At 38.5% G+C, this 113,081-nt stretch overlaps 12 protein-coding genes and 2 pseudogenes across 12 annotated transcripts; all 14 read left to right on the top strand.

The window, feature by feature from the left end:
* Positions 1-2,534: 2,534 nt before the first annotated feature.
* LOC148103650 (uncharacterized) lies at positions 2,535-3,626 on the top strand (annotated as a pseudogene).
* Positions 3,627-11,276: 7,650 nt separating this feature from the next.
* On the top strand, positions 11,277-12,128 carry LOC148103649 (uncharacterized). The gene has a single exon (XM_087839177.1). The coding sequence runs from the start codon at positions 11,277-11,279 to the stop codon at positions 12,126-12,128; it is 852 nt and encodes a 283-aa protein (XP_087695303.1).
* A 4,364-nt stretch (positions 12,129-16,492) lies between these two features.
* LOC148103648 (uncharacterized) lies at positions 16,493-17,356 on the top strand. Its single transcript, XM_087839176.1, has one exon. It carries the CDS (start codon positions 16,493-16,495, stop codon positions 17,354-17,356), a length of 864 nt encoding a protein of 287 aa, XP_087695302.1.
* A 9,288-nt stretch (positions 17,357-26,644) lies between these two features.
* LOC148103647 (uncharacterized) lies at positions 26,645-27,511 on the top strand. Its single transcript, XM_087839175.1, has one exon. It carries the CDS (start codon positions 26,645-26,647, stop codon positions 27,509-27,511), a length of 867 nt encoding a protein of 288 aa, XP_087695301.1.
* Positions 27,512-34,123: 6,612 nt separating this feature from the next.
* Positions 34,124-34,987, top strand: LOC148103646 (uncharacterized). The gene has a single exon (XM_087839174.1). The coding sequence runs from the start codon at positions 34,124-34,126 to the stop codon at positions 34,985-34,987; it is 864 nt and encodes a 287-aa protein (XP_087695300.1).
* Positions 34,988-45,281: 10,294 nt separating this feature from the next.
* LOC148103645 (uncharacterized) lies at positions 45,282-46,151 on the top strand. The gene has a single exon (XM_087839173.1). The coding sequence runs from the start codon at positions 45,282-45,284 to the stop codon at positions 46,149-46,151; it is 870 nt and encodes a 289-aa protein (XP_087695299.1).
* Positions 46,152-47,863: 1,712 nt separating this feature from the next.
* LOC148103644 (uncharacterized) lies at positions 47,864-48,700 on the top strand. The gene has a single exon (XM_087839172.1). It carries the CDS (start codon positions 47,864-47,866, stop codon positions 48,698-48,700), a length of 837 nt encoding a protein of 278 aa, XP_087695298.1.
* A 5,746-nt stretch (positions 48,701-54,446) lies between these two features.
* LOC148103643 (uncharacterized) lies at positions 54,447-55,367 on the top strand (annotated as a pseudogene).
* Positions 55,368-62,543: 7,176 nt separating this feature from the next.
* LOC148103642 (uncharacterized) lies at positions 62,544-63,404 on the top strand. Its single transcript, XM_087838170.1, has one exon. The coding sequence runs from the start codon at positions 62,544-62,546 to the stop codon at positions 63,402-63,404; it is 861 nt and encodes a 286-aa protein (XP_087694296.1).
* A 7,526-nt stretch (positions 63,405-70,930) lies between these two features.
* LOC148103641 (uncharacterized) lies at positions 70,931-71,791 on the top strand. The gene has a single exon (XM_087838169.1). The coding sequence runs from the start codon at positions 70,931-70,933 to the stop codon at positions 71,789-71,791; it is 861 nt and encodes a 286-aa protein (XP_087694295.1).
* Positions 71,792-77,240: 5,449 nt separating this feature from the next.
* Positions 77,241-78,101, top strand: LOC148103640 (uncharacterized). The gene has a single exon (XM_087839171.1). It carries the CDS (start codon positions 77,241-77,243, stop codon positions 78,099-78,101), a length of 861 nt encoding a protein of 286 aa, XP_087695297.1.
* Positions 78,102-85,725: 7,624 nt separating this feature from the next.
* LOC148103639 (uncharacterized) lies at positions 85,726-86,586 on the top strand. The gene has a single exon (XM_087839170.1). It carries the CDS (start codon positions 85,726-85,728, stop codon positions 86,584-86,586), a length of 861 nt encoding a protein of 286 aa, XP_087695296.1.
* A 13,102-nt stretch (positions 86,587-99,688) lies between these two features.
* On the top strand, positions 99,689-100,549 carry LOC148103638 (uncharacterized). Its single transcript, XM_087839169.1, has one exon. It carries the CDS (start codon positions 99,689-99,691, stop codon positions 100,547-100,549), a length of 861 nt encoding a protein of 286 aa, XP_087695295.1.
* Positions 100,550-111,924: 11,375 nt separating this feature from the next.
* Positions 111,925-112,782, top strand: LOC148103637 (uncharacterized). Its single transcript, XM_087839168.1, has one exon. It carries the CDS (start codon positions 111,925-111,927, stop codon positions 112,780-112,782), a length of 858 nt encoding a protein of 285 aa, XP_087695294.1.
* Positions 112,783-113,081: the final 299 nt, after the last annotated feature.

The raw sequence follows: 113,081 nt of genomic DNA, 5'->3' as shown, positions 1-113,081 counted from the left end.
GGGCCGCGAGAGTTGAGGCTCAGGTGTGAAATGTATGGTTTTCAGGGTTTTTATCGGTTTTCAGCATTATTTTGTTATCGTTTTTATCGTTAACTCGGCTTTCCTTGGTCTTTTCATGTGTGTTATGAATAAATCTTCTTTTTTTTGGTACCGGTACTAGTTTTATTTTGTTGTATTTATCCGCGACACCTTAAAGGCCGGTCCGTGAAAATATTGTCGGGCATAAACAGGTCCGTGGCACAAAAAAGGTTGGGGACCGCTGTCATAGTGTATTGGTGAAGTTTACCCAACAAGTTGAAGGTTCCCAGCCAGATCCTGGGAAGCGAGACAAAAGCCCTTTGGGATTGCATCACAAAGGAGATGTGGCATAAAACCGAGCATGCTGCTCTCTGCCACCTGATACCTGCTGTGGTGACCCCGAGAGAAGATGAAAGAAGCTTCATCATTTTGAAATAGATTTAAATCAACAATATTAGAAGCCTATGACTTGGGCTTACTTTTAAAAATGCAAACTGCTACTTGAATGTCTAAAGTGCATATTTAAATATACAGGTAATTATTATTAGCAACATAATGTTATTGAAAAATAATGACCAATCAATACGTTGATAATAAAAGTGGGTATACATCATGCTACATCACTTTAAATACTATTTTGAAAGAGCTGTAAACAGAAACAAAGAAAATATCTAGTGAGTTCAAGTGAGGCAGAACTATTCAGTAATAGCACTGCATAGTAATCATTTAATTGACTTTGTTACTGTTCTTATTGTGTTTATGTGTAATTTGAAACTGGAATTTTCCAATTTTGGAATTTTTCAATTTTGTGCTTCATTTGGGTGAATATATTATTTGCATAAATGACGTATGTGGGGATTTCATTAAAAATAACAATGATAACCAGTTAAATCATTGACAATTTATATAAACTAAAAATAAAGATTCGATATGAGTCATGCCGGTAACACTGCTTTTGCCAGCTAAATATCGAAACTTTTCTGCTCCCCTTCAGAATCTTTTCTTTAGTAAAAGTAGCAACAAAATAGATGAAAAAACCCTTCATTAGGGATGGGTATCGTTTAGGTTTTATCCGATACCGGTGCCAAACCGGTACTTTTGAAATGGTGCCGGTGCTTAAAGAATTTGGTCCAAAAACCTCTCATGTTCAGCTGTTTTTTTGTAAAAAGATAACAATGTTAGCCTTTTCTGCAGCTATGGGGCATATATGGTATCACTCTTGGCTGGAAGCAGTGCTTAAACAATGGAAAAAACACAAACTTTGTCCAAAAACCTCTCATGTTTAACTGTTTTCCACTTTTTCTTTGGTCATTTTAGCCTTTTTGGCCAGGGTGAAGGGAGTATCTGCCATCAAACAAGAAGACAGCCGCATGTAACTACGATGGTGTTTGCTAGTTCACCTTACATGCATTAATGTAATAACGTGGTTAGCCTACTCAACGTAAATTACACAAGAACAACATTAAGCTACCGACATTGCTAACTCCGGGTCCGATAACAGGCACCACACCAGCAGTAGATGTGCTCAATGTGAGGTCTCACAGCAAGCTATCAAATACGGTGCATTTCTCGCAGGCTGCTGAGTTTGCATCTTTGCTGTGAAGTACAGCCAGACTTTTGACAGCTTCGCCTTGGGCATTTTTAATCTGTAGCTCTGCTCTAAAAGAAGTACGTACCTGGACCCGCCTACTATCCTCGGAAACTAAAATGATTGGCTGGAATCCAAAGTGTATCATTTCATACCAGTTGGTGGCGGTAATGCACCTTTCAGTTGTTTGCCAACCGCCAATACAAATGTAAGGAAGAAGAAAGTGTATCACAGCTCAGGAAAAAAAAGCACCGAAATGTGCGCTGCTTTTTGGTCTGGTTACTACCGTTTATGTCAGAACCGATACCGGTACCCATCCCTACCCTTCACTATACAAAATTTATATTACTGGCAAGTTGTACAAAAAATATTTAGAAGAAAAGTGAATATATTATGGAAAAACATTCATCAGTGTTATACTGATTCACATTTTATTAATCTATAGTAGTTCATCATATTTTATAAAGTCATATGTGTGTTGTGGCTGAGGACCACGTAATACCTTCCCCATACATATTCCACTGTAATCACAAATAAACAGAGTTCAGCCTGCTTTCAGAAATAATTGCTAACTGTGAACACAAACACCAGACGCTTTATGACAGGATGCTGTTTGGGATCACTTTACGCTGGCATAAAAGGCATTTAGCTGTTGATGAATCATATGAGCTTCATGCCAAATCAGTCAAGGCCCAGGTTAGCAACGATTGTCACTACCACAGCTGGCATACTGCTGATGCCACTTTTCACAGTGGGGAGTAATGCGTGTTACTAGTTGCACCCACTTGACACAGGTATGAAAATTGTTTTACATCACAGTTGCTTAACTGTCTGTCCTTCTTTTGAACTTTTTCCTTTCTCCCTCCTCATATTCTACTCATTCTTTAAATTCAATTTTCTCCTCAGACCTACGCGATTTACAACAAAAATGTCAGTTAATGCCACATCAAACTATCTGCAGGACGGCATCTACTACACAGCTGCCAACATAATGTTTACTACCATCACTGCATTGAGAATCATCCTCCTTCTACCTCTCTGTACCTTCGTCCTTTATCTGGGTCACCAGCAATGGAAACAGCAGCGTTCAGCAGCTAGCCACGCTGACATTTTCACCTATCACGTGGCTGCCATGGAGCTCATCTTTGTCATGGGAGCCTTCCTTAGCATTGGAGGCACATGCACTAATCAATCCGTGATTGCAGCTGTCGGATCAATAGCTAGTTTGATTGCTTATTTTGGAGAGATTCTTTTTCATGTCCTGCCCTGTGTAGAGCACTACTTGGCTGTTGTTCACCCCATTATCTACATGGGTTTAAGAAGTCCCCGTGGTGCCAGGATCAGAAACATCACCATTGGTTGCGTTTGGCTTCTGTGCTTTGGACTGATAGGTGCTGATGCTCTATTAGCCCCTAACATCTACATCCAACAGCTCTGCCTTTTGGTTCTCTCGATAGTAACTCTATCTTTCTGCAGTGTCTCTGTTCTCTGTGCTTTGATTCGCCCAGGGCCAGGGGGAGGAGGCAAACAAAAAGACCAAGCTCACCAAATAAAACAGAAAGCTTTCTATACAATTGCAACTATATCCTGTGCTGTGTGGTTGTGGTTTGCTGGGCATCTTATTTCCATTGCTGTTAGCATGTCACCTTTATTGAGCAATAATGCCAAGTATGTACTGTTAGCGAGTACAGGTTGGTTTAACCTCCCCAGCTGTTTGGTGTTACCTCTGCTGTATCTATACAAGGAAAGAAAACTTTCATGGGTCTGTTTTAACAATAAGTGAAAAGAAGGATTGGGTTTGAATATATCAGCTGCCAAACACTGTGATACCGTCACAAAAACCCTGTGTGATGAACCGAAGATTTCAATTTTTGATTCATCAATCTGTAATACCTTCTTCCAGTCTGGTGGTGTTTCATGCCTCAGGCAAGCCTCTTTGTCTTATTCTAACATCTTAGCAATGGCTTTCTTGCTGCATCTCATCCTGTCAAACAGCTCGAAGTCTTCTCTTCAAAGTTGAAACTGAGACCTGCTTACTATGTCCACTATTACTTTGAGCTTGAAGCTGTTTTCCCGTTATTAGGACAAAACAAGCTGTTAACTTGCAGAAACTTGTCCTCTGATTCAGCTGTGGCTTTAGGTCTGCCAGACCTCTTCATATTCTGAAGGTATGATACCACAGTGTGTTTCAGCACTTCTTTTATACAGACAGAAGCGGTTGTAAGTAATCTTGAAAAATTGGAACACCAGGAATTAGTAGCACCAGCTTTCAAGGCTTGAACAACTTGCTGCAGAAAAGCTTTAAACTATTAACCAATTTTGTGTTCCCTTAAAGTTGTTTTTAAAATAAATAAATAAACTAAATTTTTGTATAATTCTGAAATGTACATTATTTTTACGGGTGTAGGTAACCTTTTTTAATCTCTAGCAGTTCAACACTTACCTTTCTATCATTTCAAGCTAATTATTTGAGCAACATAAATTGCAAAAAATAACTGGGAAAATTGGGATGGCAGCTTAGGTTAATATAGACATTAGCATAAAACAAAGAAAAAATATAGAAGACACAAATGGTGTCCATTAAAACTATTTTGAAAAGGAGGCACTCGCTTAACTTCAACAGCATTAACCCTCTGGGGTCCAGGGTGTAATTGGCCGTTTTTGACTACTTTTGATTTTACCTCCATATTTCACCTTTAAAAAAATATGTTTTTCTTGCCTTGTTTGGTATCATTATTTTCAGCACAACCTCAAATATCTGAAATTTTTCATTTTAGTGTACTATATTAGCACAGTTGATCTAAATTAAGACAAAAATTTCAAAATCCGAGTAGAAAAAAGTTATATTTCTTACTGTAAAACCCACAAACATGTTTAACGAATCGTTTTTATAACTTGAAATGCAAATATAAATTGTACATTTCTAAAAATTATGCACAAGTTTTGCAAACAACAAAGTTATCAGGTACTATTTACTTAAAAATGCAGCCAAGGCCTCAGGCGTTTTTTATATAACCATTTAAATCTATTTACAGAACAATCAGGTGTGCTGCATCAAATAAGAAGGCACACAAATTATTTGTGCCAGTCCAAAAAATGTAGTTTGTGTTCAGTATAAGACAGAGGAGAACAGCACAGGCCTAAACCCTGCAGGTCTGACAGCAGGAGGTGCATCAGTCCAGTTTTCCATGTGGGAACAGCGTTTACACTGAATCTGCCTTTGATGGCTTTTTTGGAGCAAATATGAAATTCAGCGGTATAACTGACAAACAATACAAGACAATAACTACACAACACACTAACTTTAGCCTCCAAACACGCTAAACGTCACTAATGTCTCACATATGAAAACTCGCTCTCTCTCTGTCTTTCGCTCGCCAGCTTTCCGTTGCGGGTGTCACTCCTAAAAACTTCCCCTTCTCCCTAAACAACCAAATGTCACATGTTGCCTTATCATTTTTTTTGATTGGCTGACATGGTAAACTCTAACACCAATAGGGAAGGGGTGCTTTTCCCTTTTCTTTTTTCACTCGCAAGCGGAGAGTGTTTGCTAGCGCTGTCTGCTTTTACCGTTCTTCCCGCTGTAAACGCCACTGTTTTGTTCAGAAAAAAACATCGCATGTATTTTTTATCGTAACTCTGGTTTTACGTGGCCCATCGACACAATTCAAAAACTGGTGTATAGTTTGAAGTCCGCACTTTCGACCCAAGTTGAAATGGAGACGATAGCTGTGTTCCAATTCAGGGTGTGCACGCTTGAAGTACGCGCACTACGCGTACTACCTACGGCGCGTACTATAAGTACGAGAAGTGCGGAAGTGAGAGGCTTGTGAAATGGGACGGTCTAGCCCTTCGTTGCGCTGTTCAGGTTGCCTAGCAACCATGATACTAACCGCGAGAAACGTTACATACAGCTTTTTTTGACAGAAATGAAGGAGAAAAATGTTTTGTCATGACATCACTTTGATTAGTTGAGTATCTGAGGCTGAGGCCACGGGACTGTAAAACATGATTGTTGGGCTTCATTTCTGTACTGAACAGTCATTTAAGATTAGTTAGTAAATAACAATTAGCTAATGTTGTTCATGAGACTAAAATCATCTCACTGTGGTAATGTAAATATAATATGGCCAATATTATATTATTGTCAGATTATTATGATATATATGTATATATATATATATACATATATAGGCTTTAAAACCAAGTTAATGCTGAAAGTACAAACATCACTAATGTCACACAACTTTGCCAACATGTGGCCAACAGCAATGTTTTAATGTTCTTCGTTATAAAACATTCGCGCATAATTAAGTGACGTCATATTCAGTACTTACTTTTGACAGTTCACTCTTGGCCGCTCCCTTCTGCCGTATTTTGCGGCAAAATTATCCACATCCACCGCTGCGCTATAAATTGTGGGATATATGGGACCATGAAGCGTGCACCGGACCACGCTTGATATTTGGGGAAATTGACGGCGCATTTGGAGTATGCATTTGAAGTACACTTCGAATTGGGACAGCCGTCGTCGCGTGGCGGTGACGTAACCGCACTTAAAATGCGTACTTCAAGCGTGCAGACCCTGAATTGGGACACAGCAACTGAATCGCTGCATCTCGTAGCTGTGTCGTCTTAAATTGGCCTTGTGAGTTTGACACGCCAGCGCGTCCAGCGACCCCAGAGGGTTAAGAAACTGTTGACAAAAAAAGTGTAAACAGTCATGAATGGAATCACATAAAACTTAACATTTGGTCAGCTAAAATAATAATAAGAATGAAAAAAAATTATCTGGAAAAAAACCAAACATGTAACAATGAAAGTTTTAAACTGCAGAGACCTTTTCTAAGGTGTTTGTGTAGTAACTGATCTTATATTATATACAGCACTTTCGTTTAATAAATATCCATGTGTTGTTTAGTCAGAGTGAGGTTTCTGTAGAACATCTAGGATAGTAGAGCCATTTGCGGTTGCATATTGTGCATTTGACAGCATAGTTTTAGATGTTTATCAGTTCGCTTAGTTCTCACCTTAACATTGTAACAATCAAGCATTTACAGTAGTTAGGCTCAATCAAACTGTCCTCGCAGTTCAGATATGTCTTCACAATGTTGTTTCAACTGGTCCTGTTCCTTAAACTGGTAATGATTGTTAAACTGGCACTCCCAACAGCCATATCCACACTTTGTTGTATACTAAATATGTCATTCTTCCATTCAAAGATACCAAATTAACAAACATTGTGATTCAAGTCTTAATTTGTATACTTATTATTCACTACTAAAAGTGATTGAACGTATTTCTCACCTTGCTAATAATAATGACAGCTCAGGTTGTGAATCAGGTATTGGAGACAATGCTCTGTGAACTATGTGTATTGCTGTATTAAAATGAACACCTGTTGTTATTTATGGGTTACCTGAATCCTGTTAAATGTAATGAATTGGTGGGTTCATGTAGAGCTACTGATATAGAAATGAAATAAATCAATAAGTAATAATAATAATAACAATAATAATGATAAGGATTGCAAAATCATTACGTATTCTCATATCCTCGTGAATTGAATTAAACACAGATGTGAAAAGTTCTGCTTTTCTTACATTTTTGGGTGATCTTTTCGAGTTTATCATTGTTTTTCATAAAGTTATCATAGTAGGAAAGACAAAATCTGTGACATTCATAAAGTTTTTGGTCATTATTGTGTGTAAAATTGTGTAAAATTAGTCATCTGTTGTATAGATATTTTAGTACAGAGTACCATTTTGATTCAAGAATGAAAGGCCAACTTAAAGAAGTCCAGATGCTTTTCTTTCCTGAGACTGAGGCCTGGATAACTGAGAACCTTCACAGACAATGAAAGGCCATGACTGTTGCAGCTTTTCTGTGTAACTATGTATTATATCCTCAAGTCTAGGTAAAAGGATGGCATTTACAGTATATATGAGTACTTACAGTAGTAGCAACTAACATGGTGCATGGTGGTAGACCTGATGGCTAATTTATCTTAAATGCAACAAACACGTCATTCCCATCTAACTGGTACTTTCTCAGTTGTTTAGAGCGTTGGAAAGTTGAAAAACCCAAAAGACATCTGAGTGAAAAAGAAATAAAATGCTCTTGATGGATGGTGGTCTTTATTATATTACTATTACTATTATTATTAATATTATTATTATTATTGATATACCTACAAAGAGAAGCTATTTGATTTACTTCTATATCAAGGTCCCGTATTTTAAACTTTTTTATTTATTTATCTTATTTATCTATATCATTTTTATTTGATTTATTTGTTTTTACATCTACAGTGAGCAACTTTAGCTAACAGTAGTTTACAAATGGAGTAAAAAAAAAAAACAACCCATCAGCTATCAGCATAAAATCAACATTAGGACAAAATTGTATTGAGACTGTGACTTCAGATACGTTTTTGGTAGTGATATTAGCCAGCAAGATTGGCATTTTTGTTAGCATTTTTACATGCAAAGATATGTAAATATATACCACCATTGTTGCTCAAGTCTACACTTGTGAGTCACTTGTAAAATTAACTTAGCATGCCGCTAATCTGCTTATTATGAGATGTTAGTGCTCTATGAGCTACAACAATATTTCATTGCAATGATGCTTTAATTAAAGAAGATGTAAAGATTCTGCTGTGTTCTGTGTTCTTTCGAAATGTTACAGATACTGTATAAATACCTAATTTTACTTATAAGTTATTTCAGTCTTGTTACCTGTATGGAAACATGTTCATGATGCTCAGGATATTCATAATACTATATGCTGAGGCATAAAAAATAGAAAACGTAACTGTACTTTTTATGATTGTTGACACTTGGGGCATATTTTATTTCTGTTGTCATAAAGTGAACAGTAGCTATAAACTAATTACACAAACACTCTCATGCCTGTTTAGGTAAAGCACTGATTAGAAAAATAATTGTTCATTGGTTAGAAATGACTGATGTGCCCTGCAGCTTTTTGAATTATACAATGAAGAATTTTTAAAATAGTTTTTATTAGATGTAGAATAATGAGGTCATAAATCACTCTGTTGCTTCATGCAAAAATATTATGCAGTCCTGTGACTGTGAGCACAATCAACACACGCTCAAGCATCAGTGCGCATTTGGAGTGACTGACTAAAGGGCAAGAGGGCACTCCCGAGGGGCACTACAGACAAGGTCGGTCTTTTTCATTCATTATATGATATGATATAATATGATATATATATATATATATATATATATATATATATATATATCATATTATATGATATGATACATATATTATATTATATGCTGCCATTTAACTATTTAAATGACTGATTTCATTACACCATCATTCCAGTACAGTGGTAATGTTACATATGTTTATTAAAATACATGTAAGCACCTGCCTCTATCATGCATATACTACATACATCTTACCTTTTTGCACATATACTGTAGTTTTGTTTTTGGGGTGTGAAAAGAAGAGGGGTCAATGTCAATGTAGACATTGAGGGTTATGGCTCTCTACATCCTCTTGCAGACCATTACATGGGGAAACCATTTGAATACAAGCGCGCCGACACACACAGGTGTGCACACAGGTGTTCGCTGTTCGTAGACTTAAATCACACCTTTCTTGGCTGCTACTTCAAAGCACATTGTGCGCTGTCTGTCCTGCGTGCTGCACAACAACATTCAATATTTAGTATTTACTGCTGTTTACACTTAGGTAGATTAATGCGATGGTGTTGTGTATAGTATGTTGCTTTGTTTTGTTTTGGTTTTTTTGCTTGTTTTCTATTCTTTTTCTCTCAACAGGTGATCCCGGAGATATTTTTTTTTTTCCCCCCTTTCTCACTGTCCCTCTCCCCTTCTGTTTTTCTTTTCCTTCCTCTTTCTTTCTCCCTTTCCTATCCCTCACTCATGTCTGTCCCGTCTGTAACAACTGAAAATAAAATAAAATAAATAATAAAAACAAAGGTCGATCAAATGGACCAATACGGCAATGCCATGATGATCCATTTGGCAAAATAAATCCATTGGGTATCCTTGTTGGTCTTCAGACAACAATTCTGACGGCTAAAGAACCAAATGGGACAGGCAAAAAAAAAAAAAGAAAAAAAAAAAAAAAAAAGAAGAGGGGTCCTTCTAATAAATGTATAGTTTAAGTAATCAAAGTCATAGTAGGTCAATCTGAGTAATAATTAACCCTGAAATATTGCTTTCTATTATCTACAAATGAAATGTTAATGCTGTGACTAACAGGGGTGCAAAAGAATTACTCTTTAGACTTAACAAAAAAACATTATAAATTATGAATGAAATCATAAATAATCATTAATCAAACTTGAGGGCTTTATGGATGCTACAATTCACAGCATTGTGACTTCAGACTATTATGTTATGATTCTACAAGAGCTGGGGAAACACACGTGCCATGGTACCAGGGTTGATGTTATTCTCAAGCATGGGTCTGTTGGTGATACATGTGATACAAGGACACATCTGGTGTCCCCTTGTCTGTTTCTGGGCTGCCAAACACCTCATTGTTAGCTCCTCTGCCAAAACTTCCAGACGTCTCCCTTCCTGTTTGCCTAGACTGGCCCCGCCTTTAATGCCAGCCCATTGTGGGGTTAATTTTCCTGTCCTGCCTGCGCCTGCGGTTCCTTCTGTCCTCCCTGCTGTACTCCACCTTTGAGTCACTTACATTAACACTAGGGTTCCTTCTATCTTAGGCCTCTATCCTTTTTCTGCTGGGCTGGGCAAGTAATTGTGATCAGGATGTATGGCCTAAGGGCTTCTGCGCTCTTGGGGTCTCTTGGGTCTTTCTCTTTCTTTGTCTGGTGTTGTTGTAGCTTCTCGCCCTCATTATAAGTACATTTCATGACATTTCATGTGAATCTTAATAAGAATAAATAAGGACTCTAATAAGAGGAGTTAGGGTCATCGTATATTAAGGTGATTACAAATCAAATTTAATTTAAGACACAATACCATAATACTTAATATGGGTACATGTTTACAATAAAAAATAAAACAAAATATTTGCAATGTAACATGAAATGTAACATGACAATTATTTATAAATTATTAAGCATGTCTTAAATCCATACAGGGTTCAAAAAGACTAGAAAGTAGAAACTGAGACAACAAAGTTATTTCTGAAGCCACAGAGCAAGACAGTCAGAAATGTTTCCCATAGAGCATTAGAAAGTTTGCATGTTGAGGCGATGTTCATGTCCGCATTGCTTTTCAGAAGCACAAAGGTCAATCTTTTTACTTCCTAAATAGGTTTCTTCATTGTTTTTCCTCATCCTACCTTAAACGTAGGCATATTAAATTAAACCATCCATCCATTCTCTTCCTTATCAGGGTCACAGGGGGCTGGAGCCTGTCCCAGCTATCAGAGGGCGAGAGGCAGGGTACACCATGCATGTCTTTGGACTGTGGGAGAAAGTCAGAGTACCCGGAGAGACCATGAGGAGAACATGCAAACTCCACACAGAAAAGCCCAACCAGATTGCTGTGCAGTGATACCACCGTGCTGCCCTTAAATAAAACCAACAACAACTAGTTTTGACTGATAAGACGTAACAATAATCCTCCCTGCCTATTGTATTTATCTCTTAAATTTTGCGTTTTGGTCCTAAGACCTACAGAACACAGACAACATGTCAGTGAACTCCACCTTCAACTTTTTTCTGGAGTACGACTGCTTCAACCATACAGCTAGCTCAAACATGTTCACTGCCATCAGTGCAATGAGAGCCATCTTTCTCCTCCCTGTCTCCACACTTGTCCTCTACCTGGGTTACCGGCAATGGCGGCAACAGCATTCCTTTCAAACAGCAAGCCACTCTGACATCTTCGCCTACAACATGGCTGCATCAGAGCTGATCTGGGTAGCTGGATGCTTCTGTACCTTTGATGGAACATACAATAATCACTCAGCTGTGTTTACAGTAGGATTCATTGTTTCCCACACTGGTTTGTATGCAGAGATGGGTTTTCATATCCTGAGCTGTTTAGAGTGCTACCTGGCTGTTGTTCACCCCATCTCCTACTTACATTTTAAAAATGTCCATGGGGTCAGGATCAGAAACATCAGTGTTGGTTGTGTTTGGCTGTTTTGCTTTGGACTGATAGGAGTGCATCAAACTTTAACCTCTAACAGGCTTGTCCCGTTATTCTTTGTTTTGGCTCTAGTGATCATGATCACATTTTTCTGTAGCCTCTCTGTTCTGTGCGTTCTGATTCACCCAGGACCTGGAAAAGAAGGTGGGGGAAACCAACGTGTTGACCGATTAAAGCTGAGAGCTTTCTTCACCATCATAGCTATAACCTGCACTATGTGGTTGTGGTTTGTTGGACTCCTTGTTACCAAAGCACTGAGCAGGTCACCTCTCCTGAGTAACTCTGTCAAGTGTATGGTGGAAAAGAGTGCAGTCTTTTTTAACCTGCCCAGCTCTTTGTTGTTATTTATGCTTTACCTTAAAAGGGAAAGAAAACTCTTGTGTTGCTGAAATAAGTAAAGGCAGCAAACGCATGTAACTACGCATTATTGACTGCCAAGTTAAATGACTTAAGAAAAAACTGGTTATTTGGTGTATTTGGAAGATATGGTGGCAGATACGCCATTGTGGCACCTCCTAAATTGAAAGGTTGACAGATAAGGAGGAATAACTTAGTTCTTGTTATGGTTACTCATAACAATAGTACCTGGACAATGGAGCTCTTACTTTGTGCTGCATGGCTGAAAGTACTTTACTTAGAAAACCAATAAACCAGCAACATTAGTCAGTACAGTTTAACTGGTGGTAAAATTAATAGTTGTTCACTGAGCTGTTTCAAGTTAAGAAGGACAACCTGGTTATTTTGGGGAAAAAAGGTCTTAAAAAAAGGTATTTTGAAGGATTAATATCATTTGATTATTAAAGAGGACCTACATGCATTGTGCTAATTTCAGACTGAAATCTAATGAGTTTCAGTCAGAGAAAAACATTACGCCCTCCTTTGTAGAAGCCTACCTTTAGCATTTTAACCCTCTCGAGGCAGGCGTTGCCGATTTGCAACAGTTAAAAACTAACAACCTGATTACCCCACATACATATTTTATGAGTTTTTTTTACTCAGAAGTACCACTGCAGGACGTGGTTGTGCATTAGCAACTAAAACTTAATTTGAGCTTGAGAGGGTTAATGCCTGTTAAGCGGCGGTGATTAGCATCATCATTTAAAACCAAGGACGTTGTGCTTGGCTCAAAAACATAACTTTACAGTTTAGGGCTAAGTTTAGGATCATCACTGATGGTGACTTAATAAATGAATGGCTTGATTTGAATATCTTTATAAATCAATAGAAAAATATTTAATACTTACCTTTCTAATGTGACGTTGTTGTCCCTGGCTCTCTTTCTCTCTCTCTCCCTCCTGCTCTGTTCCTGTGCTACTGCGAGTGTAACTACCCCCCCTGCCTACCGCAAAGCACAAGGCTCGCGTGCGGAGTGAAGCGGAAAAAACGTGCGAGAGAGAGGGTGAGAGAAATTAAAAAAACACGGAGCCGGCTCGCGTCATTCACTTCAAAGAGTCGGCTCCAAGAGCCGTTTCGTTCGCAACCGACACATCATTACTATGTACTAGTTATTCTTATATTAGTTATATACAGTTTTAGTTTATATATAAATCAGTGTGTTGTTAAGTTAGGGTGATATTATTGTACAGTTTGTCTTAGGTTGTTTAGAGCTTTTTTTTATGGCTGTATTTGTTAAGATAGGTTTAGAGTCCTGATAAACGCAAACGTTTAACCCTGAAGCCCTTTAAAGTATCCAGTTAACCCTCTGGGGTCGCTGGAAGCGCCGGCGCGTCAAAATCACATGACGACACAGCTACAAGATGCAGCGATTCAGAGTCTGAATTGGTAGGTGGCACAGTGCACTTGTGGCAAGTAAGCAAGCTAGAAGACTGGCAATCTTGCTGCGTATTCAGTTACGGAAGCAACACATTAACAAGAGAATTCTGAGTAAGACCAAGTCAGAGTCTCCATTTCAAAAAAGTTGAGTGCGGACTTCAAACTATACACCAGTTTTTGAATTGTGTCGATGGGCCATGTAAAACCAGAGTTATGAAAAAAAATACACGCAATGTTTTTTTCTGAACAAAACAGTGGCGTTTACAGCGGGAAGAACGGCGTTTTCTATAGACAGCGCTAGCAAACACTCTCCGCTTGCGAGTGAAATAAGAAAAAGAAAAAACACCCCTTCCCTATTGGTGTTAGAGTTTACCATGTCAGCCAATCAAAAAAAAAATGATAAGGCAACATGTGACATTTGGTTGTTTAGGGAGAAGGGGAAGTTTTTAGGAGTGACACCCGCGACGGAAAGCGGGCGAGCGAAAGAAAGAGATAGAATTTTCATATGTGAGACATTAGTGACGTTTAGCGTGTTTGGAGGCTAAAGTTAGTGTGTTGTGTAGTTATTGTTTTGTATTATGTGTCAGTTAGACTGCTGAATTTCATATTTGCTCTAAAAAAGCCGTCAAAGGCAGATTCAGTGTAAACGCTGTTCCCACATGGAAAACTGGACTGATGCACCTCCTGCTGTCAGACCTGCAGGGTTTAGGCCTGTGCTGTTCTCCTCTGTCTTATACTGAACACAAACTACATTTCTGGACTGGCACAAATAATTTGTGTGCCTTCTTATTTGATGCAGCACACCTGATTGTTCTGTAAATAGATTTAAATGATTATATAAAAAACGCCTGAGGCCTTGGCTGCATTTTTAGGTAAATAGTACCATATAACATTGTTGTTTGCAAAACTTGTGCATAATTTTTAGAAATGTACAATTTATATTTGCATTTCAAGTTATGAAAATGATTCGTTAAACATGTTTGTGGGTTTTACAGTAAAAAATATAACTTTCTTCTACTCGGGTTTTGAATTTTTTGTCTGAATTTAGATCAACTGTGCTAATATAGTACACTAAAATGAAAAATAACTCAAATTTCAGATATTTGAGGTTGTGCTGAAAATAATGATACCAAACAAGGCAAGAAAAACATATTTTAAAGGTGAAATATAGAGGTAAAATCAAAAGTAGTCAAAAACGGCCAATTATACCCTGGACCCCATAAAATAGCTTAATATAGCAAATGTGTCAGATATGTAATCGCCATGATGGTTTAAAATGGTCCTCAGCACAGAAAGGTTGTATTATACAAGCACAGAGCAAACAGTTGGTGCCCAGGCTGAATGTCCATTAGATTTGAATACTGTAGTCAAATGTTGTCCATGTAATGTGGATACCTCATGATTCAATGATTTATTATAATGTAATGATGTTTTATATTTGTAAGTTTGTGTTTTGTTTGTGCACGCCCTGCCCATCATTCATCCAAGCAGAAAAAACTGACTTGTCAGGTAAACACCTGTAAAAAGCACTATTTAAATAAAGCCAACATCACCCGCTTTTGATGTAATGTTTGTGAGATTACATTAAAAGATCCATTCAGTACTAGTTCTTGAACTAGCTCCACCAACAACTTGAGTAATGCATTTTTTGTCTTTTATTGTCAATGTTTTAGTGTCATGTGCAATATAAAGAAACATGTTTTCCTGTAAAATGACTAATTTCCTTTGCTCTCAGCAAAAATGCCAAACCCAAAAACATACCACACATAAAGTAGGTAAATATAATAAACAATATTTTAAAAACAATAGAAACACTTATATAGAGCTGCACAAAGTTCAAGAAAAGAAATACAATAAAAATATAAGATGTATATAAATGAAACGTATATAATGAATGTATATAAATGAAATAAAAACCATCTTAACTGACAAAAGGCTGTTTAAATTTGGATCGCTACATCAGCATGTGCAGGAGAGACAGCAGTGAGCGCATGAGTTATGCATGAGCAAATTGTGAAAAAATCAACAGTTATAAGACAATCTTTAGGTGTTGCCCAGCTAAAGATTGCTGTTGTTGTGCATCCTAAAATTATGAAACACATAAATGACTGGCTACCAACCAGCTCCATGCACTATGTGCCTGCATGACATTGCTTAACCAGAACACACATCTCCCTTTGATTGCAGGTTATTTGAATCCTGTCAGATATAATGGATTGCTAGAAAGAAGCGTAGCGACTGGTATGGAAATATGTCAATTATGCTGAGTCAAAAAGGCACTTACAATACAAGGGCTTTTATTCAGCATTCATAAACAGTATGTTTAGGTATTGTAAAACTAGCTCAAAACCAAATATACCTACTCAGTTTGCTCAAAAATGACATTAATCCTCTACAAAGTCAACATAGTTAGTTGCTGCTAGCATGACCGTCAGCAATTCAGTACGCATTGCATTCTGACGCATAGGATCCCAAATGATTTGAAACGGAAATTTACAAAAGCCCACCGCTATCCAGCTGCTGTGACACATGAAAGCAGGCAGAAACAGCATCAGTCCACATTTGGACTGAACAACAGACTGTTGAGTTGGTGAATTACACATAAGAGGAAACAACATAACTGAGGTGAGAATTTCATAATATAGTAAATATTTTTAAAATGCAATTTGTTCATTTTTGTACAATAAAAAAAGAAAAACTAAGCTTCACTTTTCTAAGGAGCTTGAAAAGAATAACGACAGGAAATGAAAATAAAATTGGATGCAGTCAGTACCAAAATTGTAAAAGCGCTGCGACCCTTTTCTCTTTTTGTCTGTTTTGTATTGCTTTGTTTTACATGGTTAAAAATATTTTGTTTTACATGTAAAATTTCTTCATGAATTTCTCGACTGTCTCTTTCAACCTTCTTCACTCCATCTCACTGCTGTTTTATCCTTCTAATTACTTTTGCTTCCTCAGACCTACAAAGTATACAGAACAAATGTCACGTAACCATACCTCCAGCTATCAACTTGATGACGACTGCTTCAGCTACACAGCTAGCTATAACATGTTCATTGCCATCAGTGCATCAAGAGTCATCCTCCTCCTCCCTCTCTCCACCTTCATCCTCTACCTGGGTCACCAGCAGTGGAAGAAGCACAGCTTTGAAACAGCAAGCCACTCTGACAACTTCACCTACCACATGGCTGCCATGGAGCTGATTTGGGTCCTGGGGTTATTTTGTAACTTCATTGCCTTACACACTAATAACCCAGTGATGAAAACAGCAGGCTCTGTTGGTTCTTTAATTACTTGCTATGGAGAGACTCTTTTTCATGTCTTGACCTGTGCAGAATGCCACCTGGCTGTTGTCCACCCAATAATCTACCTGAGTCTTAAAAATGCCCGTGGCGTCAGGATTAGAAACATCAGCATTGGCTGTGCTTGGCTGTTGTGCTTTGGACTGATAGGGATCCACAGGGCTTTAACAAGTAACAGCAATCTCATTCTTTTGTTTTTCTTTTTGTCTCTCTCAATAATCCTCACATCCTTTTGCAGCCTCTCTGTTCTCTTTGTGCTGATTCGCCCGGGGCCAGGGAAAACAAGCAGGAAAAGGGACCAATCTGACCAATCAAAGCGCAAAGCTTTGTACACGATTACAGCTATAACCTGTGTACTGTGGCTGTGGTTTTTTGGGCTTCTTATTTCCAAAGCTCTGAGAAAGTCACAATTTCTTAGCAGTAGTGCCAAATGTGTGGCGATGACAAGCGGGGGCTGGTTGAACCTGCCCAGCTCTTTAGTGTTATTTATGCTCTACCTACATAGGGCAGGGAAACTGTCCTCCTGTTTAAAACACCACTGAAGACTAGGATTTAGTATACTGTATCAGACCAACATACAGTGTTGTGTAGTAAGGGCATACGCATATTCAAAACACAAAATATGTATGACTGCATTCCATTACAGTTACTGTTTAAAAAGGTGGTATTCAGGATAATTCAGTTCAATTCATTTTTATTTATATAGCGCCAAATCACAACAGCAGTCGCCTATTTACAGCAGAAAGAAACTGTAAAAACGTGCTACGTGACCACTAGCGACACAGCTATGTTAGCATAATATAAACAAGCTAACTTTTGGAAAGAACAAATGCATACAGCATACATAAATTTATTTTTTTTTAAAGAATATTTATTCAAAACCGACTTCCGGATTTGGGTTGTGACAACGTCTGTGTTGAATGTAGAAGTCCTGTCCGAAGTTTACTCTGATGCCTCTTTCTAAATGTAGAGACAGTACCTGCATGTGTATATGCAAGCGTGCAAAAATTCCAGATAGTCAGATTATCAGCAACAGTATTTTTGTTTCTATCCACTATTATAGAAATTTATCTCATGTAAACAATAACGTGGCGCACAGTGTCACGTCACGTAAAAAAATCTCCACCCTGGCAGGAGTTTTTAAAAGTTTCAGTTTTCAGGACCCAAAACACTAGTGATGTGCGATACCACTGATTTCCTTTCCGATCCGATGCCAAGTAATATTCAGGGTGGTATCGACGATACTGATCCGATACCGATACTTTGTAGAAAAACTTATTTTATTTATTGTATCTCAAATTATAGCTTCATAATGATTACAGGACATCAGATTACTTCTTCTTATCACTTAATAATGCAGAGTTGGTCATATAGAAATAAAAAAACTGAAGTTGTGCCTATTTGAACTCCTTGCCTGCCTGCAGCACTAAAGGACTCCGAGAGACGTCTGTCTCGCCCTAGCAGCACCTGTCCCTCTTCTCCTCTTCAGTTCGCCTCAACATACGCTCGTCATATTCTGTGATATGATTTACTGTGAGGTGTTTGACAAGGTTAGTGATGTTGCCACAACCATACATGCCAACCCTCCCGATTTTTCCGGGAGAATCCCGAATTTCAGTGCCCTCCCGAAAATCTCCCGGAGCCACCATTCTCCCAAATTTCTCCACCCGGACAACAAAATTGAAAAACCATATCGCGGAATTCACAGCGCGGCCAATTCCAGTTTCCACCAATGGCAGCGACTTAGTTTTAATATTACTCTTATTTCTCTTTCTGGGTTGCAAAAAAACGTTTAAAATATTTTCAGGTGAGAATGTAGCTGTGTAAACTTCAAATATCTGAGCCGACCGACACATTGTCTTCAAACCCTCGCGGTCTTTCGCTACTCGGGTTAAACATGATATATAAGTCACTTTGATAACTTAAAAATGTTATTGTTTGGCTCTTTCAGTGTTTTATTTGTTCGTGAGTAAATCGGTTTGGCTGAGATTAAAGTTATTAGATTAGATTAAATTAAATGTAACTTTATTAATCCCTCGGGAGGGTTCCCCCGGGGTTTTCACACAGCTGAATAAACGTCAAACAGAAAACGAATTAAACAAAGTGTGAGACGGTCCAGAGTTTAAGTCAGCGCCCAGATATATTTTAGATAACAAGGAGCAGACGGCAGTTTCACTCCACTGAGGGAGCTCGTGACGTACTACCCGGCTTTCTTTAGACCGCGAAGGCCGGGTCCTCAGGTGGAAGCAGCCTCTGAATTCGGACACCCCCGCTGGGATCGGCCCCAGCCAATAATAACGGTGACATTTAACGTATTTTATTCGATAAATAAACCCTGTAAAATGTATTTATCACCCCCCCCCCTCCCCAACAGCCCTTTTGAATGTCTCCCTAATTCTGAGGTCTCAAGGTTGGCAAGTATGGCCACAACACCTTACTTTTTGCCACATGTATCGCAAACTACGTCTCAGCTGTTTGTGGAGGTAAAATACGTTCACACATGACTCCAGTTACGCTCAGCCATTGTTGTGAGTGCGCACGGCACGCCAGGGGGCTGCAAGACATTTGTACAGCCGTATTTCGCACATGACTATGAAAGGCGGAAGAGGAAGTAGTTCCTTTGAATGTAGACAATCCGAATGTTATAGTTTCTTTCCACTGTGTTTCTGTTAATGATAAACTACAATTTACCCTAAATTACTAAAATATCGATATTTTAATGTGAGAATCGATTCTAGAACATAAATGATTGGTATCGGAGGAATCGATATTTCAGGATCGATCCGCACATCACTTCAAAACACAGTTTACTTGTGGACCAAAGGCCCAAATGCATAGAAAAATCCACATTTTCAAAAAATACACCTGTATGTGTGGACGTAGTCTAAATGTTACAAGTTTTTAATGGATCAGATTCAGTGTTTGATGCATGCTCAGTCATCCAGGTAAGTAAATCTCCAAAAGTTGATTCAGTTCATCTGTACGTAGCGTTTCACTACGCTACGCTATGTCCAGATGAACAGACTCAACTTTTGGAGATCAGGTTCAGCTTTCCTTCCCAGACGGCCTCTGTGGGCAGCGTTTTGGAAGTTTTCCATTAAATGAAGCCTACAGACAAGCTGTGAGCAGTAGCTAACATTGTTTAATCAAAACAAAGAACAGAAAACCAAGCTTGGTGGAGAGCCTGCATGATCGCGGGGCAGACGGTCAGCAGAGGTCCACCCTGAGCCTAGCATTGCTCTCAGTTAAATACCTTCTTCAGGAACAAAAGACACTACACAGCTGTTTCACACCTTAAGGTTCACACTCACCTTACCTCCATGACCTCCCACTCCACTGCTGTAAGTCCCCCTCAGTGGTGTTACAGGGGCAGGTGGATGAAGATCTTCCGCTTTTGTAATGAGATCTTCTGTGACTGCCCCCTCATCATGTATGAGACACCCTCATGGACTTTAGAGGAGAACTCCAGTTGTAATTTTCACCACCATCTCCCCATCAGTGATGGCTGCCACCTTGGTTTTTTTTGTTATGAGTGATTTAGCCACTCCATCTTGTAGGTCCCAGCTGATCACCCTTACCTGGTCGTGCATTTTCAGCACCCGGATGTGCATGGTTGGGGACCGGAAGTAAGGCGTCTCTGGCCTGTTGGCAATTAACTTCATTAAGGCCATTCTGAAAAAAAGCAACACAAATACATTAACAGGTTAATATATTTCTGCTGGATCCAGTTCTGGGATAATATAGTAACGCCTGTTACTTTCATGTTGTCATTTGATGTGAAACAAACACATCATTAACTTCTGTGTGTTTCTGAGGTTCCTGCTTGAAATTTACACACCCGAAATCTTTACAAATTTTCTCTAAAAATACAAATTACCTTTACAAAATGTTGGTCTCAAAATGAACTTATAACTTATGAGCCTTCATCAAATATATACAAATATCACAGCACATGTAAGTCTGTCCAACTCACTCTGGATTGGTGATGGGATTTCCGACTCTTTTTAGAGAACCAGCTGTTTCGGCTCGGCTCTCTAAAAAGAGCCGCCTCAAATTCCAAATCACGTTTCTAGCATTAATATTCCAGAGTCCATTGTGATAAATGTTGATATTTTTGCAAAGGTTGCATTTAACGTTTTTACTTGAGTTATCATACAGTTGCAGTCGCTTTAAATGAATGATAAAATAACTGCCTCTAATAACTCTGTTAAATGAAGCCATATATAGTTTTGGCAGCATGCGGCTGGTGTTAATTACTAACCACAAGCTTAAACTTTCTTTTTAAAGACTTGCATGATTAAAACATGAAACGGTGGCAAACCACATTTACACTTTCACTTACCGGGTACAGATTCTGTGTTTTTGTTCGTGTTGCTGGAAGCTGTCACACTCAAAGTGGTCTGAGTGAGCTTTCTTCTTTTCTTTGGTGGGGGTCAGTCATAGCCCAGATAAAGCTCCGGGTCTAGGTGTAGCTCTGTTGGCTTTTTACCGATAAAATGAAAGGAGCAAACATAAACTCTCTTTGGAGGGTGTTTGAGTCTTAAAGCTGCCAGCCACGCTAGTTTCCGATCCTCCTTCAGAGTGCAGTGCGTAGGGCGGTGGGCACGGACAGGCCTTTCGAAGTTGTTGATGCTCATGGCAAAATGTTTCTAACGTGTTTTCCTCTCCTGCATTTCCATTAGTAGTAGTAGAAGTACATGTAGTAGAATAAATAGTAGTAGTAGTAGCTGTTAGTAGTAGTTAGAGTTGGGAACAGTTGAGAACTGGTTCCCAGTAGTCCAGTTCCTTGGAATTGTCCAGGAGAAGGAGGTGGTGCAAAGTTTTCTACACCGTCACAACTATGTGTGGTTGTGCTTTGTGGAGCTTCTGGTTTCCAAAGCGATGTCAAGCTGAGCGACAAAGGTGGGCAGTGGAAGTGAGTGGAGGGTTGTTCAATCTGCCCAGCTGTTTGGTGTTCCCTCCCCTGCACTTGCACAAGGCAGTAGAACTGGATATCTATTACTGATACTGACAGGGTGATGTATGAAGAAGAAATGAGTAAAAATGATAAACATTAGTGATGTGCGGATCAATACTGAAGTATCGATTCCTGCGATACCAATCATTTATGTTCTAGAATCGATTCTCATATTAAAATATTGATATTTTAGTAATTTAGGGTAAATTTGTAGTTTATCATGAACAGGAACAGAGTGGAAAGAAACTATAACATTTGGAGGGTTGGAAATGATACAGTTGGAAGGAACTACTTCCTCTTCCGCCTTTAATAGTCATGTGCGAAATACAGCTGTATAATGTGTAGCAGCCTCTGGCGTGTGCACTCACAACAATGGCTGAGCGTGATTGGAGTCATGTGCGGACGTGTTTTACCTCCACAAACAGCCGAGACGTGGTTTGCGATACATGTGGCAAGAAAGTGAGGTGTTGTGGCAACGCCATTTACCTCGTCAAACACCTCAGAGTCAATCATATCACAGAATATGAGGAGCTTATGTGGAGGCGAACTGAAGACGAGGAGAGGGACAGGTGCTGCTAGGGCAAGACAGACGTCTCTCACAGAGTCCTTTAGTGCTGCAGACAGGCAACATGCTCAAATGGCACACAACTTCAGTTTTCTGTATGATAATTCTGCATTATTAAGTGATAAGAACAGGTAATGTGACGTCCTGTAATCATTATGAAGCTATAATTTGAGACCCAATAAAAGATACAGTTAAAAAAAAAGTTTTTGTACAAAGTATCGATATCGGATCGGAAAGCAAATCAGTGGTATCGCACATCACTAATAAACATACTGTGATGGACCGAGCAGTGAAGGAAACTTAGGCACAGGTTAAAGTCCAAAAAAAAGATTTTTTATTTAACCCAAAAAAACATAATTGGTTAAATCATGCAAAAAGAATCAAAATCTTGGGCCCATAAAAGAGGTCAAAATAACAAAACTCTACTCAAAGTTGACAACACTACTGATAACTCAAACAAACTGACCTAACTTAACGAGACAAAGGGGAAACTTAAATAGTGGCTGATCAGCCCACAAAAACAGGAGAAGGGGTAAAATACACAAAACCCAACTAAACCAAACATAATGAACTCCAATTCCCCCCCATGGTCCCGAGTTATGGCATGAACCAATTTGCAGTCTTCCTTTAAAGCTCACTCCGCCCCTTTTCCACCTCTTGGCTCCTTAATCAAGGGACTGGAACAGCTGCAACAAAGGTAACTCAGAAAACAAAAGATTAATCAATACATAACAGTGTAATCTAAAATGTGCGCACTTATTTTAGAATGCAGTGTTATGTGGATATGTGAATGAATTCTAAACCAAAACCAGTTATTTATTGTCCTGTAAACTAATTTCTATATTTAAAGAAAGACAAATGTGAATGTGATGTTACTTATAAGCCTCTACACTAACATGGTGGGTATTACCACTGTGTGGCTGTAAGTGCAGCCATCACACATACAGAGAGCTAATTCAAAAAATGGTGCGGCAAGGTAATCCCTTGCCCCACCTGGTGGCATCAGATGGTCCAAAACATAATGTTAACTAATCTTAAGTGACCAGATCAATAATCCAGAAGTTTACCTGACTGAATGCTATACTTATTAAAAAGTGTTTCTTTAATCGTTTGAGCAGTGGGTGACAGGTCTTTTGACAGTGGCTATGTGTGGCATCACAGACAACTAACCAAGAGGAGGGTTATGTGGAACAGAGTAGGCAAATTGCTTGAAAATGTTGAAAACCTTCATTTGCAAATACAGTAGAGTAGTTTTTTTTTTCATCTAGAACTTAATGTCTTTGACTGTAGATCGACAGGTTAGTTTTTAATTATTTTTAATTTGATTAATATTATAACTCATGAGTCCCAAACAAGATGTCTTCATAGCACAGTCCTCACTATTTAAATTGCTCCTTAGAAAGACAGCACTGAGGACAAAAACAAAGCAAACAAATGATGTTTTGACTCAATGGCAATTAGATTTGAATACTGCATTCAAATGTCCATGTAAAGTGAACAACTTACCATTGGACAAAATGTCCAACAATCACAATAAAATCACAATAAAAAATAAAGTAGCTGAACATCCCTTACCGAAAGTAGCACAATAATTCTTTGTTTTCTGTAAATAAAATCAAACACATACTGTAGCAACCCACACTGTTTATCCAACGTGCATAAAAAAAAGAAGAAAAAGCTATGTGTGTACTTAGGAGTTGAATAATGTTGCACAGAGTTCAGGTACAGCTTAAGATAGACTGCATGATAAGGAAGCACTATCCTCTAGACAGGAAAAAAGAGCGAGATTTGCTGTTGAATGAAGAAGGTACAGGAATTTATTGAAAAGAAAAGGTGAGCAAAGAAAATGTGGAATAATCAATTCAAAAAGAAGAAAAAATGGTAAATGGTGCCTCAGGGTTGAGTACTACGTTTTTTTTGGATGTCACCACTGATAGGTTTGTAGTTTGAACCTATTCGCTGGAACGTTCAAGACAATTTAATTACACAGCAAATGCAAGACACAAGTAGGCAAAGTTCTTCGTGTTACTCATGCATGAGGGAGAGGACCACGACAAGCGCCGTTCCTTCGCTTGACCCCAGTCGCTCTCGTCCGCTCCCCCGTAACACTGCTCTTTTATTGAGGTTACATGAATATATATAGGTTCATTAACATATGACGTCTACATACACACAAAGAGTACCTTGCCTGTGCGTTGTGTAAGTGTGTGTGTGTGTGTGTGTTGGGGGGTGACCCTATAAAGACTTCCCTAAACCTGCTGGTCTGGAAGTCCAGCAGTTCATCTAAACAAAAGGCACTTAGACTAAAACAGATACGTTTATCCTACCATAAAACAATAAGAGAAGGTACGACCTCTCCCGTGCTCTCAGGATGTTGGTGTGAATGCAAGAACATTCTGGAATGCACACAAAGTCTTTGCAGACTATTAAGGATCAACCCTCTACCAACATGACATTGATTATACAACTCTAAGCATATATGAGTAGATATTTCTAAGCATAAATGACAATCAACAATATAAATCTAACAACCACCACTAAATCATTTGATCATGACAGAAATGTGTCAGAAACTATTGGCACCATTTTTCTGATTCATTGCAAAACATATAGTTGCATTATGGTTTTTCTGTAATTCAGTACTTCTATTTTTATAATTAACTCCCAAAGTTGGTTCAATATTTTACTAATCCAGCAAATAATAGTGGCAACTGGGTAACAACTGGTTTGCATAACAACATTATAAATCACATAAATGAGATGTCATTTCTCTAAGACCTATGTACATTCTTAATACATTAATGCTGCTTTACCTTAGTGAACACCTGCTTGTTTGTTTGTTTTTTTCTGTACAGGACATTTGAATCCTGCCAAATGTAATAAATTGAAAGAATGAAGAATAGCTTTTTATATGGAAATGAGCTGAATCCATGAAGAAAGAGTGGACAGTTGTTGTGAACAGTATTCACTGAGTTTGCAGCCAACAAGGTAGGTGATGCCTAATAGATTTTTAAATATCCTTCTTTACATAAATGTTTTTTTTACTTTGGTGACTTTGGTTTATTCAAGCAGCAAATACAAATGATTTCATTACATTTCCTTAGTTAAAGTGGTAAAATTATATTTGCTTACCTGTTTTATATCATCTACTGCCTGTACTACTACTGTATTATCCTGCATACCATTTGAACTACAGATTCAAAAGAATTACCAAAGACAAAATTGGTAAGGTGGTAGCAATAAAGAGAGCAAAAGTTCAGTTAATTATTATTATTATCTATTTAATGTAAAAGAAAAAAAAATAGTGGGCAGCTATTTCGATTGGTTTGCATCATGAAAAGACATCCAGACAATGTCCACATACGAATATTACTAGAAGCCTATTTATGCTATCTACATGTCTCCAAATGTAACTGTTCTCATTTATGTCATGGTAAACATTCCTGGATAAGGTTTGGAATAATTATAAACTATTATGAAGCGTATAAAGTGGGACTAATGTGGGTTTATGGCAGGTGAATGAATCATAAGTTCTGATGTAACAATGCAGGACACAAAAATGATAAATAAGTCACATAATAGTTTCTATTTTGAGCTCCAGCAGATTTTTTTAAGGTTTTTTTTTAAGGTTTTTTGTGTATTTTACTGTTATAGTTTCTCTATTAGGTTCCCATATGGAAAATAAATAGTAAAAACGTATAAAAGACTTGCATAAGATGTGGCCTACTTCATATAGTGAATCATATAAAACTTATATGATTTACTCATGAAAGTGGCCACTTTCTCATTACTTTCATATATTGTTTTAGTAAGTATCCAAAACATACAAGTTTCATTTATATAATTTTTCAAGGGATCTTATATCTGTTTTCACTCTTGTATGCTTTTCATACAAGTTTCACACAAGACAAATACAAACTTTATAAGCTTTATATATATCTTTTCCATATGGTTAATACAGCTACAAGGAGGAATTTGCTCTTAAAAGAGAACAGTGAGTCAGTTGAAGGTTAATTTAATAGTTCATGACACTGAACTCACCTATTTTTTTGTCAAAGCTTTTATACAGAACCACCTGAGGGACATGCAAAGCGTGAATTGATTTGTCATGTTAGAAATTGTTGACAAAAACTAACAAAGGAAGAAAATGATACAAAATGAAACACTGGTTGGTCCCAATCTTCACCACTGTGCCACCTTTCACAGATTAACTTAAAGTACAATTACAATAAAACCCGAACAACAGTTATCCCCAATCCTTACTTTGTGTTTATCTTATTTTCCTTATTTTTCCATCTAACAGCAGATATGTCTGTCAACTCTTCATCCGCCTACAACAATGTTCTGGATGACAGCTGCTCGACAGTTAATTTTTACATAAACATTGGCCTTGATTTATTGAAAGTCATTCTCATCCTCCCTCTCTGCACCTTGGTCCTCTGCGTGGCTCACCAACGATGGAGGCAGCAGCGCTCCTATAAAACTGCAAGTCACGCCGACATCATCACTTATCACATGGTTGTCATCGAGCCGATCTGGATCTTGGGGGGTTTCTGTTATTTAAGTGGCATATACACTAATGACTCATTAATGAAAACAGTAGGACTAAACGTCCGTTACACCACTTGCTATGCAGGGGTATTTTTACACCTCCTGACTTGTATAGAGCGTTACCTGGCTGTTGTTCACCCCATCACTTACTTGGGTCTAAGAAATGCCCGTGGGGCCAGGATAAGGAACATCAGCATTGGCTGTACTTGGCTGCTAAGCTTGGGAATGATCTTAGTTAGAGTTCTATATATGCCTAATAACATCATCATCCAGCAATGTGTTTTGGTAATTTCAGTCATAATCATATCTTCCTGCAGCATATCTGTTCTTTATGTTTTGATTTGCTCAGGGCCAGGAGACAGAGTCAGAGAAAAGGAGTTGGTCAACCAAACAAAGCAGAGAGCTTTCTACACCATCACATTTATATTAGGCATGTTCTGGTTGTGGCTTGTAGGGCTATTTGTTAACATTACAGTGAGCCAACATCCTCAGCTGAATAGCAATATCAAGTGTGTGCTAGATTTGTTTCTAAGCCTGTTCAACTTGCCAAGTCATTTGGTTCTGCCTCTCCTTTATCTACAAAGGGCAGGAAAACTCACATGTTGCATTCATAAAAATAAGTGAACATGAGGGTTAACTTGAGGATAATCGATTTGCATATGCACCACTATAGTCTTACATATTTTATAAATTGCTTTTAAGATGAGAAAATTTGTTATCTGCTCTATACCAGCACTCGCAACAGTAGAATCTGGATTTTCCCACTTTATATTTTGTTTTATTTGTCTCAAAATAACTTTATTGCAATATTATATTTATAGTTATTTGAACAACTACTGCAGTGCTGCATATGGATAGATCTGAATATACAGGTTTGCTAGGAAAAAGTGGCACCTTCCTCAATTATTCTATCAGCGAGGTCATTCATTTCTATGTAAAGAACTTGAGACTTAATTTATTTGAAAGCCAAAGGACTTTGTTCAGAAAAAGAACCTACTAACCTCATCAAACGGTTGGCTCGCAACACAGGAAAGACTTCAAGACAAACTCTACAAAAAGACAAGGCCTAACACTGACACAGTATAGTGTTTGGGTAGGCAATTTTATGTAATAAAGATTGTCTGGCCAAACAGGAACCATGTTGACAAATTTGACCATCATTACTTAACATACATGCAAATGCTAGCATTGCAAGATATCTGATGTGGCAAAGTACTGTCTTAAGTGTAGCACATGTAATACTGTGTTCTAAGTACTCAGGTGTCAAAACTCAGTTGTGACGTCACAAATTAGTTTTGGTTATTATTAAGGTAACAAAAAAGAAAAAGGCCTGTATTTGTATAGCGCTTTACTAGTCCCTAAGGACCCCAAAGCGCTTTACACAACCAATTCAATTTTATTTATATAGCGCCAAATCACAACAAACGTCACCTCAAGGCGCTTCATATTGTACAGTAGTTACAGAGAAAAACCCAACAATCATATGACCCCCTATGAGCAAGCACTTTGGCGACAGTGGGAAGGAAAAACTCCCTTTTAACAGGAAGAAACCTCCGGCAGAACCAGGCTCAGGGAGGGGCGGCCATCTGCTGCGACCGGTTGGGGTGAGAGAAGGAAGACAGGATAAAGACATGCTGTGGAAGAGAGACAGAGAATAATAACAGATATGATTCAATACAGAGAGGTCTGTTAACACATAGTGAGTAAGAAAGGTGACTGGAAAGGAAAAACCTCAATGCATCAGTCATCCACACATTCACACGCTGGTGATGGCAGCTACATTGTAGCCACAGCCACCCTGAGGCGCACTGACAGAGGCGAGGCTGCTGGACACTGGCACCACCGGGCCCTCTGACCACCATCAGTAGGCAACAGGTGAAGTGTCTTGCCCAAGGACACAACGACCAAGACTGTCCAAGCCGGGGCTCAAACTGGCAACCTTCCAATTACAAGGCGAACTCCCAACTCTCGAGCCACGATCGCCCCTGGCTCAAGGTAGACCAATGCAGGTATCACCAGCAATACAGGATAGTGCTTTTTTATGGCTTATTTAGTGAGTCAAAAATGCACAAAATTGACAGTAGAGATTAACATTTTACAGTTTAGATTTTACTTTAGGTGGCACCACGTGATTAGCAGTAATCAGCAGCTAGGAAAATTGATTGATGATTTTATTGTGTCTGTTTTGGGTTGGGCCTGGGGGCTAATTAAACTAATTAAAAACTCTAATTTAAATTGATTTGATCTTATGTTTGTCTAAGACTGATTTCTTTTTTTTAATCTAGCATTGTAGACAGATGTGGGTGTACAGGAGATTCTCATAGCAGCAAATATACTAAATCACAAGAAGATCTGAATACTGTAATTAAATAGTGTCTGTGTTATTGGTACTGTTCTGTAATGTGTAGTATAATAAATTGTTGTAATTATATTTTGGAGAAATAATGTGATTGCATGTATGAATAACTTAACAAAAGAAGATGAATATTGTAAACAGTCTGTTTGTTATCACATGAAATATGCCTTTTAAATAAACTTGGTTTTATCGCGTGAAACTTGGTGATTAAACACACCTGCTTCTGTCCCATGTCAGCAAGAGAGCAAAAAATTTGCCTGTTGAAATTCACCATGAAAGTATCCAAAAATCATTGCCAGTTTTGCATGAACTCATCCCTGCTCATCACATGCTCTGCAAATAAGGACATGTCATAAATTCAAATAAAGTGCAAGTCCAAACTATGGGCAGAAATCTGTGCCATCAGAAACTGAATTTGAATAGGTTAAATTCGAATTTGAATTGCTATGATTGAATCTGAATTGTAACTTGAATAAATGCTTTTACAAACTGAATATGAATTAGCCTAATTTGAAATTCAATTTATTGGTTTGAAAATGATCATCACTAAACTGAAAATGAATTTTATATTTTGAAAATGAATTTATTTGCTTTGAAACTGTTGCTTTTATAAAAATAAGTGAATGCGAGGGTTAACTTGAGGATGATAGATTGCATATGCACTACTATGGTGGTGGTCAGAGGGCCCGGTGGCGCCAGTGTCCGGCAGCCTCGCCTCTGTCAGTGCGCCTCAGGGCAGCTGTGGCTACAATGTAGCAGTGTGTGTGTGTGTGAATGTGTGGATGACTGAATGTAGTGTAAAGCACTTTGGGGTCTTTAGGGACAAAGTAAAGTGCTATACAAATACAGGCCATTTACTATTTATCATACTATAGTCTTACATATTTAAAAATATAGATTTTTGCATGAAATTATTTTTTATCTACTCCATAACAGCAGTAATTGCATCTGTATTTTTCCACTTTATTTCTTTTTTTGGATGGTGAAACTGATTCATTATTTAATGGTGGTGTGGACGAAGGGGGCCGGAGTGTCATGGTCCGGAGTCTGTGGACTCAGTGTTTATGTTTAACCCTTTAAGACCTACCATAGAACCAAGTCCGCCTGAGCTTATATTATATTTTTACATGCTGTAGAGCCATTTTTGGGAGCATTTCAAGTTGCTATACATCAATACAACCATTACAGCCTAAATTTTAATAATATGTATGCATTAAGTGCATAGCAATTACGTAAATTGCAAAAAAGTGCAATAAACTACAAAAAAATTGAAAATCGTTTTTGTTTTTTAACATATATTTCTAGTTAGAGAAATTTAAGAGGCTTATCCCTCAAAACTGTAAATACAAAAAAGTTGCACAAAATAGTTTCCCACCAGAGGAAATTTATTTTGAGTGTCTTCATAGTTTTAGTTTTGAAATACACCAATTTCTATACACTGCAGGAAAAACGAAAATAAATATTATAGTGCAAATTTGCAAAAAAGCAGCATATGCATCAAAATAAACTATTTCCAGCAGTGCAATATGAGTCCTAAGCATCCCAGAAACGACTCAGAAAGTCATAAAGTCAAACATAACTTTTAAAAACACCAGTATAGGCTTATGAGGCCTTGATGGTAAAAAACTACATTTCTGCGAAAATGACGTCACTTCCGGTTTCGGGCAGGTCATGGCAGACATGCGAAAGTTCGCACTGATGTCTATTCCAACTAGGAAGTGTTATGAACAGCTGATCGGATCGACAAAGCGTGTTTCTGGAATATTATGTTTTTGTTGCTGCAAGTGCTTTTTATGCAGTTTTTGCAAAGCTATATGTGGAAGGAAACTGTGACCGAGGACAAGCTGATGGCATAAGATGTAAGTACAACTCCTCTGGTTTCATATGCAAAAAAAATTATTGCGCTAGCTGACGTGGTTGCAGAGCTACCGGGATTTAAAAATAGTTACGCAAAACGGAGCGTGCAGCTCTGACCGGGGGTTAAGTTTATTAATCTTCTGTGGTTTTGTTTATTTTGGGTTGTTTTTTATGATTATCCCTAGAGTTTCATGTCCTTTGTACTCTCATGTTCCACGTTCCTTTGATCTGTCTCCCCAGTCTGTGTCAGTGTTGCCAACTCCTCAGTAAGGAAAATCGCTATTGGTTGTCCTAAAAGTCGCTAGAAGTCGCTAAATGACGTCATCACCTAATTTGCATAATTGGTCATGCTAATGTAATTGTAACCTACGCTGCTGGAGAGAGAAATAACATCGTGGACGAGACATAAAGTGAGCAAAAAACGTCCTAAATGCATTTAGAATTAATTTAGAACTACAAATTAAATTTCTTTTAGCAATTATTGTTTTTTGTAATGTCTTTCACGTCTTTTTTTAGAAAAAAAGTTGCTAGGGGATCTGAAAACTCGCTAAATATAGCGACAAAGTCGCTAAGTTGGCAACACTGGTCTGTGTTAAGTTTTCATGTGTAGAGTTCAGTCGGTGTGTTTCCTGTTTTATTTTGAAGGTCCGCCTCTCTTGTCAGTGTTTCTAATTTCGCTTCCTTTTGTCTCGTTATGTTCAATTATTCCCAGTTGTGTCTCCCTCATGTCTCCCATTCCCTGATTGCCCTATGTGTATTTAAGCCCTGTGTTTTCTGATGTGCGTTGCTGGTTTGTCTGTATGGTTCCCTTGCATCTCCGTTTGTGTCTCAAGGTGTCAGGTTTGTTTTCTTCGTAGTTTTCCCAGTCTAGGTTTAGTAAGTTCTGTTCTCGCCACCCCTGCCTTTTGTTGTATGTCATCCTCCTCAATAAAGCTCGCTCACATCAGCAGTGCCTGCATCTTGGGTCCTTTAATAATTCCCACACGGCTTGCCTCGCAAACCGTGACAAGGAGGTTACTTTTTCACATAGGACATAGGTTTGATTAGCATTTAATAAATGAAGTCATCATTTAAAAACTCTAAGTTATATGTATTCAGCTTTTTTTTTTTGTCTGAGACACATACTTGTTTACTTTAGACAAACGAGTTCTGGCGTCACATAAAAGTCAAATTTTTTATTATACTCTGTTAATGATGGGTAAACATATTTAGAATGACAAGAAGATTTGAATACTGTATTCAGATCATGTCTGTACAATGTTTACATGCTTAGAAAAATACATTGTTGCAATTATATCCTTGTCAAATTAATGTGATTAAATGTATGATTAACTGAACCAGAAAAGATGTATATTGTAAACAGTCAGTCTGCTGTTATCACATGAACATGCCCTTTAAATAAACTTGTTTTTATCGCGTGAAACTTGGTGATTAAACACACCTTTTTTTGTGTCAGCAAGAGAGCAAATATTTGCCTGTTGAAATTTACCGTGAAAGTATCCAAAAATCTTTGCCAGTTTTGCATGAACTCATCCCTGCTCATCACATGCTCTGCAAATAAGGACATGGCATAAATTCAAATAAAAGTCCAAGCCACTCAGTAAGTTCTCAGACTCAGGTGAAAATCCATCAGAGAAACATCAACACGAAACAATTCTTCTAACAAGGTACAGTATTTTTAAAAGCTTGTTTCTCTTGTTAATTTTACTGATGCTGTTGAAAGGACTACAAACGTATCAGCGCTTACAAATTTTCAGATACTTTTAAACATTTTTTATATTTTTTGTTTAATTGACAAAACTCACTCATTCCTACCAAAAAGTGGTTAGTATAATGAAGTGATAAGTAAGATGTAAGTATAATTCAGTGATACTGCTTCCAGTATAATCGTCAGTCACAGTCGTTGTGTCCTTGGGTAAGACACTTCACCTACTGCCTACTGGTGTTGGCCAGAGGGGCCGATGGTGCGATATGGCAGCCTCGCTTCTGTCAGTCTGCCCCAGGGCAGCTGTGGCTACAACTGTAGCTGCCTCCACCAGTGTGTGAATGTGAGAGTGAATGAATAGTGGAATTGTAAAGCACTTTGAGGGTCTCAAAAAGCGCTGTATAAATGCAATCCATCATCATTATTATTATTATTATTATTATTATTGAATTCATGTTGTTTAGTTTAGTTTAGTTCACTTCTCAAGATATGGCTCCTTATTGACAAAACTGCAATTGCAACTTACACAGATGAAATGATCTGATAAAATGCATTACTTAATGGTATTAAAAGACCATAATTTAAGCCAACGAACACTGTCCTTTTTGTGAACTAGCTAATATATTGCACAATTGTTGTGCAATCTAATAAACTTTTATTTGTGAATTAGATTTAAATTAATTAGATTAAATTAATTAGAACACAATGAAATAACATTCACTAATTTTAAAACAGTCAAAATGTTACTTATATTAATGGTTTTCATGGATCATTGCAAATCAGTATTTTGGTCGAATATGAAGGTAAAACAAACACAACATGTATACAACAAGTAAGTATAACGCAAAAGCAAAAAAAAAAACTTGTTATCATAGATAATTTTTAGCCATCGAGCGTTTCACCTCTAGATGCGTTGAGTTTTGACGCAGCTTCTAGTTTGTTTTTTTTTCTTTTAGTGTTGTTACTATTAAGGATATCAAATGATTGGTTTCCTTATATTTAAGTTTGCAGGATTTTTAAGGGTAGTTATCTAAAATAAACCAACCCCTAACTTTGATTTCTCACCTGTCCTTCTTTATCAGTTATTGTATAAACTTAATATCAGTTAACATGAGATTTTTTGTTTTCATTCTTTTGTTTTTAAATACAGTGCCATGATATATTGCTGGATTTCTTGAATGCTGCAGTTAAATTTACTGTAAATGACTGAAAAGAGACTGAAACACATGTAGAATATGTTGTTTCAGTCTCGTTTTTGTTCACACACTTACTCTCTTATTACTTTTATCTCCTACGACTTTCAACGTATACAGCGGAAATGTTTTCCAACTCCTCCAATGTCACCTCCAACAATACTCTGGTCTACAACTGTTCCACATTCATTTTTTACTCCAGAACTATTGTCTCTGCATTGAGAATCATCTTCCTCCTCCCTCTGTGCAGCGTTGTCCTTTATCTTGGTCGCCAACAATGGCGGCTGAAGCGCTCCTTCAACACAGCAAGCCACTCTGACATCTTCACCTACCACGTGGCTGCCATGGAGCTGATTTGGGGTTTGGGGATTTTTATTCAGCATGGTGGCATATACACGTCTCAGACAGTGATTCAAAAAGTGGGATTTTTTGTTTGTTGGTGTACGTACTATGGAGAGATTATTTTTCATGTCCTGACCTGTGTAGACCGTTACTTGGCTGTTGTTCACCCCATCATTTACCTGGGATTAAGAAATGCCCGTGGGGCCAGGATCAGAAACATTAACACTGGTTGTTCTTGGATTCTTTGTTTTGGACTTGCAGCTATATATACAATTAACAATAGCATCATAATGTTGTTTTGCTTTTTAGTTTTGTGTTTACTACTCATATCTTTCTGCAGTCTCTCTGTACTCTGGGTTCTGATTCGCCCAGGCCCAGGTCAGCAACATGGAGAAAAGGAGAAGCATAACCAGTCAAAGGTTAAAGCTTTCTACAACATTACAGCTATCACCTGTGTTGTTTGGTTGTGGTTTCTGGGGATCTTTGGTTATATAACTATGGACAACTCACCTTTGCTAAGCAGCACTGTAAGGTGTGCAGTGCAAATGAGTGCAGTCTGGTTTAATCTGCCCAGCAGTTTGGTGTTACCTCTGCTGTATCTGCACAAGATAGGAAAACTCTCATGTTGCTTGTATAACAATGAATAAAGGTGTAAAGGCGTTAATGAGAATATCAGAACAACATTTATTGCTTATTTTTGGTTCTTTTACAAAAAAAAATATTCTTTTATTTTTTAATATCACTTTTTCACTTGAAGGCAAAAATAAAATAAATGGGAATTAACAGTGGTGAATGAGTAATTGCATCACTTTGAAAATTTGTACTAAATCACAAATAATTCACAAGATACGGTTAAACTAGTTCATGTGTCAGTCTCTCTTTTCACATCCGCCTTCCTCCTCCTTATTTTTGGGGATATTGTCCCATACTTGTTTAATGTTTAATTTGAGCTGCTTGGTAGTCCTGGGTGTCATAGCTCTCTTTACATGATGTGCCAAATGTTTTCAGTTGGTAAAAGGTCTGGACTACAGGCAGGACTGTCCAGCACCCAAATTCTTCTCCTGTGATGCCAGACTATTATATATGACAGTATACAGTTTAGGCATCATCTGGGAGCTTACGATGCTCTAAAATCTATAAGGATCCTTCAGCAATGATGGTGCCTTTCCAGATGTCCAAGATGTAGTTTCTATGTATTCCCATACCTTTAGTGTTTTTTAAGTACTGAAAAACACCTTTTTCAAGGTGCACTTTTTATACCCATTAGTCAGCTAATGGAAAATGTTTCATTAGCTGTTTTTGTTATTACCACTAACCTTCCCAGCCTTTTGTTGTCCCCATCCCAAGTTTTAAACAACATGTAACTGCCCTCAAACTGAAAATGATGTAATAACTTAAAACCAACAATTCATTTCCTCAATTGAAACATTTAATATGTTTTCTGTGTTCTAATGTTAATAAGTTATGGGTTTATGAGATGTGCAAATCATTGCATTTTGCTTTTATCGATATTTTACACAGCATCACAACCGTTTTTGAATTGGAGTTGTACTTACAAAAGAGACACCTTTTTATTCTGTGCTGGTTTGTTCAAAAGTATATACAACTGCAACCATGACCTTAGTAGCTCTGCAATGATACTAATCTTAAGTTTTGGAGAAAAGAAAACAGAATATTTTATTTTGATAGCAAGAAATTAGGCTTGAGGAGTTTACGAATGGTGATTGAAACTTCTGGTATTTAGTCAGCTTTTAGATAGTTGCATAGTTGGTATAAGAGGAAACTGATTGATTGTTGCTATGTGATAGCAATGGTGTCAGGTAAACCTGCCCAGCAATTATATATCTTATCTTATATATCAATTTATCTTATATAACAATTTCAAATGCCCCATACACTGACACTTTGTATGTCAATTGACTGGTTATGAGTCCGTTCAACAGTCACATGCCAAAGGGCAGGTATAACTAAGTTATAGCTAAATGGACACTTTTTTTAGTAAAATGTTGAAACTCAGTAGAAGAAAAAAATATGGATCTGAATAACATCCAGAAGTCTCTCTAACAAAAATTATCTTGAAATTGAATTGAATTGGATCTGCAGTCTGGGAAAATCCAGGCAACAGGTCTAATTATATTTGTCTTACCATCCAGCGACATTCACGATTGTAGTAGCTGAGATATGTAAACTATATAAACTATAATATAAACATATAAATATAAACCTTTTTATCCAATAGTGATTTATAGCACAGATTTTGCTTTATGTAGAAATGTTTGGGTTATAAAGTCTTACCCAGAATTTTAACAGGTGTTGAGGTGTTGTAATGTGTAATAGGTTATTTTTAAAGATGGTGGTTTAATGATCACAGTAGAATCTGTAGATGGACGTCTTCTGTCTCCATAGAATTTGTAGGATATTAATTGTATTTATTTAGATATGTTGTGTATTCAATAAGATAAGATAGCTTTCATTTAATTTTAGTGTTTCTTAATCCTTCAGCTCTTTAATAGATGATAAATTGGTTGAATTCCAATCAGATTTCAATAGTGTGTTTAAGTGGTGTCTGTGTAAAATCGACATCTAATAGTGTAATTATTTCAAATTGTAATCAAATGATGTAATATGTGTTCTATGAATCAAATAGATTTTTTTTCCAGCTGTCTGATTAAATATAGTTTTGTGTGACATGTCTTTAGAATCTGTAGATGGACCTCTTCTGTCACACATGTCGGCAGAAAATCAAATCAAATATAAGAGCAGGAATGTGAGAATTTTAAGAATAAATAATATGTGCAAATATAAGATTGAATGTACTTTTCTAGATATGTATACTAATTACATATATATGTATATATTTCTATGTGTTTTTCCGTGCATATAAATGTATATAAAATAAAATATACAGAGGTCAGCAGTTGAATATTGTGCAAATGAAATGTCATATAAGTAGAGTATGGAGTGCATAATGTTGAAGTGAAAGTGAGGTGTCTATGAAGTGTTCAGCAGTCTGTTGGCCAGATGGACCAAAGAGAGAGATTCAACACAGACACTCAAGATACATGAAGTGTATCAATAGAGAGAGTGTCAGTAAAGATAATGCTTGTGAACATGTACAGGTTATGTCATGCACAAGTTAGCCAGCAGCAGGGGCGAGGTTACTGGTCCTTATATACTCGGGGGACCAGAAGACACCCGAGCACTTTGTTTCCTCTGCTTTTTTCTGTCTGTCTCTGGTTTTTCTTTAGTTTCCTTTCCTATGTAACGTCTTGCTATTCATATGATTCAGTGAATTAAACTCTGTTCCAAGAATTCTACTCTTTTCCAAAGGATCTTTTTCAGTTAATTGATATTAATTTGATCTAAAAACGTTGGCTCTCTGCATCTTTGGTGGAATAAGGTTATTATGTTTGCATCAAAACTGGCAAGCACAATGCTGTGTTACACAAAGAAGATTTGTCATACTTGCAGCTCATCATTTATAGAAATTTAATTTAATGTAGTTACTTATTTAAGGTGAAAAGTTTTTTGTTTTGTTTTTTGTTTGTTTGCTGTGTTTTGTTTTATTCTTTGCTTCGAGCCCTATGTACATGAGCTGCATGCTAAAAGATCTTTTGTTAAAAGGGTTGGCATAATAAACACATTTTTTCTAATACTCTATTTTTAAACTTTTTTTTAAAACCTTTTTAAATCACTGTCATAACTATTGCACGAGTTAACTCCTCTAACAGAAACACATCTCTGCTTTATGTTTGTCCTTATCTTGTTTTTGTTTTTTTTAAAGAAATGTGTTCCCCTTAAGTCATATTGACTCTCTGACTTTAAACAGCTTCTGAGTGCTGCGGCAAAGCAAGTTATGTTGTGCGTTATACATTATCTGTGCAATTTTATATTCAACTAAATCATAAAATTTCAGGGTTTTCAGATTAATAAACAAAATGTTAGTTGGTTCTATATAGTTTAATTCATTTATTATTCATAATTTTGGGGTGTGATGCTTTTTTAATTAAATATATTTATTAATGAAATGTTCGAACCATTAACTGCACAACATTTCTTCTGTCGCCTTTTTCAGTTTACATGTTGTTATCAATAAACTGCATGCTTAAAAGATGTTTTGTCTCACCCCTATTTCTTCTTGTTGCATGTGGAAGCTTTACCTGGAACAAGCTCCAACCAGGAAAAATATGATTTTTTTTTTGCCTTTTTTCAAGTGGTCGTAAACTTTTGATTGGGACTATATTAGGAAACTTACATATAGATTAATTCTTTTTTAGCACTTGATCACTTTTAGCATGAAAGGCTGGATGTTAAGTCCTTTTACTCTCTCAGTTGTAAAGAGAGGTAAGATGGGAAGACCTCCGTCTCTTTAAATCCCACCTCTCTTGACATAATATATATGGGTGAATCACACAGATGTCCAATGTTGAGAGCGCTTCACAGTTTTAAGGAAGGAGTTAAGACAGACTCTGGGGGTAAGTCTTAAAAGATGACTAAAAAAGTGCAGCTTTAGTACCAAAGGTAACTGCGAAGAAAATGTTTGGTGTATCCTTTGGACTGAGGAGAGAGAATAAGAAGACTTGGTGCTGGAATGAGAACGTACGGGAAAGTATTTAAAAGAAAGATTTCAGCAAAGAAAACATGGGATGGTCAGAGAGATGAAAAAAAAATGTAAAGGCATTCATGGCACCAAAATGTTTAATTATTTGATCGAAAATAGCAGAAATATGTCAAAAATTAAAAATACTACCATTACTGTTTTCTGTAATTCATCATTTGTATATTTATATACAAAAACTGGTTAGATATTTCACTAATCCTGCTATTAATAATCACAACTGGGGCCGATGGGTACTAAAATTATGGCTCATGTAAATGAGAAGTTATTTCCCCTGTGTTCACTCTTACTGTATTAATGGTGTTTTACTTAAATGAACACCTGTACTGGGAAATTTGAATACTGACAAATGTTTTGCATTGATAGAATGCAGCACAGCTATTTATATGGAAATGAGCCACTTATGTTCACTGATAAGCTTAGAAAAAGCACCTCTTAGGAGGATTACTTTTTCATTTTTTACATTTAACTAAGAGTTCAAACTTTAGTTTCTGGCATCAAACAATAAATACCAGCTCAAGGCTAATTACAAAAACTAGTTTAATTTTCTGAATTTTTGAATCAAAAAGCCCAAATTTGGCTGGAAAATGTTAATTAGAAACTGGAGAGTCAAAATATGTATATAATCCTTTCTGACCCACATGGTGAACGATAATTTGATGTTTTTTGCAGTTATGGAGTAAATGAGCGCACATAACACCACATAATCATGCAAAACACCCACAAAGTTCTGCAGCTGTACACATGAACATCATCAACCATGATGACACAGCAGAGAGCGGTTTTGAACAGCACTCACTGACTTTGGAGCAAAGGACACTACTAACAAGGTAAGTGATGTTTAATGTAATATTTTAAATGTCCTCATTTCACACAAATACTTAACTTGTTTTTTTTTCAAAAGCAATGTTTATTTATTCAAGCAGCATAAAAAATATCTTCAACAGATTTAAAAAGTGTAAATTCGATTTGGTTAGTTCGTTAACTACTAATGTGAGTTTTTCTTTTATCTTTCAACAACCATTCTTTGTAATTTTTCACATTGCCTGTGTTGTAGTGGTAATGTTATGTTTGCTTATCCTTTTGTAAATGCCAGCTGCTGCCTTCATTTTGTCTCAGCTGTTGTGGGAACACTTTACATTACCACTTATATGGCATATGTAGGGTAATATTATATACTATATAACAACTAATTTGGTATTAAAAGTGTGTATGCCTGAGTAATGTTAGATTTACAACTACCAATATTTTCCTAAACCCTAACACTCAATAGCAAGGGCTGGAGAAACCTACCTCTTTTTGGTAATTCCAAACTGGATAATGATGAATTAAGCAATGGTGTTATGACTATGTTATCTGGACACACCTGTTGAACTATGAATTTAAATAATAAAAAGACAAATAAATAGACTGGTAATGTGTCAGAAAAGTATTATTCTTATCTTATTAATAAAATTAAACTGGTTTTGTAGATTCCAGATAATGTCCACTCAATGTTCACATACCAATATTGCAAGAAGTTTTTGCAAGATAACATTTATGTTATGTAGAAATGTTTCAAAAATTTCCCATGCATTTCTGTTCAGAGTGCTTCTACTGTCCTGTCTCACTTAAATTGGACTTAAGTGGTTCTAGGTTCAAAGATTCATCATGTTATACATACAATGCCTTCTAATTAAGACAACTGAGGCAAAGGCTCAGTTGTTAAAAAAGTTAAAGAATTATTTGCGGCAGATAAGACAAGAAACATGCGACAGCAGCCAAAGTCTTATCAGGCTATAGATGTCAGCGGACATTCTCAATAACTCAAATAACCTAAATAACACTTTTTTTTTTAAATAGAGGACCACATATGACATATTAACTCTGTTTATTGTGTGTTTCTTTACCCCTGGAACATAAAGTGACTTCACAGATTCAGTTTGTATTTGCTGATATTTGTCGGGCTGTTTTAAACACTGCAGTTTAAATTTTCAGCCACTTAAAAAAACTGTTTGCTTCTCTTCTGTAATGTTAGCTATATGCTAAAATACTGCAAACACAACTGTTCTGCAGCATGAAGGAAGATGAACAAAGTATATGTATCGGCAAAACCATTTACTTATTATCAGTTGCAGCAGCATAGGATGGAATAACTCTTGGCCACAGTTCATAGTCTTCCTGACAGATTTTATTTTGTTGTTGTTGCTTTAAACTGCCAGTAAGATTTGTTTAGGTGTCCCAGATCCATTCACGACTGACTTTGACCTGTCCCTACTGATGCTGTCCAGTTTAATTTAGGTTTACTCTTAAAAGAGAGCAGAGATTCATCTTAAGGTTAATTTAATAGTTTGTGACACTAAACTTGTCATGATTAGTGGAGCGGACTCAGGCGCAGGCCACAAGTTCCTTCAAATCAAAAGTGAATTTATTTACAGTGTTCTCCACAGTGAAATATATATACACACAACGGTGTCTGGGGAAAAGGGGCCGGGGTTCCAGGGTCCGGGAGTGAAAGGGGCAGGAGTTCAGGGAGGGGAGATTCCCTTACAGCTCTCGCAAACACACACAGCTCCTCTTCTTCCCTCTACCACTCTTGCTCACTCTCAGTCACCGTTGTTATGGCCCGTCTAGGCGCGGCCAGACCACAACATAAAGGGTGATCCATCCCCGTCCAACCCCAAGCAGCACGTCACACACTTAATATTTTGTGACAGTGATTTATTTACAATAAGTGCTGTTAAACCAAGGAAGGGAGCATATCATAACGTCAGGGTGAACCCAAGGCCAAAACAACAAACAAAAGGTAGCCTATCTCAGGAATAAACAACTTACCTACCCAAAAAGAACTAAACCAAACGACAATCACTTTCCTCCCTGCCTAACGAAAACAGGAGAAAACTGATCAAACAAAAAGGCGGTCCACCCCTACATGCTCTTACATCGAGTAACATATCAACACAGTGACACAGTGAATGGTCTGCCGGTTGGGTTGGGCCGAGGATGAATGAAGTGGCAGTCCCCGGCGGTCTCTTCTTATCCGCTGCCTCCCGGTCCGCAGCCAATCGGTGCGAGCCATCCACCCTGGACGCACCAATCCTGGAGGAGCACCTGGACACTCAAATTTACATGTGATTACGATCACAGTCGTAACACCGTGCACAGGGAAACGGGTCCGGGGGGAATCTATACACAGACAGAGAAACAGTTAGTCTCCAGGTTCAGACGTACTCACAAACAAAACTTTGCAGAGGGCAGGACGACTGACGCTGATGGCTCAACGATCCAGCGACGAGTAGAGCAGACTCGCCATCTTAAGTAGGACTCTAATTCTCGTAATCAGCGGCAGGTGTGCTGATCATCCCCAGGTGCGTGGGCCAGGGGCGGGAGCCCATACTGAGCTCCGCCCCGGCAGGAGAAAGAGAGAGAGGGAGAGGACGAGAGAGAAAGAGAGCAGAGGCGAGAGAGGAGAATAAACAAAACAAAACATAGCGCCTGACTGCTGTCAGCTGGTGAGGTGCAGGGACCATGACAGAACTCATCTGTTTTGTGAATTGAACCAGAATCAGAAAGACTTTATTATCCCCAAGGGGCAAGTAAGATAGAACAGAGCAGCATGACGTTGAAGATAAGGACAATAAGAACAGGCAATAAGAGTGAGATCATAAATACACAGAATATACACAGTTTCAAAATTACACAGTTTTAAAATTAAAGTGACTGAAAGGTGAATACATAACTTTAAGTGACTAAAAGTGAATAAAGTATCAGTAGTATAAGAAGAGAGTAGTTTCTGTTTCTGGTGTGGGAAATGGTCTTATCGGCTGGAGCTAAAAAGCAGGGTGGCTTAGGGGACAAAGGTGGCTCTCCTCCTCTCAGTCCTGCAGGAAATGCAGCGGAGGCGTCGCCCAGAGGGCAGCCATTGAAATGCAGGGTGAAGCATGTGAGAGGGGTCGTTGATGATTTTGGCTGCCTGTCTAAGGGCCTGTTGGCTGAAAACCTGTGCCAGAGTTCTGACAGGCAGGCCGATGATTTTAGAGCACACTGATGCAGTGTGTTCTTGTTCTGAAGGCTGAGGGAGTGGAACCAGCAGGTGATGGAGAAGGTCATGATGCTTTCCAGGAAGGCTGTAATGTTGTCAATACAGAAGGAGATGTTTAATGTCACTGTGTCGACTTGTTCGTCGATGTCATCAGAGGGAGAAGGAAGGCTGTCCCAGTTAGTGGCTTCGACTCACCCTACATCCTTGTAGGGTGAGGATACTTTCCTCTGTCCACTGCTTGATGTTTTTGGTGACCTTTTTAATCCTCTTGATGACTGGGGTGTAAGCAGGGACCAGCGGGATGGTAAATGGTTAATGGCCTGTATTTATATAGCGCTTTACTAGTCCCTAAGGACCCCAAAGCGCTTTACATATCCAGTCATCCACCCATTCACACACACATTCACACACTGGTGATGGTAAGCTACATTGTAGCCACAGCCACCCTGGGGCGCACTGATAGAGGCGAGGCTGCCGGACACTGGCGCCACCGGGCCCTCTGACCACCACCAGTAGGCAACGGGTGAAGTGTCTTGCCCAAGGACACAACGACCGAGACTGTCCAAGCCGGGGCTCGAACCGTTAACCTTCTGATTACAAGGTGAACTCCCAACTCTTGAGCCACGATCGCCCACAGGATGGTGTGGTGGTCTGCTGAGCCGAGAGGGGGGAGGGGTAGGGCTTTAAATGCATCTGGTACAGAGCCATGGCATTTATCCAGAGTCTTCCCCTGACGTGTGCTGCACGAAACACACTGTTGGTATCCCTTAAGTGACTTGTCAGGGGAACAGTGGTTGAAATCACCCAGGATAAACTTGGGAGAGTCCGGTGATAATTGTTCCAGTTTGTACAGAGTGTTGGTGAAGTACTCTGTGGCTTTAGTTGCATCAGCTCTGGGGTGGATGTAAACCAAGATGATGATAAGCTGTGGGGATTCTCTGGAGAGGTCTGTAGTGTGTGTAGAATGGGCCGGGCAAAGACTCCTGTTGGGTTTGGACAATGTGGAGCAGGCGATTAATTTTGGATTTTTTAAAAGTTTTACAACTTGCTGCTGGGGGTGCCTGTCAGAGGCTCGGAGCGCATGAAGGAGTTTCCTGCATTGGTTCCTCAGGAGTTCAGTTTGGAGGGTCGGGGTTACCTGGAGGCTGCTGCTGACATCAAACTGTCATCTGCAGGCTGGGTGGCTGTGACAGCAGTGGAGGGCGATCAGCTACTGTTGAGAGTTCACGGGCCGCAAGCTGCAGGCTTCGGTTTGAGGACGCCGTCGCTGCTTCCTCACGTCATCTCTCTGAAAGGAGAACGTATCCGCAAGTCTGCTGCATACAAACCAATGAAAGCCGTGGGTCTGCTGCACAGCGGACTGTCGGCTGCCGGAACCGAGAGGCTGCAGGTGAAGAGGAAGAAGAACTGAGCCAAGGGTAGAGGATGTGGAGGAGGCTGTAGCTCCACATCTAGAAGAACTGACCTCTGACCTCAGGGAATGTGATTCTGGATCAAACAGGGTCTCCCTCACAGTGACGGTAGAGCACCAGCTGTTGCTTACATACAGACAATCACCACCCCCATGTTGCTTCCCGGTGCGTTCGCGGTCTCTGTCCATACGAAGAGGTGGTGAAAAGCCATCAATGTGCAGCGTGCTGTCTTTGTCGCTCTTATTGATTCCATAAAAGCCAGAATGGAGGCAGTTCTGTACTCATGCAGGTGGTTGACGCAGGCTTGCAGCTCGTCCAACTTGGAGCGGAGAGACCGCACATTAGCAAGGATAATGGATGGCAGCGCTAGTTGTTTTTGTGTCTCCCTCTTGAGTCTGCCCACTCCTGGTTACCTTGTTATTGTGAGTTTTTCGATTTCCGTGCCCACAGATTATTTCCTCGGGAAAGTAGTCCGTGGGAGCCCGGCGGTAAAGCCGGACACCAGGTGAGCCATGACCCCAAGGCTCACCTACACCAGGTGAGCCTTGGGGTCATGTCGAGTGTCGAAAAGAAGTCCGAAAATAACAAAAAGGGAAAAGTATACAAATATACTGAGTAGACAATTAAAAACAACAACAAAAAGAGCATTAAAGTTAGTAAAAGACAGGCCAGTCGACCCCATGAGCAGTGACCCAGTTGATGTGTCATTTTAAAATTTGTTGACAAAAAGAAAAAAGAATGATGAAAAAGATACTCAAGGAAATACTGATCCTTTTCACAGACTGAGTTACAGTACAACTAGAATAACACTTGTACAATTTTGTTTAACATTTGTGTTCGTCTTTTTTTTTTGTCTCCTCCTTGTGTTATTTGTCTCTCTAACAGCAGACATGTCTGTTAACTCTTCATCCGCCTACAACGATGTTCTGGGTGGCCAATGCTCGACGGTTCGTTTTTATATGAACATTGGCTTCACTTCGTTGAGAATCACCCTCATCCTCCCTCTCTGCACCTTGGTTCTCTGCCTGGCTCACCAAAGATGGAGGCAGCAGCGCTCCTTCAAAACTGCAAGTCACGCCGACATCATCACTTATCACATGGTTGTCATCGAGCTGATGTGGATCTTGGGCAGTTTCTTCTATTTCTATCCCACACACACTAATCACTCATTAATGGCAGTGATAGGAGTATATGTTCGTTACATCACTTTCTATGCAGAGATATTCTTACACATCCTGACCTGTGCAGAGCGTTACCTGGCTGTTGTTCACCCCATCACCTACCTGAGTCTAAGAGCTGCCCGTGGGGTCAAGATGAGAAACATCAGCATTGGATGTGCTTGGCTGCTGAGCTTTGGACTGACCTTAGTTAGAGCTCTTTGTATCCGTAATGACATCGCCATTCAGCTGTTCTGTACTTTGGTTTTGTCAATAATAATAATATCTTTCTGCAGCCTGTCTGTTCTCTATGCTTTGATTCGTTCAGGGCCAGGAGACAGAGTCAGAGAAAAGGAGTTGGTCAACCAAACAAAGCAGAGAGCTTTCTACACCGTCACAGCTATATTAGGCATGTTCTGGTTGTGGTTTGCAGCGCTGCTTGTTAGCATCACGATGAACCAACACCCTGAGCTGAATCGTACTATCAAGTGTGTGGTCGATATGAGTGTAAGCTGGTTCAACTTACCAAGCCATTTGGTTTTGCCTCTCCTTTATCTACACAGGGCAGGAAAACTCACATGTTGCTTTTATAAAAATAAGTGAATGCGAGGGTTAACTTGAGGATGATAGATTGCATATGCACTACTATAGTCTTAAAGCGGAAAAGTCCAGATGCTATTGCTGCTGCTATAGAGTAGATAACAAGTTTTCTCATGAAAATCTATATATTTAAATATTTATTTCTTTTTTTGGAAGGTGAAACTGATTCAAGTTTTAACGGTGGTGTGGGGGAGGGGTAAGGAAGTTACCTTTTCACGTAGGACATAGGTTTGATTAGCGTTTACCTTTAATAAATGAAACCATCATTTAAAAACTAAATTATATGTATTCAGCTTTTTTTGTCTAAGATACATATTTGTTTGGATTTTAGATAAACGAGTTCTGGCGCTGTAGGCTCTGACATCAGTTGCATCTTCACATACAAGTCAAATTTTTTATTATACTCTGTTAATGATGGGTAAACAAATGTAGAATGACAAGATTTGAATACTGTATTCAGATCATGTCTGTTTAATGTTTACCTGCATTTTAATAATACATTGTTGCAATTATATCCTTGACAAATTAATGTGTTTAAATGTATGATTAACTGAACCGGAAAAGATGAATATTGTAAACAGTCATATAAAATTAAATAAACTTGGTTTTGTCATGTGACACTTGATGATTAAACACATCTTCTTCTGTCAGCAAGAGAGCAAAAATTTGCCTGTTGAAATTTACCGTGAAAGTATCAGAAAATATGTGCATGGAAATGAACTCACAGCCCCACTCATGCATGCTCTGTAAACAAGGACGTGCCATAAATTCAAATAAAGTGCAAGTCCACTCAGTAAGTCCTCAAAGAGAGGAAAAAAGCAATCGGAGAGAAACGTAAAGAAGAAACCATTTTTCTAACAAGGTAAAGTATTTTTAAAGAGCTTTTTCTCCTTGAATATTTTAAAGTTGGTATATTTTTTAGTGGAGTTGAATGAACTACAAACTTATCAGCTCTTACCAATTTTTTTTTTGTTTTATAAAAGAAATGAACAAATTCTTAGAAACATTGGTTAACATAATTAGTGATACTGAATCCAGTATAACAGTGTAACTTATGTTGTTTAGTTCACCAGTTCAGTTTCCTAATCTAATACACTTTCAGACTTTTATGCGTAATTTAAGTCAATTTAAATGAAAGTGAATTTTGTTTTGGAACATAATGAAATAAAAAATACTCCCTTTAGAACATATTCAAGAAGTTAACTTGTAGTTAATGTTATTGTTTGTCAGATTCAGTGCAGTTTATATTTTGGTTGGATAATATAAAGGTAAAACAAACACAACATGTATGCAACAGGTAGCTATAACTCCATAAATCTACTAAAAACTTTGTGTCTTATTGTCACTGATCATTTTTAAGTATCATGTAAGTATCATGAGTTTTGACACAGCATTTTCCAATTAGTACTTTCAGTCAATTTGTATTTGAACTGATTGTAGTTTTAGGATTTTGTCATTGTTGCTAATATTACTTGGTTTGCTTCCTTATATTTAAATTCTCAGGCTTTTTAGTTGTAGTTATCTGCATCTGTAGTTACCCATCCCTTTCATCAGGAGAGGTTAAAAATATATGCTGCGGTTGTTTAACAATAAGAATGTAATCTATCGTAGGTGTGTTTCAGTCTTTTTTCACTTACTCTTTTCTTTAATTTTTATTCAAACACTGCGTCTCTTTTTACTTTTAACTCCTAAGACCTGCAACATATGCAGTGGAAATGTTTTCCAACTCCTCCGATGTCACCTCCAATAATCTTCTGATCTACAACACTTGCGTCTCTGCATTGAGAATCATCCTCCTCCTCCCTCTGTGCAGCCTTGTCCTTTATCTTGGTCGCCAACAATGGCAGCTGAAGCGCTCCTTTGAAACAGCAAGCCACTCTGACATCTTCACCTACCACATGGCTGCCATGGAGCTGATTTGGGTTTTGGGGGGTTTTATCCAGTTTGGTGGCATATACACGTCTCAGACAGTGATTCAAAAAGTGGGGTCTTTTGTTTGTTTGTTTACTCACTATGGAGAGGTTATTTTTCATGTCCTGACCTGTGTAGACCGTTACTTGGCTGTTGTTCACCCCATCATTTACCTGGGATTAAGAAATGCCCGTGGGGCCAGGATCAGAAACATTAGCATTAGCTGTACTTGGTTGCTGTGCCTTGGAATGGAACTTGTTACAGCTACATATTCACTTAACAATAATACCATATTGTGCTTTTTAGTTTTGTGTTTAATAATCATATCTTTCTGCAGTCTCTCTGTACTCTGGGTTCTGATTCGCTCAGGGCCAGGTGGTGAAAAGGAGAAGCATAACCAGTCAAAACTGAGAGCTTTCTACAACATCGTGACTATAACCTGTGTTGTTTGGTTGTGGTTTCTGGGGCTCTTTGGTTTTATAGCTATGAACAATTCACCTGTGCTAAGCAGCACTGTGAAATGTGCAGTGCAACTTAGTATATTCTGGTTTAATCTGCCCAGCAGTTTGGTGTTACCTCTGCTGTATCTGCACAAGATAGGGAAACTCTCATGTTGCTTGAAGGAAAATATGAATCTGTAGTCTGGGACGATCCAGACAACAGGCCTAATTATATTTCTGTTACCATCCAGCTACATTCAAGACTGCAGTAGTCAAAATATGTAAGATATTCTTCTTTTTTTTTTACAATATTGATTTGTAATAGAGGTTCATGTTGAAATGTTTGGGTTATAAAGTCTTTCCCAGAATTTTAACAGGTGTTGTAATTTGTTATTAGGGTGTTTGAAAAGATTTCGTAGTGCTCTCTGTAGAATTTGTCCTTGTATTACTTAATTCTTAGGTCTTTAATAGATGATAATCAGAATCCAATCAGATTTCAATAGTGTGTTTAAGTGGTGTCTGGGTAAAGTCGACATCTAATAGGGTAATTCAAAATGAAACAAGTTTGTTTTTGTTTTTGTTTAAATTTAATCATGTTAAATGTAATGACCAAGTTTTGGTATGGACAAAGTTACACAATGTTTAATTGTCGGTTCGTCTGTGTTTCACTAAATCAAATGTTTAATTTAGTTGGAGTCTAAAAATCATTTACAACAGTAATATTTTTTCTTGCACTTCATTGGGGTTAGTTGTAGCAGCTGTTGTTAAGGTGATTTTAAGGCTTTCTTAGCAGTCTCTGTAGAATTTGTAGGATATTTTGTATTTTCTTTAATATATTGTGTATTTGTGTAGTGATATGATAGTTTTCATATACTTTTTTTTTTTAATTGTCCAACTCCTTAAAAGATGATACATAGACTAAATGGCCATTATATTTAAATTCTGCATTTCAGGGCTGTCTGTGTAAACAACATAAATATGTCTAATTGTAATGAAAGGATGGGACATATTTGTAATTGTTTTGTATCCTCTGCATACAGTTTCTTCATCCAGGTAAATGCATCAAGTAAACTGTTGCAACAAAGATATGTAATATCATGATGGCACTGTGTCCAGTACATATCTGTCACATGTATGTCTGCTGTGTGAATAAAATGAATTGATTGATTCTTCCTTTTTTATGAATTCGTTTCCTGAAAGGAAATGTCTTTAGAATCTTTGGATTGATAAGTCAGGACTTATTTTGTTACATATCTCTGTAATGGTCCTCTTCGGTTTCCAATCCGTACTTGTTGCTTTTTTCTGGTGTGTGTGTGTTTGTTTCTCCTCTCTCTCCTCTCTGCCTTACTCGTTTGTGGGTTTTTGCCTTTGGCCAATGCACCTGTGCCCAGTTTACTCACCTGCTGCACATCTTCTGTGTGTCTCCAGCTACTACTTAAGGTGGAGGCTCTATGGTACTCATTGCTGGATCGTTCTACTACTCTAGTCAGTGCAGCCCCGGCTCTCTCAAGTTAATAGTGTTTTAGTTGTCGTGTTTCTGTGGAGTTTTAACCTTTGTCCAAACCTTCCTGGATCTTTCATGTTGTATAACAGTGATTCATGAGTGTACTTTGGTGTGGGGGTGCAAGTGGGGGCATGTGAGTGACTGGCTATCAAGAAGTGGAGTTTGGATGTATTCCCCTTTCCTTGGATTCAGAGCCTGCTCAGTGCTGTATATAGCAGGTAGTGTCCCTGTAAATAAACTCAAGTAATTGAATTATTCAGAGTCCAATTGTTCACCTTGCCAATCAGCATGTGTTTCACCCATTCAATCATTCCCTTAAGATTTGGCAAAGAAAAATATAATTTTTCTTTTACCAATTTAACACCTTTTTCAAAAGTAATTTAAGTATGTCAGATGACATGGGCTACCTTTTTGTATTTATTTATTTTTTCTTTCTTACTTCATTGGTTGCTGTTTTCAAAGTGCTCTATAAATAAATTTTACTCGGCTCGGCTTGATTTATTACACATTTCTGTGGCTTATAAATGTACTTTTAGAAAATATGATGCATTCAAAAGATGTATTTAGTTCTTATTTGAGCTTTTTATAACCATGGTAACAAAGTCAAGAGAAAATAATTACAGATACATAACCTAAGAATACTCAAGATACAGTAATTTGAAGAACAAGGAACAAAGATGTTCCTTTAATTCTAATGTTTAAGATATTAGTTTATACTAATGCAAAACACGGTCCTTGTCAAGTTCTAAAATTATTAAAATCTTTTTTAAAAGTCTTGGAACAATAAGACATATAACACTTTGTTTTTTTAACAGTTTTAATTTTAGCTACCAGTAAATCATCTTATGTCATAAAGTAAATCTGAATAATTTACATCTGTCTGCATTAAAAGCTGGTATGTACATCCATTGTTCCAATTATCATTAATATTGTTAGTCTTGTTATTATGTGACCACGTTCTCATTTTGGGTTTTACAGCATTTGTAATTGTCACGACTGCCGGGGCGAGCCGTGTGGTGTTGGAGGGAGAAAGGACCCAAAATGCAGGCAGTAGACTGATGATACTAGTGACGTTTATTTACAAGGAGTGGAGTGACAGAACAGGCAGTGAGGTATGACGAATGACTGGAAAAACCTAGACTGGGAAAACTAAATGACAAACCTGAGATCATAAGAAACAGGATGCGGGGCAGAGAGACGCAGACAGAGGAACAAAACACCGTGAAACACAGATGAACCGGCAACAGGCAGGAGAACACACAGGGCTTAAATACACACAGCAGTAATCAGGGGATGAGAGACAGGAGGGCAACACAGCTGGGAGAAATCAGAGCTGACGGGAAATGTAACCTGAACACACTCACATGAGACGGAGACCTTCAGAATAAAACAGGAAACTCAGACACAGAGAACCAGACAAGACACTGAACTAAACAGACAGATTCACAAACAGACAATGGTCGTGTCCAAATTCATGGGCTGCATCCTCCTGAGGCCGCATTTGTAGACCGATTACGTCACAGCGACGCGCCGAAGGCTGTCCAAATTCGTAGACTCCTCCGAATGCAGCCGACAAATGCGTCCTCCTTTTCCCCGAATTTGAAGGATGGGTCGGGTGTGTCCTTCTTGGCCCACCATATCCCAGAATTCATAGCGCGGCCCAGCCAAGCTCCAGTTTCCGGCAATGGCGGCCGCTACTAAGTTTTAAAATTACTCTTATTAATCTTTCTGGGCCACAAAATAAACTTTAAACATATTTTCAGGCGAGAATGTGGGTTAGCTCGTTGATAATTAAAAATGAACACAAAAAATGGAGAAGGATTTCGGGTCCATTTTCGATTTTCGTGCCGTGGCGCTGACAACCGGAAATACTCTGAATTAAGGGCGGGAGTAGATCGAGAAGGCTAGACCGTCCAATTCCATAGCCGTTTACTTCCGGCCTACCCGACCTCCTGAGGACCCGGCCCACGTAGACCGCGAAGGCCGGGTCCTCAGGAGGATGCAGCCCATGAATTTGGACATGACCAATGTGACACCATAGACAGACAGAGGGAACACAGAAGTGGGACCAGGGCAGGCACAGAACAGAAACCTAACAAATGGCAAATCATAACACAATACAGACTCAGGACCATGACAGTAGTAGATCATAGCAGGTGGCTTCAGCATATCCCTATGTGCTAATGAGAAATGAATAAATTGAAAAACAAATAAAGGGTGTGGCACGAGAATGAACAACTCGTAGTGCCAGAGAGGGGTTATACATGGACAGAGAATCAGAAGTAAATTCAGATAAATTACCTCCAATTATTCTAATTATTTTCATGGAAAACATCTGTGTTCGCGTGAATCTGAGAAGATGAGGTGAGGTCCAGCACCTTGAATCTACTTCTTTTTAAACATCGTAAACACTTATTGTTTGTCTGAGATAATCCGTCCAATCTCCTCACCCCACTGTACACTAGCCCTTGACCTTGAACTGAATAAGTGGAAGAAGTGAAGAGAAAAATGGACAAATTGCATGAAGCCTTGTGTTTAAACGCACCTTCTTGTGTTATCAAGAGATGGAAACGACAAATTTGCCTATTGCAATTTACCGTGAAATCATTAGAAAATCTGCATCAGCTTTGCATAAAAATGACTCAAAGCCCAGCTCACACATGGTCCACACACAAGGACATTTCATATTTTCGAACCAAAACCAAACACATGTCACTCGGTAAGTTCTGAGACTCAACAGAAAAAACATCGGAGAACACTGGTCCAAAGGTTAGTTGGTGGTTTGGGGCTTTGGATTCTCGGTTTTGTGTCTTTGGACTTTAAATTCTTCTTTATTATTCAGCGTTATCAGTTTACTGAAGTTTTCTTTAACTCGTATTGTTTGGACTTTGTGTTTCTGCTTCCTCTTCCTGTTTATGTCATTGTTTATAGTGTTTTTAAGTTTTTGTTTCAGGTTCCATAGCAGGTTTTCACTTCCTTTGCATTTAGTTTATTTTCTTTGTACTAGTCTTTGTGATTCGGAACCTTTAGTTCTTGTTACTTTGAATTCTGGTTTCTCTTGGTGATCAAAGTTGTTAATTAAAGATTTGTTGTGTTCTAGATTAGTTTAGCCTCTCTAGTGTCTTCTTGTATCTTCCTGTCTTGATTTCTATTGACATGCCATGAATATTGAGCACCGGATTTTACATTTTTTACTGTCAGTGAAAATACCCCCCCCTATGTTCAGTTCTATGTATGACTAGTTATAGATGTTTTATTCTTTGTTAATGTCCTCAAATGTCACAAAAAGATGTGCTCCTTGTTAGTTTTGGTCCGGATCTTGAATTACTGCAGAGCAGTGAGTGTGTAGTGGGTGAAAACCCCTCTCCCCGTGCTTTCCAACTGGATTCATGTACACAGCACATTTGCCAGACGGTAAAACCAGCATTACAGTATAGATACCATTGCATCCATTTGGCAACTCTCTGTGAAGAGAACTCATGGCCATTGATCAGTGGTTATGACACTGCATACTAACGATATGCAAACTGACATCATGGCATATTGTTCATTAGCAATGCCAGCTTTAGTCATAAAGCAAATATGCTGTTTATAAGGTCGGGAAAATTGCCGTCAGCTGAGACTAAAGAAATGTTATGGATGAGTGATGAGACATTGCTCCTATTGGAAACACAACATCCAGATGAACAGAATCAACTTTGTGTGAGGTTCAAAATCAAAAGCATATTAACATACTAAAAAAATTATTAATATTAATATTATTCTTACTTGGACGTGAATATTTTGCAGTCAGTGACTACCTAAAGCCTAGAAACAAATGGCATTATGAAATGCCATGTTTCTAGGCCCTATAGATGCTCTCCCAGACCTTGACTGAACCTACCTAAAGTCAAAGTTGCTGCTTGTTTGGGAGTCGCCTGCACTAAGTTTTGTATTTAATAACCGAAAAACTGCTTTGTTGGGTTGAGATCAGTTAACTGATAACCACTGAACCATTTCTTTGCCTTGAGAAGCTCTTTGGTTCCTTTGGTTCATTACTCATTTGCACTGTGACCATTCTTGTAACTTCTTGTAACTACTGATTTGAACTTTATCGTAACCCCTTTTTATTTATATTAATGAACGCATCTCTCTGTTGTACATTTTGATAATGATACCGTGAGCTTGGTTACGCATTGTAAAGTTATTTTTCTTTACCATGGAAATTATTTGTCATCATCCAGTTTAGTGGTCTTCTGCGTTCTTCAGCTCATTTGGTATTGCAGAGCTTGGTGCTGCATTTCAACTTTTTGGGGTTTACATTAGCTGCAACTCCATAACAAGATAAAACGTGATGTGTCAAAACTGTGTTCACCTCTCCTGTTTGTTTTCACTTTTTCATTTACTCTTTATTTACCCTCTTATTATTCTACTCTCCTCAGACCTCCAGAATTTGCAATGAATATGTCAGTCAACTCTTCAACCATCTCCAACGATCTTCTGGATGTTAAATGCTTCATAATCAGCTATTATATTGACATTGTTTTGTGTGCATTGAAAGTCATCCTCATCTTCCCTCTCTCGGTCATTGTCCTCTACCTGGGTCACCAACGATGGCGGCGGCAGAGCTCCTTCAATACTGAACGCCATTCTGACGCCTTCTCCCATCACATGGCTGCTATGGAGCTGATCTGGGTGTTTGGGTTTTTCTGCTATTGCTGTGGAAGATATACAAATTACTCAATGATGGCAACAATAGGGCTACATATGTCTTCAATCAATTTCTATGGAGAAATTTGTTTTCATGTCCTCACCTGTGTAGAGCGTTACATGGCTGTTGTTCACCCCATTACCTACATGCATCTCAGAAATGCCCGTGGGGTCAGGATCAGAAACGTCAGCATTGGCTGCGTTTGGCTGTTGAGTTTTGGATTGATTAGTGTTAAAACTCTATACAAGGCTAACAATCAGATGATATTCTTGTTATGCATTTTGGTTTTGTGTATAATAATAATATCTTTCTGCAGCCTCTCAGTTGTCTGTGTTCTGCTTCGCTCAGGCCCAGGGGAAGTACGCAGAGAAAGGGAGAAGGTAGTTCAATCAAAGCAGAGAGTTTTCTACACCATCACAGTTATATGTTGTACAGTCTGGTTGCGCTTCTTTGTGCTCCTTATTTCAGTTGCGCTGATGTCATCACCTCTGCTAAGCATCACTGTTTGGTGTATTGTTTTGACAAGTGTCTCCTGGTTTTACATACCCAGCAGTTTGGTGCTACCTCTGTTGTATCTACAAAGGGCACAGAAACTCTCATGTTGCTTATATGGCAGTGGGTGAAGACAAGGTTTGGACTTGAGTAAGTCAGCCTGGCATAATTTAAATGGATAGAATGATGATTATAAATTCTGGACTAATTATTGACTGTATGTACCAGCATTTATAATAGTAACACTTAGATTGTTTATTAGTTTTTTCCATTTGTGTTCTGTGCCTCAAACCAACTCTGACTAATTTGTTTAGCTATTCGATTGGATTATATACAATTAGACTTTGCCATTTTTATGTACTCACACAACAATGAAATTGTGCTTTACATAAAATGCTGATATGAAAGACATATACAGCCCAATATGGTGTCATAAATAGATCTGAAACTGTTATTACAGTTAGTTTGTAGATCGAGGATAAAAGGTGATGGTGCTTCTCCTTCAAAATTCTTAAAATAAAAGTGCGAGTAAATAACTGGTTTTGTAAGACTTGAAGTGAATGTCCACATGCTTTTTCTCTGACTGCATGAGTGAAAACACAGAAGGATGAGTGGGGTCCTTTGCAATGCCCAGAGCTCTGAGCTGTTTGTAAATATTCAGCAAATATGGCAGTGAAACACCAGTGGTGTTTTCTGCTGTTCTCAAAACCCTGATTAATTTGTGTCTTTCCTCTGATTTGATATCAACAAGACAGGTCATAACGAAGAATGTGAGTATGTGCTCAAAGGCGCCTATGTTAGATAATGCGCTGTCTACACCGGCTCACTCTCACCTCTTACACAACCCTGTTGCTTCTCATGTATTTCTATTAGAGGTGGGAATCACCATACATCCCACGATGCGATATTATCACAATACTTAACGCACGATACGATATTATTGCGATTTTTAAAAAATATTTTGCGATATTCAGATTCTGTACATAAAGGTAAACTTTATCAATATTCATTTTATCTAATATCAAAGTCTCACACTCAGTCTTTCTCTCATTTCAATTTTATTGTTGACAAACTGAACGGTTTGTATTAAAGTCTAGTCCAACTTAACTGAACGCAACCATCTGGTACAATTACAGCTATTCTGAACTATGCAGTTTATGAAAACTATGCAGCCCCTTCAGCAACTGAAGAATTTGAAAGTAAATTAAAACAAAATATAATTTTGCATTAAATAAAAAAGTTTTAAACTTAATTAAAATAAAACATGTCTTAAATTAAAATAAGTAAACTGTCATGTTTATTGCTGCCAAAAAAAAAATTAAACACGTTTGGACAGTGAAGGAATGTCAGGATTCTTGCTCAGAAAAAGGATCAACATGCTCTGAAGTCAGAGCACAAAAACCTTTTTTGTAACAAAATATCGATTTCTGCTGTCCCTGTATCGATACATTATTAGCAAACAAAATATCACGATACTACACAGTATCGATTTTTTCCCCCACCTCTAATTTCTATGGTGTGTTGAGATTCATGTGCTTTTTTGTGCTGAGGTTTTTTTTTCTGTTCTCAAACTGTTCTCCCTTTAGGAGCTCAGTCTGGGTGGAGCTCTTTTTCTCCTGCTCTCACCTCATGTTGTGTATTTTCATAGTTTTTCTTATCAGTCTACCTCTCTGACCTGTCTCCCCAATGTGATGTTTGTGTAAAGTATGTTTGGTCGGAGGGTTCCTTTGTGAGTGCGCATGCGTCAACGAGCATGCTGCCTGCTGTAACCCATAATTTCCTACGGGATTAATAAAGTATTTCTGATTCTGATAATCAGCAAGGAAGAGTTTATGCAATGCTACAAGTCAGTAAAAAATGTTGTTTAATAATTTACTACTTGAATTAAACAAACCGAACAGCTAACACCATTGCAGCTCACTGGATGTACTTGTAATCTGTGTGAGTCAAAAGCTGGGCTTCAGCAGGGTATAAAAAATACACAATTTCAGACCATTTTTTATGTTATAGAGAAGGGAAATCTCCAGTCATCTCATACACAAAGGTCTGACCATGAGCACACAAGCACCCCCACCTATGCTCTAGTGTTCTGTTTGCCACAGACAGCCAATACCCAGAAATTAGTCTTCAAAATACTTCTTTTGTTGTTTGTAGTTTGTAGTTTGTCTTTTGTTGTTTGTAGTTTCCCTACTCACAAAATAAAACCTCAAATTCAATTCCAAAAAAAGACAGTGAAAAAAAATAAGTGAAATTAATTAAAAGTGCAAACAAAGAAATTATTTAAAAAAAAAAGAAAGCTTGAACTGGTGTACCTTTGCTTTGTGTAAAAATTCTGCACATCAAATCCAATAGCATAAAAAAATAATTACAGTAATAGTCAGTATGATGTGGGAGTGGTAGCAGCTAGCTAATTTTCCTATTGCACACATAGTGCACACAGTGTGCGTGACCCTACTGTCATTAAACACCTGCCTTTGTTTGCAGGTTATTTGAATAATGTCAAATGTAATGGATGGCAAAAACAACATATACTCACTGGTATTGAAATACGTCAAAGCTCAATATAGAAAAAAAGACATATGAGCTAACAATTAAATTTTTTCATGAACAGTCCCAAACTTATGCTTTTTAAAAAATAATTTTAGCTTTAGAACAATCAAATAAACTCCTAGCTGGATCTTTTTACTCTCCAGTCATTAGAAACTGCAGATATGTCAGCAGCAGTACCCATGTAGTAACTAATAATTGGTAATGATAATTTTCCAAGACGCCCTCACTGATCTGCTGCTTTGTGGACATGTGAATATCCTCAACCCAAGAAAATTCAATGCACATTTGTTGTGACACTTTTGCGCATTAACCATCCGGAGGGAAAATGAGCGCGGTAGGGTGTCCACCTGATCTCGACGTGTCTGAGCGTTTCTCACATTCTTATAGCTTCAGCCCCTCCACCTAGTCATAAAACTTAAACATCCACATTCTTTCTCTTTCAGTGAGCCCAAGTTATGACCTTGGCTTCCTGTGCAGTATGGTCTGTTCTTTTCTAATCAGACAAATAAGGCCATGCTTCTCTGGAAACAATATTTCTCATAACGCAGCAGTACCATGCATCATAAAACAATATCCTTCATTCACAATAAATCAGCAGTCTGATAAATGTAATAGTTATCACCTTCTTCTAAGTCAGGAGAATAATGCAGACTAAAACTACATAATACTTTCACAATCTTTAATTAGGGGTATAACGTGGCATAAGATAATATAATAATCTCACAATAGATAGATAAATAGATAGATATATACTAGGGGTGCAACAATACTCGTATCGATATTGAACCGTTCGATACAGTGCTTTCGGTTCGGTACGCATATGTATCGAACAATACAAAACTTTTAATTTATTTTATCAACTTTTCTTCTGACGATGCTGTCTGTGTTGAGCGCTCAGTGGATCTGCGCTCGACAGTGCAGCCTAGGCGGAGTAGTCGAACGCAGATCCACTGAGCGCAGGGCAAGCTAGCGAGACAGAAGTTAAGCTCTCCTTGCAACATGGCAAATTAAACCTCCCCCACCCTCATTCAGATCTGGCGTTTGGAACTATTTTGGTCTTCATGTGACGTATGACCCTGAAGGTAAGCGCGTCATGGACTAAAGTAAAACAGCATTTGGATGTGCTACGCAATGCTCAATTACATTGGTGGGAACTACTGTGTTAGCGCAGTTAGCTCGTTAACATGTCGACGCCGTCCAGCCCCACGCACAGGGAGATCCGCGGTAGCTTGTTAACGGAGATTTGCCATGTTATGGCGTTAACGTCATTTCAACGAGATTAACGCTGACAGCACTAGTGGGAACACAACGAATATGACTGCACATTTACTCCGACATCATCCTAGTGCAAAGACAAGTGGAAGCAGACAAAAACAACAAGCACGCATGCTACAAACTTTACCTGAGTCATTTAGACAGCCGTTAGCACATGATTCTCCTTATGGGGACCTGATATGTTTAATATGCTGCTGAGAATATAGCCCAGAAGAAGCGTATAGTATAGCTTTTATTTTGGAAAGAGCCATTTCTCTGTAATAAACTCTCTTTTCCAAAGATGAGTGATTTCTCGATCAGATAGATTTATTTTTTTATTACTTTGTTGTTTCAGCAACATTAAATTTAAAAACTGCACTTTTGAGTTAAAATATATATTTATAATTTTAATAAATGACAAATTAAAAAGGCATGAACATTTTTTTGTATCGAAAAAATATCGAACCGTGACACCAAAGTATTGAACCGAACCGTCAATTTTGTGTATCGTTGCACCCCTAATAGATTAGATAGATAGATAGATAGATAGATAGATATAAACCACCATTCACTGATGTGACTATCCCACTGGCACCAGCTGGAGGTCTGCCAAAGTCAAAGCTAACTGGAACAACAAAATTCTTCCCTGATAAAAGGACTGTTGTCAGAACTCTTTGTCCCTTCTTCAAGGCCACCTGGGTCCACTGGAGAAATCACAGATACAAAAACGAGCTTCCTCCAAAGAGTGACTCGTCTCTCTCTTAGAGATAGGAAGCAGTTGAATCTTTTAAAAGGAGGCCCAGAGTATAGCCGCTATGCTTCCACATCGAAAGGAGCCATTTTAGGTGGTTCGGGTAAACTTGGACCTACTCAAATTTACACTGAGGTGCTCACTGCCCTGGGGGTGTTGCACCAAGAAAACTAGAGCAGTTGGCTGAAGAGGGGGAGGTCTGGGTTTCTTTGCTTAGGCTGCAGCCCCTGCAACTTGCCCGCAGATAACAAAAGAAAATAGATGGATGGGTTTCAAAATTCTTGACACAGGACAAAGATATCAAGGAAAATCATTTTTGCTACTGCTTCACATCAAAAACTATATTTTTATAGTTTTGTTTTTATCCAAAGAAAATGTTAGGTGTCGTGTTTTAAACTGGTTAAATTATCTAACCTTTAATATTTAACCTGAGGGGGTTAAATTTTCTCCCGATATTCCCATTTTTGCACCCTAATGATAAAGAATCTAGTTACACATACTAAAATTATCACACACAGACTGAAAATGGGATTCAGTCAAACTGCTTTATGTGATTTTTTGAGTGATAGAGTAAAACATAGAGTTTAAAAATCTCTTAAATGACTTTTTTCACTTTTTATATATCCTCAGTCCTAAACTGCATGTTCTTTTCTGTCACATATAAAAACCAAATCTAAACCATTTCCACTAATTACACATATTCCTTGTTTTTGGTTTCCTACATGTTAGGGTGAAAATAAGAATTCAGTTTTTGCTATATAACGTATAAAAATACTGAAAATATAGATATACTCTAGAATATAGCACTTTGACCCAAATGCTGAAGTATAACTTGCTGCTGTAATTTACAGTAAGTACCACCTACTGAGTCATGCAAAACGCTCCCATCGTTCTGTTGCTGGGTCAACTCTGAAAACTCACAAGTATCTGTGCACGTTTACAGTGAGGAGCAGTCAGTCAGCTTGGAAACGTGAACCAGAGGAGACAATTCAACCAAAAAGGTGCTCTTTAATATCTTATAACATAATACTTTAATGTTTAAATACATCTTTTCATTAGTATTTAAGCTGTTATTTATCTTTTTAAACTAATGTCATTGAGATGAAAGAAATTCAACCTCAGAAGAATTTTGTATTTTTTTTTATTTCTGAACTTTTCATGTCATCAACTCAATCCTTCCATTGGCAGCACAATGGATGCTCTTACACACATCAATGTGTTAATGGCTAATTATGTTATTATTTTGTTCTTTTTAACATTAATCTAAATTCAAACTTGTCATTTTCTTCTGTTCCAGTTTGCCACAAAAAAGTTACAGTGGTTAAGTTAAACTGGTTCAGTTAATTCAGTCCATTTTTCATGATTAAAGTAATCAAAGTATATCCTGTCTGGATCTCATAGCTGCTCCCACTTTGCAACTGTAGTGAAATGGAATAATAACAATGGCAAGATATGTTTTAGATTAGGTCAATCTGGTAACATTGAATGGGATTAGATAATTATAACATGCTGTTCTAGTGTATTTTTTCAGTGAAGACAAATCTACAACTTGTTGGGTTCAAATATTGAGGAGGGGTAGAGGAGGTAATCAACTTTCTAAATAACAACACTGATCCGGCCGGGTGGAGTCAAACGATGATTTTAATGACACGCGTGGGAAGACCGCCACTGTACGCAGACAGCGCCGATCCCCAACTTACAGAGCATAAGCAGGTGTTTTATACCTTTCAGGGCTTAAATTTACTGACACCCTTAAACGTCACTAGGATACAGTTCATACATAGGATTCAAAACCACAATGACTTAACACAGTTTAAAATAACATTGTCTCCGTCTCCACAGCAGATGCTTCCTGTCAGCCTTCTGACTTTCACTTCCCGTCTGGAAAACCAAACTGTTCCTCTTTTTGCAGAGACAATTTTAGAGTTACAGGCAAACATGATTAACCTCTCACCTATAAATGAGATAAAGTCTACTGTGTGTTTGTGTCAGCATGAACTGCACTCAGTTTCAACTTGTAACCTTTTCCACCAGACAGAAGGCCAGCACGTACACATTTCAGATTATAACAAGCATTCAAAAGCATTTAGGATTATAGATTCAACTCAACAGTTTAGAGTGGTTATAACTGCACCTGTAATAAAGGCTAATTGGGTACCAATATGTTTAAACATCTGAATACAATATCAATACTGTAGATTATGTTATTAATGCAATGGTAATGATGATGATTATTAACAATAGCAGTAAAATAATTTCTAATCCCTCACAAACTCAATGATAGTTTAGATAACATAATAATAATCAGTTCAATGTTAGTCACCATGCATCACCAGCCTATTATTATGATATTATACTTGAGCAGCACATTGCCATTTTTTTCTCTTTCCACTGTCAGCTATTTCCTGCCTGTACATTTGTGGACTGAAATATAGTATTAAAGGAGGAAACATGTAAACTTTCTTACAGTTTCTTAAAAAGAACAATTATAACTTTAAACTATTTAGTAAACTGGTTCAGTTAATTCAGTCCATTTTTCATGATTAAAGTAATCAAAGTTATCTGGGACTCTCCACCAGTTTGACCTTAGAACTGAAGAAGCTTCTCGGATGAGAGGTGAAACGTCTTCAAGTAACTTAAAGAAGTCCAGACGCTTTTCTTTGCAAGCTCCTTTGACTACGATGACCTGGATGACTGAGAACCTTCACAGACAATTATAACTTTAAACTGTTCTGTTACCCGTGTTTGTCCCTCTAATTATTATTTTATATTTTTCTCCACAGACCTACATCCTACAGCAGATATGTTACTTAACTCCACCTTCAGCTATATTGTGGACAATATCTGCCCCATACATTCATCCAAATTCATGCCCTTCTATACAGTGAGAATCATCCTCCTCCTCATCGCCTCTATCCTCGTCTTTTTTTCTGGTCACCAAAGATGGCGGCGGCAGCGCTCATTTAAAACAGCAAGCCACTCTGACATCTTCACCTACCACGTGGCCACTATGGAGCTGATCTGGATCTTGGGGTGCTTCCTCTTCTATTATGGCGCATACACTAATCACTTAGTGAGTGAGAAAGTAGGATTATATGCTTGTAACACTGTTTATTATGGAGAGATATTTTTCCACCTGCTGACCTGTGTAGAGCGTTATCTGGCTGTTATTCACCCCATCACCTACATGAGTCTAAAAAATGCTCGTGGGGTCAGAATCAGAAACATCAGCATCGGCTGTGTTTGGCTGCTGAGCTTAGGACTGGCATGCATTAAAGTTTTATTACCTCCTAAGTATGAATCTTCTCTAAGATTTTGCCTTTTGGCTCCATCCATTATAATCATATCTTTCTGCAGCCTCTCTGTTCTCTGTGTTCTGATTCGCCCAGGGCCAGGGGAAGGAGGCGGGGAAAAGGAGATGGTTGACCAATCAAAACAGAGAGCTTTCTATACAATCACAGCTATAACCTGTGCTGTGTGGCTATGGTTTCTTGGCATACTTGCATTAAATGTTCTTGAAAACTCAGGTCCAGTGAGCAGCACCGTCAAGTGTTTGATGTACATGTGTCTGCTCTGGTTTAACTTGCCCAGCAGTTTGGTGTTACCTCTGCTGTATCTGCATAGGGCAGGAAAACTCTCATGTTGTAGTTATTACAACAACTGAAGAACAAGACTGAATTGGGGTACATCACAGAGACTCACTTCAGCTTACCATTTGTGGCTGCAGTAGAGGACATTTCAACAAAAGCAGTCTTGAGGAACACAAGCCTTTAGATTTGAATCATTATCATATCAGCTTTACACAAATAGAAATACAAATGTAATAATAAGATAAATGTTGGGTCCATACATATGTCACATACAGAATAATGGCTACTGACCATTCAAATGACAGCACAAATCCTCTTTATTCTTTGTACTTATGCGTGTTTGTGCTTTCTGATTGTTTGCATGTACAATATGTTTTTTTAAGTTTTGAAGTTGTACACAGCAAGATGTTAATCAAAGTCTGATCTAGTTTTCAACCTACCATTGAAAACTAATAGGATGAAACCCTCAGTTCACCCTCACACAATCACATTTGTACCTAATTCCCTGCTAGGCATAGTAAATGCAGTACAGGCGAAATTTAGATTTCATTGGAGCACCTCTAAAGATGCGATCACTTATAGAACAAATAAAAATAAGCAGACACTTTATAAGTAGCGTCAAAAAATGTTAGCTAATGTAACTTAAAACACTAATGATTATTAGCTAAATTTAACCTTTGATCCTCCGCTCTGCTGGGGAACAAAGAAAGAACAAAAAGAAACAAATTAGAGTCGACTTGCTCTTATAATAATTGTTATAAGATTATATTTTTTGTCATTGTTTAGTTTCTAGTTGAGTGAGGAGGATAGAGAGGGCAGGGATGTTGTACAAGAGGAGGAAGAACAGGGGAGCAAATAATTAAGTTCACTCTAAACATGGCTCGAACAGAATGGCTGCCGCTACATACCAACTATAGTTTTATTCTTCACTTGTGAAACTTGGGTAAATGATGCTCTGTATGCATAATAAAAGGACTGTTTGTATGAATTGATTGATTGATTGATTGGTAATTTATTTCAACATGTGAACAATATACAAGTACATTTAGAAAAGAAAATAAGAAAGAAAAAAAATACTGTACAAATTACATACAAAAAAAAATTATTAATTTAAATGTTGAAAGGGAGTGGTAAGAAGGAAACACTTATTTAATCCCACCCCTTCGCCATAAATTATCAGTTAATATTTAGTCAGCTTCCTTACTGATATAATTTTTAATAAAAATAGTGAACAGATTTCTGATATACTATAATATCACATCATGAGTTTTGTTTTTTTTTAAATAGAGACATTCAATTAATTTCAATATTTTCCTTTTCTTTATAGTTTAAGAAGATCATATTTTTATAACTCTTTTTGAACAGTTTTATGTTTGGACATTGCTTTAATTCCATATTCAGACTGTTCCACAGTTTCACCGCATGAAGAGAAACACAAAAGCCTTTTCTTGTTGTATGCACCTTCATTGTTTTGAAGTTACAAAAACCCTTAAATTATAACTTCCTTCTTTCAAAAAAAACATACTCTGAATATTACCTGGCAGTTCTTTATTTTTTGCTTTGAATAGAATTTGTGCTGTTTGGAATTTCACTAGATCGTCAATTTTCAATATTTCAGACTGCAAAAATAGTGAGTTTGTATGTTCCCTATAACCTGCATTGTGGATGATTCGAATTGCTTTTTTTTTGAAGAGTAAAAAGTGAATGTAATGTGGTTTTATAGTTATTGCCCCAGACCTCTGCACAATAGCTTAAGTATGGTGAAACCAGTGAACAGTAGAGAATATGAAGTGATGTTCTGTCGAATACCTGTTTTGCCTTGTTTAGGACTGCAATGCTTTGTGATGCTTTGTAATGAATATATCTTACGTGAGCTCTCCAGTTAAGTTTTTCATCTATTACTACCCCCACAAATTTATTTTCACTGACTCTTTTAATATTAACACCATTTATTTGAATCTTTCCATTTGTATTTAAACTACTATTTCCAAATAACATAAGTTTAGATTTATTCAAATTTAATGATAATTTATTTTTATCAAGCCAGAACTTCACTTTACTTATTTCATTAGTCATATCCTCCAATAAATTCTGCAGATCATCACCAGAGCAAAAGATGTTTGTATCGTCAGCAAAGAGAACCATTTTTAATACTTTGGACACTTTACAGATGAATTGAATTGAAAAACTTTAATATGAAAACAATGTATTACCAGTTTGCTTCGTGTACAGGTCTGTGGAGAAGCAGGTGTTTTTCCAATGTCTGTACTGATTAATACTCCTTTAAGTGCTTGATGAATTGGTGGACCATAATACTTTCTTGTAATGGAGAGCACACTTAGTAAACCTAATGAAGATAAACAGTTCAAGAACATAGCATGCATTGTGATCAGTATTTCTCATTATTGTCCCCTAGGTCAAAAATGCATACAGACAACCAACGCATGTTCTGAGCCATTCATTATCAGAGATGGGCAGTAACGCGTTACTTGTAACACGTTACTGTAATCCGATTACTTTTTTCAAGTAACGAGTAAAGTAAGGGATTACTATTGCAAAAACGGTAATTAGATTACCGTTACTTTCCCGTAGGAACGCTGCGTTACTGCGTTACTAAAACCGTGATTTTCTTGCGAGAATGTCTCATGACAGTGATGTAAGCGAGTGCGACGTTCGTGACAACAGCTGTGTGCAGATCAACAATGGATCATATATCGAGTGCGGGAGAGAGTATGAGCGTGCAGCGTTTAAAGCGTGGAAGTACTGACCTTACTTTGAGTTTGATTCCATAAAAAGTGACAAAAACATTAGCGTCCGCTGTGCGTGGGAAGAAAACTTCTTTTTACAGCGAAAAAAAACCCTAAACTTCCGAGCAAGCACCGAGTAGCTACGACATAATGAGAAACTCACAGAGAAACTGCCGTATCCTTCCACTGACCGCTGCGGCACACCTGCACCAGGATAAACCTCCGCCTACTCTACTCCTGCTTTACAGGTGAAAATAGAGCAAAAGGACCGCTAGTCTTTGACTTTATTTATTTTCTGCTGTGTTTTACTTGCATCTGAAAGAGTGAGTGTAAACACAAATATATATATATATATATATATATATATATATATATATTACGTGCTGGAATGTGCAGAAAATAGGTTTAAATGTTAAACAAATTTCTTCCAGTCAGAGAATGGTGCATATAATTAAAATTTTGCTTGATGCATAAAGTTAAAAGATTAAAACTAACAAAACAAGTTTTAAAAAGAGACTTTTCCATTTGATTACATTTTGTATGATGGATTATGTAGAAAAAGTAGAATTGGGCTGAAAGATCTATCGCTTTATCACCTATTCAGGTTGTAAATCATGTTTTTAAAAAGTAATTAAGTAACTAAGTAACTAAGTAATTAATTACTTTTGAAAATAAGTAATCAGTAAAGTAACAGGATTACTTTTTTGGGGAAGTAATCAGTAATTAATTACTGATTACTTTTTTCAAGTAACTTGACCAACACTGTTCATTATACATTTTAGTGTAACTTATTTATAATGATATTTTTTAAACAGTTCTTTCCTAAGAACTAAGCAGCCAAATGAAATCATTAAAGACAGAGACGAAATGTACAAAGTAATTCAGTGCATCTTTTTTATCTTATGTCAATGTTAGGTTTAACAACTTAATTAAAATTAAGTAATCAAGTACAATCGAATAAAGAAAACCCTTAAATTAGTCAAATTTATTCGTATTTATGGCTCATTGTTATAACACACACTTTGACAGAGTCGAGGATCAACTCAGATGTCTTCGAATTAACACGCTCAAAAATTCAGTCAGTTTTTTAAAGACATGACAATGCTGTATTCAAATGCTGCTTACATATTCATGTAGTGAATTTTTTGAGTAATGATATGATGGAGTAAATAAACTGACAAGAGTAAGCCGAGAATAAACAAGGATGGGTTTTTTTTGTTTATTTGCTTGTTTTTTGGGGGGAAGGGTTTTGCCTCTCCTGTTTGGTAGTTTAGCAATCAGAATTATTGTGTGAAGGCCAAGAAAGATGCCCAAGGATTTACTCTTCCAACTGGATTATTGTGTATTTGCCATACTGGACCACTTCATTGATCTATATTATTATTTTTTTATTACTATTTTAAGTTATTACAAACTGGACAGACATGACTGGGGGATAAGAAAGTGCGAAAGAAACAAAAGGAAAGAGGAACAGTGAGAAAAGACAGTAAAAACTCAGCTGGATCACCTGTTGAAAGAAAAAGAAAAAGAAAACAAGCCAAAAGGCTCTGCCAGCTGCTCGCTGGGCCCAGAGATCAGCATTCTGAGGGCTCTCCCACCCCCACAAGGGGCCCAACCTAGCCACGGGTGCCAGGCCCCGCCAAGCAGCCAGGAGTGAGCGCCAAACCCCCGGACGCCGAGAACCACCAACTCACCGACGACTGAGGGCATCAGCCAGCAGGGAGTGTGGAGGGCTTGAGAGGCCCCCACGCCTGGGGAAACCTGAGATGTTCCCAGAGAGCTGGAGTCTAAGACCCAACAGCACAAACAGACACTAACATGCATTCTGTCCCTATTACACACATATACAAATAAACGGCACTCGCCCAATGCAGAGACAAACATAAATGGACTCTGTACACACAATCACACTCCTCAAACATGCTCTATACCCCAGGTCCAGCTAGCCTCGCCCCCAGACACGAACATGCCACATACAAAAATAAACAGAGGGAAACGAGGGACCGGGACAATACAGACTTGGCACGTTGACCAGCAAGGACTGATGGACATTTATAGTTTTGTATCACCTCATTAGAGCACTTTGCCTTCAGTTTTCAGGCCCCTCTTCTGAGGGACCAGCTTCTGTGAGGAATAAAATGATTAAATAAAGCTGTTTTTTTATGGTTTTTATTTTCAAAGAGTTTGCTCTTTATTAAATGAGGGTTGAAAGCTTCATTTAGTGCTGTGACTGAATTGAATTATTGTGTTAGACGTGGAGAAGTACAGAGGGATTTGCAAAGCTTGATTACACATCATACTGGTTAAAAGTCAGGATGATAGTTTCTGGGCCAAAGGTCCAGAATTTCAAAAACTTAGATAATAAATGGAATCAGTAGGATATTATTAAAATGTTCATTTTTGGTAAAGCATATAGTTACGGCTAGTTCAGGTGACCCTAGTAAGTGAGAAAGGTGATTGAAGAAGAAATATACTTAATGGGAATTCTGCAGTAGTCTAGACCTATTGCAACATAACTATAGGTTTATAGACCTCTCTGCATTGAATCATTACATCTTTTGTTCTGTCTTCTGCTCTCACCACAACTAATCGTGGCAGATGGCCCCACCCCTCTCTGAGCCTGGTTCTGCCGGAGGTTTCTTCCTGTTAAAAGGGAGTTTTTGCTTCCCACTGTCGCCAAAGTGCTTCCTCATAGGGGGTCATATGATTGTTGTGGTTTTCTCTGCAACTATTATTGTGTGGTTGTCAGATGTAATGGATTAATAGAGTTAAACATTGACATTAAATATATTTCTATTTTAAATCCCACTATTTACTCATCCTTGATAATCATACACTGCTGCTGTTTTCTGTCAGATGACAAACATCTGGTACCTGAACTATCCATAATGGTTAGAAAATACAGATGTACTGTAGAAAAACTGCATTGTGGCCCAAATGCTGAAGTATTATTTGCTTCTGTGATTTATGGTAACCACCATAAATTAAATTACCAGTCATGCAAAAAGCTCCCATTGTTCAGCTGCTGTTTGAACTGTGAGCAACCTAAACACTGGCAGAAGCATCAGTGCACATTTTGAGTGAGGAGCAGTTGGTCAGTTTGAAGAGGTGAACCAGAGGAAACAATCCAACTTAAAAAGGTGATCTTTAATAACTTATAATATACTGACACTTTAATTTTTAAATACTTTATTTTTTCATTAATGTTTGAGCTGCTTTGAATCATTTTACCATGACGGCACTGACATTAAAGTGCATCGATCCCAGATGAAGCTTGGATTCATGTAATGAACTCATTCTTTCTGATGGCAGCTCAGAGAGTGGATGCTCTGACATTAATCTGTGCTAACTTAACATTACTTTAGTATCTGATAAATGTTATCTACCTTTTTGTAATTTTGCTTTTTATGTGATTAGATCAGGAATTGTTTTTATAAATATATATCAGGAACTTGTTGTTATTAATGTTGTAAAGTTATATCAGTGATGATTATGAAAGGTTTTTTTGCTTCATTCTTTGCAAAATTACTCTAAAAAGACCCACTGGGACTGCTTTCTTCTTCAAGTTACAGCGCTATGGTTTTATTACAGCTTGAGCAGTAAACAAATCTTGATTAAATTCAGTAAGTCGGTTCAGTTAAATCAGTTCATTATTAATGATGAAAAAAAAAAACAGTCTATTCTCTCTTGTACTCAGAGCTGCTCCCATTTTGAACTGTAGTGAAAAGGAGTCATAACAATGGCAAGATACTTGTTTTTAGATCAGGTAAATCTGAGAGCACTAACAGGAATTAGGAAACTATATCACGTCAAGGATAAGAGACACAATGGTCGTGTCCAAATTCATGGGCTGCATCCTCCTGAGGACCCGGCCTTCGCGGTCTACGTGTGCCGGGTCCTCAGAAGGTCGGGTAGGCCGGAAGTAAACGGTTGTGAAATTGGACGGTCTAGCCTTCTGATTAGCGTCACCGCTGTGTCACGAACAAACAAAACACAGAAAAAAGCCCAACAATAACATTTTTAGGTTGTCTAAGTGACTTATATATTACGTTTAACCCGAGCAGCAAAAGTCCGCGGTGATCTGAAAATAATGTGCCAGGAGTTGTGCCGTTCTCGGCCGCATCAGTGACCCTCAAGCTCTCAGCTAGCTATCGAGCTGGTGGGTAGCAGACGTCTCCGAAAACGTCGAAGCACTTTTGCAAATATGCGATATCTTGATAAACCAAGCAAATATTTGATGTTTACACAGCTACTTTCTCGCCTGAAAATATGTTAAAAGTTTATTTTGTGACCCAGAAAGATTAGTATGAGTATTTAAAACTTAGTAGCGGCCGCCATTGTTGGAAACTGGAGTTTGGGTGGACCGCGCTATGAATTCTGGGATATGGTAGGCCACGAAGGACACACCCGACCCATCCTTCAAATTCGGGGAAAAGAAGGACGCATTTGTCGGCTGCATTCGGAGGAGTCTACGAATTTGGACAGCCTTCGGCGCGTCGCTGTGATGTAATCGGTCTACAAATGCGGCCTCAGGAGGAAGCAGCCCATGAATTTGGACACGACCAATATGTTTTGTATTTGAACCTATTAATATTCTAATTGTAGGTTTCCTGCGAATGCAGCCTTAGCTTGACACTCCGGTTAGTCCCTCTTTCCATTCCCCCCCCCCCAAAAAAAAGAGATTTGGAGGTCAAAAAACAATATGGCTCCACTCGCCTCTCACTCAACTTCCTGTTTTTTCTGCACTATCAAAATAAAAGCATGCATTTCAAATTAAACTGCTCTTAGGCTCCTATACTAATGTTTATTGTCTCTCTCTGTTTTTCTCCTCAGACCTAAATCATACAGCAGAGATGTCAGTTAACTCCACCTCCAACTACATTATGGATGACATCTGCCAAATAAATTCATCCAAATTCGTGCCCTTCTATACAGTGAGAATCATCCTCCTCCTCGGTCTCTGTTTCCTCGTCTTTTATGTTGGTCACCAAAGATGGCGGCATCAGCGCTCTATTAAAATAGCAACCCACTCTGACATCTTCACCTACCACATGGCTGCCATGGAGCTGATCTGGGTCTTGGGGTGCTTGCTCATTTATTATGGTGCATACACTAATCACTCAGTGAGTGTGACTGTAGGATTATATGTTTGTAATGCTGCTTATTGTGGAGAGATATTTTTCCACCTCCTGACCTGTGTAGAGCGTTATCTGGCTGTTGTTCACCCCATCACCTACATGAGTCTAAGAAATGCCCGTGGGGTCAGGATCAGAAACATCAGCATCGGCTGTGCTTGGCTGCTGAGCTTTGGACTGACGGGTGTTACAATCATATTACGTCCTATCTACAAATCTGCCCCATTGTTCTCCCTTCTGGCTCCCTCCATTATAATCATATCTTTCTGCAGCGTCTCTGTTCTCTGTGTTCTGATTCGCCCAGGGCCAGGGAAAGGAGGCGGGGAAAAAGAGATGGTCGCAAAATCGAAACAGAGAGCTTTGTACACCATGACAGCAATAACCTGTGCTTTGTGGGTATGGTTTCTTGGGGTGATATTATTTAGTGCCCTTGAAAACTCAGGTCCAGTGAGCAGCACTGTCAAGTGTTTGATGTACATGTGTCTGCTCTGGCTTAGCTTGCCCAGCAGTTTGGTGTTACCTCTGCTGTATCTGCATAGGGCAGGAAAACTCTCATGTTGTAGTTGTACCAACAACTGAAGAACAAGACTGAATTTGATCTCACCACAGATATTTGCGTTGTGTTACATGTTGCTGATGACTCAAAAGTGCAGCAGAGAAAATTGCAACTAAAACAAAGTTATGGGGAATGCACGCCTGAAATTTGAAGCACTTTTTAATCAGCTCTATACAAAAGACATAGATTATGAGAAATATGTTGGGTCCTTTACTTGTTATTACTAGATGTGAGATCACAGACATGGATGGATGGAGGTTTTCAGGTCACATACAGAATAATGGCTGCTGGCTATGCAAAATGACAGCACAAATCCTCTTTATTGTTTGTTTGTGCTTTGTGTTTGTTTGCATACACAATATGTGTTTTAAGGTGTGAAGTTGTACACAGCAGGACTCTAATCAAAGTTAAAGTCTATGCTTATGTAAGGCCTGCCTGGCATTAAATCCTCAGTTAATCTCTGTAGCATTCATAACCTTGAAAAGTAATAGAACAAATTCTTTGGTTCACCTTATTGTTAAAATCACTGTATCAATTTTCCCTGCTAGGCATAGTAAATCCAGGCCACAGGCAAGTTTAGTTGTAAATAGAGTACCGCTAAAAATAAATACCGTATTTCCCGGACTACAAAGCACACCTGAATATTAGCCGCACAAGCTAAAATCAGGGGAAAATCCTGTTTTGTACATACATTAGCCGCACCTGACTAAAAGCCGCAGGTGTTTCAATGTTGACTTATCATATGTAAGAGAATATGCACAAAGGGAATTGTCAGGAAAGAGATGGCTGTTTGGAGACACGCCCCTTTTATTAATATTTTGAAAAACAAGTTACGGGTACATATTTGCATAACTTTTTAGGTATATGTACAAGTAGCGGTAATTACAAGTACGAAACATGTACTGTGCTTCATAAACGAGTAACAAATGTAGTATAACATTAAAGAAAAATAGATTCGGCCTACCTTTTAGGCTCAGGTGCAGTGACACGACTTTAACAAGAAGAAAAGTCAGTCATTCACCACCATCTTTCTCTTCTTCCTGCGCACTAAAACCACCAAAGTCCTCTTCTCCAGTGTCGGAAACGAACAGGCTCAGGATGGCTTCGTCATCCACTCTCAGCTTCTTTCCTTCGTTGTCACTTTCAAAACCAAACAAATCCTCGTTGTCAGTGTCAGAGTCGAACACCCTCTGAAGGGCCGTGGCGGTGTCCTGCTCTCTATCATGCAGCAGTCCAGCCCTTCGAAATCCGTTGGTGATCATGGATGTTTTCACACTTTTCCACGCTGTCAGAATCCACCGGTGGAGTTGAGCATAACTTGCTTTTCACAAGTTTATCGCCGCTCGTCATCCACGCGTAGCGCTACTTTGAAGTTTGTTTTTCGCGCTACTTCGTATGGCACTACGTTGCCTGGCGGACAGACATGTGACCAACATACCACTCTTGAACCCCGATCCTTCCGCCAGGCAACGTAGTGCCGTACAACAGCGGAACAAACAAAACAAATCCTCTTAAGATATGACAAAATCATGGACAATCCATAGAAAAGCTGCACCTGACTAAAAGCCGCAGGGTTCAAAGCTTGTGCAAAAACGCTAACACAACGTTTGTTGTTCTGGTAGAAAGTAGATGAAGAGGTCATTTCAGGACACATATATTAAAAGGTCATACTGTTACAATAATGCAGGGGTGTTTGTGTGACTTATAAAGTGTCTGCTTATTTTTATTTGTTCTATAAGTAGCATCAAAGAACGTTAACTTAAAACAATATAGAATATACTATTTATTTCATAATAAAAGGTGTGTTTGGATGAATTGAAACATTGCATATGAAATAACCTTATTACCAGTTTCCTTCATGTGAAGGTCTGTGGAGTGGCAGGGTGATTTTCTATTGTCTGTACTGATTAAGTGATTGATGACTTGGTGGACCATCTTAATGCATATTTCTCTTCTTATCTTACCCTTTGCCTTGGGTTTGACTGCTAAAGGCTCAACCCTAAAACGGGTGGATTAGATTGAAATCTCTGATTATTTACTCTGGATTATTATTAGACATTAATATAGGTTGTGGAAAATACATTAATATTAACATGGCTTTTATTAGTAGCATTTTGTGAAAACTTTTATTAAATAAGTAGTTATAATCATTTTCATGCAAATGTGCTCATGAGAGTTGGCACTCAGTCTTTTGAGGGTCATAAGCTTCTGTCCAGACTGACATATTGTGAGAAGTGGCTTAGAGTGCAGAAAGGTCAATGCAAACACGCTTACAGACACAGAGAACAGTTAGATTAATTTCTAGGTCAGGGGTAAGAGACATTTTGCTTGCAACTGCATATGTGCCTGCACAGCAACAGTTTAGTACAGGGTGTACTCAGGATGTTCTGGAGACGAGCATTAGCGGAACAGATCAACAGGAAGCACCTGGAGTGTAAGACGGTTGAGACACCTCTTTAAGTATGTTAAAAGGTTGTTCACAATGGAAATATATCTAACTGTCACTAACTGTAACTGATGCATGTTATGTTATCTGCTGACACAAGAAGGGGCTGAACCCTGACATACTAAATCAGTTTGAAGTGTGCTTTCTAGCGGAGATCTATGCTGATGATGCCCCAGTGTACATCTCCCCACACGTGTGTTCAATAAATCATTGTTTTAATTGAACCCATCTGGACCATTGGTTGTTTGTTCTCAACCTCAAATAAAAGAATCGGGACAAGGTCATCCAGTTAATTAGGTTTCTTTTGAGGGTAACGATGTAATGTTTATCCAACTGAATTGAGGTTTGCAAATGTGAAAAAGGCTGATTACATTTGCAAACAGCATATTACATTAATAGTAAAGACAAGGAACTGCTGACATTATGATTGGAAGCTGAGCCCCATTAAATGTTTGATCCTAGAGTCGCCCCTGAGGCAGGATGCTGTCCATTCAGATCCTATAGGCATTTTTAGCTGTACTGTAAGCAAACATACATGGGAAAAATTAAGTAAGCATCAATTGTTCATTGAACCTTTTAGAGAATTTATGCGATGGAGCTCCTATATATTTCTCTTCACATTCTAATTTTGTAATATGGAAAATAATTTGTGTCCGTTTATGACATGTTTTGCTGACTATGTTGATTAGGTTTGTTGACATTCTTTATTTATATTTATGTTAATAAAAATGTGTAGGAATCAGTCTATGGTTGTTATCATGTTTATGTACAACACAAATGAATCTGCACTGTGGTCCTGATGGCTTACGTTCAATTTCAATTTTATCATAATACTTTCTTCTGATGGAGAGCTTATGTCCGACAATATTTTTACAGACGGCCTTTAAGGTGTCGTGGATAAATAAAACAAAATAAAACAAGTATTAATTATTAATGGTCACTTACAGTGTATACATTAAATCACAGTATTATGGGCTGCAATCTCTATAAAGGTTAACTCTGCTAATGGAAGCTAACATTATGCATACTAAAATCATCTCACACATACTGTGAATCAGATCCCATCACACACAGGGGGTATGGCACTGCTTAATTTGAATGAACACCTGTCTTACATTAAAAGCCATTTGAATACTGTCAGATGTAATTGATTGATAGAATAAAACACTGACATTAACAATGTTTAAAAAAAACTTTCCCCACTTTTTATTACTTGATAATCATACACTTTATGCTGTTTTCTGTCAGATGAAAAACATTTGGTACCTGAACTATCCATAATGGTTAGAAAATACAGATGTACTGTAGAAAAACTGCATTGTTACCCAAATGCTGAAGTATTGTTTGCTTCTGTGATTTATGGTAACCACCCATAGAGTCATGCAAAAAGCTCCCATTGTTTAGCTGCTGTTTGAACTGTGAGCAACCTAAACACTGGCAGAAGCATCAGTGCACATTTTGAGTGAGGAGCAGTTGGTGAGTTTGAAGAGGTGAACCAGAGGAAACAATCCAACTTAAAAAGGTGATCTTTAATAACTTATAATATACTGACACTTTAATTTTTAAATACTTATTTTTTCATTAATGCTTGCACTGCTTTGAATCATTTTACCATGATGGCACTGAGATTAAAGTGCATATATATATATATATATCTATTAGGGGTGCAACGATACACAAAATTCACGGTTCGGTTTGATACTTTGGTGTCACGGTTCGATATTTTTTCGATACAGAAAAAATGTTCATGCCTTTTTAATTTGTCATTTATTAAAATTATAAATATATATTTTAACTCAAAAGTACAGTTTTTAAATTTAATGTTGCTGAAACAACAAAGTAATAAAAAACTAAATATATCTGATCGAGAAATCACTCATCTTTGGAAAAGAGAGTTTATTACAGAGAAATGGCTCTTTCCAAAATAAAAGCTATACTATACGCTTCTTCTGGGCTATATTCTCAGCAGCATATTAAACATATCAGGTCCCCATAAGGAGAATCATGTGCTAACGGCTGTCTAAATGACTCGGGTAAAGTTTGTAGCATGCGTGCTTGTTGTTTTTGTCTGCTTCCACTTGTCTTTGCACTAGGATGATGTCGGCGTAAATGTGCAGTCATATTCGTTGTGTTCCCACTAGTGCTGTCAGCGTTAATCTCGTTGAAATGACGTTAACGCCACAACACGGCAAATCTCCGTTAACGAGCTACCGCGGATCGCCCCGTGCGTGGGGCTGGACGGCGTCAACACGTTAAAGAGCTAACTGCGCTAACACACTAGTTCCCACCAATGTAATTGAGCATTGCGTGGCACATCCAACATACTGTTTTACTTTTGTCCATGACGCGCTTACCTTCAGGGTCATACCGTCACATGAAGACCAAAATAGTTCCAAACGCCAGATCTGAATGAGGGTGGGGGAGGTTCAATTTGCCATGTTGCAACAAGCTTAACTTCTGTCTCGCTAGCTTGCCCTGCACTCAGTGAATCTGCGTTCAACTACTCTGCCTAGGCTGCACTGTCAAGCGTAGATCCACTGAGCGCTAAACACAGACAGCACCGTCAGAAGGAAAGTTGATAAAATAAATTAAAAATTTTGTATTGTTCGATACATATGCGTACCGAACCGAAAGCACTGTATCGAACGGTTCAATATCGATACGAGTATCGTTGCACCCCTAATATATATATATATATATGTATATATATATATATATAGGGAGAGAGAGAGAGAGAGAGAGAGATGTGTGTGTGTGTGTGAACTTGTTATTAGTCTTGAATTAGTGCTGAAAAGCTAATTAACAAGCTTTGTAACATTAATCTAAAAAGACCCACTGCCATTGCGCTTTGCTTTGTGGGTATAATTTATCCAGTTTAAGCAATTTCCTACCCATGTCATTTTGGTTTTTCATTAAAAAAGTTGGTTGACAATTAAGATTCTATGTCAGATTATTGGTTGACGTTTTCTTCACACGTCTGTCCCTCTGATTTTTTCTTCTCCTCAGACCTACATTGTACTGCAGATATGTTGCTTAACTCCACTTCCAACTACATTATCGATGGCATCTGCTCCATAAATTCATCCAAATTCATTCCCTACTATACAGTGAGAATCCTCCTCCTCCTCATTGTCTGTGTCCTCGTCTTTTATGTGGGCTACCAAAGATGGCGACAGCAGCGCTTCTTTAAAACAGCGAGTCACTCTGACATCTTCACCTACCACATGGCTGCCATGGAGCTGATCTGGGTTTTGGGGTGCTTCCTCATCTATTATGGTGCATACACTAATCACTTAGTGAGTGAGACTGTAGGATTATATGTTTGTAACGTTGCTTATTATGGAGAGATATTTTTCCACCTCCTGACCTGTGTAGAGCGTTACCTGGCTGTTGTTCACCCCATCACCTACATGAGTCTAAGAAATGCCCGTGGGGTCAGGATCAGAAACATCACCATCTGCTGTGTTTGGCTGCTGAGCTTTGGACTGACATGTGCTACAAATTTATCACCTCCTAACTACAGAATTGCCCCATTGTTCTCCCTTCTGGCTCCCTACATCATAATCATATCTTTCTGCAGCTTCTCTGTTCTCTGTGTTCTGATTCGTCCAGGGCCAGGGGAAAGAGGCGGAGCAAAGGAGATAGTTGACCAATCAAAGCTGAGAGCTTTCTACACCATCATAGCTATAACCTGTGCTGTGTGGCTATGGGTTGTTGGGACGTTTTTATGTAATGCTCTCAGCAACACAAATCTAGTGAGCAGCACTGTCAAGTGTTTAGTGTTACCCTACCTGGTCTGGTTTAACTTGCCCAGCTGTTTGGTGTTACCTCTGCTGTATCTGCATAGGGCAGAAAAGCTCTCATGTTGCTGTTGTATCAACAAATGAAGACAAAGATTGAACTTGAGGGCACCCGAGAGAGTTAAATGATTTTACAAGTTGAATATACTAAAAATATTTGGGACAATTTCAGTTTTATAACCATCAAAAAACAGGGCCTTTCAAGACTCCAACCACACTTGAGATCCAAGAAAATCAAGAAACTAAAGCCATTAAACAAGTCTTACCTGGATGTGGGAATTAAAGGAGGCATGTAGATGCTAGACCAATTATTCATCTCATGGTGAAGTGGACAGACAGATGGGTCTGGACAAAGGCATTTCCCACTTTGTTAGGTTTGTGCTATGAAATGTACAAAATGGATCATACACGATCATAAAACCTTTTCCTTTTCTTATCCCAAAAAGATAATGATGATCAGTAATCCTGCATTTGTCCACACTGATGAAGTGTGATTTAACAGTACTAATGCTCATATGTTTTGAAATCCAGTATCTAGGAGTTATTGATGACTGAAAAGTGGAGCAGAGGAAATTCCATCTAAGACTTAGTGCTTCAAATTTTGGGTTTGTCTTCCACAAGACTATTTCATCAGCTGCACACAAAACAATGTGATTATAAACTATATGTATGTATCCTGGGCCCATAAATTGTTATTACTTGATGCGATGAGGTCATACATCTGTAAGTAACACTTTGCGATAATCCTTGTCATTGTGAAACCTGGCCTCACCTTATCATGCGAATTACTAAAGTCAGATGGCCCAGGATGTGAGTGGAAGTTCAGGCGTCTGCAGATGGTCCATCTGCATCTTAAGGATAAAGGACACTCTTTCGAGGATGCCAATGTTCACATTTTGGACAGAGAGGACAGATGGTTTGAAAGAGGAGAGAAAGAAGCCATCTATGTCCACTGTGAGCGACCATCTTTGAACAGAGGCGGTGGTTTACGACATCAACTCTCTGCCATCTATAATCCAGTTTTGAGTTCCCTTCCCAGACGCCTTAACGCCCACTCACACCCTGGGCCATCTGACCTCAGGAATTCACATGATAAGGTGGGGCCAGGTTTCACAATGAACTCACCCGAAACTCTGGCTGATTGGGACCCACACCCAGTTTCACACCTTGGCTCAGGCGATTAGAGGATCATCAGGGGGTCCTTTTGTCCATCTGTGGGGGGATACTCCCACTAGGGTTATATCTGGGACTCCCCACCATTTGACCTTAGAACTGAAGAAGCTACTCGGATGAGAGGTGAAACGTCTTCAAGTAACTTAAAGAAGTCCAGACACTTTTCTTTGCAAGCTCCTTTGACTGTTAATGACTAATAACATTAATATTTTGAAACTTTTTTGTTTTATTCTTTGTTACATTACTCTAGAAAGCCTCATTGTGCTTTGCAACAATACAGGTACAGCATCATGATTTTATTACAGCTTTCAGCAATAATCACCTGTTGATTAAATTAAGTGAGTCGGTTCAGTTAAATTAGTTGATGACAAGATAACTGGTTTTTTTATTAGGAAAAAGGGAAAGGGATTATAGAACTATGTCATGTCATGGATAAGAGACATGATCTGTTTGTATTTGAAATATTCGTATTCATTGAGAGATTAAAACCTTTTTTTGATATCATACATATATGTTTTCTCTGTTTTTTGTTTAGTTATTCTTTTTAATCATACTCCGCCAGGTTGATAATATGATATTATGCAAGTGCTACGCTCTCTCTCTCTCCCTCTCACATATATACAATTTCCCATCTGTCTCAGTTTGGTTATATAATAACAAGTTGACGATTAGGATTCTATGTTAGAATATGTTATAATGCATCTTAGTAAGATAACTGTGAACTTCCACTGTCTGTCCCTCTAACTGTTTTTTTTCCTCAGACCTACATCATACAGCAGATATGTCACCTAACTTCACCTCCACCACCCAGTGACAGCAGACAGATCATCCAACATGTTCACATGTTAACTGCAAAATGAACTGATGAAAACTGTACAAAGGTTAAATGTGCTGTAGTGAAAGCTGCAGCTGTTTTATTGATAAAGTTAAAGACAAAAAAGGATTAATCACTCATGTAACTGTGTCACTATATATCAGCATTAACAGGACCTCAGTTTGGTGTTTCACAAAGCTGCTGATCTCAGACCTGCACAGCTTCAGTTTTAAACACTTGATGTACTCAGCTGCATGAAGAGCATGTTTGAGTTTCTAAGACACAATTAAATAAAACCTGATGAAGGTCAAAGGTCGTCACTTGTATGTTTAACTATAAACTTGTGATCTGGAGTTCTTTCACAGTGTTTTTGCTGATAGTGTTTTAGTTACCATAAAGCAATTCAGAGTTAATCATACCACAGTAACCAGAGACTGAATATAATATCTTTGTGTAAAATCCGGAGCCTCTGGGGAGTATCCGAGTATTTATTACATTACACAAACCAAAGGTCTCATCACAGTGTTCATGAAATGCTGGGTTTATCCATCTCCTGGGCGGGCCTATGGAGGAGTGCTGAAGATTTCACTGTGAGGGAGCTGCTGGTGAAGATCATGAGTCCTGCTTGATCAATGCAATGAGCTTCAGTCTTCCTGGTGTTTCTTAAATGAAGCCTCTCTCAGTGGGTCAACAGGACAGCTGTGATGAAAGAAAGGGAAGAAGTTTCTCCAAACCTCTGGACCCAGAAACTCAGCTTGGTCCTGATGGTCTCCCTCACTAGTTTCTCTCCAGGGTGAATGTAGCTGTTGATATAATATGGACTCTATTATTAAATGAAAAGAACAAATTAGACTACACTACTGAACCCTGCTGTTGTTTTTAACGTCTCCATGTTACCAGGCTGTAGCGGGCTCTGAAGATTTAAACAGTTTTAGATCCATGACACTCACAGTCTTATGTTAAAATCTCAAAGGACAGCATTATATTTTTGATATTAACAGTAACTCTGGGCCTCTGTGGAGTGTGCAGATGATCTCATCGCTGTCTAAAAATGGATAACAAAACCTAAGGAGTGCTGAATCCTTCAATAACACAGACTATTAGAGTAACAGGTGTGTAGCATCGCTAACTAGCTAGCAACAAACCCCCAATACATTGCGTATGCTTAACTTTAATCACAACCAGACTGATTTACTCAGGAACAAATAAAACACTGAAATAAACCAAACATTTAGAAGTGATCTAAGTGACTTATATATCATGTTTAACCTCAGTAGTGAAATCTCTATTAATAAAAATAGTGTACATGTACATACGTGTACATACCTTAATAAAAGCAAGCAGGTGAGATGTTAGAACGCTTTTATTTTTATTTTAGTGGACACTCAATACAATAGACAGCTACTGGGGTTTGGGGTTTGTTTAACCTGAGTAGCGAAAAGACCGCGGGGGGGGGGGGGGGGGGGGGGGGGTGTTGAAAACGATGTGCCAGGAGTCCGCTGTTCTCGCCGGCTGTAATAATCCTCGACCTCGCTGTCTGCTATGGAGCTGGCGGGTCACAAACGTCTCCGAAAACGTCGGAGCTCGTTTGGAAATATATGATATCTTGATAAATCGAGCAGATATTTGAAGTTTACACAACTACATTCTCGCTTGAAAAGAACTTAAAAGTTTATTTTGTGACCCAGAAAGAGTAATATTTAAAAGTTTTTAGCCCCGCTCGTCCACCATTGCTGCGTTTGAGTTTTGGACGGAATGCATTCTGGGATATTTAGCTGTACCAAGTCCACACAAGTCACCACCGATGCATGCTCGATAAAACGGGCGGAGCGAGAACGCATCCAGGACTTTTTCGCATTCTCGGCTTGATGCGTACTTCGAATTGGAACAGTACTTGGTCTCCGACTGATGACGTATCACGAGTACACGAGAACGCAAGTACGCACAAGTACGCATATTGAGAAAGGCCCTCTGGCTCCAAAAATGCAAGATGGCAGCCTCCACAAGCAGGATATTTTGGCTTCATTTTTGCACAATGGCAGGAGGCGGTGTCGCGTTGTCCATCTTTTATACAGTCATTGATCTAGAAACAGATTCAAGAATATCAAGAAACTAAAGACACTGGCTAATAAGTCTTAGCTGGATGTTTATCTGAAAAGCATTGTAAGTGAAAAGTTTCAGGCTTTGAAAAATGTTTTCTTCTCTTTTTGTCACAGAAAAATGAAACATCCACATTGGATCATAGATAGTTATTAAACTTACCCTTTTTCTTATTCCAAAAGATAATAATGGTCAAATTGGTTTTTATGGCATTATTCATATTTAACAGAGCTGTCTTTTATCTTTTGGGGATTTTTTAAAGAAGCACGCAAACAGCAGTTCTACATTTGCCAAAGCAGTGTTAACCCTTTAAAGCTGGAAAGGGCACGCTCCGTTTTGCGTAACTATTTTTAAATCCCTGTATAACCGGAACCACGTAAGCTAGCACAATAATTTTTTTTTTTGCATATGAAACCGGAGGAGTTGTACTTACATCTTATGCCATCAGCTTGTCCTAGGTCACAGTTTCCTTCCACATATAGCTTTGCAAAAACTGCATAAAAAGCACTTGCAGCAACAAAAACATAATATTCCAGAAACACACTTTGCCGATCCCATCAGCTGTTCATAACACTTCCTGGGTTGGAATAGACATCAGCGCGAACTTTTGCATGCCCGAAACCGGAAGTGACGTCATTTTGCGGAAATGTAGTTTTTTTTTACCATCAGGGCCACATTCAAATTCAAATTTTATTTGTCACACACACACAACCATACACAGTATGACATGGGGGTGAAATGCTTGTAGCTGTACAATGCCCGACCATTAAATGACAGAAAAAGACAGAAAAAGTTTGACATGAGCCTATACTGGTGTTTTTAAAAGTTATGTTTGACTTTATGACTTTCTGTGTCGTTTCTGGGATGCTTAGGACTCATATTGCACTGCTGGAAATAGTTTATTTTGATGCATATGCTGCTTTTTTGCAAATTTGCACTATAATATTTATTTTCATTTTTCCTGCAGTATATAAAAATTAGTGTATTTCAAAAATAAAAACTATGAAGACACTCAAAATAAATTTCCTGTGGTGGGAAACTATTTTGTGCAACTTTTTTGTATTTACAGTTTTGAGGGATAAGCCTCTTAAATTTCTCTAACTAGAAATATATGTTAAAAAAACAAAAACGATTTTCAATTTTTTTTGTAGTTTATTGCACTTTTTTGCAATTTATGTAATTACTATGCACTTAATGCAGACATATTATTAAAATCTAGGCTATAATGGTTGTATTGATGTATAGCAACTTGAAATGCTCCCAAAAATGGCACTACAGCATGTAAAAATATAATATAAGCTCTGGCCGACTTGGTTCTATGGTAGGTCTTAAAGGGTTAATATCAATGTGTTTTTAAATCCAATATTTGGGTGTTATCAATGAGTGAAAATGCAGCTGAACACATTATATATAAAACTAACTTTTGGGGAATGAGATTCTAAATTTTATCAGCTGCACACAAAAGAAAGTGATTATGAGATACATGTTGGGTTCATCACTTCTTATTACTAGAGGTGACATCACAGACATGCTCAGCTCTCATAGTTTGGTTAACTTTTGAAAAGGGTTCTGGATTGAAGTAGCATTAACCACATTACTTTCATGCTCGTTTGAATTGGGGAAAAATGCAAAACAGACTAAATGATTTGTCCTTTAAAAGTTTTCAGGTCACAGACAAAACAATGACTGCTGGCCATGCAAACGACAACACAAATCATCTTTATTGTTTGTACAATGCTTGTTTGTGCTTTGTGTGCTTGTATATACATTTTATTATATAAGTTGTCCAGTTGTATATTTTCAAAATTAAAGTGTATGTTCATGCAAAGTCTGGCAGAAAGTTATTATTCAGTTAATCTCTATAGTATTCCTGACCTTAAACTAATAGGACAGAACCTTCACTTAATAAAGAATCACCAGAGATAATCCAGGCAGGCTGTAGTGCTGTTAGATCCTGTGAAGTTTTAAGCTGTACTTTTACTACATATATACATGAGAAAAAGTAAATTAAGCAATAATTGTTCATAGTATAACCTTTTGCAGAATTAGTTATAGTTTCTATATATTTCTCATTCACATTCAGATTTTGTAATATGGCAAACCATTTGCTTTTGTTTATGATATTTTCTCTATGATGATTAGATTTGTTGGTAAATTAAACTTTGTTCCCTTATCAATACATGTTTTTTTTACATATATGTTTGTAAAACTGAGTAGGAATCAGCCTATAGTTGTCATGATTAATTAATGTGTACCGTGGTCTATTGGGCTCAATTGAACTAAAATTAAAAAATTTAAAATTTCTATTTTTTCGCAATACCTTTTTGTAGTAGAGAGCCCCCTTGATAAGCTGAATGAAAATAAACTGTTTAAGAACATAGTCTGCACCTATGTCATTAGTGCTTTTATTCTCTGCTGTTGCTCCCTGGATGAAAAATGCATTGATTTGACCAGCACATGTTTTAAGCAATTTATTTTATAGTTTAAGCCTTTACTGCACACATTTTGAAAACAGAATGACGAGGTTTATCAGAGAAACTTTGGAGAATTTTTGGGGTGAAAATAAAAATATATAATTTTGGTACATAAAGTGTCCATGGTGGTTAGAAAATACAGACGTACCCTAGAATACAGCATTACGACCCAAATGCTGAAGTAGAATTTGCTGCTGTAATTTAAAGCGAGTGCTACTAATTGAGTCATACAAAAAGCCGACATAGTTCAGCTGCTGTGTGAACTGTGAGCAACCTGAGCACCGGCAGAAGCATCAGTGCATATTTAAAGTGAAGAGCAGACGTCAGTTTGGAGACGCAAACCAGAGGAAACAATTTAACCAAAAAGGTGCTCTTTAATATCTTATAATTTAGCAACAAATTCATTTTTAAATGTTTGTTTCATAAATATTTGAGCTGTTACTTATCTTTTTAACGTGATGCCACTGAGGTTAAAGTGTATCAATCTGTAGTTATTATATATTAATGTTATCTCTCGTTAAACTTGTAATTAATAGTGTTGCAAAAGGTAATTCAGTGATTATTTTGAAACCCATTTTCTGTTTTATTCTTCTTACGATTACTCGTTTTGTTTTGGTCCAACTTACAGCGCTATGGTTTAATGAAGAAATCACTGTTTGTAGAATACATAAATATGAGAACATTGATTGGGATTACAGGATTAGATCATAGATAAAGGATCAAGGATAAGTGGCACAATGTGTTTTGCATTTGAACATATTAATATGCACTGAGAGATGAAACTTTTTATACCATATATAGAAGATATAGATGTTTGCTCTGATTGTTTTCCCTCCCAGTGCAGACTAATCCACAATTTGATGAATTTTTGGATGACGGAGGATAATGATCAATTGTTTGTTTTTACACTCCACAAGTTTTACAGTATGATATTATACACGACCAACACCCTGTGATTTTTTTAAAATTTTATTTCAAAGTATTTGTTGATTAAAGAAAAATCCTGTATAAAAATATTTCAGGTACCACTCACACTTTTGCTCCCAAAACTACACTAACTCGTCTTATTTTAATAAGATTAATTTTAACTGTCTGTCCTTCTAATTCTTTTTTTTTCTCTCATGCATCAGACCTACATCATACAACAGAAATGTCACTTAACTCCACCTCCAACTATCTTCTGGACTATTTCTGCCCCATAAAGTCATCCCAATTGATTCCCTACTATGCGGTGAAAATCATCCTTCTCCTCACTGTCTGTGTCCTTGTCTTTTATGTGGGTCACCAAAGATGGCGGCAGCAGCGCTCATTTAAAACAGCAAGCCACTCTGACATCTTCACCTACCACATGGCTGCTATGAATCTGATCTGGGTCTTGGGGTGTTTGGTCATGTATTGTGGCACGTACACTAATCACTTAGTGAGTGCGACAGTAGGATCATACGCTTCTAATATTGCTTATTATGGAGAGATATTTTTCCACCTCCTGACCTGTGTAGAGCGTTACCTGGCTGTTGTTCACCCCATCACCTACATGAGTCTACGAAATACCCGTGGGGTCAAGATAAGAAACATCACCATCGGCTGTGTTTGGATGCTGAGCTTAGGACTGACATGTGTTATAGTTTTAATACCTCCTAACTATAGATTTGCCCCATTGTTCTGCATTTTGGCTCCCTCCATAATAACTATATCTTTCTGCAGCCTCTCTGTTCTCTGTGTGTTGATTCGCCCAGGGCCAGGGGAAGCGGGTGGGGAAAGGGAGACGGTTGACCAAACAAAGCTGAGAGCTTTCTACACCGTCACGGCTATAACCTGTGCTGTGTGGCTATGGGTTGTTGGGATACTTGTATTTAATGCTCTCAACATCTCAAATCTAGTCAGCAGAACCGTCCTGTGTTCAGTGTTTGTGTATGTGGTCTGGTTTAACTTTCCCAACTGTTTGGTGTTACCTCTGCTGTTTCTGCATAGGGCAGGAAAACTGTCATGTTCCTGTTGTACCAACAAATGAAGACAAGAATTGAATTTGGCTTCAAACGAGAGATATACATGATTTTACAAGTATAATATACTAAAATGTTTGGAACTGTTTCAGTTTTTTTTTTACTATTATAAAACAGGGCTAAGTCAACAGTCCAACCACAACAATATCCTTAAATAGACCCTGTTAGCGGCGCTAATGTAAGTGTATTTTTAAATCAAACATTTGGGAGAAATGCATGACTGAAAAGTGCAGCAGAGGAAATTCTGTCTAAAACGATGTCTTGAAGAAGCACTATTTCTTCAGCTGCACAAAGAAGAATGTAACTTTAAAATACACGTTGGGACCATGACTGGTTTCTAAATTTGACATCATAGACATGCTCAGCTCTTATAGTTATGCCAACATTTGAAAAAGCATTCATCTTTGTTTGGAAAAATGGAAAACAGACTAAATGATTTGACTTCCCAAGGTTATCATATGTCACATACAGAACAATGGCTGCTCGCTATGCAAATGACAGGACAAATCACCTTTATTGTTTGTACAATGCTTGTTTGTGCTTTGCATGTGTTTACCAGAGATGGGCAGTAACGTGTTACTGTAATCCGATTACTTTTTTCAAGTAACGAGTAAAGTAAGGGATTACTATTGCAAAAACGGTAATTAGATTACCGTTACTTTACTGTAGGAACGCTGCGTTACTGCGTTACTAAAACAGTGATTTTTTTGCGAGAATGTCTCATGACAGAGACGTAAGCGAGTGCAACGTTCGTGACAACAGCTGTGTGCAGATCAACAATGGATAATATATCGAGTGCGGGAGAGAGTATGAGCGTGCAGCGTTTAAAGCGTGAAAGTACTGACCTTACTTTGAGTTTGATTCCATAAAAAGTGACAAAAACATTAGTGTCCATTGTGCGTGGGAAGAAAACTTCTTTTTACAGCGAAAAAAACCCCTAAACTTCCAAGGAAGCACCGAGTGCGCTACGACGTAATGGGAAACTCACAGAGAAACTCGCGGATTCTTCCACTGACCGCTGTAGCACACCTGCACCAGGGTAAACCTCCGCCTACCCTACTCCTGCTTTACAGGTGAAAATAGAGCAAAAGGACCGCTGAGTCTTTGATTTTATTTATTTTCTGCTGTGTTTTACTTGCATCTATTTGAAAGACTGAGTGTAAACACACACACAAAAAAATTATTTTATGTGCAAGAATGTGCAGAAAATAGGTTTAAATATTAAACAAATTTCTTCCAGTCAGAGAATGTTGCATATAATTTAAATTTTGCTTGATGCATAAAGTTAAAAGATTAAAACTAATAAAACAAGTTTTAAAAAGAGACTTTTCCATTTGATTACATTTTGTATGATGGATTATGCAGAAAAAGTAGAATTGGGCTGAAAGATCTATCGCTTTATCACCTATTCAGGTTGTAAATCATGTTTATAAAAAGTAACTAAGTAACTAAGTAATTAATTACTTTTGAAAATAAGTTATCAGTAAGTAACGGGATTACTTTTTTGGGGACGTAATCAGTAATTAGTTACTGATTACTTTTTTCAAGTAACTTGACCAACACTGCTGTTTACATATGTATTTTTTTTCAGGTTGTTCAGTTGTACTAGACAGGATGTTTAAAGTTCAAAACATATGTTTAGCTGAGACATGCAGAATTTAAAATGTGTAGAAATCACCTTATAGTTGAGAAGGTAGGGCAAAATAAGTGCATGCTTCGTCCTACACCTTTTCAAACAGAAGAATGGAGTGATATTTTGTAATGATTGTGATGAATGATGCTTGAAATAAAAATAAACTGAACTGACTGATACCTATGTACAACACAAATTAATGTGCAGTGTGGTCCATTGGGACATACTGTAAATTCTGTTTTATTGTGATACTTTATTGTAATTGAGAGTCCATTTGATAAGCTGAATGAAAATAAACAGTTAAAGTATATAGTCTGCAGCTTCTCATTCTCTTCTATTGCTCATGAAGTGAAAAATGCATACAGCACATGTTCTAAGCAGTTGATTTAACATTAACGTGATTAAAAAATCACGGGAAGAATTTCCACGTGACTAAATGGCTTTATATTAGCATTGCCAATTCTGTTATTCTATCTTAATGTACGTACTTCAGTTGGACCAGATTAATTAATTAATGATGGATTTACTTACTCACTGCAATTGACTCCAACTTAATTCAATTGAGTTATGGTAAATGGCCTGTATTTATATAGCGCTTTACTAGTCCCTAAGGACCCCAAAGCGCTTTACATATCCAGTCATCCACCCATTCACACACACATTCACTCACTGGTGATGGCAGCTACATTGTAGCCACAGCCACCCTGGGGTGCACTGACAGAGGCGAGGCTGCCGGACACTGGCGCCACCGGGCCCTCTGACCACCACCAGTAGGCAACGGGTGAAGTGTCTTGCCCAAGGACACAACGACCGAGACTGTCCAAGCTGGGGCTCGAACCGGCAACCTTCCGATTACAAGGCGAACTCCCAACTCTTGAGCCACGAGTTGACCTGATGCAAATTATATTAGTCCGATAAAACTACTTAATTCTATTACAAAGACATTTATTAAGATGAAATCCTTTCTATGATTATTTTAATTTCATTTCAACAGTTGTTTTTTTCGAGTGTTCAAGAAAGTCTAGGGTCTGGTTAACAAAAAATTTTTGGATTTATAACAACAACTTATTTCTGCAAATATTCGTCATGGTTGTGGGGGAGGCTGGGGCCTGTGGCAGGTGCATCCTGGACAGGTCCACAGTCTATCTCTGGGCTAACACAGAAAGACAGACAACCATTTGAACACACATTTGTGGCTAATCTTAAATCACCAATTAACCTAACCCCAACAACTGCATGACTGTACAAGAAAAACAAAGAACCCAGAGAGAACCTACAGCAAACTCAGCCAGATTGTGAATTTCAGCCCAGGCAACAGTGCTAACCACTGCACCACCAAGCTGTCAAACAGGCTTAAAAAAGGGGATTGGCTACCTCTTAGATTTATGTAAAGATCTTACGTGTTTAACACAATTTCCTCATGCTTTACAGTAAAGTGTAACTATATAGTGTAGAATCTACTTGATATGCAGAGAGGGTAGATTAAATTATTCATATTCAAATATGTTTGAGTGAAGTAAGTCAGTAATATAGCAATGTTAAACACTGCATGTGAGTCAGCTCGCGTGATTTGGATTGTGGTCTGGGGAAGGCGTCCATCTTAGTCAAGTCAAGCAGCTTTTTTTGGTTTAATGAAAAAAGGAAATTTGGTGGTTTTCCATTTACAAAAGTCTAATTTGTAATTTAAACACAAGAATTTCAAGTTTCTATGAATGTAATTAAATCATGTAGGATCTGTATGAAATTCAACAACTTAATTTGTTCTTGTTGAGATGACCTGATACAATCTAGTAAGAGTGGTTAGTTCCCTGGACTCATGAAATTCACAAGATCACATGAGATATCAAACTGCAGGAGTTATAAGAGGCAGATAACTACAGGTTGCTGTGTTCAGTAAGTGACACTTATTCAACACATTCATCAACACTTATTGATGGATAAGTGTTGATTTAACGCAGTTGTATAAATTTATGCCAAAGCAAAACAATTGTGTGCAACGAATGCCCACTATTGAATTAAGTAAATCCAACATGGCCTTTTTTAGTGTACGATACAAATCTTGTTAAAGATTTTTCTTTACGTTTTTGTCCTTGACAGGTTAGATCACAATATGTAGCAATAGCATACGTGTGGTGTGTGTGTGTGTGTGTGTATGGTTGTCTGCCTCTTTTAACCCAGGTTGTTTTCCTGTGGTTTGAAATTTTGCGTAATCTTGTGAATTTTGTGAGTCCAGGCAACTAAGCACTCTTACTAGATTGCATCAGGTCATCTCAACAAAAACAAATTAAGTTGTAGAATTTCATGCAGATCCTACATGATTCACTTAGGTTTACCATAGAAACATGAACGTCTTTTGTATCTTGTAAAAGTAACAACATAATCAACATTTTCTGACTTACCATAGGCCATTTTATTTAACACAACTGTTAGGGCATGTTTTTATTGCTTTCTAATTCAGACACCAACCAGGAAGAAACAAAATGAGAAACGGAACAACATCGTCATCCCTTATGTCGCGCTGTCACGCTGGACGGAGGCCAGCAACTTGAACAGAACCCAAACGCAGACACACAGAGCGGAGGCAAGAGGGCGTTTTAACACAATTTATTGGTGAATATATAATATGGGTGAAAACACAATAACGCGGCAAACTGCGGTGTGGAAACGTAGCCGTGGAACTATTAGCGTGGTATGAACGTGAGGACAACGGGATCTAGGCAGGTAAGTATTGGTCACACTGGGGAGAGAGGAGAGCGGAGTTAGAGCTGGGTTGAAGTGGATTACCAGAGCGGGGAAGTATGAGAGTCTCTTCAGCTTACTTGCAGGAGGTGGAGGTGTGGTATCGAGGGGGAGGTGAAACGGCTGACCTGGGGTTCGTTGGATCCAAAGTGGTGAGTGAGCAGGAGGGCAGGCAGGTGAGGTTTGGAGATATTTCCCAGTGTGTGGAAAGGAGCTGAGGTCCAAGTGGTGAGCAGCAGTCGACACTGGAGAATAGGTCCTGAAGCACAAGAAACAGCGTGAGTCAAACAACTTGAGATTAGCAGCATGACCGTGGGAGCCGGTTACCAACATCAGGTAGTTGACGAACTGGCAGGGAGGAGATGACAGCGCAGAGCTTAAATCCCTCTTTGGCCTGATTGCCCCAATTAGCTCCAGATGCGTGAAGCTGAGGAAGTCCTGCCCACGGGCGGAGCCAAAGGTGCTCTGGCACTGATGGAAAATCCTTATGTAGGTTTATCAGAGAATCTCAGGAGAATTTCTCCAAGCATGTCATCCAATTGCACTTCAGACACAGCCATGCTCTCAGAAAAAAAGGCTCATCGCAAAGAGAAAACTCCCAAAGTCAAGATAAACAATGTGGAGTGTGGCAAAAAGTGCACAGACCTCTACAGTGGAGAACCAAACAGCCACTTCATTAACACCTGGCACAAGATAGAAGAGCCACCTCGACAGGACAAGATTCATCTGCAGCTGAAGGATAAAAGTCACTCTTCCAAAAATGTCATCAAATTTTAGAACAAAGAAAAATACTTGAAACATATTTGCATGGATGACTTAATGCAGGCTTCAGTTCGAGTTGTCCACCATCATGTCATAATTATTCTCATGTCATGACACATCATTGTCACTCTGTGTGAAACTTTACAGCGCAGTGCTTCTGTGCTGTAAAACACAGGTGCACATTACTCTTTACTAATGAAAATTGAAATGAGTGTGTGGATCAGGGGTGATTTTTTAGCCCAAAATGAGTCAAAGCACCCCTAAAGATTTCTTACTTTTTTGACAATATTTACTGTTTGTGTGATACACTACGAACAATATAAGAAGCATACTAGGGCTGGGCGATATATTGAGTTTTTAAAAAATATCAATATCTTTTCATACGAGATATAAGATGTGACAATATCCTTTATATCGATATAGTTTATGTTACGTTATAACTATACTTGTGGAGCCACAAGTTTGCCTCTCTTTCGTCCACTTTTGTCTCTGCGCAACGTTACTCGGCCTCGACCCTCCTTCACTGAACACAACTCCCCCTCCTCCCCCATAGCTTCACCTGCAGGCAGCGACAAGATGGACACGGCAAATCTCCGTTAGAGAGTTGTGGGGCTGGACGGCGTCAACGTGTTAGCGAGCTAACCGCGCTAACGAGCTAACCATGCTAATGACATGTAGCCCACAGGGGCTGCACAGCCTAAAATCTTTTCATTTTCTCAAAAGTTGACGGCGCGCCTTATGTATGAATTCTGGTTGTGCTTACTGACCGCGAACCAATTTTAGGTGGTACACGGCGCTCAGCAATCTGTCAAAAAATGTTTTAGTACGACTTTGCTAAGCTACGGAGCTGCAGCGCTTGATGGATTGTCGGAGCATTACGGCTACCGAGGAGCCTCGCGGAGTGATACGTACTGTGCTTCAACGTAATATTACCGTATTGTGTGTGTATAAGGGCCATAAATGGTACCTGCTAAGAGACATGGTTACGAAGAGGATTTCAAACTCAAGGCTGTCAGTCACGCAGTAGAAGTTGGGAACAGAGCAGCTGTGAAATCTGTCTTTGTTATTATGCTCAGCGTCTGATAGTTTACATTTTGACTGCACAATTATGAGCTTTTTGTTATGCACAAAAACAACATTGTTTTCTTTTATTTATGGAGCATGATTATTTAATAAATGCTCATAATTTCTTTTTGAGTAATTTCTTCATGTAAATCTATGCTTTATTTAAATAAAAATGCCTGTGTGACATCTGGGACACAGTGTGACTAAGAACTCTCTTTTTGTTCTTAACTTATGGCTTTAAAAAAATATCGAGATATATATCTTATATCGCCACCCAGCTAAAAAATATTGAGATATATATCTTATATCGCCACCCAGCTAAAAAATATTGAGATATATATCTTATATCGCCACCCAGCTAAAAAATATTGAGATATGAATTTTGGGTCATATCGCCCAGCCCTAAAGCATACAGTACTTAATTGAGACGTAACATTTTAACAACAAAAGTATAGATAACCCCTCCCCACACACACACACACACATACACACACCCTCCCAAAATGGTTTGTTACAGCTCACCTCTCCCCTACTCTGGCTCTAGCGCCCTTTCTGCCAGAGTGATGGTGGCTGAGAGGTGTAAGCGTAAGTGCGTGGCTTAAAACAGGACATGTTAGCTGCATTTAAACTTAGTTAGGTAGGAGTCAGACCATGTTTCTTTTTTAGCTGAAAAACATTACACCAGGTAACCTGCAGTGTTGAAAACGTGTATTAAACCCGATTCTTTCATTTCTCTTACTGAATAGAAAGAACACGACTCAGTTGGTCAAAACTCTTAAATCATTCTTTTATTCATTTCCAGAAACGGAGATATGCACCGGGCTAAAGCCTCCGCACATCTGAAGCTTTAGAAGCCAAAATATGTATAATATAATTAGTCATACGTCACACATAGTTTCGATAACAACAACTCCTTCTGGCCTGACTAATGTGTGTGCGTGTTACTGCTTTTTCTGTCTGGTTTCCTGTTCTTAATATTGCTCTGCACTAAACTTCCTCTTTCTTAAACTTCCCCTAACTTCAACCTCTGTTGCTAGGCGACTTATCACCCTCTGACCTAGTTCTGTCTCACAGCTGGCCTTGCTTTATAAATGCCTTTATTATTAAACTACATAAAACAATATGATTAGAAAATAAGCACTAAGAATATGTATTTATTCCGTAACACGTGTTTTCCAACTATGTTTGTGACCCTACAATACGATCTACTCTGTATTACAGTCAGATGCATTTGACCGTCCTGTTACTCCCATTGAAATTTATACAGCCTATTTAAAATCTAAAACTTAAAATTGTCCGTAGCCTACTGTTGTTACCTCTGTCCTGTTTGAAATGGAAAGAGAGAAGTTGGTTATTTTGTCATATGTGCTGATATTAAACCCAGGAGCAACATTCAGGTAAAAGTATGAGATCAAATGATCCGTCAATCAAGAATAATGTTGGATCAGTGTTTCAATATTTATATCTTTTATTAGATGTACATGTGGTTTGGTTATTTGCCTTTTGGTTGAAAGTACACTGAGAGGACTTTTTTTATTAGTGGATCTTAATAGTGTTTTTTTCATATTAATGTAATTTTTTCATCTAATTGAATACAACCTATTTGTGTATGATTGTCAGTCCAACAAGGGAGAGAGGAAAGAGGGGAACGTGAGGAGAAAGAACAAGGTCAGGAAGAACCAGGTAAGAAAACAGACAGGAAACAGTGACAGGCACAACAGAAACTGTTAAACTGCTTGAGAGACTTGACCACCAAAAGCGATTTGCCAACCTCAAGGTGAGGCCACATAGGTTAAAATAAAAGAAAAAATCTGCAGAGCCGTAGTAGTATCTGCAGTAAAGATCTTTTCATACATATTATACATTGTACCAGAGGCAAAGTTGCCTCCATTTTTATATTTTTTTATTAACATTTTGTACAATTGTACGTTTCAAGGACTCTATTTTGGAGTGTTTTTTATGTATCTGTATTATATTATACATACACGTTAAAAGTGAATCTCTGTCCAAAAAATGTACTCAGTTTACTTCTTACTCACTATGAGCATCATTTTCTCCCCCAGTAGTTAAGGTTAGGATATGTTTTTTTTTTTAAATTCCAATCCATTCTTTGTTTGCAGCATTTAAATAACCTTTATCAGATTTGATGGTTTTGTTACAGACTTTTAAAAAAGTGTTTTGCTTTTCTTTCACAAATGTGGGATTAAATTGTGTTAAAATGTACAAAACAGTGATGTCGTGTTTTGTGACGAGGAACCAGGCACAGAGAGACTTGATGAATTTAAGAATCTTATGATTTAATAAAGAAATTTGCAGACTTGCACAGAGATGGTAAAATTATGATGACTGATAACGGAGATGAAGACAACAGACGATGAGGACAGGGAGGAACAGGGGTTTAAATACACCAAGGAGACAGTCAGAGGGAACTCGAGACAACTGGAGACATTTAGGGATGCAGGGACTGACAGAGACAGGGAAGAAGTCTCACCGTGACGAGTAAAGTTTATCTTGCCTGGCTGGGCAGCTCTCTGGGTGCTCAGCACCCCCAAAGTTCTGATCCGAGAATTGCCCCTGGTGTGGATGATCATAGATAATCTAACCATGTATATTTAACCTGAGAGGGTTAAAACATAAACATTATACATTACATACATTGCATTTCAGTATTATGGCTTGCAATATGTATTATGGTTACAGTAAGTTAGAGTTGATACTGCATGCATAGTAAAATCCTCACGCACATGCTGTAAATTAGATCCCATCAAAGTGCTCTATGTACACACAGGCTGCATGACACTCCTTAATTTGAATGAACACCTGTCTTAGATTACAAGCTATTTGAATACTGTCACATCTAACTGATTGATCGAGTAAAATACAGACATTAAAAATCTTATACAACATATTTTTTTCTGCTATGTACATATCCTTGACAGCCCTAAACTGTATGTTCTTTTCTGTTACATATAAAAACTCAACCTGAACCAATTACACTAATTGCGCAAACTCCATGTTAGTTTTTGGTTTCCTACATGTAGAGGTGAAAATAAAAGATAGTTTGAATACTCTCAGATTTAATGGAGTGACAGAATAAACATAGACATTTAACAATGTTTTTTTCCCCATTATTTACACATCCTAAACTTTTCTTACACGTATAGAAAAGTAATTACGCAAACTCCACTCCACACTCAAAAACACTTTTTTGTTTTCCTACATGTTGGGGTGGAAATAAAAAACTTTCTACATATATTATCTATAATTATTAGAAAATACAGATGTACCCTGCATCTGTATTTGCAGGGTACATCTGTACTGACAAATGATGAATTATACTTCAGCATTTGTGACCCAAATGCTGAAGTATAATTTGCTGCTGTAATTTACAGCGAGTGCCACTGATTGAGTCATGCAAAAAGCTGACATAGTTCTGCTGCTGTCAGTCTGACTAACATCAACACCAGAAGAAGCATCAGAGCGCATTTAGAGTGAAGAGCGGTCGGTCAGTTTGGAGACGCAAACCAGAGGAAACAATTCAACCAAAAAGGTGATTATAGTGACACGTTCATTTTTAAATGCCTTCTTTTTCAAAAAATAGGTAATCTGTTGTTTATCTTTTTATCCTGATGCTACTGAGATTAAAGTGTTTCAAGCTGTGCTAATTATACATTAATTTAAAATTTGATGTAGGTTATCTACTTTTATTCACCTCGCTCTCTTTATATGTTAGGAACTTGTAATTAGTATTTTTGAAAAAAAAAAAAACTAATTCAGTGAATATTTTAAAACCTATTTTTGTTTTATTCTTTGTTAAAGCAAGGATTACTCTAAAAAGCCCATTTTTCTTTGGTCCAAGTTATAGCACTATGGTTTTATTACAGCTTTGATGAGTAATCCACTCTTGATTAAATTCAGTTAAATCAGATCATATTTAATAACATAAAACAGTATATATCACTATAATGACAAGATCCTGGTTTGTAGGTAAATCTGAGAACATTGAATGGGATTACAGAATTATTAAAATTAAGAGACAAAATGTGTTTTGGATTTGAAATTTTTTATATTCATTTAGAAATGAAAACTTTTCTTTGATTTGCTTTGATTTACTTATGTCCCTGTGTTTTGTTTTTTTTTTGTTTTTTTCTTTTGGAGTATACTTTTTCTACTTTCAACAAGTTCCTACCCATGTCATTATGGTTTGTTGTTAAATGTTGGTTGACAATTAAGATTTTATGTTAGAGTATTTGTTGCCAAAAAAAACTATATCAAGTACCAATTATTGCTGACAGTATTGCACCTAAATCTATAAGATAAAATAAGAAGAACTTTATTTATTTATCTAAACTTATATACATAAAATACAGAAATCAAATGAGGTGGAATAAATACTACAGAATGTACATAAGGTGCAGTTGCAGTCTGGCAGTGGGGCCAGTGTGACAGTTCAACTGGTTAGGAGGGAGACGGCGAGGAGAAAGAAACTGTTCCTATGTCGGGTGGTCCTGGTCTGCAGGCTTCTACACCGTCTGCCAGAGGGCAGCAGGTCAAAAAGTCTGTGTCCAGGGTGTGAGGGGTCTGTGATGATTTTCCCTGCTCGTTTCCTGGTTCTTGAGAGGTACAAATCCTGGATGGAGGGCAGGGGGGCGCCGATGATCCTTTCTGCTGCCCGTACAGTCCACTGCAGTCTGCTCCTGGTCTGTTTAGTGGCTGCATGATCCCAGACTGTGATGGAGGAGCACAGGACAGACTCAATGACCACAGTGTAGAACTGGATCAGCAGCTCCTGTGGGAGACTGTACTTCCCCAGTTGTCTCAGGAAGTGCATCCTCTGCTGGGTCTTTTTGAGGATGGAGTTGGTGTTGGTCTCCCACTTCAGGTCTTGGGAGATGGTGGTACCCAGGAACTTGAAGATCTTCACAGTCGACACAGGGCTGTCTGATATGGTGAAGGGGAGCAGAGTTGAGGGATGTCTCCTGAAGTCCACTGTCATCTCTGCAGTTTTAAGAGTGTTCAGCTCCAGATTGTGCTGACTGCACCAGAGTACCAGCCGCTCAACTTCCTGCCGGTATGCAGACTCATCACCATCCTGAATGAGGCCAATGACGGTGGTGTCATCTGCAAACTTTAGGAGTTTAACAGCCGAGTTCTTGGAGATGCAGTCGTTAGTGTAGAGGGAGAACAGTAGTGGTGAGAGGACACATCCTTGAGCGGCACCAATACTCAGGGACAGAGTTTCAGAGGTGATCTCCCCCAGCCTCACTTGCTGCTTCCTGTCTGTCAGAAAGTTGGTGATCCACTGACAGGTAGCTGGTGACACGCTAAGCTAGGAGAGTTTGGAAGTTCAGGCACGATGGTGTTAAAAGCCAAACTAAAGTCCACAAACAGGACCCTGGCATAAGTTCCCGGGCGGTCGAGGTGTTGCAGAATGCAATGCAGCCCCATGTTCACTGCATCATCCACCAACCTGTTTGCGGGGTAGGCAAACTGCAGAGGGTCCAGCTGGTGGCCTGTAATGTCCCTCAGATGGGCTAATACCAGTCGTTCGAAGGATTTCATGACCACAGACGTCAAGGTGACAGGTCTGTAGTTGTTCATTCCTGTGATGGTGGGTTTCTTGGGAACAGGGATGATGGTGGAACGTTTGAAGCAGGAGGGAACTTCACACAGCTCCAGGGATCTGTTGAAGATGCGAGTAAAGATGGGAGCCAACTGTTCAGCACAGGTTTTGAGGCAGAAGGGTGAGACACCGTCTGGTCCGGGGGCTTTCCTGGGCTTCTGTTTCTGAAATAGTCGCCTCACATCCTCAGTGTGTATTCTGAGTTTCAGGGAGGAGGAAAGCGGGCTGAGAGGTGTGATGGAGGTCATTGAGTCTGGATTGGAGAGGGTGGTGGTGGTTGTTGAGTCTGGAATGGGGAGGGTGGGGGTGGTCTTTGAGATTGGATTGGGAAGGGGGGAAGGGAGGAGGGGTGGGAGGTGTGTTGGGGGTCAATGTCTGAAGCAATGTCTCGGGGGAGAGGAGGGTGTAGTGTGAGAGTCTGTCCGTCTCAAACCTGCAGTAGAATGTATTTAACTCGTTGGCCAGGCCTTTGTTTGCTTCAACAGTGGGTGGAGGGCATCTGTAGCAGGTGATTTCCTGCAGGCCCCTCCACACTGACGCAGGGTCTTTGGCTGAGAGCCGTTCTTCCAGCTTTTGGGAGTAGATCCTTTTAGCTGCTTTGATCTCCTTGGTCAGTGTCCTCCTGGCTTGCTTGTACAGGGCCCTGTCACCACTTCTGTAGGCGTCCTTTTTGGCCTTACGAAGATGTTGGGGTTCAGGAGTGAACCATGGTTTATTGTTGTTGTATGTGCAAAAGGACTTTGTTGGCACACACACATCTTCACAAAAACTGATGTATGATGTCACAGTGTCCGTCCATTTTTTCAGACGCAGCTTTAAAAACAGTCCAATTAGTGCAGTCAAAACAGTCCTGTTTATAACAATAAAACTATATCCTGAAAAATAAATAGCTTAGCTATCAGTGCAGGTGATTCTAAGTGACATAGTATTGTGCAACTGAATAAAAGAAAGTAGCAGCATATGATAGGGAGATGAAACAAACATTGGGTGTTATTGCACGGTCTGAATGGGAACAGAATAACTTTTGTTATTAATCCTCAGGAAAATCACCTACAGAGCGAGGAAGAGTTTTACAGTCTTATTGCCACCGGTGCAAAGGATTTTCTGTGGCGGTCAGTTCTGCGTTTCAATATCCTAGTACAATTAGTACAATTGGTACTTGACTATACTAATTGGTCAAGAAACTGTTTTCTTAATAAAATGCATTATAACTGTGAACTATCAGTACTTCCCAATGCTTTCCCTCTAACTGTTTTTTCTCTCCTCAGACCTACATCATACTGCAGATATGTCACTTAACTCCACCTCCGACAATGTTATGGATGAAAGCTGCCTTCTAAACTCATACAAATTTATTCCTTTCAATACAATGAGAATCATCCTCCTCCTGACCCTCTCTGCCTTCGTCTTTTATGTGGGTCACCAAAGATGGCGGCAGCAGCGCTCCTTTAAAACAGCAAGCCACTCTGACATCTTCACCTACCACATGGTTGCCATGGAGCTGATCTGGGTTTTGGGGTGTTTGGTCATGTATTATGGTGCATACACTAATCACTTAGTGAGTGAGATAGTAGGATATTACGCTTCTGCCATTGCTTATTATGGAGAGATATTTTTCCACGTCCTGACCTGTGTAGAGCGTTATCTGGCTGTTGTTCATCCCATCACCTACATGAGTCTAAAAAATGCTCGTGGGGTCAGGATCAGAAACATCGCCATCGGCTGTGCTTGGCTGCTGAGCTTTGGACTGATGGGTTTTACACTCTTATTATCTCCTAACCACCAATCTGCCCCAACGTTCTGCCTTTTGGTTCCCTCCATTATAATCATATCTTTCTGCAGCCTCTCTGTTCTCTTTGTTCTGATTCGCCCAGGGCCAGGGGAAGGAGGTAGGGAAAAGGAAAAGGTTGACCAATCAAAGCTGAGAGCTTTCTACACTGTCACAGCTATAACCTGTGATGTGTGGCTATGGGTTGTTGGCTTTCTTGTATCAAATGTTCTCAAGGAGTCACTTCTGGTGAGCAGCACTGTCAAGTGTTCAGTGTTAATGGTTCTTATCTGGTTTAACGTGCCCAGCAGTTTGGTGTTACCTCTGCTGTATCTGCATAGGGCAGGAAAACTGTCATGTTGCTGTTATACCAACAAATGAAGAACAAGGATTGAATACAGGTGTCATGGTCCTGGGTCTATGACCCAGTGATTTGAATAGTTTTATTTATTTCCCTGATGTTATTGCTGCTTGTATTTTAGTTTTGTTAATTCTAGGTCCCAGTTTTGATCTCTTTGCCCTTCACGATTCTCTGTGTTCCCTCTGTTCCAGTGTAGTCAGGTCTCTTTGTAAAACCCGCGTCTCTGAGTCGGTGTCTTTGCGTGTGTGTTGAGTTTCCTGTTTTACTTTGAAGGTCCGTGTCTGATGCCAGTGTGTTCAGTTTACGTTTCCCCGCTCTCGTCAGCTCTGATTTCTCCCAGGTGTGTTCCCTTCCTGTCTCCCATTCCTGATTGCTCCCCTGTGTTTATAAACCCTGTGTTTTCCTTGCTCTCTGTCGTGTTGTTAACGTCTGCTCACACTCATCCTTCACTGTGTGTTCTGTCTGCCTGCTTGTCTGCCTGTCCAGTTTAGCCAGTTTTCTGTTTTGCCTGGAACCAGTAATAAAGCTCCGTGAGTCCTGCTCTTGGGTCCACCATTCCTGTCTGCCTTCACACAGCCATGACAATAGGATTGAGTACCGCAGAGACTATAGATCTACATGATTTGAAAAAGTATAGTATACTAAAACATTTGCAACAGTTTCAGTTGTATTACTATGATAACAAAAATAACTGGTGGTTTAATGTCCCTTTGTAGGCTTTTGATACTGTCCTGTGTCCTAAAGATGATGATGATCAAATTTATTTTCATGACTTTATTGATATTTTAAAAAAACTTGTCTTTTGGAGAGTTTCAAACTAAGGACACAAAGACTTGCTCAGCATTTGTCCACACTGATGAAGTTTGGTGTAACTATGTTTACGTCAGACCTCATCAATGTGCCAATGTGTATTTTTAAAGCAGGGGAATGGTGGATGTAACACAGAATAAATGACATGTTTTTCAAAAGTATACATTTCAAACAAAACTTTAATAGCCATCCAAATGGCAGCAGAAATTGATTTATTGTTTGTACAATGCATGTTTTTACTTTCTGTGTACATAAACAATTTATTAGATAAAAAGACAGCATAATTTTTTTTATTTTAACCTTTTACAGAATTAGTGGGGTGTAGTTCCAAAACATTTCTCTTCACATTCTGGCTTTGTAATATAGCAAATGATTTGTGTATGTTTGTGATACTATGTAAATATTATAATATTTGTTACTGACCTTGTTGATTAGGTTTACTGGCAAGTTCAAAAGTATGTACCTGAGACATGCAGCATCTTCATTTTGCTAGTTAAACATCATTACATCATCAGTACATTCTTGATTTATATTTATGTCAGTAAAAATGTGTAGGAATCAGCCTATAGTTGTCATTATTTTTATGTAATGCACAAAATAATGTGCACTGTGGTCCTTTGACCTGTGCATAATTTCAATTTCATCATGATACTTTATTGTAATGGACAGACCACTTAATAAGCTTTATGAAAATAAATATTTCAGAGATGCAGTCTCTGTCATTTTGTCAATCATTCTAGCTGCATTTGTAAAAAATGGATACATTTTATTAACACATTTTTAGCAGTTCATTATACATTAATGTAACGTGTATATTGATATTTTAAACGGTGTTAGAGAGTAGAATTACACTTAGTACAAAGTAATTCAATGCATCTTTAGGTTTTGTGTTCAATTCTAGATGTCTAATGTAAAATCAGATAAAGTTAGGTAATCAGCAAAAAATAACAACATTTAAAAAGTAAAAGAAAAACTTGTGTTTTTAAAGTCGATTCATTTTTGGCAATTATGCTTTGATACACAACTTAATAAGGAGTCAAATAAACTGAGATGCTCTAGTACTTAAATACTCAGAAAAGTCAGTTTATTAAAGATATGACTACTACTGTATCTGTGAGAAAACTGCAAGGTTTAAATTATTAAGTGTTGAATGTTATAAACAGTTTACAGAAAAGTTCAAAAAATGAGAATATCAGAGTAGACATATTTAACACTGGTTAATTAATATGATACAGAATGGGTAAGACATTTTACTCTTTTATGAATTATGTAAACCTTTGACATTTTCTAGCATTTGTGACTATAGTATATATATATATATATATATATATCAGATGGGAAATGGACTGGTTCTTATATAGCGCTTTTCTACTCTCCTGGAGTACTCAAAGCACTCTATACAACACGCTGCATTCACCCCATACACACCCATTCACACAAGCACATATCTATACGGTGAGTGCTTTTCTAACTATCATTAATATGCATTCATACTCTGATGGATGCATCAGAGAGCAAGTCAGGGTTAGTATCTTGCTGCACAGCAAGAAGGTCCTGAGTTCAATTCCATCATCAGGCCGGGGTCTTTCTGTGTGGAGTTTGCATGTTCCCCCATGTTTGCGTGGGTTCCCTCCGAGTACTCTGGCTTCCTCCCACCGTCCAAAAACATGTAGTTTGTGGGGATGGGTTAATTGGTTAGTCTAAATTGTGCATAGGTGTGAAAGAGCCTCCTCTGCTTGGGTACAGGTGGCCGTGATGTTCCCCTCTTCCCATAGAAGGCTGTCTATCTGGGCTTGGAGAACTTGGAGACAGAAAAAGAAAACTTCCATAAGACTGTTTCAGACAGAGAAGTGATCGACAAATTCCCATGAACGGTCGGAGATCCAGCGTTCCTTGAAGCTGCCCTGTCGGCGACCAATCTTCGATTCTGCTGCACTGACCACAGCCTCTTTTAGCTCATCCCAGAGTGTAGCTGATTTGGGTGACTGTGACAACTGGCGGGGCATCACGTTACTGTCGGTACCCTGGAAAGTGTTTTGCCACGAACGATGGCTTTCGGAGTGGCCGGTCGTGCGTCGAGCAAATCTTCACCCTCCACATGATCATTGAACAAACATTGGAATACCAAAGGAAGATTTCTATTAATTTCATTCACTCTTGACAGCGTCCACCGGCTGACTCTATGGGCTATCCTACGCCACTATAGAGTCCCTCAGCTGTTTGTAGATGCTTCTCTACTCCAACTCCCATTGCTGCGTCCGGACGGATGACAGCTGCACAGATTTCTTCAAGATCAATACTGGCGTCGAACAAGGATGCGTGCTATCCTCCTTCCTCTTCGCTATCCCCCTTCCTCTTCCTGTTGGTAATTGACTACATCATGCAATGATCAGTTGACCAAGCTGGCATTGGTGTCTCCTGGCACGAAGCGCATAATCTCACTGATTTGGACTTCGCGGATGACATCGCCCTGCTGGGCTCAACTCAGGAAGACCTCCAAAAGTTGACCGCGACCTGGCAGAGGAAGGCGACCACAGTCGGATTAAGAATCAGCGCCAAGGTACTCAGAGTTGGCTATGCACATGCCCACGTTTGTCACGGCTCAGTGGCACGAGGTAAATGAGATGGACCCAAGTGCAGTCCGGGGTATGTGAGGGGAAGAACGGAAATCAGACACACTCCAAAGAATCTCTCTCCTCTCTCCACAACTGGGTAACACAAATCCACACACTCGTCCACAGGATGACAGGCAGGCAGGGAAAGGTCCGGGGTAGATCTGTACACAGAAACTAGAGTTAACGACGAACAGACGGAAACAACTTCACAGAATTTGACTCACTAACGACTGAGCGACTGACGCTGATAGCTCAACGATCCAGAGACGAGTAACACAGATAGGCAGCAGGTGTGTAGATGTCAGTTGCGTGGGCCAGGGGCGGGAGCCCATAATGAGCACTGTGGTGAGAGAGAGAAAGAGAGGGAGAGAGCAAAAACAACAAAACACATGTTGCCTAATACAGGATCAGCTGGTGAGGCACAGGGACCATGACAAACTTAAGGTAAACTAGACACCTCTAGAATGCAGCAGAGCAGCTGTGTCAGTGGGGAGGTGGAAACTGGGCCGGGAAAAATACTACGCCCCACTCCAGGAGCCAAGTTTTCACACAGGATCTGTGAAAACTTACCGGTGTCACTCTTTGTCTGGTCCCTCAACTAGGACCAATTTGCCATGCCCGCAGACAACATAGCCCCTGGGATCCCACCTGTGGTGGAGGGGTTTTTGTGTCCCAGGTAGCGATTCGCAGTGGGGCTATTAATGTTGTATCAGCTATTTCAACCTACAGATGAAAAATGCCCGAGGCGAAGCAGTCAAAAGTCTGGCTGTACTTCACAGCAAAAGATGCAAACTCAGCAGCCTGCAACAAGTGCTTTAAGCTGATACTGTGCAAAGGAGGTAACACCTCGAATCTGATAAAACACCTGGAGGCGCATAGTGCATTTCTTGGCTTTTTTTTTTTAAAGCCAAGAAATGAAGCCCAACAATCATGTTTTACAGTCCTGTGGTTTCAGCCTCAGATACTCAACTAATCACAGTGATGTCATGACAAAAATGAATGACCAACAAAACATTTTTTCTCCTTCATTTCTGTCACACAATGCTGTATTTAACGTTTCTCACGGGTAGTATCATGGTTGCTACGCAACCTGAACAGTGCAACGAAGTCTAGACCGTCCCATTTCACAAGCCTCTCACTTCTGCACTAGAGACTGTTAACAGTATCATGTTCCCATCTCAGATGACCTCACCTGGACCACTAACACCTACTCCATCACCAGTGGAGTAGGTGTTAGTTTTCTTTGGCTGTTAGTGTGGTGTATCGAGACGCTTGAAGCAGGTGACCAAAGTCGACGACCTCAGCCAGCTAAAACGCATAAGCTGATTGTTAAAGCAGCTACCAAGAAAATTGGAACATCTCTACCTCTGCTACAGGACATCTTCCACAAGCACTACATCAGTAAGGACTCCTGCATTGTGCTTGACCCCTCATTTGGACTCTTTTCTCTCCTTCCATAAGGGTTCATTTAAACCACTCACTGTAAATTGTATTTAAAAATGTTATTGATCCTTTTCCCCCATTCCAAAAGTGTATATTTATTTTCTAATTTATTGTTTGTTCTTTTGCACTACTGTAACTGGAGCCTCGTCATCTCATCTCTCTATACTGTACATAGCGAAAATGACAATAAAGTTTACTTTTACTTTGAAATATCTTCTGGACTATTTCTGCCCCATTAATCCATCCATCCATCCACCCATTCGCATCCACTTATCCTTTTCAGGGTCGCGGGGAGAGCCTATCCCAGCTGTCATAGGGCGAGAGGCGGGGTACACCCTGGACAGGTCGCCAGTCTGTCGCAGGGCCAACACACAGGGACAGACAACCATTTGCACTCACATTCACTCGCACATTCACACCTATGGGCAATTTGGATTATCCAATTAACCTATCCCCACAAGCTGCATGTCTTTGGACAGTGGGAGGAAGCCGGAGTACCCGGAGGGAACCCACGCAAACACGGGAAGAACATGCAAACTCCACACAGCAAGACCCCGGCCTGATGGTGGAATTGAACTCAGGACCTTCTTGCTGTGCGGCAACAGTGCTAACCACCGTGCCACCATACTGTCCCCCCCAATAATCCATCGAAATTAAAAAAAAATTAATTCCCTTCTATGCAGTGAAAATCACTCTCCTCCTCACGCTATGTGTCCTCATCTTTTTCCACCTCCTGACCTGTGTAGAGCATTATTTGTCTGCTGTTCACCCTACAACAGACACCTACATGAGTCTAAGAAGTGCTCGTGGGGTCAGGATCAGAAACATCACTATTGGCTGTGTTTGGCTGCTGAGCTTAGGAATGACATGTGTTACAATTTTAATACCTGCTAACTACAGATTTGCTCCACTTTCTGTATTTTGGCTCCCTCCATAATAATCATAACTTTCTGCAGCCTCTCTGTTCTATACGTTTTTGTGGCAGCCCTAATAGACATGCTCAGCTCTTATAGTTATGTCAACCTCTGAAAAGGCATTCATCTTTGTTTGAAAAAAATGGAAAACAGACCAAATGATTTGACTTCCAAAAGTTTTCATGTCGTATATAGAGCAATGGCTGCTGGCTATGCAAATGACAGCACAAATCAACTTTTTTGTTTGTACAATGCTTGTTTGTGCTTTGTATGTGTTTACATATGTATTTTTTTCAGGTTGTTCAGTTGTACTAGGCAGGATGTTGCTTATATAAGGCCTGGCAGGCAGTAATCATTCAGTTAATCTTTAAAAAGTTTGAAAAAAAAATAGAACAGAACTTTCGTAACTTCATGACAGAATGTTGAAAACACATTTTGTATCAAATTCATCAGCTAGAGATAATGAAGGCAGGCTGTAGTGCTTTTAGGTCATGTAGGGGCTTTGCTGTACTTTTAGCGCATATACATGAGAAAAATAAATTAAGCAATAATTGTTCATGTTATTAATATTTTAAAGAATTAATGGGGGGTAGCTCTTATTTTTCTGATCACATTCAGATTTTTTATTATAGCAAATAATTTGTAGAGGTTTATGATATTTTCTCTGATTATGTTGATTAGGTTCTTTGTGGCTAATTTAGAATCACCAATTATCCTAACCCCAATAACCGGTTTTCTTCTACAGTTAAAAGTCATGCAAAGTACCCAGAGAGAACCTACTGCAAACTCAGCCAGATTGTGAATTTGAACCCAGGCAACAATGCTAACCACTGCACCACCAAGCTGTCAAACCAGGCTTAAAAAAGTACAAAGCGTGTTAAAGATTTTTCTTTACATTATTGTCCTTGACAAGTTAAGCCATAATATGTAGCAATAGCACACATGTGGTGTCTGTATGGTTGTCTGCCTCTTATAACCCCAGTGATCTTATAAATTTTGTGATTCCAGGCAACTATCCACTCTTACTAGATTGTATCATGCCATCTACACAAGAACAAAATAAGTTGAGTTTCATGCAGATCCTACATGATTCACTTAGGTTTACCATAGAAACATGAAGGTCTTGTTGTATGTTGTAAATGTGACAACCTATTCAACATCATTTGCTGACTTACCTTGGGCTATTTTATTTAACACAATTGTTAAAGCAATAAAAACATTATCTAGTTCAAACACCAACTAGGAAGAAACAAAGGCTACATTCACACTGCAGGCGAAAATGCATCAAATCCGACTTTTTTGACCCAATGCAACCCATATCCGATCATGGTATGATAGTGTGACCAGCTCAACCTGGGTCACTTTCGTATGTGGTACTGAATACGATACATATCCGATGTTTTAGAAAGCGTCTGCTGTGTGAATGGTCATGTCGCATTAAATCCGTCTTTTACGTCACTGACACAAGACAGACGCCAATTATCAGCACTGGAGAACTGCCCAAGAAGACATCGCGAACGCTTCCTGGCAATAACATGTAGATGTCAGTGAAACTGTTGGGAAGACAATGTTGAAGAAATGTGTACATTTTATTTGTACTGTATAATCTGCAGATTCTGACAGAAATCTGCAACTATCCTTTGAAGCACCGCTCCTCTCTAAAACAGCAATAAGGGTAATTATTAGGCCATATGTAAATGACCAGAGATGGGCAGTAACGTGTTACTTGTAACGCGTTACTGTAATCCGATTACTTTTTTCAAGTAACGAGTAAAGGGATTACTATTGCAAAAACGGTAATTAGATTACCGTTACTTTCCCGTAGGAACGCTGCGTTACTGCGTTACTAAAACCGTGATTTTTTTGCGAGAATGTCTCATGACAGTGATGTAAGCGAGTGTTACGTTCGTGACAACAGCTGTGTGCAGATCAACAATGGATAATATATCGAGTGCGGGAGAGAGTATGAGCGTGCAGCGTTTAAAGCTTGGAAGTACTGACCTTACTTTGAGTTTGATTCCATAAAAAGTGACAAAAACATTAGTGTCCGTTGTGCGTGGGAAGAAAACTTCTTTTTACAGCGAAAAAAACCCCTAAACTTCCAAGCAAGCACCGAGTGCGCTACCACGTAATGGGAAACTCACAGAGAAACTCGCCGATTCTTCCACTGACCGCTGCGGCACACCTGCACCAGGGCAAACCTCTGCCTACCCACTCCTGCTTTACAGGTGAAAATAGAGCAACAGGACCGCTAGTCTTTGACTTTATTTGTTTTCTGCTGTGTTTTACTTGCATCTATTTGAAAGACTGAGTGTAAACACAAAAAAATATTTTATGTGCTGGAATGTGCAGAAAATAGGTTTAAATATTAAACAAATTTCTTCCAGTCAGAGAATGTTGCATATAATTAAATTTTTGCTTGATACATAAAGTTAAAAGATTAAAACTAATAAAACAAGTTTTAAAAAGGGACTTTTCCATTTGATTACATTTTGTATGATGGATTATGCAGAAAAAGTAGAATTGGGCTGAAAGATCTATCGCTTTATCACCTATTCAGGTTGTAAATCGTGTTTTTAAAAAGTAACTAAGTAACTAAGTAATTAATTACTTTTGAAAATAAGTAATCAGTAAAGTAACGGGATTACTTTTAGGGGGAATTAATCAGTAATTAGTTACTGATTACTTTTTTCAAGTAACTTGACCAACACTGTAAATGACACAATAACTTTATAACTTAAAGCAAAATTGGGAAACGTTAAGTCAGAAACAAGTCTTTGGGCCATCAGTCAAACAATACTGTTTGCTCTGGGTCTAAACAGAGCGTGTTGTGTTTTATTGTATCAGGGTTACAATAAATCTTCTAATAATAAGAATAATAATAATAATGGTCCGCTTGCGGGCCACTTTGAAGGTTCACACTAGAGCACGTTTGCTGACGTAGCCAAAATGACAAACGGAACAATATTGACTTCCTTTATAAAGAAGCAGAGAAACTCAGGAGAAATTTCTCCAGTCAGAACATAGAAGTGCACTTGGCAAAACACAAGCCAAACAACATAGTGTGTGCTGTGGAGTGCAACGAAGAGTGCTCTAATCTCTATAATGGATGATATAAGATGATATAACCATATATATTTAAGACAGAGAGGTTTAAATATTGATAAACATACACATTATACACTATAAACACTGCATTTCAGAATTATGGCTTGCAATAAGTATCAGGGTTACAATAAATCTTCTAATAATAATGGAAGTAGAGTTGATACTGCTTGCATAGTAAAATCCTCACACACATGCTGTAAATTAAATCCCATCAAACTGCTCAATGTAGATACAGGCTGCATGAGACTGCTTAATTTGAATGAACACCGGTCTTAAATTACAAGCCATGTGATGGATTGATAGAATAAACATAGACATTAACAATTCTAAGCATGTTGACTTTTTCCATTATTTACACATCCTAAACTGTTCTGTCACGTATATACAACTCTACCAAAAATCAGCTGAACTCCATGTTAGTTTTTGGTTTCCTACATGTTGGGGTGAAAAAGAGAATTTGTTTTTTTTCTACATATATTATCTATAGTTGTTAGAAAATACTGATGTAACCTGCAATACCTTACTGTGATGCAAATGGTGAAGTATTTGCTTCTAACCACCTATAGAGTCATGCAAAAGGCCCCCATTGTTCAGCTGCTGTGTGAACTCTGTGTCATGGTCTGCAGTGGGTGGCTGGAATTTCCATAAGGCTCCTGAACCTACCTGGGATCCGCCCCTGGGCAGGGCCAGCTCCTCCAGCTCCTGCACACCTGGAGCCTATTGCAGGCAATCAAGCCAGAGGGATTTAAGCCACACGTTGATGTTCGTCATCAACACATGTTGGTAACAGGCCTTATACGTCAAGTTCTTGCTGTGATTTATCTTGTTAACCAGACTCTCTTGTGCTGCAGTTGCTGTATTCAGCTTGGCTCACGCTCCACCTCCAGACTCAGGATACCAAGCAATCATTTTGAAAATCCCTCTGTGCCTCGCCTGCCTTCCTGCCATCACACTCCATCTGAAGCCCCGGATCTCAGGTCAGCCTTTCCACGCCACTCAGCCCCCCCTGGATTCTCTCACCCCCCTCTCAACGCTCCATGTCCCCTACTGCAAGTAAGAATTGCTACCCTTACAACTTGCCACTTCAGAGCTGCCTCCACTACCTCCCTAACTCCACTCTCTTCTCTCTTCAGTGTGACTGTTCCCTGCTCAGCTCCACTCTGCATCTCAGGCCTCATTCCCTCGCCCTAGCCACGTTTCCCAGGCCACGCCTCGTCAAACTCCACGTCTTATTGTTTTTTGTCTTTGCTACGTTTTTTGCACTTACGCCTAATTGTCACATCATCTGCTGTCTCTGCTCTGGGTTTCTGCACCTGAGTCCTGTTCAGTACGGGCCACTCGGCCCCGTGACACTCTGACCACCATCAACACCAGAAGAAGCATCAGTGCACATTTAGAGTGAAGAGCAGTCGGTCAGTTTGGAGACGCAAACCAGAGGAAACAATTCAACCAAAAAGGTGATTATAGTGACACGTTAATTTTTAAATGCCTTCTTTTTCAAAAAAAATATTTAATCTGTTGTTTATCTTTTTGTACTGATGCAACTGAGATTAAAGTGTTTCAAGCTGTGCTAACTATACATTAATTTAAATTTTGATGTAGGTTATCTTTTTTTTTTTTTTTTTTTTTTTTTTTTTTTGCCTTCCTATATGTTAGGAACTTGTAATTAATAGTTTTTTAAAATTTTTTTTTTTTTTTAAACCTGTTCAAAACAAAGGTTACTCTTAAAAGCCCATTTTTTTTTTTTCTTTGGTCAAGTTACAGCGCTATGGTTTTATTACACCTTTGAGGAAGTGATTAAATCTAGTGGGTCAGGTTAAGTTAAACCAGATCATTTCTAATGATAACATCAACACAGTATATTCTATGTGGAACTCATAGCTGCTTCCACTTTGCAACTGTAGTGAAATTGAGTCACTACAATGACAAGATCCTTATTTGTAGGTAAATCTGAGAACACTGAATGGGATTACCGAATTATTAAAATTAAGAGACAAAATGTGTTTTGGATTTGAATTTTTTATATTCATTTAAAAATGAAAACGTTTCTTTAAGTGTCATAGACCTTTTCTTTATTTGTGAACAACTCTATGAATTACATGTGATCAGATTTTAATGACAGAGGATAATGGAAAATTATTTATTATTATACTCCACCAGCTTGATATTATGAATGAGCAAAATATTGTATTTTTAATTCATTCTGAGTATATTTTTGTACTGTCAAAAATTTCATACCCATGTTATTGTGGTTTGTTTTTAAATGTTGATTAAAATTAAAACTTTGTTAGTATTTGTTGACAAAAAAAACCTATATCAATGCCAGTTATCTCTCACAGTATTGCGCCTAAAGCGCTACTAATTTGTCAGAGACTGTTTTCTTAATAAGATGCATTATAACTGTGATCTGTCAATCCCTTCCAGTCCCTCTAATTGTGTTGTGTGGTTTTTTTGTTTTTTTTTTGTGTTTTTTTTTCCTCCTCAGGCCTACATCATACAGCAGTTATGTCTTTTAACGCCACCTCCAATGTTATGGACGATATCTGCGCCATATATTCATACGAATTTATTCCTTTCAATACAGTGAAAATCACCTTCCTCATCATTGTCTTTGTTCTCGTCTTTTATGTTGGTCACCAAAGATGGCGGCATCAGCGCTCTATTAAAATAGCAACCCACTCTGACATCTTCACCTACCACGTGGTTGCCGTGGAGCTGATCTCGATCTTAGGGTATTTGGTCATGTATTGTGGCACATACACTAATCACTCAGTGAGTAAGGCAGTAGGATTATATGTTTGTAACGTTGCTTATCACGGAGAGATATATTTCCACCTCCTGACCTGTGTAGAGCGTTATCTGGCTGTGGTTCATCCCATCACCTACATGAGTCTAAGAAATGCTCGTGGGGTCAGGATCAGAAACATCGCCATCGGCTGTGCTTGGCTGCTGAGCTTTGGACTGACGGGTTTTGCACTCTTATTACCTCCTGACTACCAATCTGCCCCAACGTTCTGCATTTTGGTTCCCTCCATTATAATCATATCTTTCTGCAGCCTCTCTGTTCTCCTTGTTCTGATTCGCCCAGGGCCAGGGGAAGGAGGCGGGGAAAAGGAGATGGTTGACCAATCAAAGCTGAGAGCTTTCTACACCATCACAGCTATAACCTGTGCTGTGTGGCTATGGTTTGTTGGGTTGCTTGTATCAAATGCTCTTTACAAATCACTTCTGGTGAGCAGCACTGTCAAGTGTTCAGTGTTAATGGTTCTTATCTGGTTTAACTTGCCCAGCAGTTTGGTGTTACCTCTGCTGTATCTGCATAGGGCAGGAAAACTGTCATGTTGCTGTAATACCAACAAATGAAGAACAAGGATTCAATACAGGATTGAGTACCGCAGAGACTATAGATCTACATGGTTTGAAAAAGTATAATAGACTACAACATTTGGAACAGTTTTTGTTGTATTACTATAATAACAAAATACTTTAATCAACAACTCTTAACTAGTTTCATGTAACTTTGTAGGCTTTTTTTTCAGGCCCTGTGTCCTGAAGATAATGATGATCCAATTTGTTTTCATGGCTTTATTATTATTTAACAGAACTCTAGCCTTTTGGAGAGTTATTCAGCATTTGTCCACACTGATGAAGTTTGATGTAAC

The sequence above is a fragment of the Neolamprologus brichardi genome, chromosome 3 (genome assembly GCF_056152115.1).
Source record: "Neolamprologus brichardi isolate AB-2024 chromosome 3, ASM5615211v1, whole genome shotgun sequence".
NCBI classification, from domain to species: Eukaryota; Metazoa; Chordata; class Actinopteri; order Cichliformes; family Cichlidae; genus Neolamprologus; species Neolamprologus brichardi.
The sequence above is the reverse complement of the archived record's forward strand: the minus strand, read 5'-3'. Positions and strand labels throughout refer to the sequence as shown.

What these genes read in the sequence shown, in the direction of transcription:
- LOC148103641 (XM_087838169.1), top strand. Translation starts at nt 70,931, where the DNA reads ATGTCAGTTAACTCCACCTCCAACTACATTATGGATGACATCTGCCAA.
- LOC148103646 (XM_087839174.1), top strand. Translation starts at nt 34,124, where the DNA reads ATGTTTTCCAACTCCTCCAATGTCACCTCCAACAATACTCTGGTCTAC.
- LOC148103647 (XM_087839175.1), top strand. Translation starts at nt 26,645, where the DNA reads ATGTCTGTCAACTCTTCATCCGCCTACAACAATGTTCTGGATGACAGC.
- LOC148103648 (XM_087839176.1), top strand. Translation starts at nt 16,493, where the DNA reads ATGTCACGTAACCATACCTCCAGCTATCAACTTGATGACGACTGCTTC.
- LOC148103642 (XM_087838170.1), top strand. Translation starts at nt 62,544, where the DNA reads ATGTTACTTAACTCCACCTTCAGCTATATTGTGGACAATATCTGCCCC.
- LOC148103649 (XM_087839177.1), top strand. Translation starts at nt 11,277, where the DNA reads ATGTCAGTGAACTCCACCTTCAACTTTTTTCTGGAGTACGACTGCTTC.
- LOC148103638 (XM_087839169.1), top strand. Translation starts at nt 99,689, where the DNA reads ATGTCACTTAACTCCACCTCCGACAATGTTATGGATGAAAGCTGCCTT.
- LOC148103640 (XM_087839171.1), top strand. Translation starts at nt 77,241, where the DNA reads ATGTTGCTTAACTCCACTTCCAACTACATTATCGATGGCATCTGCTCC.
- LOC148103644 (XM_087839172.1), top strand. Translation starts at nt 47,864, where the DNA reads ATGTTTTCCAACTCCTCCGATGTCACCTCCAATAATCTTCTGATCTAC.
- LOC148103637 (XM_087839168.1), top strand. Translation starts at nt 111,925, where the DNA reads ATGTCTTTTAACGCCACCTCCAATGTTATGGACGATATCTGCGCCATA.
- LOC148103639 (XM_087839170.1), top strand. Translation starts at nt 85,726, where the DNA reads ATGTCACTTAACTCCACCTCCAACTATCTTCTGGACTATTTCTGCCCC.
- LOC148103645 (XM_087839173.1), top strand. Translation starts at nt 45,282, where the DNA reads ATGTCTGTTAACTCTTCATCCGCCTACAACGATGTTCTGGGTGGCCAA.